The sequence below is a fragment of the Pithys albifrons genome, chromosome 6, assembly GCF_047495875.1.
Source record: "Pithys albifrons albifrons isolate INPA30051 chromosome 6, PitAlb_v1, whole genome shotgun sequence".
NCBI lineage: Eukaryota > Metazoa > Chordata > Aves > Passeriformes > Thamnophilidae > Pithys > Pithys albifrons.
Window position 1 is genome coordinate 8,514,944 of NC_092463.1, and position 144,179 is coordinate 8,659,122.

A 144,179-nucleotide genomic window follows, 5' to 3' on the forward strand; every position below is an offset into this window, starting at 1 on the left:
AGGAGGACATGATCCCACCACTTGGCCATCTGCTCTATATACTGCACATGTCACCGAGAGCACTCTAAAATCCATTCTGTGTGAACTCCTGTGGGGCTGTGGGTTCACACACCCTTTGTGCCTCTACATAAGTGTGGGTGTGCACACCCCATGCACTACTCTGCAGCCACGTGTGCATGCAGCATGTGTGGTCCTACACGGCTATGGGTGTGTGCACCCCACACACTCCTCTGGGGCCGTGGGTGCTCCCACCCTCGATGTTCCTCTAAAACCACGGGTGCACCCATGCCATACGCTCCTCCACAGCTGTGGGAGCATGCACCATGCCTGCTCTTCCGCTGCTGTAGATGATCCTACACCGTATTCTCCTCCACCCCTACATCTGCATGCACAGTGCATCTATCTGACTACACGCACAACCAATCAATGCAGTCCTCCATGACCGCGAGTGATACTGTTCATCCACAGCTATCGGTCATCCCACCCTGATCACTCCTCCACAGCTATAAGTGATTCCCCCTTGAGCACTCGTCTACAGCGCTAGGTGATACTGCTTAAAGCACTTTACAGCTGTAGATGATCACACCCTAAGGAGTCCTTCACAGCTGTGCCAGCTCCTGCATTGTTGGGGGTGCTCCCACTCCAAGCATTTCTTGGCTGCATGTGCTCTTCTACGCCAATCTGTGCGTACACCCTGGGCAGTTCCACACAAGCGTGGGCGCACTCACCCTGTGCTACCCCCCAAGCACAAGCGCATCCCCCCTACACCCTTCTGCACGCGGCGGGCACACACATCTATCCAAAGGCTATTCCTCCAACTCGCGGGTGCACGAATCACTCCCATAGATGTCGCCCCATCCCCCTCCCTCTACCACCTGGGGCCGGCAGGGCGGGGTAGACCGAGAGCCGCCCGCCGCCCTTTAAGAGCCGCGGCGGGAGCAGCGCTAGCCCCACCCGCCGGGCCGTCCCTCTCATTAATATGAAGGCAGCGGCCGCGGCAGCGAATGGGTAATGAAGCTGTCACTCCGGCACCTACTTGTTGGGTGTCCGTGGAGCCGAGGCGCACAGAGGGCGAGCGGAGCCCGCGGGAGGGGAGCGGCGGCGGAGCGCTCCGGGCGGCCCCGCCGGCAGCCCATGCCCTGCGCCCCCCGGCGCGCTGCGGGCGGCTCCCCCGCCGCCCATGCCGCGAGCGGCCGCCGGTCCGTGGCCGGTGGGCTCGGCGGGCTTCTCTGAGGCGGTGCGGAGCGGCAGCGGGAGGAGGAGGCGGCGGCGGAGGAGGCATGCGGGGCGCCGGACGGCCGCGCCGGGCCCCCCGCGCCGCCGCGCTCGGCCTGGCGCTGCTCCTCGCCTGCTGCGTGCAGGTAGGGACGGGGCGCGGGGGGCTCCGCTCCGGCCGCCGGGCGCCGCGGCTTCCTTTCCCTTGCTCCGTTTCCACCTTGCTCGTTTCTTATTTGTATTTATCTCGCTAGTGTTATATCTGTCTGGCTCTGCATTAAACCTGCAGCCGGCGAAAGTTGCCGCGGCGAGCCGGGACCTGCTGCCCCCCGGCCGCGGTAGTAACGAGGCTGTCTCTCCCCTTCGGCTTTTATTTTTAGGTGGCCCGCTCCACGGGCTATTTCGAGCTGCAGCTTAACTCGGTGCGGAATGTAAACGGCGAGTTGCTCAATGGGGAATGCTGCGATGGCATGAAAAGCCCCCAGAACCAGGACTGCTCCCGGGACGAGTGCGACACTTACGTGAAAGTCTGCCTCAAGGAATATCAGGCCAAGATCACGCCGGTCGGACCCTGCAACTACGGATTCGGATCTACCCCCGTTCTCGGTGGAAATATATTCTATTTGAACACAAACAAGTACTCCCACCAAGGCAGAACCCCCGAGACGGGCAGGATTGTTATTCCCTTCCAGTTCGCGTGGCCGGTAGGTTGATGATCGCGCTGTCGCTATCACCTTTTTTGTGTGTGGTGCTTCTCGCCCCCAGCCCGCTCGCTCCCGTCGGTGCCGCTCCCTCGTTGGAGAGCGGGGCGAACCGCCGGTGCGCAGCCTGGGCGCGGCCGCCGCCTCCCGGGGCTGCGGGGCACGGCCGGCGGAGCGAGGCGCGGGGAGGGAGGGCGGGCGCTCAGCCCTCGCCGCTCTGAGCGGTGCTGGGGGCTGTGGTGGGTGCTCCGGGAAGTAGCCTGCGGGCTGGGGGCGTGAGGGGCTGCTGCTGTCGGGGTGCGTAAGGTTAAAAAAGGGAAAATTTATAATAATAATAATAATGAAGTGCGACCCCCTGCCCCGGGAGGGAGGGAGCGGAGCCCGACGGCGGCGCGCCCGGGCCCGCGCAGAGCGGGGCTGCCCCCGGCAGGGGGCGCTGCCGCCGGGCGGGTCGCGGCGCGTGCCGCTGCTCGAGGAGGGCGCGAGCGGCGCGGGCGGGGCCGCGCGTGGCTTGGCGGGGGAGGGGGGGGACACCCCGCACCTGGAGCTGGGTCCCCAATACGTGCGGGGACACACCCCGCACTTGGAGCTGGGTCCCCAACACCTGTCGGGGGAATGCCCCGCACTTGGAGCTGGGTCCCCAGTACATGCGGGGGAGAAACCTCCTACCTAGAGCTGGATCCCCAACAGCTGCGAAGGGGGACACTCCGCACCGGGGAGCCATCCCACACCTGGAGCTGGGTCCCCAACACCTGCGCAGTAGACAGCCCGCACCTGGGCGAGCCCTGTGCTCCTCGCCTCCCCAGGTGGTGCGGGTTGTGGGAGCGGGGGCTGGAAGCGCAGCTTGGCTCGGACACTGGTGCCGGGGGCTCTGCCTGTGCGTGTGTGAAACCCCGCGGCTGCTCCCTCCCCTTCTCTCTCCTCCGGGTCTCGGGAGGTCTCTACGTTACCTCGGCCCCCCCCGCCCCGCCCTTCCCTGCGCGCCGCTGGACCGCAGGGCATATGGAATGGTTTGGGTTGGAAGGGACCGTAAAGATCGTCTGAGTCCGACTCCTCTGCCGTGAGCGGGGACACCTTGCCCTAGACCAGGTTGCCCAAAGCTTTATTCAGCCTGGCTTTGAACGCTTCTAGGGATGGGACATCCGCAGGGGCCGGTGCTGGTGCCCGTCCGTAGAGGCTCGGGCGTTCCTGCTGCTGTTCGGTGGTGCTGGGCGTGGGGAGGGCTGTGGGAGGGAGGGAAGGCCGGGCTCTCTGCCCGGCTGCAGGCAGGTAGGATCCTGCAGCGAGTTTCACAGCTGTTGCCCTCGGCCCTTCCAAGTGGGCCACGGGGTGGAAGCTGGCAAGTTGCGAGGCGCTGAGGAATGGGGGTGGTGCAGTGCCCGAGCGCGGCGGGGAGATGCGTATCGGGAGTCTCGGTACCTGCGGGCTGCATTTGGCACCTGGTGGCTGAAAAGATGAAGCAGCCCTTGTTAACCTCTTTGAAACACGTAGCTCGCGGGATCTTTGTTGCTCGGAAAATGCCAGCTAGGAACAATCAGGGACAAAAATGCATCACTTGCATTTCAAGCTAAAGGAAATCACTCCTCCACTGCCGAGGACTCTCCAACCTGATGTTCGTGCCCCTCAAACTAAGGACTTAGTGCTATTTGAAGATAGGGCGTTTGCAGCATTTAAATGGTTAAAAAAAAGCTACAGCAGATAAATTTTTCTTTGCAGAGGCACTTAAGTTCTGGTTGCCAGGTTGGGGTGTTTTGATGGCCTTTGTTGGTCCTGTGGCCTGTTTAACTTGGAAAGGTTCCTGTTAACGGGTTAGTCAATACCGTAAAAGCAGGGTATTTAGAACTGTGCTCTTAAGTTATAAGATCAAAGGGAAAATTAAGATTCCTTCTCCTCTTTATTGACCATTTAATAGAGGCTTGATGAAATCGTAAACTCTTCAGTAGGAGATTTGAGTAACATTAGGACCTCAAACTTTATATGTTATCTGCATGAGGAAGTAAAGGTAACTTAACTCACACTTTTATTTTGCCAGTTTCTAGTATCGCCACTTGAAACACGAGGAGAGTTTGATAATCCTTGTGATGCAGGTCCCTAAGCCCAGCCTTCTTTGGATTTTTACCTTGCAGCTGCCGGATATTGTTGTTGTGCTCACCCAGTCCTAAGTAAGGCCTGTTGGACCTACCTCTTGCAGGTGAATTAACGTGGTGTCTCCAGCCCTGTCTGCTGCTGTTTCTTCAATTGTTGCCTCCAGCGTTTTAAGGGAATTGAAATACTCAGTTTTTTTTTTCCACCATTTTTTCTTGCAGCTGTTGCAAAGTAGCCCGTAATTTATTTAAACAGTGCCACTGCAGTCTAGTGGGTGGCTAGCTAATTTTTGGAAGGTTTACTGAATACTCTCCCAGCCCACTTTTGATTCTAAAAAAAAAAAAAGCTTTGGAGTACTTGTACTTCTTAAATCTGTCTGTGGATGCACCTATGGAAAGAAGTCCCTCCTGTATGTCGTAGTTAGGTCTTGAACTCTTGAGGCTCGGTGTGTCAGAGCTGTACATTAAGCTGTGTAGAGACTGCAAGGAGAGGCTTAATTGTAATGCTAGTTTAACACAAGGGTCTTTTGAAGTAGATTGAGTTCCTGGGTTAGGTTTCAACTCCCTGGGGTAATTTCAAAATTATTCTCAAATAATATTCTCTTGCTATTCAAGTTTGCAAACAAGAAAAACCAATATGGACCTAGTCTTTTGTATAATTTTTATTTTTACTATACAGCAATGAAATTACTGCTTATTTAATATGCTGGGAAGAAGCAAGAGTAAAGAGAATCAGAAATTGTGTCCTTCACTTATGAAACAAATTTGCTTTGGCGTTGGCAGTGAGAAGAGGACTTATTTCAGTAGTACTAGTTTGGATTTTTAAGACTAAGAAATCCAACCCTAATGAAAGCCAGCACTGGTATATGTTGACTTCTTACTGAACCTCATCTGAAAGATAACCCCCTCATTTAGAGGCTAATGTAGGAATTGCTTGAGGGAGTTTTTCTTGAAATCTGTTTGAAATTGTAGTGTCCTGAGCTAGCAGTAGCTGTAAAGCAAGTAGTGTCATGAAAAGTGATTTGTTTTGGTTTACTGTTTTTTTTTTGTAATTTTACAAGCTAAAATTTTATTGCAAAACTTGGGCAAATGTCTCTTCTGTAAAGCTGCAGTACCAGAGTTCAGTAACTTCCAGTGTTTGTTACACTATCAGTTACCCACTTTATTCCTATTTCCTGTCCTTTTTTATTTTTAATATCATTAGTCTGATGTCTGATTTGCAAGAGGGATCTTGGGTTATTGCCAAAAAGTTCTTAAAATTGCTACCTTGGGATACATCATCCACAGAAATCTGGCAGTGGGAGAGCTGAGGAACAGCTAGAAGAATACAGCTGTCTTCTTCACCCACCTACCTCACATTTATTTCATTGCCTCCTGCTGTAAAACTTGAAGCTTAATGATTGTTTGAGATTGTTAACAAACAAATAATGCGATTAAAATCTGTGTGCAACTTTAAAACAAAAAAGACAGAAGAATTCGAGTATTTTGAAAAACCTTGATTCTGATCAGTTACACAGCTTAGGTTAGTCTTAGCTTTTTTTTTTTTCCCCTAGCACAAAGCTGTTTGTTCAGACACTGAAGCTTCAGAAATACCTGGCACACCAATATTTATCAATAGCGGTTAGGTTATTGGCAAGATTTTAGATTTGGGGTTAATTGAAGGTAACTGCTAAAAATGATGCTTTAAAGTTACGAGCATTCTGGATGGGTTATGTGGAACCATGTTTTGTACTTCTTTGCAAGAAATGGACTTGCGTGTGTGGTTTTCCCCTCCACCCTGTTCTTTCCCTCAGGGAATTCACAGGTTTTCCTGTACCATAAATATTGGTATGCCATCCATTACTTCAGTTAATTAGTCATATAGAGGAATTGTTCTGACTAGTTTTGGATGTTGAAATCATGTATTACAGTATGCATCATTAGCTGCCCTCAGCCTCTCTGTTTTTGAGATGCCAGTGTGATTGGCAGTCAGTGCAGTGCTTGTATGAGTGCTGTATACCCTGAGCTTCCCAGGTGAACTTCGGAGTTCAGGGCCTTAGAGATAAGTAGCAGAAACAAGCAATTTCACTTCTCAGTTTCCTTGGTGAGTCCTTAGCTAGGACTCTGTGTACCTGTCTGAAGGAAAGGTAGCAAAGGTTCAGGCAGCCCTCACAAAATAGCTTGGGTAAAGGGTGCCTTCCCCACTAGGATTGGGCAACTGATTATTTTTGTAAGCACTATGACAAGATTTTTTTCCTATTTAGAATGTGATTGTAGCACCACTCTCTAAACTTTTGAAGTACTGTTAACTTTAAGGTAGATAAAAAAGTATTTCATATTTGTGGTCTGTGTGAGTTTCATCCATATATATAGTCCACATGTAAGTCTCATTCAAATGCCTGGAGGGGGTCAGTCTTGATTTAAAACATGCACAGTAGCATGAACCATCGAATATGTAAAACTGCTGAGAGGATAACTTGGCTGCAGCAGTAAGTGGTAAAATTCTTAGAAAGCAACCTGTCCCCTCCCCTGCCAAAACTTGAGCAGGAATACTTGACCTTACAGCTTTTATTGCTTAGTGGGTATGGCGTTCTGTTTGGCATTTTCACATGTTTTCTCCTTAAGTATAGGATTCTGTATCAAGCTCTCTGTCTCCCTAATTTGAAAAATGAAGGTGATTAGATGCTGGAAGGCATCTAGCCTTGAAGTTGGGTTCCTTGGTGCCTGTAGGGAACTAGATATAGCCTGAAAGTAGGAAATGCTGTTGTCTATTTTTGTTAGGCTGGTAGATCCACAGTTGGTCTACCTCCTGTCTCAACACAGCCATCAGTGCTCTCTGATCAGGATCTTGAGGCTTTGTAATGAAAATATCCTGGATTAGATTACTTGGTGCTCCCTGATAGAGTGAACATGCATCCTGTCAGCTTGGATGCCAACCCATTGGGACAGATGTGTTTAAATTAGGCAGGTTAAAGTTTAGCACTGCAAAAGATACTTGTATGTAGCTGTACCAGAGGAAGAGTAGATATGGGTTTTTCCATGAAAAAGATTACAATTTGACAAATGAAGTGTCAAGTGAGAAACAGGGAGCTTTACCTGTAATTAATTGTTCTTTGCTCCATTAAAACTCCCTTTTAACAAAGTGCATGCAAAAGCAAAGTTCCAAGCAAGACCTGAGGGCAGGGAATAAGAAATGAGATCAAGATCTTATGCCAAAATGCAAAACTCACCTGCTGTGGTGATGTGTTATAATGTACATGAGGAAATCAGCATGGAAAAAATAATGTTGATAGCTGTATACTGATGAATTATGTAAGTATTTAATGTCTTATTTGCCAGCAGCCTAACTTTTTCCTAAGAGTGGAAGGCTTTGGTGACAGCACAGAGCTTCCTTTTTTCCCTTGACTTATTTATTTTGCTTTCCCACCTGAATTCAATGTATGCTTACTGACTCTGGCTGATGGACCTGTCCGCAGACTCTGTGACTCCTGTGGAACTGCCATGCCAAATTCTTTCTTATTTTGCCAAAACGCCTGCAGTCTTTTTGCTCATAGAGCCTCCCCCTGCTTGTTGCAATTCATGGACACATACATTGTAGATCAGAAAACATGGATCCATGTTTCCTCAGTTTTGGGGAGGCAGGTCAGGGAATTTATATTCTTTCACCTGCTTGGTACTGTTTCCCTTGAAACCTTCTTGATCAGAAATGAGGGGTTGAGGTACTGGTTTATTATATAAATGATATTCCTTTGGTTTCAAGTGACACAACTGCAGGAAGTAGTTTTCAGGTTTTGTTATGCTCTTTATTAAAAAAGATAATTGGTGATGTTTTAGAGAGTGGCTTTGTCAGTGCTGGGTAGTGACAACTCCAGTTGATTTCAATAGCAGCTGCAGGTGTCACCTCTAAAAAAGAATCAAGGCCTTAGTGGTGACCACTTCAGAACCACTCTTTGAAAACGGGATTTATTATTGGCATGCTCTGTGTGCCAGCAACTATTTGCAGCTTGCCCAGAATAGAAAGTCTAAAGACTTAAGTTTCATGTAACTATAGGAAATCTGTCTTCTAATTTTAAGCAGAAGTGCTCTTTGCACTCTTAATCTTTCATGCATTGATGTCACTAAATCTAGAATTTCTTATGTCTTTGAAATAAATATGCCTCAAAGGACAGTATTCTGCTAACTATTTAAACTTTATACCTTAAAGTTTTGGGTGGGTTTTTTTGAATGTCACAGAAATGGTCAGGTAGTGAAGAACATTTCTATTTATACTCCTTGAAAGCTTCCTTAAATAAACATCTGCTTATTTATTGGAAACATTGAGGCTGAAGACAAACCCCCTCACCTCCCAGCCACTGCAAGTGGTGTGCCTGTACACCTCTAGTCGACTTTCTAATCTTTTTTCCAGAAGTTGCTCTAGCCAGCCTATCTGTGAAATGTTACACTCCTAACCACACAGCTCGTGTGGGCATTAAATCTTTGACTGAAAATGGAATAGGTATTAAAGTAGGCAGGATTACACTGATACTAGAGGATGTGAGCCGGAGAAGAGGGTGAAGTAGAAGCAGAGCATGTTCAGTTCGCTGCAGCGTGATGGAGGTTTCACAGCACTGTCTCTGGGCTGTTGGAAGAGGTTTCAAATGCTGCTTTTGCAAAAAAAAAAGTCTGCATATGAAGTATTTGCTGAAGACATGACTGCTTATAGCTTTAATCTGAAAAAGTCAGGTTTATCTTGAACATAGTTGATTAGGGTAAGACCATAATTGGTTGCGTTATATCAGACTTGTGATATTTGGCCTAATTGGGCTGCATTCCCACTGTGTTGTAGGTGCCCTGAGTGATTCTGTGAAGTTCAAGTGTTAGAGTAGATGTTGAGGAGCTTTGTGTGGCAAAAGCTACTTTGTGTTTGATACTACAGCTTGTATTCCTTGTGCAAGTCCAGCTCACTTGGAGTTACTATTAGAGTTCACACAAAAGCTGCAAAAATGAAGCTTCTGTCAATGAATTATGGGAAAGATCCATGTATTCTGGTCATAAAAATTGCCAAAAATGGTGTAGTGAGTTTTTAGTTTGTTGTGAATCTGTATTGTTGCCACAAAGTTTTTCTTGTGTGAGAAGGATTGTATTTGAGACAGATGTGTAGGATAAATTGAGATTTTGCTTTTTAATGTTTTAAATTACTCCTGTGCTACCACTGTGGGCCAGCAACTGTCTGGCCCCTCTTGAGCAATGCCATCGAGTCACTGCATGTAGGTGAGATGACTGGAATTCATCCTTTTTGTGTAGTCTGACTCCTTCGCTTGTTTTTCCTCTAGGTGTTGATTTGTGTGAGTGTTGGCTCTGGAATACATGCTATGAACATACTTTAAAAGCTACTATAAGTTCATAAAGCAGCTATGATCACATCGTATACTTAGTCATCTGCAGAAGCTTTAAATTATTGTGTGCCAGAAAGCTTCCCTCCCTGCTCTTCTGAAAACAAGCCCAATGTTTTGTCAACTCTGTGTGGGTCCTGTTTGCATTGCCTGCTCTAGTTGAGAGCTGCTTAGCCTGCTGAAACGACTGGAAAGTGACCCTCCCTTTTCTGCTAGCACATCCATTTACTTTCCCTTTCTCCAGTTCTAGCTGCTAATAATCCTCTGATCTGGAAGGAGCTTGAGAGCATCAGTTTGAAAGGAGAGGCTGCTTCAAGGCGTGAGGAATAAGGGTATACTGGCATTGCTTCTGGCTCCTTGATGCTTGGCCATTTGCTTACCTCAAGGATAGTTGTTACTGTTTCTTGACACTAACTCCACCATTCTCTTCTTCTGTGCTGTGATAATCCTTTGGTCACCCTCTGGTCTTGCGTCTGGTTAGTGGGTGTCTTAAACGGGGTCAGTCTTTGGTCAGAGGTGACTGTTGGCAGCAGTGTCTGCCAAGTTCTTTCAGTGTTTTTGAACTGAATGTTGATCTCTCACATAAGAGCTGAACACCCACAGCAGGTGGGGCCTGATCACCCCCAGCCCATTGCTACCCCCAGGGTTGGGAGTGAACTGGTGTGGGCGCCTAAGAGCATCTCTGCTAGTTCATGTTGGGCAGGACTGAACTTCTGCCTCCTGTGGACTGCTGGGGTTCTCTTAGAGGTGCTTCTTCCTTCGGGAACACCTGCCAGGATGAAGACAGCAAGAATTCTGTATTAAGTGGAGACTGTGTCCATTGATACTACAGACAAGCAGTGATGTAGGCTAGGACTAAACAGATGAGTTTATTTTTTTGAGTACTCCAAAGGCTTTTTTTTTCTGGTCTGATGACCAGATTTTCCTCAAAGTTACTTAATTTTAGAAATCCAGTGTATGCAGCATGGTAGATACATTTCTGCATCACCAAAGATTTAAATACCATCCAGTTTTGAGGAAAATGCTTGCTACTTACCTGAAATGTCTTTACTGACGCTTTTGATATTAAGCATTTTTCTTATAATTCTATTTGTGGAATGTTTTCCACTTATGAATTGTTGTTGTTTGAGAGCTATACTGTATGCTGATTTATTAAACTTTATTCCCAAGGGTTTTCTTTAGAGTTGTAGTTAGCCTTTAATCTAAAGGAGAAAAATATCTATTTTATTATTTGTTGTTTCAGATACTAAATAAAGTGTAAAAAGCACGTTTGACATGAAGATCACTTGATAACAGGAACTCTGAGCTGAAACACATACTAAACCTTGATTTTTATCTGTGGTTGAAATGACTTCTCCTTAAGAGCAGTTAGAATGCTATATGAGATGGAAGGGGCAAAGCATTTCAAGGCTAAATGACCATCTTAGTCTTACTTGATTAGAGCTTGCAGAGGTTGCTAAGAAACAAAGTAATAGTCCTTGAGTAACCAATTATATGCCTCTTGGACAGATGCACAGGTGCTCATTCTCTGAAGTTGTTTGGGTTTGTTGTTTTGGTTTTTTTCTTTTTAAATCTGAGATAAGACTGGAGTATTAGTACAGAAACTGCAATCTGTTTACATCCTGCTTCAGGCTTGAAAGTCCTGATTATATATACCTTATTCCCAGCAGGATGTGTTCTGGTGGGTTTTGTTTAGTTTGTTACTAATTGGTTATTATTATGCTTAAATTGTTCTTAAAATGCTTCTTCTAGTTCCAGATAGACCACGAGGTCTTTAGTCTCCGTAGTGCTTTCTAGTACTATGAGCATACCTGCTTAAGTAACATTAAACATCTAAAGTTCAAACTGGGTAAATGTTTTTTCCCCCAAAATATGTATGATTCTGGTTATAGCATTGCAAAATTGAAATGTCTGCCTTAAAACACAATTTACATTTTGAGTGTAAAAAAATCCTGGATTGCAGCTGAAAAACTTAAGTTCTAATTAGGGAACTTCTACATACTTCGAAGACTTGATTGACATGTGCTTTGAGCAGTAAGTTGAGAAATACTTAAATAGCTTAATTATTGATCTACCCCAATCAAGACTGAAGTAGAAGTTCTCTAGGGTGTGCAATTTTTGGTGCCATTTAGTGTTCTTTCTATTGATTGAGGATAATTTTAATAACACTGTTTTGGTAACTTGTGCTACTGCTTAATTGATTTTAGTGGCCAGTTCCTTTCTCATACACCACATTTAAAAAAAATATAAAGATACTTATGGTAATTCTGATTTCTATGTTACAGTAACGCAATTTTCCTTGTTTCACAATATGGAATTTTTACTGTAACTAGTTAATATAGACAGCAAAGTCTGAAAGTCAGGCCATGCTTGGTTGTTAAGAGCAAGTACAGCTGTCTGCTGCCCCTCAGTAATGACTGTTTTTTGCACAAAACAATGACCTGATAACACCCCTGTGTTGGGTATAAACTCTTGCTTAAATCATATGTTTACATATAGACCCCAAATATTTTGGTGTTGTATTTGGTTGCTGGAGACATTTTGTAGAACAGAGTATTGTTTCCATGATTCATCCACATGTATTGGTGCTTTCTTCTATCAGAAAGTGCGGAAGGGAAGGAAGTAGGGAAACTGAAATGTTTAGACTAAGATGTTGGTTGTCAGATATTTAGTGCTCCTGCAGTGCTTTCTGTTTACTGTTAAGTAACTCTCATAACTTCAGTGTTCTGTGGTTTATTACTTGTAGTTACTTCACATCTCCTCTTCTTCTGTAAGAGGTGAGGAGTAATTTGGTTGCTCAGACTCAGCTGGTTGCAGTTCTTCAAGGGTTAACTTCCAGAATTCAAATTCCCTTTTTCTTGGTCTTCAACGGTGAACTGTCAGGATATTGATGGTCACAGGGCTTAGAAGTACAAACTGTTGCATATCAACAGATCTTCTCAAGCTGTTCATCTCTACTCTCAATCACTGTGAATGTATGGTGAACAAAATAAGCTTTAGCTGTCAGGAAATGATAGTCTTGACTCATGGCAGCTTGCTATCAGTGATAATTTTTCCCCAAGACTTTAGGATGTTCTTTCAAGATTTGGTAGTCTGAAATTTCAGCTTGCTGAGGAATCTGGAGAAGTCAGAGTGGCAGAGAGTCAGTGGGAAATGAAGTACAGACACTGTAGTCAGTAATATGTACTCTTGAGATATGAGTTCAGCTTTGAACCAGCAGAATTAGTCTCCAGGTTGCGTTAATGTCGCTCACTTTGCGTGGCTTCCTTCTGTTTTCCATTGATACTCATCCTTATGAGGAAAGCTGTACCATTGTTACTGACCAGTGGAGTAACTAGGGGTCAACAATGACATGAATTTGAAGACTTCCTGAGATAATCTTCCTTTCAAAGCTTCCAGATCCATGTCCACAGGAGGAGGAGGCAAAAAAATAGAGAAGCATTCTGAATTTACATGCTTAGAGTAAATTTGCAGGGCAAGTGCTTACTTTCAAAGGCTGTTTCATGTGTTTTGCTACACCTTTTACAAAGCCTTCCTTCCAAAGGCATGCCCCTTTGTGGGATATGTCTGATTTATAGGGATGTAAAGCTTTATCAGATCCCCTCCAGTTTCTGAAAGATATGGTTGGATATTAAAGTTCTGGAGCTGTTTAGTTATGGGGGGATTGGTCATGTCTATTGTCATATATTCAGATAGATAGCTTGGAATTGAGAGCTATGTTTTCTGTTGTATGCTTTGTTTATTTGCTGCTGTAAGCAGTTAATTTTTAATAGTAATTAAATACAATGTAGTGGTTGGTGCTGCAGGCGTATGATAAAGTCTTACTGTAGCCATATAGTGCTGTTCAGAAGATTCAGTCCTGCTGCTGGAATATGATACAAGCCTTTGTTTCAGGAACATATTTATAAACTTAGTTTTTCACAAGTAAACTTTGGCTCTACCATGTATATTTAACTGTGTGCATAGTCCTTGTTTAATCCTTTATTCAAGTTTCTTTGCATGAGTTGATCTGCATGAAGGAACTTGTACCCACTCTTAGAGTGGTGACTCTTAGTTTTCTGCTCAATTTACAGAGAACTAAAATGAGGTGTTTTCTTTCTGTTGATGTCTCTGCCAGCCTCTGTAGCATGTGCAGAATTTGAAAACTGAGCTGTTGTTTCACTTGCGCCTGAAATCAAGTGTAGATGAGGTGTGTTATCCCTTTTTTCTAGATTAATGACACTTCTGTTACTAGCCATGAGCAAATCTGCAGTATGTCTTTTGTGAAAATGTGAAGTTCAAATTGACTGAAACTGTTGTGTGACTCAAGTAGCAAAAAACTGAGACATTTGTCTTGCTTTATGGTGAAAAGATTTGTAGTGATACCTGTGCTCAGAGCCTACAGCATTTGGGTGCATCTTGTTTGGAGCTGTATAAGTATTTGTTCAATCAGGGGTTGCCATCACTGTGGGCCAGCAGAGTCTCTGTCTCATTTGTCCTTTTTCAGCAGTGACTGCTGCTGCCCAAGTTGCTCCAAAGGTGGATCTGTTGGGTAGGACTGATGAGAATTGAAGAGGACTTAAAAAACAGTGCTGTAGTCTCTGCTCCCTTAGGAGCAGAGGTTGAGTGTGGGCCTCTCCTCTTCCTAAGGCAAGACATCTAGGCTCATTAGCTGGAGTTGGTTTTGTGGGCATTTGCTTTTTCAAAAACAAAGGGGAAGAGTGCAGTGCTATCAACAGCTAACATTTAAAAGGGGTAAGATTAAAACACTACTCTTTATTCCTGGGAATTTTGCATACATAGTACTTGGGGGCATATCTGGTTTTTTATGTATTTGCTTACCTTCTTAGTATGCATATTTCCAATACAGAAGAGTGCATGCAGGTGTTCTGTGTTAGAACAATAATTAAAGTATGTTATTACATAGTTAGTTTAATTCCCTCTTGAGTTCAAGTTGAAATTATAATGATGCATGGATTGAAGTGCCCAGAGGACACTAATATCCATGCCACATGGAGTGCAGAGGGGAGGGGAAGAGCAGTATTAATTACTAGTTCATCTTTGAATTCTAAATATTAGCATAAAACAAGTCTTGCACTAACCATTAATGGGTCTTCATGGTTGTTATATACACTTCAAAAGAGACAATCTAGCTACACTTTCATTAATGCAATGAGAAATTGTATGTATAATGGGTTTAATTTATCTTGGACTTCTTCCAAAACTTTAGGAAAGGAGTAGGACGTGGATAGTTGGTTAATATCAAGTTAGTCTGAAACAGTTCAAAGGTGGTAGGAAGGCTGAAAGCTTCTGCTGAAATCTAATGAAAGGATGTTGAGATGGTACCCAACTGTCTGCCTGGTGCTGTACGTGTCTCTTTATAAAAGGCTTTTTTCTCTGTTCTCTAATTTCATCAATACTTTCTTCTGTTCTTTGCTACTGGATTAGCTCTGGATTTCTGGAAACTGCTAGTGGAGTGGAAACTCCAGCTGTGGTGGAGGGAACTGTATTGTATTAGCTGGGAAGTCATGAAAGTATCTTAAGATGTAGCTTGTTTATTTCCTTTTACCTAATGATCAGACAGAATGTCTGTTGGCACTTAATCCTATGACCCTCTATCTAAAGCAGAGTTTTCTGACTTTTTTTTTGTCAACTAAAACTGGATAGTAGAAAAGAAACATCTACTGAAATTGCTACTCTGTTCTCATGTGTATAATTTGATTTAATCTCAATTAAAAATCAATACCTTGTGTTCTGCCTGAATAGGATGGAAGAGAAGGCTGTTATTTAAGGTTCTAATGTCTGCAGAATTGATGTCTGTGGGGCTAATTTCATTTCTTTGCTGCTGCTTCTGTTCTAGAACTCTCAAAACCAAGTGTAACCTTGAGAGGTTATATGAGGCTCTCCTCTTTGAGAGGAGTGCAATGCAAAGTGTGTTACTTGTTTAACTGATCTCAGGTAAGATAGGATGTTGTATCTTCCTCTCGCAGGGTTGTAGTGTACTGTACCAAATTCTATTGCTTTGCTTGGTAGCTCTTATGTTTAAAATAGTTTTGGTGATTGGCTGGCTTCTCTGCTATCTATCTAATTTCTTCTCCAGTGTAGAAGGGAAGAGTGTTGATACTATTTTATATCCCAGTATGCTTTTCAGAAACCTCATTGAAACGGGCATGTATCAAAGGATAGAAACATAAACAGTTTTAACTTTGATCAGACTACGTAAATGTTTAGGGCATATAGATGTGTTAGGTATAAATTAACCAGCAGAGGGGAGCTGTGGCAGCAGAAGGGATAACTGATGGTTCTTCTGAACAATGCTATTTGCTGGTCACGTTAACTCTTCTGTATTTTGTGCTCATCATTAGTCCTGATCAGCCACTTGAAGCAAAGCAAAGTGAAGATCAGGTTGCCTTGTTAAGACTGCTTTCAGGTGGATTTTACTTCGGGTGCTTAGCTTTCTTTATAGTGTCAGTTTTCTTTCCCAGTAGTCATGTATGAACAGAGCATTGCAGTGCTTGGGCAGCTGTGAAGGAGCTGGCAACTGGGAGGAGCTGTCCTTTTTGAGGCTTGTTTTCCACATGCCTAAAGCTTTTTATGGAATGCTAGGCCTCTGCCCAGCAGATCTAAGCATCCCCTCCAACATGCATCTGCCATGCTCTAGGTATGGTGGGGTGGGCGTCCTTTATATGGAAGAAAAGCAGTTTCACTGAGCAGTGGAATGGTACTGAGTTTCTGCAAGTCTTTTCCCATGGCTTGTTAGAGACCTACATGAGAAAATCATCTGTGCTTACTGACCCAAACTTTTAAGGCATTTTTTTTCTCCTACTGTACAGTGTGTAAAAGTTCAAATGAAAAAGATTACCAGAAATGGGCTTATCTCTCTTATAGGTATGGCTCCAAAAGGCCTGTGATGTCTTAACAGGGGTAGGGATGCCAGAATTTATTGTGATCTAAACCATGTTTCCTGAGACCACTGAGGATTCTGATCTCTGCTCAAATTCTGAATCTGTGTAGGCCCAGCCTGTAGCAACTGTCAGGTACACTGGTACTGAGGCAGATCTAAGGAGCTAAGCAGATATATCTACCATTTCCATTTTTCAGGAGTACTCTAGGTATCCATGCAGTGTATCTAGAAGCGTCTTTTGGAAATTCAGGAAATTAATCTGGTTTGCTATGAAGAGTCTGCTTCTTCCTGTAGCTTGTGTGGGATCTTGAATAATGATAGTGCTTCCTTACAGTATTTGAAGATAGGTTTTGTGGTTAGCAGTGCTGCATTTGGGGTGGCTCAATCAAGTTAGAGGAAGTTCTGCACAAAGTCTGTGACTTTATAATTCCTTTCAACTTTGAAGCTCTAACACTTTTTTAGCTGGTATTTCCAGGTTGTCATAGGTAGTACTCTTGCCTTTGCAGCTTTTGTTCCAGTCACGCTAACCTAATCTTCACCTTTTCTCTTCTGTTCTTCCCCTAATTCTCTTTTGAGTATGAGTGTTGGTTTGGAAGCTGTTTTGTTCCTTCTTAGCCTGGTTCCTGAGTTACTGATAGTCCCAGCTTTTAATGGGGGAGGTATTTCTTGCCTGCTCTTCAGCTAGTGTGGAAGATTGGCTGGCTGGTGTGATACTTGGCTCCGTGACACACACAGGCAGTGCAGAATTGCTTTGTTAGTGGAGAAAGTTTAATTAGGAGTAGCACCAGCCTTCATCTATGCTATATAGAACCCAGTAGGGTTTGGGTTTGACTAGTGTAAATAGAATAGCTAAAGTTTAGAGATGAATTGCCAAATTATTTCAATTGCCTTTCTGTGTAAACCTTGGTTTGGTCTTTTCCAAGAAAAGTATTGCTTTTCTTTTAGTTAAACCAGGACTTTTATTGCAAATGTGCTGATGAAAAACTGCTATGAAATTAGTAAGCTTAGTATTTCACTTGGCACTTGTCAATCTTCCTCTAGTTAAATGATAAATGCTTGTTGTATTTGAGCATTTCAGTTATCTTGCCTTGGATGACAGTATGTTCTGCTTTGTGTCACCTGACTTAATCACTATTAAAAGACTGTCTGGATTATCTTTTCCTCAGGGGACGTTCCACAAGCCTACAGTCCTCTAAAGATTTATTCCAAATAGTAAGATCTCCCAGTTAGTAGCTTTAGTTCAGTTGTCTTTTTTTCTGAGAACTATTTGTTGCATTTACTGCAACAGGTACCTGATTGAATTGCATATGTCAGCTGGTGATTTTTGCATTTGTTTTATTTTGTGTGACATTTCAGTATTGCAGAAAAGAGAGTCTTGATTAGATTTTTAAATTATGGCTTCTTCTGTCATGGTTTTCAAAGAGGAGTTCTGAGATACAAATCTGATTTAGAACTGTACTGTGTTTATCCTGGCTTCCTTTTTTTTTTTTCTCAAACACTCCTTGTCACAATCTTGATTACCCTGAGATAAATTGTAATGGCTCAGGCAGACATGCAAGATTCTATGGTGTTACTGTTTTATTTATTTTAACACTCTTGTTTTAATGTCAGCCATTAGAAGAACTGAAGTGCTTGCTTCAGAATGGCACCTGTACTGAAGTTGGAGTTCAAGGAATGTAAGCAAATGTTGATGGGAGGCTAAGGGTGAAAATATAGAAAACTGCTCTTTCTTCTCCAAGCTTTGTTTTCAACCTGGAAACTTCCTGAGCTTGCTGTGATTGGTGTCTCTGCAGTATTTCTGCCACATTGTCCTTGGGCAAACAGAACCCTTAAAACCACTTTGCACTTAAGCAACCTATGTAGTATTTTGCCAAGTTACGCATAAATGTCATCTTTTCTTAATTAATTTCTTCTGACCACAGCTCCTGTGAACTTACTTGCATACCTTTTACTTCGTATCAGGAACATGAGAATGGATGCTCTACTCCTAACTATCCACAGGACCTTTTGAAGCTTTGTCGGCTCTATCACATATTCCTGTTGTCTCTTCCAGGCTGTGGAGTTTTGACCAACTTTCATTTCTCTCATGGAAATAATTTCATTCTTTGTTCCTTCTCGCATTTCTCTGGACCTTTGATTTCTAACATCCCTCTATTTGGGATTGCTATTCATCCCATCTCATGGGAGAGGGAGAACGGGGGAACCACAGTGCTTCCCTCCACCTTCAGTTACAGAATCACAGTGTCATAAACTGACTATCTTTTTAACTTGTATCCCCTGTTCTTTAGTCTCCCTTTCTATCCAGGGCGCTCTTTACAACTGACTTCTGAATATTAAATAGCCAAGACATGGATGAGAGTAGGAGGCAGATCTTTTACTGTAATCTGATCAAAGAACTTGTGTTGAGTTTGTGAAGGGAACTCTGCTAGCTTTGGTGGATTGAACAATTAGCTGGTTATGGAACTGGCAAGTCACAAGTTGTGTTTTGTGGAACCTTGCTTATCAATACAGACTTGCACAGAAGAAGAAAGTCACTGGTGTCATTAACATATGGTTATGTGAGGCTCTCTGAAAATTAGCTTAAATTCAACAAGGTTGGAAGTGAAAATAACGAGATTTGTAATACTGTACTCCCATTGTGACGGGTGGTACAGACAATTCTGAAAGATCCTGTGGAAAGAGAAATAATAAGATTAAGAAATAGTTTAAAGACCACCTAGAATGACATTATTTTAGTAACTAGAATAAAACTGTAGCAACTGGTCATTCGTCTAAGATGAAATTGCTTCTTTTTTTTGTGAGTATTAAGCTTGCTTATCCAGCTGGGAAAAAAAATTTTCATGCCCTCCTTGATGTATTGATTTGTTTTATAAACCAATACTTTTGTTGAGACTTGTCTCAGAGGAGGTACCTAGAGATGACACAGGCAGGAGCCATTTGCAGTAAAATAGAAATGTTTCAAGGAAACTGACAAATATGATAGTGTGAATGGATAATACGCATTGATATTCTTGTTTCTTCCTGAAGAATCTCAGCAAAGGCAAGTTATTATGGGAGTCCTTGTACGTGAGTAGCAGAACTTTCATTGATGCTTTTTTTATTTCATTCTGAAAGTATATGGAAAACAAATGATTTGAAAGTCAATCCTAAAGTGTTTGTTCAAATTTAAGTGGCCACAGTTGGCAGCTTGGACTTCAGAGATGGAACTTAATCTCCCTGAGTACAGCAGAGATGTGGACATGCTGGAATCAGGAGAGCAGGGATGGAGTAGGGTGGGGATGAATAGCAGACAGCTATAAAAAGCAGAGGCAAGTATTACTTCTGTTCCATTGGACTAGCATTACTGCTATGTGTGTAATGGTGAAAGGCACTGCTTTAAAATAGGGATGGGCTCTTCTAGAACTCTTAGTATTCCATGAGCTGAGAGTAGAGAGCAGATCAGCTTTTATTAAGGTGAAATCTTCATAGGAGTACTGCCTGGTCAGATGTCCTGCAGGTTTTCTAAATACAAAGCTAATGATTTGTTTCTGGCATTGTGAAAACTTAGTGCGGTGCATGTTTCTTTTTTCCTCAGTGGTGCTTCTGTCCTGGCTGCAGCTGCTGTCTGATAGAAGGGCTGCTATGAAAGGTCAGAGTATTGCTGAGGTATTGGGAGCAAATATGCTGATTCTATGACTTATTTGTCACAAGGTTGACTTGGCTGAGATTTGCTTTGAGTTTGTCTAGGGTCCTAAGTTACAAGGAGCTTGTGGAGTCCTTCTGAGAGTTTAACTTCTCTTATGTAGATGGATCTCCAGAGGGCTTTCTCTTTGCTGTTATGTGGTCTGAGGTGACCCTGTTAATGTTATCCCCTGAGGAGCTCTAGTCAGAGTTGTGGCATTTTGGCTTTTTGTGAAAATGGATCACTGTTTCTGCAGGCATTAGCTAAAACTTAAGTGTAACTTCAGATGACTTCTAGAAACTCCACAGCTAAAATTCTTGCTGTCTTGTGATGTATCAAGAGCCCTTCATACTGAGAAACTTCTGCATTCTGCCATTGCAGCAGAATCAGTGTCTTCAAACTTTCCCTTGAACATCTTCCTACAGATACATCATCTGGTAAAATATGCCATGATTCTGGGAGTTTGACGCTGGAGAGAAGCACACTATGCTCCTGTTTCACAAAGCACTAGGCACTGCCAAATAGGTGTTGTAATACCCCTTTGAGTTCCTCCTTGAAGTTGTTTTATCTTTCAGATGCATGCAGCTGGTTGTTGGTGGGATTCTTCCACCTAGTTGCTGGGTAATTTTCTTTAACTGAAGTGAGTCTCTACCTGGGTGTTAATTTGGTATATTAACTCCAAGAGTAACTCTTATTCACCTGTTGTTTTTATTTGTGCTCTTTTTGCAATGAAATGAGTCTTAGGAGTCTAGACATCAAGATTTCCCTCTACCACCCCCATATGCATACACACGTACACACCCCTCCAGTTTAGATTTTGCTTAGTTTGGGGGAGGAGTGGAATGAGTGTTCAAACTCATGTAGGTGGAGATATCAGCCTGTTGATTGTTAACTATGGCAAAAAATAGCCCCTCTCCCCCACTCCCTGGTTTTGCAGACTTCCTAAAGGTTGTTAAGTGGGGCTAATTCATACAGAGTTCCTCTTGTATAACAGTAGAGCTCCAGAGTTTATAAACATCATCCCGCTTTTGTGACTGGGCCAAGAGGAGGATAACTGCAATAATTGCTCTCAAATAGAAAACTTCAACTTGTTCAACTGCTTTCTGCTATCTGCTGCTGCTGCTATTTGCAGTACTCTAACCTGGCCTTCCATTCCTAACAAAATGGGATTGTTTGGCCCTGGTTTCCAAAGGGAAGGCTTTTGTTTAGGAGTCACTCTGCTTGCTCCTTAAATGAAAAATGAGGATTTAGAGGATGGGTATCCTTATGATTTTGTGTGGTGAATGGCCCCTGAATCCAGCAGACAAGTTCTTGCATGCAATTGGCTAAAATACCCTTCAAGTTTCAAAAAAGAGGCCTGTACCTTGTCGCCAACCCCCTTGCACCTACCCCTAAAGGAGATCATTTACTCCTTCAGTAAAGGTCTCCATTGTGACTTTATAATGTCTCTTTCTAAAAGATAAACCTGCAGACTGATTCCATTTGTCTGACCTTAAACCTGTAGTGAAGTTAAGTCCTGGATCTTCTCAGAATCATTCTTAATTTCTTCCTTATTCCCTTTGCAGCTCTGTGTTATTCATGAGGAAGTTGTAAGAACTCACTGCAGAGTTCCTGGGGAAGGAAATGGAATATGCTTGCCTTGAAGTCAGCTTTTTCCATGGCAAGCAGGCTGGTTGCTTGAGCGGGGGAGGGGAAGAGATGCTGAAACACAAAAAAGGGATGAGAAGCCCCCAGACCTGCTCGTGCCTCACTTGTCTCAAAGTTCTTTAGGAAAGCAAGCATAGTTGACTGTGCTGGTCAGGACTTAATGGACTTGGCTTCAAGAAATATTGTTGATGGCTTTTTCCAGAAATTACAAAAAGTAGACTAGCAGTAAGAATACTGATATGCTGTTGTTGTTCAGCCTATTTTGACAGTCAAAATGTGTGTGTGCAAATGTTGCTTGTGCCTGATTGAGGTTTGAAAAGAAGCAGCATTTACTGGTGATGAGACCCTGCACTTACTGTGTGTCTGTTGAACAGGAAGACAAGGTGGGCTTCGGATTTGTGTGGGAGCCAGACTTTTTTTCTCTTGCCTTGATAATTCTTAGGAGGTTTTTTTCCCTTCTAGAAACTCCAGTCAGTCTTTTTATCATGTGAAAGTCATAACTTTTTATCTGTTAGAATAAAAGTTTTAATGGATGATAGCACATTATTGATGCAGAAAACTTCAAATATTGATTTCAACTCAACCTTCACCTTTACGTTTTTCAGACATGAGTTGGAGAGTGTATACCTGACAAAGTGCTGTCAGCAGATTGATTGTCTTTCTTGGGATGAGAAATCTGACAAGTCTGGTTTGCCAAAAACCCTGTACCTCTTGAATGTTGATCTGTAGATATCAAGATAATAGTAATAGTTTGTGCAAGTGAACAAACCCAATATTACAGGTCTTGTTTCCCCCCTCCCCAAAAAGGAGGTCGCTGGGATGGTATGGGGAGTGTTTTGTTTGGTGTAAACAGTGGAATAATGCTTTGAAGTTACTTATGTCAACACCAATCCTGAGAAAAAACACAACTGAAGCAGCATTACCATGATAAACAGACTTAATTTGTATCTTTCCAAGCTATTTGGCATATCTATTCAGTTAACTCCTACAAAGTGGTTCTTGCATAAGCTGTACCTCTGCAGAAGTGTGCTGATGCTCTTCTGTCTTGTAGCCTTTAACATCTATTTTTTATATTCGGTGAGCACAAATGCTGTTGTGGATTTAACTCTTTCCATAAAATAAACCTAGACACCAAAGTCAGCAGAATAAGTGTATTTTCAGTGCCCCATATTCAGCCCTGTTACCTCCTCTTCCAATCTGTGCCATGGTCACTTCAAAAACATTTTCTAACTTTTTTGTTAGTGCTAGTTGTTGATATGAACTAACAGGTGCTACCTCACAAAACATACATACAAACAGTCTCGAGTGTGCATGTCCTGCTGCTGTAGTTATATCAGCCTACAGCAAGAGTTCTGTGCAAGTTGCAGAAGAAGCAGGAGTGGTGGGGTGTGTGTATTATGCATAAGACTCATGATTTTGGGACATTTTTAGGATACTTTTGTGCAGATTTCTGTTAGATTTATGCATGAACCTGAACACACTTATATTCCTATCAACAGTCTCTGTGGAGAACATTTTGTGTTTAATAACTTCTACATTAGCCTGTTCATATTAAAGATACATCAAAGAGCCACTGCTGGATGATGTGAGGGAGTTAAAGATTTGCAGTATGGGTAGAACTTAGATTCTGGACAAGAGCTAAGTTAATGCAAATTCTGTAGCTGTTTTCTGCAAGCACAATTTAAGAAAGATGTCTGATGTCAGTGTCTGTGCTATAGAAGAGTTACTTGCAGCTGGTGTTGTGGGAGGTGTGCTGGGTAGCCTGTGGTAGACTGTGTTGAAGAGTCCAGGTATGACTAATGCAAGCCTATAGCTGAGCTTTCATAAAATGAGTGTGGCCATTACATAAGCTAAAGATATCCTTCAGAATTTATATCCATTAGTGTCACTCAGGTTATAGCTCTTACTCTGATTATTGGGCAGGGTTACAATATGGGTGGGTGTATGGATATTAAAATGTCCACTAATAAGTTGCTTTGGTAGTCAAACATGTTTCTTATAATTGAGCCATAACTGAGGAGCTCTCAGTCCAGTATGCTATGGCCACACCTAGTAACACAGATGCTTTTTTTGGTAAGTTTCCAACTGTTGTTTTGAATTGAAGTGCAAAATTCAAACAAATTTAAGTAGATCTAGTGCTAGATTTCCTAAACATGGTAGTGGGCAAGACTGTTTATTTTTAACCAGTAGGTTAAGGGCCAGCTCTCTGTTTTGAGATGTAGTAATCGTAATACGACAATCCATTGCACTGTCACAGAGAGGAATTCCTCTTTCAAGTTATTGACTAGCTGAAGGTGAGGAAGGGATGACAAGTTGATTTGGTAGCCTTAGCTATCTTTCCTAGAGGTAAAATAGCCATAAGAATCAGTTTTATGGTTGTATTCTTGCTGTGTCCAAGGGATTTTGAAGGGTGACCGGGAAACTCAGTAGAAAGCAGGAAGCTGCACAACTGAGAGCTGTCCCAGCTGAAACTGATCTTCCAGTAAACAGGCTCCTGTCTATCAATACTGTTTAATGCTATTTGATTAACATCTCTAATCTCCTGCAAATGTGACTGCAAGCCTTCCTAAAATGTTACACTCCATATGCTTGCTCATGTGTGAACAGCCAAGGGGGTAGCCTGTAAGCCCATAAGTAGACAGGGGGAAACTTAGGCTGTGGGATGCCAGTAAGCAAAAGCATTTCATAGTCTGGGTCTTGTCTTTGTTATGTAGGTTCTTTCAGCTTTTTATAGGTAGGCTTATAGTTCTTGATGGTCACTTGTGGGACAATGGTAAAAGCAAATGCAGGAGAGGAGGTTTGTGGGACCTGGGGCTTCCATGAGGAGGCAGCATGAGCTGTCTGGGCTGCAGAGGTCAAGCTTTTGGACAGGATTCCAGCTCTTCCAAACTTCAGAAGAGCAGCTGTGTGCTAGAGTTATAGTTACTTGTAAAGTACTAGTAAGTTTCTATGAGATAGTAGAGAAATATATTCAACTCCAGAGACTGTGTCAACTTCAATTATAAGATTTTCTACCAGAGCTGTTGGATTCCTCATTTTAAGCATCTTAAAATAGGTAGAAGGCCCTGTATCTTCATTCACACCATCCAGTGTATTGTGTGAAATTCCATTTACCCACAAAAATTCATTAGCATCCTGAGCAAAGACACAAATCAGCTTTCAATGGTATGAAGGGAAAGCATAGTTGACCTGTTTCCTAAGGCAGCAAGTCCAGCTTGAGTTCTCTTCTGCCTTGACTTGTTTGGGCAGTCAGGTGCAACACTCAGTTTGCAGTAGGGAAGACTAGCACTTAGGTGAGATACGTAAATGGACATCTGGAAGCATTTGAGCTCAAGTTCATACTTTCAGTAGAAATTAGTGAAACACAAGAAAACTGAGGGGTATGTTAGAAGATAAGTAGTTAAAAGTAGAAGAAGTGGATAACAGAGCTTTGCAGCTTACACTGATTTACAGAATTCTGCCTAGATTCGTTCATAATTTTTCAAAATAAGGACACTTGCCATTGCCAGAAGATCATGCTAGGATAGTATTTTATATAGTACTTATTTTCTCAACTACTAAATATATGGGTTTGGGGAGGTTGGTGTTGGTTTGTTTTTGTTTTTTTTTTCCTCCTCAGGTAGCACTTAAAAAGGGGAGTGGTAGGTAGTGTTTTCAGAGTACAGTAGAATCCTATCATGCTTCCCTAAAGGCTGAGGCTGGGGACAGAGGAGAGCAGGGAGTTAGAGGATGAAGCTACTAAAATGCTTCACTAACATTTGTTTTCAAAAAATTAGGTGGAGTTGAGTTGTGCTGTGATGTCATATGTTGGAAGTAGAGGCCTTTGCTTTCTCAGCTGATCTCTATCAATTGTCCTTTTCCAAAGGCTGTCCAAGCTCAAATATGCCTTTGTCCAGTGTAGTCACTCCTGAGCTCCCTTTTCCTCTCCTTCCTTGAGTGCAATCTAAATATTTACTATTAAACGGTTTTCTGTTTCAATGATGGAAAATCATCTTCCCCAGTATATGTCTGAAGCTGAAAGTACAGAAGAAAGATGTTTTTCAAAGGCTGAGTTGTGGTTTTTATGTTAATGTAACTAAGCAGTGGAAATATATGCACTCAGTTAAGTGCGTTTCTGAGTAGACTGATCTCTGCTCTAATAGTGAGACCTCCAAGCAAAGACCCCCTTCTGCTTAGGGTGCTGCACTGCTCTCTCTTACTGTTGCTGCTGTTCTAAAATGGAGAGATTTCAGTGTTATGATCAACCCTCCTTGGTGGGAAGTCAAGAGACATGAAAAGCACTTACAAACTATAAAAATCACACAAGTAAATTGTAGCATTTTAAGATAGTTCTAAGCACCCTATGAAAGATGGCTGAATTCTTACATAATCCTCTTCCTAAGAGTGCTACTAACTTCTTGGCTGAATGTACCCATATCCATGTGAATTCATAGATTATTAGCCTATGAATTCTGCACCCATTGGGGCTTGGCTGTGTTTGATGAGCTTGAGGTTTTGGCGTGACTTGCCTCTAAGCACAAAGATGTGTGCAGGAAGGTTTTAGGGCAGCGATGCAGTAACTCTTTCTGTTCTTGGTGGATTTTTTCCTTGGTGTTGAATGTATGTGAGGATCTCAGTGTTACTTGAAACAGTTGGAAATTGTCAAAGCTGAAGGGTTTGGCAGCTGTTCTTGTTAAACTCAAAACAGTTAAACATTACCTGTATGCATAAGGTAACTTTTTTCTAATTAAGCTTAGTATTTGAATATCAACATCTGTCCTTCATTTTTTTTCCAAAAAAAAGCCTTCATTTTTTTTTCCAAATCATTTTAAAACTGTCTGAAATCATGTTTTTTCTGTTTCCTCTGGGGAAAGTAGAGTACCAGGTGTGCTTACTGTAATAATTATATTTCTTCTGTGTCTTTTAGAGGTCTGTTTTTCACACTATCCCTTTCATGAGAAAGAAGTCAAAATTTTTGATAGATGCAGGGTGAACTGTGTGTTTTTTCTTTAGATATGTTTCTTTGTAAAACAAGTCTTATCTTTCCTGTGCTTCTAAAGGATGGCTCTTACTGTATACCTTTTTTTTCTGGGAGGGAAGGTGGGGGGTTGTGGTTCGGTTGTTTGTCTTCAATATTCTTGCTCTTTCCCATGGTCTAGAAGCTCTTTTAATTCAAACCTTTTAGGGCTGCTTTTGAAAAGGATTTCTGTGACTAGGCAAAGCTGAGAATTAGATGCAGTGGGAGGAGAATAATAATAATTCAGTTTTCGATGTGTGTGTGTGGGATGTTTTTGTTTTGCTGCTAGCATGGTTTGCCTCACAATTTTTAATGCAGTTATGTTTCATGCTTTTGAGAAGATGCCCTTAGGGCTTTCACATGACAACTGAAAGGTGAAATTTCTTGTAGCAGCAATATCTGCGTATTTCAAATCCCAGTTTGTCTGGTTATAGCAGTAGCTTTTTATGACTGTCTAATTGGTGTCTTGTTTCTTTTCAGAGATCATTCACATTAATATTAGAAGCATGGGATTGGGATAACGATACCAAAGCTGGTGAGTATGTAAAATTTGGCGTTGTACTTACTCTGTGCTGCAAACTGGGGAGGAAGAAAGTGGTATCCTACTGCAATTAGACATCCCTCCCAATCAGCCTGAATGCAAACCTGCTGATGAAGTAAAGGGCTTGTACAAATCCAAACAGTGACTGTTGTGTGAGGAACTGTGACAAAATAATGCTATATAGGAAAAAGAATGGTCAATAGTAAGTGAAGGTTGTAATGACTCCTGATGTCAGGAAAGCATTGTAGCCTTTTTTTTAAAAATAAAAGGAAAATAGCCTGCACTGCAGAGTTGCACTTTAAATTCTTCTCAGTTTGCCTGTAACCATGCTGTGCAATACTTCTTGTGATCAGGTAAACAATTAAGCATTCTTGCTTCCCAGAAAAAAAATCCGGCTTTGTTTTTGATGAGTGTTCTAAATGATAATGTGATTGCTTCTCTCTTTCTTCTCAAGTACTGGAAGTTCCCTTGTATTTTCAGTCTGTAAATGTTAACATTCAGTATCAGAGCAGGGCTATTGATTTGAAAGCAAAGCAAGTTTATTGTATAAAAACTTGGAAAATCATATAAAGGTACTGATTGCTATATTGTTGTTAAGGAAAAAATCCAGCTTGAACCTACTTTGGTAATGGTTTACAAATATTTCTCTAAATAATCAGTGCTTCTGGCTATAAGTGTTAAGTGAACCTCAAACTTGCATTGTGGTTATTGGTGGACTATTTCATTTTGGTTGGGATCAATGTAGAGGAAGGTAAATGTTTGGACATTAAGATTAGCAGAGAGGTTATGTCCCAAACCATCATCAGTTTCTAGTTATCAATTCCATCCTCTGCTGCTTCACTGACATTTCTAATCAAAATGCATCAAGCATAAAAACTTGGCAAAACTGAAGTAATATTAAGGCTATATTAGAGTTTCAAGGTCCTTTTTTCTTGAAGATTGGGATCAGTCCCACTTTCATTTTTCTAACATACTCTATCTCCAATGGTAGACAAAGTAATTATGAGTTGGTAGTTTGTTCCTGAAAACTCCTTTCGTTAGAATTAAAATTCTTCCATCTTGTTTAACGGCTCCTTTGAACTTTATTAGCTATGTTTTCTTTAAATCTCTGATATTTGTTGCTGCAGCACTTTAGTTGAGTCGGTCCACATCCTTCTTGAATGGCACTTCCCAAAGATGGATGTGGTATTCAAAATGAGATCTTGTGTGCTGAGCAGAGTAATCCTGAATCTTGAGTAAGTTTAGATACCCTTCATAGCAATAGCCTGAAGGAATCCTCTTGAATGCTTTGCTCAAAAAGTACTAAATTAAACTAGTTCCTTCAAATACTTTCAAGCTTGAGAATAATTTACCTAGGGACAGCTAGTACAGCAAATATTGGAATGAGATTGCCTAGTTTTAGGTGCCAGATCAACTCAAGAGATGGACTAGGAGTGGGTGACAGGTAGGACATCTCAAGAGATGGACTAGGTAGGTGAACCTACCCTGTAAGTCATCTGTATGAGTTTAAGTGCTGGAGGGTTTTTTTCAGTAAGCTTCTTAATAAATAACAGTCTTGTAACTTTGTATATTTCTTAGAATTTGCAGAATCCTCTTGCAAACCTGTAGCTTTAAACCTCAGATTTCTTTTAAATATGTTTTATAAGAGGACAATCACTTCAGACTTGGGTTGAGTCTTTCTTGTGCTTTCTTGTGTTTAATATGCTCTAACAAATCTCTTTACTTGTGTTCACGTCACACTTTTTTTTGTGAACTTCAGACCAACAGGATATAATGTCTTCTGGAGGCCCAGTGTGCCATCTTCTTAATTTAAGTTTCCGTGAACTGCAGGAGTCTATAGAAGTGTCAGACTACAGAATAGCTCTCATGAGAAACTGCTAATAGAAAGTGAACTTCCCTTTAATTCAGGCTCCCAGAGAGGTACTGCTAAGGCCTATTGCATCTTAGACTAGAAGGCTTGTCATGTGAATTTAGGAAGGCTTTCTTGGCCTGTGATTTGGCAGAAAACTAGCTAAGTGCTTGTCTTGGTTAAATGTTTTTGTAGTCTGTGTACCAGCCCTGTGATAGAGATCTGTTGCTTTGCCATGCTGCAATTTACACTTGCTTCTAAGATTCCTATAAAGAATTCCTTAATGCTGAACGGGTCTTTTGGGGGGAGGTTGATGTTGGCAATGAGTCCTCCAGTAGGTTTTGCCTTGTGAGTCTGTCAAGATGCAAAGACACTTCCCTTACATTTTTGCAGGGACTACTGAACTGCCACACAGGGGCACATCAGTAAAAAATTCACCTGTAAGAGAGCAGAAAAGGGAATATGGCAAATTCTTCAGAAAAAAAAGATTAGCAGTATCTGCGTCCTGGATAGGTGGAGTGAGTATGTGTGGAAAGCTTAGTTCCCTATTAATCCTGAACACTGGGCTGATCTGCAGATCAGGTTACAGGTATCTTCTGTTGCTACTGTAAGATTAATCAAAGTAATTGCCAGAGCCTGTTTATAAGCTGATTAGTTAGTTCCAGAGTCAGGTTTTGCTTTCCTTTAATGGAGATGAGTAAGGCTGAAAGTTAAATGTGGGTTCTGTATTCCACCTTGGACTCTAAAGTGGATATTAAACAAAACAGTTCAAACCCCCCATTCAAAGCAAAACAACCCCTCCCACAAAATAAAAGCAAAACAACAAAACCCAAACAAAACAAGCAAACAAAGTAACCCCAAAACCTGGAAAGTGGCATTTCCAGTGAACAATTTGAAGGTTCTAGAACATTTGTCAGTATTCCCTCCCTCTCTGTGCCCTGGCATCCTGTATTCTTTCTTATGCTCACTGAAGGCAAGGGGAATCAGAACAGGTCTATGAAGTACCATCTCAGTAGCAAGTCTGCCAGGGCAAATGCTTCCACCCTGTACTTACATCAAACTATAGACTCTTAAGAGGGTCTTTCAGCACCCCAATTCCTGACCTCTTGTGTTTTCCTCCTCCTCTGTGCCCCTGGGCTGGCTGGGAGGTAAGCTTGTGGCAGTATAGTGTTACCACTTGTTTGCTTTGGGAGAGTGGAGGCGGGGGAGAGGAAACTGGCTTAGATACAAAGTCACTGTAAATGGCCTCTTCACTGTCATTTGTCACAGCAGCTCGTGCTGCTTTCCAGGTAAGTCTTTTGACTTGGCAAACCAAGCTGTGTAACTGGGGTCTAACCCAGCCGTGCCATTACAAAGCAAGCTGGCATTGCCACATGTAAAGTGACTTTCCATTTGACTCCATGTCTGCTGCAGGCATGCAGTGTTTGCCTTCCTCTTTCCCAGTGATCTCTAAGAGAATTATCTGTCCTTATGGCACTTTGAAATGTGTGCTTTAAAAAGGCTGAAGAGAATGTGCTTCCTGAAACAGTCACCTCCTGTTCCTTTGCATGTGAGCTTCACATGGTACCATGTGTGTCTTCCTTTGCAAGCAGGTACCAGCATTGCCTTTTGCACGGCCCTGCAAGTGGCTTCTTGGGAATGTTTGACCTCTGCTAAAAGTTAAGGTGTTGATGGGCAGTGTTCTTCTTTGTGTATCATGGCTCCTGATTGCAGTTAAACGCTCTTCAGATAAGGCTTTCTCTTTGAAAAATCAGGCGGTCTAGGAACATTAATTAAAGAACTACCTTTTAGCCATCATCTCCTTCTGTGCAAACATCTGTACCACTGTCTGCTTTTCTAGACAGACATGCAGAAATCTTCTTACTAATCAAGGAAAAGAAGCCTAATTACTTTAAAGAAGGGAGGATGTGTGTGGAAATTTGAGCAATGAATGCTGCTTTTTTGACCAATAACTAGACAAATTCAGTCATTCAGCCTGTTACCTTTACTGAGAACTAAAGCCTGAATCCCTAAGGTGAACTTTCATGGCAAAGCCAGCTGCAGGGAGCAAACTTGTCTCATCAAAACAATAAGGTGAGAGCTTGGAATATCTTCAGAAACACTTTGGTATTGTGGGGGAGGAAGAAGGAACCCTGTCAAACATGTTCCTCCCTGTGATTACAGATCTCTTTGGAAGATGCAGCTACTAGTTGGGATCAGTTTTAAATTTGAAGTAAAGCAGAATTCTCATACTTGCTCTGGTACTTAAGAATTTAGTATTAGAAACTCAATGTCCTGGAACTGATTTTCTGATGCCTTCTGTGGTTCAGGGTAAATTATTTGGCTTGCTTATTTAGGCTGTTAATCCCTACTTGTATTGATATAAGCGTGAGGATGTTGTGATGTTCTGAATGCATTCCATTTCAGAGGAGTTGTGAAGATGAAGCTGGAGTGTTCAAAAAAACCCCCCAAAACAACAAAACAAAAACAAAACACTCTTGGGTTCCTTCCCCTGTTCTTGACCCCTGCTATCAAGAGGTCTATTCTGCACAGATATATTTAGAGTAGCTGTAATGCTTGTTCCAGTTGTTTAAACTGGGTCTGATAAATCTCCATTAGCCTGAAGATGCCTGATAAGACTTTTATTATATCAGCCACTCCTTTAATCTCGGGACCTGTTCTTCAGTCCATCTGATGCACTTTGAGGAAACACTTTGTAGCAGTGGCTGCTGGAGCTGTTTTTAAGGATCCGATGTTGCTTTTAGCAGAAAAATGGCTCTGTAGTGCATATTTGGTATTTGCTCAAATTTCCTTGACTATCCAGTGACAGCATGTTTTCCATTATAGCTTTTCAGATCAATAGTCATTGGAGAAGAGTAAGATTATATAAAAGGATGTTGACATTTGCCCAGGGAAGTGGTGGAGTCACCATTGTTGGAGGGATTTGAAAGATGTCTAGATGTGACTTTTGGGGACATGTTTTAGTGGTGATTTTGGCAGCACTGGGTTAATGGTTGGACTCGATGACCTTAAAGGTCTTTTCCAACCTAAACAATTCTATAATTCTATCTAATCATGGATCTTTTAGTGGTGACTGGTATCATAAATATCCTGTTCAGTGAAAAATAAAATGCAGGCAGCAGTCTTGCATGTTTCTTGTCTGCTCTGCTACTGATCATGTGCTTCTGGATGACAGAGGAGTTCATGTATAGGAATGAGAGAGTTAAAGAACAGGGATAGACTTCAATGTGTCTTGGCTGGCCAAGAAATGTTTTGTGCAGGCTAGTCCAGGCAAGCATGACTTGTAGCCTATACATGGCAATACCACTTTTAGTATTAACACAGAGAGATGTGTTCATAACTGGGAGTACTTTCAGTGCTTGATTAAAAGGTTAATTTTTTAAAAAGTTCAATTTTAAGAGGAAACATTTTTATGGAAGGAAACTCAAAAAAAGATATCAAGAGCTGGCTGTTTGTGTAGCTTTCCTTTAACGTTTCAATGACTGAAAGTTGTCACTTGAGTTCTTTTACATGCTGAGGGGAAAGTTCAGCTTTGGTAGTAGAGGCACAGGATAATTCTGTGCTGTCAGTAACTTTATAGTTGAGAAACAGTCATTCCTTTGGCTTTGTTTCCTAAAGAGAAAAAGTTAATGAGTTCTAGAAAGTAAGTAGGTGAAATTCATTTTCTGTGAATGGTACCTTAATATTACTTTCTTGGTGTGTTTTATATTATTAATAGTTTGAACTTTAGACTTTATCTCACTACAATTTTAGCCTCTTTCTGTATGCAAGTTTCTGGTTCTTCATTTCTCTTAACATGTATTTTAAAGAAACTTTTTTTAAAGAAAATGGATGCTAAAGCTCTTAGCTGTCATTATTATAGCTGTTTCATAAATGGGTATGAAATTAATGTATAAAAGTGGATCTTCTGTACCTTTTTCTTATCCTTAAATAGTTCTTGGAGTTTCAGCTGCATCTTGCAGTCACCTCGAAAAACTCTTGAAGTAGAATGGTACGAGATTTGAATAGTGAAACTCTTAGACAACTCTTTTCACTGGGGTTACTCATTGTCTGCCCTTACTGTGCTTTGCTTAGTCTCAATGTTTGCTGAAGCAATTGTATAATTTCATTGTACTGACCGTGTTTGTGTCTCTTCTCCTAGTACTGAAGTTTCTATATCAAGAATTACATGGATAAAAATACACAATGGATATTCATAAAAATGAAAATACTTTGTGTTGGCAGTCTTGTATCCTAAAATCCTCTTGTCCCCTGTGATACATAATACTTTGTGCACATTTGGTCTCATTTAATGGAACCTGGCAGTAGCAGTGCTGCTGTTTTCTATGAGGACAAGACAGGATGCTTATAGCGTGTATTGCAACAGGGATCTCAGTTATCAGTAGTTTCACTGGGAATAAGTATAAACTGGATATAGACTTGAGAAATGGGCCTTGATAATGCTGGTTTGCTTCTTTATTTCTTTTCAAAATGTCAAATATTAGCTGCACAGTGTTGTATGAAATGCTTATTAAAGATGTTTTGCCTTTGTAGTAGAGGGAACAGTAAAATGGACCAAGCTAGATTATGTATAATAATGCAAGCCCACCAGAGCATTTCACAAGATATTGAATATATTGTTTTGATTAATATTTAAAATTAAACTAGCAGCAGAGAACTTTAATATCTCAACTACTAGATTGTGCAGATTTTGCAATTTTATAGGAACAAAAAGGAGGCAAAAAGAGCCTCAAATCAAGATAAAGCTGCTAGTTGTCAGCATGTGGGTGTGGTGTGTTTGGCTGCCTTGAAAAATAAGCTATTTCCTATGGATTATGTTCCAGGATTTTTTAATATTTCCTTTGGGATGCTTTTTTAAATTGGCCTTCCTGTAATGAACTTTGCAAGGCAAAGGAAAATTCAATTGCACAGTAAATCTTTATCATCCTAATGTTTTCTTTACTGTGTTTTATCTTAATCAGTTGAATACCTTTGATTGCATTCTATATGTTCTTGTGTGCTATTGAACTTACCACCTGTTGAATTTAACTTTTTTTTAAAAAAAGGTGAAGACTTATTAATAGAACGAGTGGCACATGCTGGCATGATCAACCCAGAAGATCGATGGAAGACACTACAAATTAATGGTCCTGTTGCCCATTTTGAAGTACAAATAAGAGTGAAGTGTGATGAAAATTACTACAGTGCCCTGTGCAATAAATTTTGTGGCCCTCGAGATGACTTTGTTGGTCACTACACATGCGATCAAAATGGAAACAAAGCCTGCATGGAAGGTTGGATGGGAGAAGAATGTAAACAAGGTAGTATGTTTCCTTTGTTTGAGATTAGCTCTAGTGTATATATATAATAGCTATAAACTGCAGTAGGTATTTGTGATGTCAGGCTCAAAGCGTATTAATTTTAGCCCATACAGACTTTGTCCTTTAGATACAAATCTTTGAAATAAAACATCCTCTGTGAAGAGTAGAGCACGGGATACAGTGTTGTTTCTGGTGTGTTCTGTGGACACTTAAATTCAGTATTCAAAACTGTGAAACGTCTTTTTACGAATTGCCTTTATTCAGTGGTAGCCTTTTCTCAAAGCAAAATCATGTATTACATCCACTAACATAAGATTTTTGTTGCTTTGATATGATCAGTAATACTGTAGACTTTAATCCTGTAGAAATGTCCTCATAACACTGTTCTTACAAATGAAAAAGTTGTAAGTGTGAAGTATGCAAAGCTGAAAGCTTTTTGATAGCTCTTAATGTGAACAGAAATTCAAGTGTAGTCATCTCTTTTAATATGCCACTCAGTCAAATCTCTTTGCCTTTTGTCTTCAGTAAGTAATTAGTACTAAAATTATTTGACCTACTCTTCTTTCTGCTGAGGGCTTCTTCGTTTTGTTTCTTCTGTTCCTCTTAAACAGAAACTTGTTAATGATGGGGAGGGCCATTTTCAGGGCTTACTCGAGGTCCTAGGTATCATTTGAAGTAAAAGATTTCCAGCATAATACCAGATTTTAAAAATAGCTGTCTTTGATAAATGTTTCAGTGCTGACAGTCTTGCTGCACACCTTTCTGGTTGTAGTGGGGTTGTTTTGTGAAATAGCTGGAAGCAACAGCTGTTAGAACATGGCAGAAGACAATCTGCTTTGCTCAAGCAACAGACGGGCTAAATGACAGAATTTCCAGATTGCTGCTGCCCTAATGGATACCTGACTGCCCGGACTGATGCCTAAATCTTTTTGTGTTTGCAGCTGTGTGTAAACAAGGATGTAATTTGCTCCATGGGGGTTGCAGTGTACCTGGGGAATGCAAGTAAGTCTGCATGCTTGAGTATCTTCTGTTCAGGAGTACTGATCTCTAGTGTTTTCTGTGTATGTTGCTACTTTTTAAAGGTCTACATTAAAATGGGAAAATTCTGTTCAAGAATGTGAATGGAAATAGATCTGAAATAGATGCCACGTGTGTAAGAACTGCATATACTTTATACTGTTTTGTGATGCTGTTCCATATTTTGCACACATAGGACTGAACAGATTTGCTTCATGTAATTCAGAACTGTGCCTTTTTCAAATGAGAAAAGTATTTTGGTTTATTATTTTCAGAATTCTTTTATGATCTCTATATGCTACTTGTTCCTATCACATAGAAAGGGCTGCTTGCTCTTTGGAGTGTTATGATCAGGGAATGCTCCCAGTCCTAGAACACTCAATATGTATTTTGATCACCAAACTTTGGCCCAAGAAAAAAAGAAATTTGGTAGTAATGGAGTACAGTACCAACCCCAACCTAAACTTTCTCCCCCAAGTAAATTTTTTTGGTCCCTAAATATGAGAGAACAGAACCTTTAACTTCATGATGCAGTTTAAGTAGATTGTGATAGCAAGGCATTTGATGGTTTTCCTGTAAAAGTTCAGGCATTCAATGTAGTAGGTCAAGGGGAAATGAGTGTTATTTTTACACTGGCTATTGAAGAAAGGGGACAGGGCTACTTGCAAGTTTGGGATTCAGTGTAAGTTCTTGAGTTTATTTGTGGTCATAGTGGTATGAATCATTGTAAGAATAGATTTAACTGTAGTTCCTTAGTAAGCTGTGTTGAACCTGCTTGATTGGAATGATGCGAAACTGAACTGGCTGCCAGAACCCCTGGGAGCTGACAAATGCCCTTGTGGCAAGCTGTGAGTTTAAGGCAATTTTGCTTCATCTACTGCTTACTACTACAATGGTCACAGAAGTGGCAGAGATAGGATGCAGATAATTTAGTTTGGTTGGGCTTAGAGCTGAGCTGGGTTTGAGGTGCCAGTTTGTGAGCTGTGGTAGGTGACGTGTGGACAAGTCCCATCCTGCTGGAGAGCCTGAAGTTTCTGTCAGTGAGATATGGCAGATGACAAAGTAAGACTTAAATCTTCGCACCACAGAGTGGTTTTACTGCCCCAAAACTTCCATCAGATGCAGCTGAGTTGTTGAAGGTTTGGGGTGTTGTAGCTCTCAGATCAAAATGAAAACTTGTAAAATTTGTAAATTCTGTAAACTTGTTAAACTTGTAAATTTGAAGTACAGCACTTCAGTGTGGGGTTTCACTTCTCAAGAGCTATAAAAACTCCCTTAAAATATTTTTTTCAAGGCAGATATTTAAACTATGACTTTTTTTGTAAGAAAGAATATTTCTATATAAAGTTATTTGTAATCTTTCCATATCACTAAATATTTTCCTTGTGATTTTAAGTATTGTGTGCCCCTTCTGCTGTTGATTTTTTTTTAATGTTTCAAATAGAGATTGTGATTGGGGTGGGTTAGTGTCACTTCTACCTGAGGAGGAAGAACTCCTTCCCTTGAGCATTCCAGGAATACTTTTCCCCTGAGAACCTATTTTAATGAATTTTGATTCATGTATGGGTTTCTGGAGTCCTGTAGGTTTCAGAGGAGCGTCCTTGGAGCTTGTGAATATTTGCTTTTTAAATGCAAGAAGTCTTTGGCTACAAGTATAAAAGAAATAGATTTATGCAAATACAAAGCAGGACCTTTTTTGGTGGGGAGTGGTTTGCAGGGGTAAGGAGGGAGAGAGGGATTGGTGCAGTTTCCTTTTTAACTTACAGCATCAATATGTAGTCTTACAGAAGCAAAACCTTCTCTTACAGCCTGTTGCTGATGTGAAGAAGTATCTGATACTGAAGTCCAGGTGTCCCCTTGCAACCTAGCCAGCTAAACTAAGCTCACAAAAGTAACACTGAGTCTATTTAAGGAATCTGTCCAGATATCTCACTCTTTTTTGGGGTGGATTCTGTCATTTGAAAGAAAGTACTGAGGGAAGGAATAAGGTATTATATGCCTTGTTTCATAATGCCTGTCTGCTGAAGTGATGGATCTGTGACCAGCAAGTTTGAGAACCATGGCCTTTCTAGGTATGGCCACTCTATTTGCAAAACTACAGAATGTTTTCAGCTACCTCTTCTGTAGCCTGAGTGTGTTTACGCAGCTGTCTTTAACTTTTATTCTGTAATAGTTATTAGACTGTTAGAAATGTTGCTTTTAACAGAAAAGGATAATACTTTCTGTAGAAAAATGATGCTGAACTAAAAATAAACAAGGCTTGCAGATATGACCTTTATCTTCAGCAGTACAAAGGAAGCTGTTATTTAAAAGAAACTGCTATGTTTGGTGCTATTGAATTTTAATCTAGATTCCTTCATCCTGCTCTTTGGGCAGTTGCTACTGTCACTTAACAGGTGAAAACAATGTCCTTTTTAATTCAGAAAGAAAAGGAAAATGTGAGAAAAATATGGGTGTGAGATGCTTGGAAATCTACTGCTGCCAATAGCTACTTAGTTGCCAAAATCTTCAGTGGTGTTTGTAAATAGAGTAGTTGAAAAAGGGTTTCTATGAGCAAGGCAGATAACTTAAGGAGTGGCTTTAATGCTTCAGCTTAGTTCTTATAGAAAGGATCTACCCTCTGTTCTTTATGTTCCAATGTAATTTAGAACTGTTCTTGGATTAAAAGTTAGACTAAAACCTGATCTTAGAAATAGTGAAATTGCCTCAGACTGTTAATAAAGGATATGCTGTTAGTTCTAATTGCACACCATCTGTTGGGTGAGGTCGTTTTGACAAAGTTAGTGGTGAGATGTTCTTCCATTTCTTCTGTTGAGTTTTCATCTAAATGAAAAAAAAAATGTAGGGGTGACATGATGTAGGAAATACTTTATGGTGTGACTGGTTCCAGGCTATAGGTTTTTGTCATTGTGGGGGCAGTTCAGCAACAATAAAAATTTCCTGAATAATGAGAAAAAAATTACATCCTTGAGGAAAGTAAAAGCAACTTAGCTAAGTCTTGCAAGGATGGGAAATTGCCATATTCTTAAAATAAAAACAAACCAATCTCTATCCATAGTGGATAAAGAAAGTCAATAAACATTAGTCTGTAGTGGCAGACCAAATGGTCCTGTTTATTCACTTCACCAGGCCAAAGTAGGAGGAAGGATTATCAAAGAAGCAACATTGCTGAGCCATGATGTTGGTGCTTTTTGTATGTTTTTACATCACTCAAAGTACTTTGTTAAATTCCATTAAGCTGTCTAGAAGAGAATGAAGTTTGATCTAATGGCTCATATCTGGCTTAAGTTCAATCACCTTATGAAATTAACAAAGTTGAAGATGGAGAAACCACAAGTGACAGTCTCCTTCCTCCATTAAAACTGCTGACCTGAGTATGTTTGGTACCACTCATAAACTGTCACTAGGCTTAACAGCTTCATCTTTCACTTCCTTGTTATCCAGAGTGGTATGGCTTTGGTTGAGGTCCAGATATGCCTCATATCTGGCCTACGTTGTCATATTCCTGCCAGGATGATGGAATTTTCAGAAGTCATTTTAATTTTCCTGTTGCCTTTGAATGTTTAAATTTCTCATCCAAAGCAAAACAAAAGGAATCAAATCCTTAACACTGCTCAGCTTGTGTTCAGCTTCTGGAGCCATGGTAGAACCTGGATTATGTTCTGGGAAATGCCAGTCTTACTTTACAGAACTCTGATTTCTTTAGAATGTGTAGAGTAACTGAAATTAATTAGAAATGGGATCGTTAATAGTACTGAAATGAATTACAAATGGGATTGTTAATAGTACTTAAATGTGAATTTAATGCAAGGGGAACAAAGCAAGCATACTTTTAACAAAAACTTGTAACGTTTATGTGCTTTGAACCGATGTATTCTAGAACTAATTTTGAACTATATGTGACAAAAATTTAGGTTTATGGTGTTGGTGAGGTTTTTGGTTTTGAAGGTTTTTTTTTTAATCATGTACTTTTTGTCCCACTGAAACAGATTATCAAACTTTCTGTCCAGTGCCTTGCCTTCTGTAGTCCTTGTATTCCACATCAGCCCTGCTTGCAAGGCTGATTTCTTGTATCCAGCAGAGCCTGCAAGGGCTTCAGGCATCTCCCAAATGGTTTTGCTTGCTTCATTTGTCACTTTGCTCAACTGTTATTCAGTACTTCCTTTATGGAGATGCAGGATGAGAAGCTTGATTTGCAAAATGAGCTACACCTACCTGGAGTATTGGGGGTGTAGTAGTGTCCTGGAGATTGTTAAATCTTAGACTTGCATAGTCTTCCTATCCTTTTCATTAGAAGGCCTACCAGTAGTATTATCATATTTGTGTTTTTTAAGGAGTTGGGTAGATAACATGGTTAACATCAGCATTGGTGAGCTCTGCCTAAACTTAAACAAAAAACCCAAACCCAAAAGCAATTAAAAAGGGCACCCAGAGTCTTGTAAACTCATTCTTATGCTCAAGGTAATCCAGTGAGGCTTTTCAAAACAGGCTGTTATTGAAAGACTGTAGAGGACTAACAAAAGGTCACAGCTGAAAAAAGGAAATAGAATTCCTGCTTCTTAAAAGTGGAGGAAAGTAAGAGGTGGGGAACTTCCACAGTTGTTTCATAATGGAATTATGAGGAATCTCATAAGCTGCTCTGAGCAGTAAACATGAAGTTTTGTTTGAGCAGTGTGCATCCGACCACTTAAATTCCTGCAACATTGGACTGCCTATGGTCCCTGAAGTGCTTAAGGTTGCTCTTTTGGCCCTGCAGGAATACACTTGGTACCAGCACTGGGACATCATCTCCTGTCAGCTCTTTGTTGTGAGATAGCATAGCATAGCTTCAGGTTTCAAAGACCGTGTAAAATTATTAGAATTGCTGTGGCTTTCATCATATTAAGTTCTCTTGCCTCTTGTTAGAGTCAGTATACTTTTATTGTTTTTGATGTCCTAGTGGTAAGCCTTTTGGGAATGTTGACAAGTGTTTCACAAGCAGACATTAAGTTAGACAAAGAATCCCATGTTTTGGCTCTCTATTGGTCAGTGAACTGAGGCACACTCTGTGTTCGCTTGCTTGGATGATTAGTGGGTAGGAACGCACAGAATGTATCCTAAAGGTGGGTGCTGCTTCCAGGAGAATGTGAGCAGGTGTACAGGAAGTAAAAACATGGAGTGCTTTAACTTGTGTTTACAACAGTGTAGATAGTGCAGCCGAAGTAGAGCAGTAGATCAAAGCAACACTGAGAACCCCACTACCTGTACTCAAAACACTTCAGGGTTTTAAAATTTAGAGTAGCTCCAGTCTGTTCGTGTGGACTGAGTGTCTGCAGCTGGAACACATTAGGTGTTCTCCTGGCACACATTGTCTTATGTTACCTTAGTTTAACCTAAAAGGAATCCAATTCCTTTGTTCCAAAACAGCTCTGTGATGTGAACCAACACACCAACAGGAATGATCAGGCAGTTCACCTAAAAAAATCATGTTCCGAGTGTGAACTAATGCAAATACAGACACACCCTTAGAGCCACTTACTGTAAGTTAACTAAGCAATGTTCTGGCTAAAATATTTTGAACCATCCCTTGTATCAACTAATTCTCAAAACTCTAAATAGTACTGCACAGAGACACTTAGCTTTCAATAACTTTGTTTATTAGAGGAGAAAAAAGCTTGTAGGCAAGGCCTTGTATCTTTTGGTGTAATAAGAATGCTGGGGATAAGAGGAAAAGATAACAAGTTTTCAGGTAATTGAGTTCATTAATGAGCATATTCTCCTTTACTATTCACAAAATTATCTTGCTTATTTCAGAGGTAGAAAAGTAGGCAAAGTGTTTCTGTGACAAATCCTACTGAATGAGTACTGTTCTACCTACTAACATTGAATCCAGATGCTCAGGATTGTAGGTCTAGCAGCTGGGTAATATTGCTGCCTGCTATACAACAAGTAATCCCTTAAAAGTTTAAACAGACTTTCTTAGAGTTATTTTAAGTGAATAACTAATATAAAGCTATTGTTCTGGCCTATGCAACACCATCCTGTTCATGTCATTAGAAAATTTACTGGTTTTCCATTTAAGAGGGTTATTTCTCCTCCACCCTGAATGATGCATTTTGCTTCTGCTCTTAATGTCAGTGTTCTGCTTCATTTTCCTGTGTTGAGTGTTTTGGCCTCAGGTTCCACTTGAAACATGATTGGGAGAAGCTTCCTCCAAAAAGCCTGCCTAAGAAAAGATGTCTGAATACGTCACAATGATCTTCAGCCTTTGTAGGATGTACAATATACCAATAAGCTGTAACTTGTGATACATAAAGGCTTACCTACCACCTTCCTTAAACTGATTTTTAGGTCCCATATTCTGGCCTAGACTGCAGAAATAGTTTTGACTTTCTTCGTATTAGTGGTTTAAGTGTATTTATACAAAGTGCTGACAAAGATCTACAGATAGATCTACAAAGATCTACAGATAGGTGTAGAACAGAACTTTAGATATCCTCTTGGTCTTGGGTGTTACAAGGCTTTTTTTGTGAGGTTAACCAGAGTAGATTAGCAATTGGATGAGATGTGCCCAGCTGAACTTCCTGCACAGGAGTTTCAGGACTCTCAACCAGAAGTGACTGAACCAAGAGAATAAACCATGTGTGAAGATAGTTCAAAACAGCTGGGTTAAAGTTGACCATTTTGCTGTGTTAGCAGATAGGCATCCTCCTTTTGGATAAGGAGGGCTTCTTCATGCAAGGTGCTGAGGGACCTGATTTTCAGATCACCAGGATCTCTTTACCTTTCCACTTCACTTCACTAATTGCCACTGTAGAATTTATAATAAAATGGAGTCTGGACAATACTTTCAGGATCATCTAGTCCCACCTCCTTGCCCAGGGAGGTCTAGTTAGACCAGATTGCTCCGTGCCTTGTCCTCTCAGTAATGTATCATTTTACATACAAGAGCATGGGATCTTTTGAACAGCTTGTTCCATCTGATTTGGAAATGCTGGATTTCAACCTAGCTCTCACAAAGTAATTACAACATAAATATCCCAAGAGGAAAGCAAAGACCACTGTCAGCTTTTTCCTTAATTATAACTGTTCCAGAAGAACATAGGGAAAGCAGAGTTCTGTAGAAAAATCTGTTACTGAACTTGACAAATTTAGCTTTTTAATGGCCCAGGGGAGGGGGCCGGGGGGAAACCACACCAAATCTGCTATTTTTTTTCCCTTTCCCCATGTCTCCCTGCTATTTCCCTCTGAGGACATAGGTACCTCTGAACTGTGTATATTGATGAGTGCTTCTGCATGTTTCCTTGATTTTAAATTTACTACTTTAAACACACTGAGATGTAATGTAGAAAGTCTTTTCCTTATCCTGGAATTTAGTTGTTTGAAGCCCCATTGTCTTACCAAGTGTGCACTGAGCTGGATTACTGTGGTTTTATCTACTTGTCAATGACAACTGTGTGGGGTTTTTTTCTGCAGCGTTGCAAATTTTTTTAATCTAAAGACTGAAATGTTACCAAGAATTTTTGCTAATGTTGACTTCTGCCACCTACCTTCCTCCAGCCTTTTATTTGAATTATCATTTTCTATTGTTACCAGACTCTCATCTAAAGGAAATGGAAACTGTGAAATGTACCTGTAGAATTACCAGATCTCATCTGCAAGTTCTTGGTTTCAAGAGCTAACAATTGTTCTTCGTTCCCTACTACACTCTGTGTTAATTCTGACCCTAAAGGATGCTTTGGTCTGGGAGCAGATGCCTGTACTTCAACCTCCCATCAGGAAGTTACTAAACTGCAACAATCTATTTATGGTAGCTTCTTTGTACTGCTAATAACCCAGCAAGGGCTAAGATTAAGCCAGGTCTGATTTTTGTTTTGCCTGTGCTGGGTTGTAAAGACAAGTTAGAGCTGATGAAGTCAGCAGAGGGGAAGGACAAAGGAAGTAGAATCTTGATTCCAATAAGAATTTTCTTTGTCCCTTGAACAATGAGAATCCTTATGGATTCTCCATATTTGGCTTTCTTACTTAGTCAGATGTGAAAAATTTAGAATTGCAATTTAGTTGATTCTCTACTGGGGCAGGGGGGTGGAGGCAGGAAGAATCCAACTGTTAGTTGCACTAGCAGTTTCCTTACGTCTTTTACCCAAGTGGTTGGTACTTAAAAAGGAATTCTGGTGGGAAATTTTTTCTTTTTTTTTTCTATATGATGTTGCTTTTGTCTGTACCTTTTGGACTTCCCATATAGTGGATCGTTAACCTTTTTCATCCTTGTGTTTTGGCTTGATATTTTTCTCATAAATGACAAGATACTCATTTCTGAAAAGGTTTCTCTATTGATCACATCTTGCTCTAAGGGTGAGCCACGATCCATGCAAACATTATCTTTTTAGAAGGAAGTGGAATTAATGCTGCTCTAGCACCTGCTAATGTAGGATGCAACCAGACTTCCTGTTCAAGAGGAAATCCTAATTTACTCTTCCTTGTAAACTGAGGGCTCCTCTGCTTACCACATAGTAACCTTTTGACTTGTAAACAGTGTGTTCCTTTGGACTGCTTTTAGCCTCTAGAAATTATTTCCCTCAGGCTCGGTGGTAGCTTTTAACAGTAAACTTTGATTGTGTTGAATATAATGAAAAAGCAGTGACCTTTCTTCTGCTGAACTAACTCTAATGCCATCAGGCATACCTACAAACTCAAGTAGGTGCTTAAGATGCCTTCAAGTTCGAGAAGGTGTCAGTATTTTTCCTTGTACTCTTAAGTACCAGTGCAATGTTAAACAAAGAAACTTGTTATCCATTGGCTATAGAAAACAAGTTGAGATATTGTGATTATTTGCTTTGTGATGCAGACTTTCAGCTCTTGAAAATGCTTGTTGTATGTGGGTGGGGAGTTGGCTCTGGCTAGGATAGTCATGGTGAATCACTGGCAGCAATGCCAAGTTTGGCATAGATGAGATTTGGGTTGGGACCAATAAAGTGGTGGGATTTATTGTTTATTACCACCCTCTGAAAAGATTTTTCTGTCCTTAAGGAGGAAGGAAGAGATCAAATATAGCAGGAGCAGTATTTGTTTCCTCTTACTGCTAATACAGCAAAAAAAAGCTGCATCAAAAATATGTATGGTCTCCAGGCTTTTGACAGCCTTGCTTGGATGAGCAATGGAGGCCTCTGGGCTGGGTACACAGCTGAGGTTCCCCTTAGGGATCCCACAACTGTGAGGTTTTCAGTGGCGGACCAGGTACTGGGACGAAGAACTCAGAGTAATTCTAGGAGTTTATATGGGAAAAACAATCTTGCAAAGATCTGCATCTAGATTCCCTCTACACATGTAAATAGTATGCTGCCAGCACAACTTGTTCTGTTTCTCTGGGGATTGATCCAGCTCAGTGAAACAGTGGAAGAAGCTCAGTGAAACAGTGGAAGGGGATGGATTCACAAGGAACTGCTCATTATTACTTCTTCTTGTCTTCTCTCACTATACTCCAAAGGCCTAATTTATTTTCTGTTTTATGCTGTTCAAATCATGTGGATAGTAGAATAGTAGTGTTAAATCTAAAACATGTATAGGTTAATTTCTAATGCTTTTTTTCCCCTCTAGGCATTAGTGTCACATTGATGTGCATGTGCCCAACTCCCATTCAGTGTGTTTTATGCATCTCTTTGTTGTTAGTATGTCTCTTAAATTTTGTATAAGAAATACTGTTTAGCAGACAGAACACTTGTTTTGTTGGCTGAAAAGAGCAAGCTTACTATTTCTTGTTACTTAAAATGTGTGAAATACATGTTAAGAAAAACTATTAGCTCTTTTTTTTTAATAAGTTCAGAGTTGAACACTTTTCTGTACCATAAACAGTTGCTTCTGCTACCAGACTTATGTCACAGATTAACATAAAGATAGTGATCTCTGAAAAAATCTTGGGGAAAAACATTTAACTCTAAAACAAATGGATACTATATTAATGGCTTTTGTTTCTCTTCTTGCTTCTTTTTTCTCCAAAGAGTACTTTTTCCATAGTACCAGTAGAGAACACTGAGGATATAATGAACCAAATCTGTAGAAAGGGTTTTTTTGAGAAATTAGGCCTTGAGAAAATTAACAAGACTGCTGCCTCTCTGGCTGCACTGGTCTTTTCAGGCTGTAGCACTCTAGAGCAAAGTAGCTATTATCTTGAAATCTCTGTTCATGGAAAAAACACTACAGTGCTTTGATGCAGTAAGCCAGCAATCTCCTTCTGAGAAGCAATTTCAACTTTTTTTGTATCAATCACAATTTTTATCCTAGTGTGAGATGATTACGTGGAGATGGGACTTCTTGTGAAAGAACAGCTAATTGATGTACAGTTCTCATAAACACATAGTGGTTGGTGGTGTTTGTTGCCAGGATGTGCAATACAATTGAGCAGGATGAGTTCCAGTAAGGATGTTCAACAGGACTAGTATGTCCCTTCTAAACAGGATAAATAAAGTCTTGTTATCTGTTGTGCATTGGGCAGTTGACCTTGTTCTTGAGAATGGTAAGTTTAGTGTTTTCAATACATGTAATGCTGATAATTAAGCATCATGTTGCTAACTTTTAACATGTGAACTTACATCTTAGGTGTCATTATGGTTGGCAAGGACAGTTCTGTGATGAGTGTGTCCGCTACCCAGGCTGTGCTCATGGGAGCTGTAATGAACCATGGCAGTGTAATTGTGAAACCAACTGGGGTGGCCTGCTCTGTAACAAAGGTACTTAACATTAATGTACAGGAGAAATAAATTAAGTTGCATGATTAACTGATAACTCATTAACCCCTTTTTTCTGCTAGTGTGCAACTACCTCAGTGTTTCTGTGCCTTAATTCTTTTATGGCAGATGGTGCCTAAGCATCATAAGTATAAGAAGTTTAAGACAAAAGGCCTAGAATTGTCCTGACTCTTCTAACTCATGCAGTTCTCTTGTTCATTCTTCCCTGTTCTATGGATAGTTACCAGATGACGGACTAGCTCATGGATATGGGGATGATGTGGGTGAATGGATGTTCAAGTTAGAAAGGCATCTGTGTATCTGACTAGCAATTAAAATGGCAAGATTTGTGTTCCCTGTTGACTGACACTTTTCTCTGTCCAGATCTGAATTACTGTGGAAATCACCATCCCTGCCTGAATGGTGGAACCTGTATGAACACCGAACCGGATGAATATCGCTGTGCCTGCCCAGATGGCTACTCTGGAAAGAACTGTGAAATTGGTACTTTTGGATATTACATCTGTCTTTGGAAATCTGAAACTGTTTTAGACATTCCTGTATGCGCAGCAGGGAGTGTGGCAGCACCACCTCTCCTGTCTAGTGCCTTATGCTGGCCATTCAAAAAACCATTGAAGGCAACAGAATTGCTGCGGCAGTTTCCCTTAGATTTAGATAAGACTGAGAATATTTCTTCCCTTAGATTTCTTCATTTCCTTAATCCATGCATGCAATTAGGTTGTAGTCTCGTGGAAATCGGTTACATATGCACCTTTCCGTTGCAATTCTCCCTGCTACACCTTTTTTTCTGGCTTCCTGGCAAACGGGTTTTATGCAAGCTGGGGTGTAAGGATGGTGACGGTGATGGACACTTCAGTTTTAGCTGTGATGTGGGGTTTTGGCACAGTTTTTAAGTTGGTTGAATTTATTGACTATCCTTTTTAATCAATCAAAACATAATAATCTTTTAATATGGGACTTCTGGTATGTTTGGATTAATAATGCAGGTGTCTATTACTATGAAAATGTGCTCAAACCCTCTTTAGAGTCACCTTGAGCAGTCTGAACAAAAAGTGTCTTCCCTGTTCCCATTGGCAAAACAGAGGAAAGCATTTAAACTGCATTGATGATAAAAGTATGGCACTGTGACTTGAGTCTAACAGATCTATGTCTTTCCAATATGAAAAACTGCTTCGTATCTCAACCACAGTGCAAAGATAGCATGTTACTTTTTACTATCTGTGTGTGTTACACAAAGACCAAAATGTTCATGTTCTGGGAACAACTTTGATATTTGAAGACTTTTCTTGATTATTCTTTCTTTGGAGGTAAACAGGCAGGTGTGCAGTTTTCTAGTTCTTTCTTGTTTTGCTTCAAAGATTGGATGTTTGGTGAAAAACTAAAACTTTTGATTTAACTTTATTCACATGTACCATTCAGTTGGGTGTTCTGTTTCTTGTCATGATGGATTGTCAAATCTTTTTTTTAAGATATGATATTCCCAGTCTTCTCACTATGAATTTTGCTATGCCTTGGTAATTAAAAATTGAGATGGAAAGAACCCATTTCTTTCTTTCACTTAACTGCTTGGCCTTAGGTTCAGTAAATTATTACAGAAATTTTTAGAGTTAATCAGGTTGTAGATGTTTGAGCTTCCCTAAATTGCTATGCTGTATTAAAGATAAAATCAAAACTTGAATTTTGCTTTCACTGGTAGAACATGATGCAAAGTTTAGGCTAAAATGGATGAAATCTTGTCTTAGCTTGCCCTGAAAGCTGTGGGGAAGCACCTTGGCCCTTCAGGTGAGGAGGGCAGTGAAAAAGGAGCCATCCAATTGTTGAGACCTGTTGTGATTATTAATGGTAGGTTGGTGTATGAGCTGCTTTAGGTACTAGTACTTAAGGTCGTAGACAATGTAAACTCAGTTTTCAAAATAGACAACATCCCTGAAGGAAAAATTCCAAAATATAAATGCTAGCAACAGTAGAAAGCTGTACCTGGTAAGGGGATTGTTTACTACCTTCCAAAAGCTTCCTTGGCTTCTCAGTAGGAGACACCAAAAGTGATGGCATGGAGCTTGTCCCTCCTCAACCTGATTGTTGCTTAGTGCAGCTTCTGCCAGTCTTACACCCTACATGGAGTGACAATGAGCAACATGGCTTGGAATTGCATCACCTCTATTCTTTGCTGTTTACAAGGAACTGTATTAGAATGAAGCTAAACAGACCTTTGATACTTAAACTACTGCTACTGTTCAGACTCTGCATACAGCATATCTGTTTTGTCTCACTGAATTTAAAAGTGGTGCCTGGAGTACTCTGGAGGTGGAAGTGCATGGCTGGAAGCAGTATGTTAATGGGGAACTCCTAGTTTCTGGGATATTGAAATAGTGACCTGTCTACATTTAGTCTTTCTAGTCCTTAGATAGGAAGGATGGTGCACTTTCAGCAAAATCCTGCATTAGTTTTCTATTGGGAATTTTAACTCTCTGCATCTGGGAGAGGAAGGCTCCAACTTTCTGTACTGGCACCTCTCCTCCTCTTGCTTTTGGTCACCTTTAATCAATGCAATTTTTAACCACAAGTTCTCCTTAATGAGTACTGACAGAGTATTTAGCAAGAATTTCTTTCCCTCTTTCTTCCCAGCGGAGCATGCTTGTGTGTCTAATCCCTGTGCTAATGGTGGAATTTGTCATGAAATTTCATCAGGCTTCAAATGTCACTGCCCATCAGGATGGAGTGGACCAACATGTGCTATTGGTGGGTATGCATTTCCTGGTGACTGACCTGTTAGGTTGAAAGGGTTGATGCAGCTAATGTGATAACATCATGCTCTGTGGGTATAGAATTTGGTGGCAGTCTTTCACTTTACTTGTCTTATAACAGCTAAGCATTGGTACACTGAAAAGAGGAGTACTGTGCAGCCAGAAATATTGACTTGATGCAGTTGAGATCTAGAGGTTGTCAAAAGCATAGCTGAGTCATATCCAAAGAAATGCCCTGTTGACAAAGCTTGTTTGACAATTCCTGACTCCCTAGTCAGTCTAAAGGAAAACACAGAATGATTTCGTTTTAAAAGACCATGAAAGATTCTCTGCTTCTTAAAGCAGTAGAACAGTAGATTTACTCCTTTAAGTGCTAAAGTGTCTGGTTTGGAACACAGGGAAGTAGTTGAAATATATTGTGGATCTATGTAATTGGTTTGCACGTTGCCTGTGACTTTGAACATAGGTGGTCTACCCATTTTTAAACAGCAAATGTCCTCAAAAAAGCAACCAACCAAACAAAAAACAAGCGAAAAAGACACCCAACCACAAAGGCAAAACTGGCTGAAATTGTCATGATCTGGGAACATGACTTTCAATGAATATGTTAATAATTGGCAGATTAACTGAATCTTCCTGCTGTTTGTAAATAGGTGAGAGGGGAACTCTGAAAATTTCTATCTCAAAGATGTGAGAAAACCCTAAGTAAAAGTTAGGTTAGAAATGATGATGTATTCCTAAGCTTGTTGTTTGTACGTTCTCCCCCTTCATCTCAAAAAAACTTTAAACCAAAAGCTGTTAAGCCAAGACTTACACCATGTAACGGAAGGCACGCTTTGACTTTGCAGATATTGATGAATGTGCATCTAACCCTTGTGCTCAAGGAGGGACCTGCATTGATCGTGTTAATGCATTTGAGTGCATATGTCCACAACAGTGGATTGGAGCAACTTGTCAGCTTGGTAAGTAATTGTTTTCTGAAGTTTTGATGACCATTGGAGATTATTCCTAAGTAGTGAATAATGATGGATGTTGCTGGCGTGATGTTTATTGAAGAAAACATGGAATATTTGCATTGTTGTTGCTATCTTGGCTCCTCTTTAATAGATCTTAAAGCCAGAAGTTTCAGGTGAATCTAGTTACTTAAGCCCTAACTTAAACTTAGTTATAATGTCGCATAACTTTTCTGTTGCAAAATGCAGTGTTGGTGGTGGTAATTCCTTCTTCATGGTGGCAGAACAGTGACTTAAGCTTATGGGGACAGGAAAGGGATTTGCCCTGACTAACATATTACCTTTTTGAGTTTTGGCAAAGGGAAGAGTAAGATAACATGCATGTGCTTCTGTAGGCAAATAGGTATTAAAAACCTGTGGTATGTAAATGGATTTAGTGCCCTACCGATGTATAATAAGAGCTTCTGATGCTTGGACTGCATGGACACTTTGCTTGGTGCTGTGGTAATCTGTTTCTGGGTTTGTTCTTTATTCTATTCTTTATTTTCTCTTCTTTCACAGATGCTAATGAGTGTGAGGGGAAACCCTGTGTTAATGCTTACTCTTGCAAAAATCTCATTGGTGGATATTACTGTGACTGCATTCCAGGATGGACAGGAGTAAATTGTCATATCAGTTAGTATTTCTTTAGTATGTATGATGACAGTAGGATGTGTTGTTCTTTAAAAAAATTTTCTAATGAGCAATAGTACACATACTTGTACAAGATAAAAATACCTGTTTGTCAGAATTTTTCTAACTTATAGTAATGAAAATTGAAAATACTGTTTGAAAACTTACTTTTAAAGGTAATTGGTAATAAAATGAGCTCAGTTATACACTTATATAACTAATATATCTCTCTACTCATTTGTACCTGTTTCTAAATGATATGTACTGATTCCATTTAAAATACTTGAATGCTAAAATGAAATTAACTGATATTTGACTCATTTTTTTAGTACATTGTAATAGAAATATAGAATATATTTTTCTATTAGACAATTTTAAAATAAGAATCTCTTCAGACATCAATCTTCCTTGTTTTCTGTCAAAAAAATCTAGAAAAACCCTTCCAGAAAATAATTTTTTCTCCATTTTCTCTATTTTTATGCTAAACCTATACTTTACAGCTTAGTCTTCCAGTATAAATTTTAATGCTTTGCATATTTTATCTATAGATATTAATGACTGTCATGGACAATGCCAGCATGGAGGGACTTGTAAGGTAACTCTTCCTTATGTTCCATATTGGACGTTAATTTTTTTCTGCCTATTTATGAATTCTGTAGTGTAGAATTACAGGTTGGCTAAATATTGAAAGTGTAGTATTTACTTGCAGACTCTTGCACCCATTTCACAAAATAATTGTGTGGTGCTATTGCTGTTCCCAAATCCAGAATAAAAAAATAACTTGAATTTTTTTGTGCAAATTTTATGAATAAACAAATCCTTCCATTTTCACTTCTTATCTCCCTGCCTCTGAAGGATGAAGTGAATGGTTACCACTGCTTGTGCCCTCGTGGTTTCACAGGAAAAAACTGTGAGATAGAAACAAATGAGTGTGAAAGCAATCCCTGCCAAAATGGAGGCCGGTGCAAAGACCTGGTGAATGGATTCAGTTGCCTGTGTCCACAGGGATTCTCGGGAGTCTTTTGTGAGGTGAGGGCACTGGAGACATTACTGCAATGCTTCTCATGGATTGAATTCTTGAAAGAAATATATCTCTGGCTTTAAATGGGAGTAACCCAAGGCTGAAGCATTACTGACTATCGTAGCTGTTACCGGATACTCTGAATAAGCAAATTTGTTGTGCAGTGCTGTCATAGTAGCAGTTAACACTTGAATTTGCAGCCTGATAAACTACAAGTTGTTGCACATAGGTGTTGGCCTTCCTAAGTGTTTTAAGGTATTCCTTAAAGTTGAAACATTTTTCTTTGCAATTATCAGGACCTGTGTCCTTTTGTTACACTAGAATGCTTTAGCTTCTCATCCTGATAACTCTGAAGTACATAACTGAATTACCCTTTGAGTAATCCTACTGCTGTTGCTAGGGCTATGTTAATTAGTAATTATTTATATCATATAATGTAGATAATTAATGTAATTATTAAAGGAAGGCAGACACGCTCTCAGAACTTCGTTTGAGTTTGTTTTAGGAACATGTAGTTCTAGTGCTTAAGGATTCCAATGTGAAATATTGAAGTCCTAGTGATAATTCCTAAATTACTTCATAATAATGAAGATATTCTTCTTTCTGGAGAGGATGTTAGACTTTTCAGTGTAAAATTATTTTGCATTAGGTATGCACTTTCTGGCTCTTGCTGATAGTCAAATCTGTGTAAGTGTTAAGCATAGCTAGACAGCATCAACTGGAGGCATTAGGTTAGATTTTTGTTGGAATTGCTCCAGAATTTTTTTATGGAGGACATTGGAGTGATCTCTCTTAGACGCTGGAGCAATTTTATTCTGTTATTTTCATTGTTAAAGAAGCAATGCCTTCCTCTTATTCACAATTAAAAAGGGCTGCAGATACCAACCAATTTAATAAAACCTAATAGCTCATGAACCATTTCTACATAAGGATCATAACCTGAGTGCATTACTCTGGACTGATTCATACAATACTGTGTAATTAAAGTTTTAGCAAATGTGCTTGAATAGGGAGGAGTTGGCTGCTTGCCTTGTGTGTTGCAGGAAATATCTACCATTGATTCCAGATGCTAAAGTACCAGCTACTGAACTTGCATTGGGAAGGGGAAATTTACACTAATGGAAGGAAACAAATGGAGACATCTGATAGAGAAGATCTGAGAATCTTTCTCAAACCTTAGCTATTTTTTCATAGCTTGCTTTGAATGACAGCACGAAATGGCTTGCAGAAAATTTTTCTATTGTAGCTGGAATTGTACATGCTCCTCTGAATTAAAATACTTAACACTATTTGAGTTCCTTCTGCTTTGGCTATTTTTGCATTTTTCTCCTATTTAGCTACTGAACTGCTAAAAATAGGTATCAAAACCCACTACTGGACTTAGTTTTATGCCTGTAAAGTTGAAAGCTATCTTTCTCTTAAGAGAAATGGGAAGGAAAAACTGACTTGAGGGGAGAAAAGCAATTCTTAAAAGTAACAATTTGGAGGAAAGATGCTGTGATGTAAAAATATCCCTTTTGCGGCTGCTTTGTGGAGTTTGAGACCAATTTAGGGCAGCACAAATCAGTGATTTTGTTTGTCAGTCTAAAGCAGAAAGCAGCAGAATTGTTTTGCCACAGCAATGTGTATGTTAAAGGTTGTGTGGTGACAGCTAGGTGTAAATTTTGCTCTCTGAATCAGATGGCAAGAGTTCAAAAGGTACCTCATACATTTGTGTGTAAATTGCGATGGTGGTGGTATTTGTAAGACTAAGGCCCTGAGCAGCTGGGTCTAAGACCTATTTTGAGCAGGAGGTGGGGAGTACCTGACCTCTAGAGGTCCAATCCAAGCTATGTGGTTTTATAAATTCTATGTATTCATTGAGATGGGAGCAGAAGTTGCTCTAGAGGATGGGATTTTGTTCAAGTTCTGTGTGTTTTAAGTCTCTTGCAGATTCAAAGCTGACAAGTACAATGGTATTTTTTTGTTACAGCACTTAGAATACAGGGGTGAAGGACAGAAGTGACTTAAAATGATCCACAACAGTCACAATAAGATGTCTCCTAATGGCCTAAGTAATTCTTTGCTAAGTTATTGCAAATGTGGTGATTCAGCTTCCTCCAAAGAAGTATCCTCTTAGCAGTATCACAAAAGCTTGGTATTGGGATAGACTAAAGTAAGCTGCAGTTTCTCTTTAGTGCAGGATGGAATGCAGTATGTATGATTCATAAACCTTCTTAAAACTTGAGGTTCCTTGTACATTAGCTTCATCTGTGTCTTTGGCAAAGCAGATAATGCTGCTTACTCCTGGGAGATGAAGCAGCTGCTGCTAACTGTGGTCTCTCTTACAGATGGATATTGATTTCTGTGAACCTAACCCTTGCCAGAATGGGGCTAAATGTTATGATCTGGGAGGAGATTATTACTGTGCCTGCCCTGATGACTATGATGGAAAAAATTGCTCTCATCTCAAGGACCACTGCAAGAACAATTCTTGTAAAGGTACCTGCTGTTGTCCAGAAATCTGTCATGATATATTGGTGGTACATTATTAAAAAAAATAGTATTGTTGTGAATAGAATAACACAGAAATGTTTTTATCGTACTCATTTGGACTTGGTAAAATAGTCAGGCTGTGAGAAGAAATGCTCTTTATTTATAAAGAGATAGATGTTAACTTATAGTTAATATTGAATTGTGATTAGTTTTAACTTTTGTGAAACTTTTTTAAAATTAAAAACTGCCAATGCAGATCATTACTCTGATCTTATACTTCTCATTCTTAGTAATAGACAGCTGTACAATAGAAGTCTTCACTAATGCTACCCAAGAAGGAATCCGTTTCATTTCATCTAATGTTTGTGGGCCTCATGGACGGTGTATTAGTCAGCCAGGAGGGAATTTTACTTGTGCCTGTGACAGAGGTTTTACTGGAACATACTGTCATGAAAGTAAGTAGCAGTTGTTCATAAAAGATTTTTTTTTCTCTAAAATTTTGTTAGTTTTTTAATGAAGCTTTACAGCATGAAATAAAACATTAAGATGTTAATGAAGTTGCATAGAGTGTTGTTTTGGATGTACGGCTTGAAATTCAGTTGCTTCTGGTAGCAGCTGTCTTTGTAGTGGTTCACACTCCTTCGTGGAAGAAAAACTGGTTTTAGTCCAACTTGAATGTGTCTGTGCCTACTACCTTTATGTACAGTCTTAGAAGTCTCTCCAAGCTGAGAATCATAAAGAAGAGACTGACACATTGACAGCACAGCTTAGGAGCATGTGTATGCTGCTCTAGGTGTTTTGTAAACACCTGGGTATTTTTGCCAGGTAAACTTAATGCTCTCATTTGACTTGCTGCATGAGAGAGAATACAGCCAGAAACCATACCAGGCTTAAGAACAGACATTTGAGCCTTTCTTTTGTGTGGGTACTAATGCAGTAATAACTTGGTGCTGCTTCCTCTAGAGACACAAGTCTACATCACTCCTCTAAGTGGAAAGAGCCTTGAGCAATGATTGTTGTCTTTTTGTTGTAGATATCAATGATTGTCTTGGGAAACCTTGCAAGAATGGTGGGACATGCATTGATGAAGTTGATTCATTTAGATGTTTCTGTTCAAGTGGCTGGGAAGGAGAATTGTGTGACACAAGTAAGTACTAAGTGTTGCCATGTCAAATATGACAGCTTTGTTGTAACAGAGATGGTTGGTATGTAGTTAATAATGGGGTAGTTTCTCTGTTCTATAATTACAGTCTTGTTTGCAAAAGTATTTTCAGGAAGATATTTGGGTAGCTGCTCTAAAAGTCTAAGTTCCTTTAATAGGAGTAGAATCTGATTCTTTGGTATAGTACAGGATTTATCTCAGGAGGAGAGGATATTTTTCTCATGGGGATAGGCAAAAGTGTTGGCCAAGAAGTGTACTAGGCCAGTTCATGGTTAAATCACATCAGAGGAGGAAAGTCTGGTTGTTTTCTTTTTCTGCTCTGAATGAAGCCCCTTCTGTAACATGATGGCAAAGACTTTCTGAGACTTATTATAGGACATGCATCACTTAAGATGTGAAATACAGATGGAGAAACTTTTGGCAGCTATTGCTGTCGAAAGAGCCCTTTTGTGTGGTCTAAATGAAGTTTGTTCTGAAATAATTACGTTTCACCTATTAAAACATTTGTCTGAAGTGAAAAGTATTTTATCTAAAATTCACATTTGTATATGTATGTTTAATGTGTGTGTGTATATACACGTACATATGTATGTATTTATATGGTTAAGCCACCTAATGGCTTTAACTCAGTGTTTTGAAACATAAATCAGGAGAAGGGAGCCTTAACTGTCTGATGTGGATGTCCTGTGTTGGGGTTCCTTTTCAGGATACTATGATCCCTACTGAAAAGCTTTTTCTGAAGTCCAGAATACAGCTGTTCATAAAAATTATTTGGTGCCCTACTTAGAAGCCATACTGAATGGTCCTTCTAAATTGTCAGAAAGCCTTTCATAATTCATAATTGTTCTGTATGAAATCAGTTTTTTCCTTGCTTATGTAAAGATAACCTTGTAATAATTTAGGACTGCTGTCTTCCTAAATAGTACAATGTTTCTTTATAGAGAAGTATTTTGTATTTTCTCATGGCCTTGGCTGGGCTAGATCATCTAAGTTGAATAACTGTTTTTCTAGATTTCAATGACTGTTCTCCTAACCCATGTCACAACGGTGGCCGATGCATTGATTTGGTAAATGACTTCTATTGTGAATGTAAGAATGACTGGAAAGGCAAAACTTGTCATTCACGTAAGTGTTCTTTGCTTTGATCTTTAGATTACCCAAAGATTTGTTTTCTTGCTTCTCATGGGACTAGAGTTCCTGAAATTTAAAATAAAACAATTGCAGTGAAAAAATAGGCCCACTCTCATTACCTCTTCCAGTTTCCCAGTCACAAAACGGAACACTTAAAAACTTATTCCTTCATGTAGTGAAACAGTTTTGTAAGAGATGTCCTTAAATTCCATTCTTTGGGTTGTTTAATACAGTAAGTGGAACTATAAGTTTCTGGTACTGGTGCATTTAAATGGAAATTAAAGCTGCTTTAATGTGATGTATAGGTGAATACCAGTGTGATGCAAACACTTGCAGCAATGGTGGAACATGCTATGATGATGGAGATACATTCCGCTGCTCATGTCCTCCAGAATGGATAGGAAGCACTTGCAACACTGGTAAGCTTTCTAACTTACCTACACTTGAAGCCAGAAGTTGAAAAGGGTTTAAATAATAAACTGTTTAGCAAATAGGCATGCTGTTCTAGCTGGCTAGTTCAGAGCTGTTCCAGTTGGGTGGTAACTGAAGTTTAATTTCTTCTACTGACCTGACCTGATACTGATTTTTAGGAAGCTGTTCTCCTCTGGCTGCATTTATGGTATTTTCAATGGCTTCTCCTAAGCAGTTTTAGAGCACTTGGATTTGTGTCTTGATTTCTCTGTTAGTCTTTGGAGGCCCTGTGTAAGGGTTTTCCTGGGAACTTTGTCCCCCACTTGGCTTACAGAATTTTATAATGTGAATGAGTTTGTAATCGAGAAGTGTATGAGCAGGCATACTCAGGAAAACTGAAATGAAGTGCTTCTTCCTGGGGGATTTTCAGGGTTACTGCCTGCTGTAGGGAACTACTTTTGGTTTTTTTGGAGATTGAATGTAGTATATCATACATTTTTCTGAAAATGAAACTTCCATTAGGATCAAGAAGTTGGATGAAGGTAATTTAGTACAGGTTTTCTACTTTTTAGATACAATTCTGGCTTTTAATCAAAACTTAAAATTTAAATACTACTATTTTATTATAAAGAGCACCTCCTGATCTTGGTAACTCACTGCCAAACCAATGATTGAACAGTATTTGAAGGATGCTTACACAGATAGGGCGAAAAAATAGGTAATTCGTCTTTAATAAAATTTCATGGTTCAATTAAAGAATCGAATTGGGAGGATGGTGAAGGTGAGAGACTATTGTGCAATGTGACTGTTTTTGGAGTCTTTTGACCTTCTTGTGAGTCTTGAACTGTTGACTTAAATATTGTTTAGGTTTGCAGTATTGGCATATCCAAATGATAGACGCTCTGCTAAACAGAGACCTTTTCTGTTTTCAAAGCTAAAAACAGCAGCTGTATTCTAAACCCTTGCATGAATGGTGGAACATGTGTTGGCAGTGGAGATTCCTTTTCGTGCATCTGCAAAGAAGGATGGGAAGGACGTACATGCACACAGAGTAAGGCTTTTCTCCTTTCTTCCCCTGCATTCCCCTGGGATTTTGGGAGTGTCTGGCAGAGAGTTGTTGACTGAAACAAAGCAAGTTTATAAGGTTCATATGCCAAAATATCTGAGTCATTCAGAGTGGGAGGTAGGTAAAGAAGACGATGCTCGAGTAATGAATGAAGAGTTTGTCATGCTTCTTTTTTGTATCTAGTCTCTGCCAAAATAAGACACTCAGCCTTCTGTAAAAATATGATTTTTGGAAACATGTGCAGAGCAAAACCAATCCTCACAGAAATAGTAACTTTAATAATGGAAGGTATATGGAAGGGCAGGCAGTAGCCTATAAGTAATTTTCTGAGCATAGCAGTTAACGACTTTGACATAGCAATACAATGAATTGGTTAGGTGGAATAAAGCCTGCAATTTTTTTTTTATTTTTTATCCCCCCCAAGGCACAACACTGGGCGAGGCAAAAATCTATATTTCAGCTCTGTTTTTACTCTAAGACTACTGTTGATAATGATAATTGAACTTTCTTTGCAAGTGTGGAAAAAACCATTCAATTCTGTAGTGTTTTTTCTTTGCTTTCCTTATCAAAGTGTCTTCTAAACTATAGTATTGTGTATTAGAAAATAAATTGGGCCATTAGTTACACTGGTCTGTATTCTTTTTTATTTTAGACACCAATGACTGCAATCCTCATCCATGGTAAGTATATGAATTCCATGTCTGTACCTATTGTGAAAACAAAAGTGAGCACAGTAATATGGATTTCCATTCCAGATTAGAACTAGAATTTAGCCTCTAAAATATCTTAAAACCATTTTTTGCTGTGCCATATCTGTTCCTTGACAGCAACAAAAACCACAGAATAATCCTGAACTGATTCATGTATGAACAGCAAAACGTATTTTAATGTAGTCTCCATGCCAGAACTGACTAGTAAATTACAGTGATATGAAGTGAGTCAGAAGTGATAACATTTGAAGCATTTGAAATTGAGTAGAGTAAAAAATGAGAAATTGAAACCTGTTAGTTTACAATAAATAGTTTTAAGTGTCCTGCTAGATCAATTAGTATGTATAAATATACTTTAAAAACAAAGTGATATTTCTGGATGATACAATGGCAATATTTTAAATATAGAGGTTGATATTTATAGTGAAAGGGGAAAAAGACCAGTGTGTGGATGAACCTTTTTCTGTTGCCCATTCTGATGTCATAATCCATGTTTCATATGTTAAAAAAAGAATCAGACTTGAAAAAGCTTGAGCCTTCTTTGTGTTCACTTGAAATTGCTGTTCATTTCCTTGAGTTCTGTGGATGTACTTCCTCATGCAGTTGTAGGATGTTGCTGTTACAGCAGGCAGCTTACTAAGCAATATTGTTCATCTAGCATTATACTTTCTCATTTAAAGCTTCTGCTGCTGTTCAAGGGGATGATTTATTGCTATCAACAAAGTTTGAACTGGAAACCAATGAAATAATGGATATGGCTTTTTTAAGTAAACTTGTATTATGTATTAACAGTGACTTTTTAATTCTGCATTGTTGAATAGGAAGAAAGTACTGTGAATAGAGACAATGGAAATTTGCATTTGAACACGCTGCCTGAGATCTATGGGTTTTGCTCATCTTTAGTCTAATGAGTCTACCCTGAGAATGCTTAGTGTAATGACAAGTTTATTAATTTTACAGTTACAATGGAGGCATCTGTGTTGATGGGGTGAATTGGTTTCGATGTGAATGTGCACCTGGGTTTGCTGGTCCTGACTGCAGAATTAGTAAGTACCTGTGTGTGTAAAGGCCTGGATGGTTGTACTGTTCTGATGCACAATTTGGGAAAGAACACCTGGTGCCTGTTTTTGTTAGGTTAGTTGAATTCCAAATAACGAAGTAGGAGCCATCTGTTAGCTTGGTACTGACACCTTGTGAATATTGCGAAGTGCCTTATTTCATTCAGTGTAGCTGAAATGGCTTGGCTTAAATTATACTCAGAGATTTGGTTTCTGGGTTTTGTTGGACAATTCTGAAGGTTCTGGGGTGCTAGCTTCATAGAAGCTTAAGTTTTAAATATTTCTCTTGATAAACAACTTGTTGGTAAGGATGATGTATATCGGCAGGTGTTCCACTTAACATTAGAAACCAAAATCCACTGAGAGTTTGCAGATGAAAACAAAAACACCAGGAGTACAGTGCTGGCATGTGAGTAACAGAAGTATTATAAAGGTCTTTCAAAGCTAGAAAACAAACCTGTTACACTGCAATTACTCTGAGGCTGAAAATAAGGGAGACCAACAGACCCCCCAAACTGTTCAAGTGTTGTGGAAGAATCTGATGGGAGTGGGTTATAATTTGCTTGTGTCTGGGGGTCATTCTGGCTGTTTTTTAATGGAATTTTACCATTTTGACTTGCATGGTTAGGTACCATATTTTTACTTTATTTCTGCTTTGGAAGATCAGCCTTTAAGTCTTCTGTAGCCTTGAGGCTTTTGGGCTTGGTCCTTCCACTCCATCAGTGTGGTGATGTGCTTTCAAGTTGAGACTTCATCCTCATTCTGGCATCTAGAAAATAAACCAGCACTTCTAGTTGGAGGGCAGCTGTAGCACTTGTAGAAGCACCAGCTTAGTGATCTCTGGATACAGAACCAGGGATGGCAGATTATCCTGTATCTAGATCTAGACACCCAGAAAGGGATTTTGAATTCTCCTTGGGTGCTCCCTTCCCCTTAAGGGTAGGATGTCATACATACAAATATTGTGCTTTTGTAACAGAACTGCAGACATTTTTTACTTGTTTGGACTGGTATAGACTGATGGAGTAGCTCTGACAAAAATGTCTTTTATGGCTGATACAGAAACATAGTTAACAGTCACTTTTTTCAGCATACAGGGGCTGGAGTATCTTAAACATACACATCTTCAGGAGAGGAGGAAAGAGTAGTTAAACCCTACTAAAGCTTAGATATTTGTGTATTTAGATAAAACTTCATCTTAGTACACTTTTGAAGGAAGCTCCAATAGAACCAAAAGCCCTTTCATATCCATTTGATTATTTTCCATTGCCTACATGTGTAGCAGTGTCATTACTGCCATTTATCATGTTTACTTTCAAAGTCGAGTCATTTAAAGAGAGAAAATGAGCTGATACTGTGTATTGAACAAGAACCAGTGTTTAAACAGTCTTTCTGATGAGTGGAAATGGGATTCATATTCAGTGGATGGATACCTTTCAAAAGATGCTTTGGAAGAGAAAGGTTAAGGTTGAAAATTAAGCTTTTGGTGCCTGTGATATCAGAAGTTGGTTTTTGTTGCCTTTCCTAGACTATTACCTAAATTAGTATTGGTCACTTCCCCAGGGTAAAAAATGACACCTTGCTATGCATCTGAATGCACTATGCTTCCTGCCTTTTTCCATAGATTTCTATGGCTAAGCCTCTGAATCTTTGAGGTTTTTTTAAGAGGCTTTTGTGTTATATATACCCTAAATTGATCTACTTGCTTATTGCAAGGTTATTAACGTTCATCAAATGTGTATTACAAACTAAACTGTTATTCTCCTGCCTTATGGTGACTTATATTGCTGTAAGTCACTTTTTTGAGCATTGTTGAGCCAATTCATTGTTCAGCTCTTGTACTGTGATAACTTCACGAAAGTATGTGCTTTTTTAGCAAGCCTAGAGGTCTGAGATTAGTGCCAGAACAGGATGTGGGACTTGTTCTATAGCTGAATGTGGAGAAGGTGTTAGCACCTTCATCAATCCGACACCTCTGTTCTGTGAGATGAGTCAGCATATGACTGCTGTTTTGATTACCAGAACTTCAATTAGGGTGCAATTATGAGAAATCTGTTACAGGTTACTGCTGAAGCGGTAGAACTGTTTAATTAGGAGATTAGTTCTGAAGACAAACTGTCCTTTCCTTTTAAGAAAGGGAGGTATTGTCAAATTACTTCTCAGTAATTTATTAATTAGAATGTTCTGTGTCCTTGTCATTGAGTTTTACCTATTTTCTATCTAGATATTGATGAATGCCAGTCTTCCCCTTGTGGATATGGTGCCACCTGTATAGATGAAATAAATGGATACCGATGCACTTGTCCCCCTGGAAGAATTGGGCCACGGTGCCAAGAAGGTATTCCTATATCTGCTATCAACCTTTACACAAAAAACAGTGGGGTACAATGTAGCCAGTATAGAGTTTGTATACAGTAGCTTGATGTGTAAGAATTGGTAGCTAGTATTTTAAATTTAGGTTTGTATTGTTTTAACTTGAAGAGGTCAAGTGTCTGGTTGGTTTTTTTTTCTGTTAGTGATTGGACTTGGAAAGCCTTGCTGGCTCAAAGGAATGACTTTTCCCCATGGGAGCAGGTGGGAACAAGAGTGCAACAGCTGCCACTGCTTGGATGGCCGTATTGACTGCACCAAGGTAGGTATTTTGACCTGTTTTCTTAAATTCTTCTGATTGAAACAAACCTATTGTTCTCTTTTAAACAGAGGCAATTTAGAAGAGAAAGACCAACTGGTGCATGAAAAAGTCCTTATAGGTTGTTTTTATAATCATGAGTTATTTCACGTGCTAGAACAGGTGCTCTAGAGCTCTTGTTGCAGAAAATTAAATAATAATAAAAAAATAGAATTAAATGATCCTTGTAAGTATTAATAAATTACTCTAAGACTTTGCAAACATAATTTTAGAGGTCCTAATTTTGTGAAACATTAGTTCCAAGGTGAAGAACATGTTGGAAGAAGTTTCTTCAGTGGGTACTAATTGCCTTTATATATTGTCCTTCAGTGGATTTATGAATAGTCAAAACTTCAACCTTTTTATATTTATTATAGACTATAGCCCAGTGGTTGTGACTTGGAAAAGGTAAAACTAAGCTAAATGTAGATTGAACACATCAGTGTATGTGCCTCAAACCTTTCAGCCCTTCTGAAATAGCAATTCTCAGTGGATTTGTGTTACCTGTGCCACTTTACATCACAGCTGGAGAGAGAGAGAGAGAGAAAAGGCGGTGCTGCTGACAAGTTGTAGGGCTATGTGGGTAGCTCTGAATGAGCACTAATAGCATGTAGAACATTTCCTCACATGGCAGTCTCCCATCTTTCACTGGAAGGACCAGTTAAAGTACCTCCAGCCTGGTCTTAGCTATCCAGCTTTAGTCTTACTTTTTGTTTGGGTTTTTTTGTTTGTTTGTTTTTTTAGTTAAGTGCACATTGTAGGCAAAGAAATAGCTAAATATTGCACTTAGTAATTTGGGAATGCTATTTTAAACACTTAACAGTGCTGTGATTTCTAGTTTGAGAGGACTTCAGAAGATAACAGTACATGAAGGTAACTAAAATCTCAAATGGTGGGTGCTGTAAAATGCAACTTATATGTGTGACTTTGTTCTTTCCTGCACAATGGAACAAATTCAGTTTCTTGCTGACAATTGTGCTTTAAGAAATCCGTAAGTTTCTAAACTAATAGCTCTATAGTATTATGTACAATCTTAAAGGTTATATGGAATCATAGAATATCCTTAGTTGGAAGGGACCCACAAGGATCATTGAAGTCTAGCTCCTGGAATGGAGCTGTGTTTGGAGACTTGCTGCACCTCAGTAATTTGTGGGTATCATCATACTGTTTTCCTTTGGGAGCATGACTGAAGTAGCAGTGCTTATCACCAGTGTACATCAGATCTTAGCATATTCAGCATTCTCTGGCAGGGATCTCAGTATAAACATTGAAGAAATTAATCTTTGTGGAGGTATTTCTAGACTATAGAAACCTAGATGATTAGATCAACATCAATGCTTAAACTTCTGTATAACTCAGTCATGTGGGACAAATCTGTAAACTTCTAAGGAGATATGCCCAGTCAGTGGTTTCTCAGGTTATTTTTGGAGTTTTTTACTCTTCTGTCCATATAAAATGTCCTTGTTTTGTGGAAGAGCAGCTCCATCTGCTACTATGACTGCAGGAGTATCAAAATGTGGATATTTCATAGTCAGCAGTAGACCATGACCATCTCATGTGAATTGCTTACTTTGATTTGGTCTATAAGAGAATTACCTGTAACAGTACTTTGTTCTTTTCAATTTCTAGGTGTGGTGTGGAAAAAAACCTTGTCTGTTACACAAATACTGGGATAGTTCAAGTAACCAGTGTCCTATGGGTCAAGAATGCCAGGAGAAGTATATGAAATGCTTTCAGCCACCATGCACAGACTGGGGAGAATGCAGCACCTCTGAACCTCTGCCTGTCAATATCAAGTGTCTGCCTAATTCTGGGTACTTGGACAATGACTGTGCTAGAATTACTTTAATTTTTAATGGAGACAAAGTCCCCCAGGTGAGAAGAGAATTCATAATGAAGTATGACAATATATGTAGGAATCTATTATGTCACAGCATGGAAGAGTCCTTGCTATTATAAATTTGTAAAATCTATTATTAGACTTCTGTGTTGGTATGAGTTGTGCTTTGTCTAAAGGGTGAGGCAAAATCAGGCTTTGTACTGGATATTTTGTTTTCTTTAAGTCTTGAAGAACTATTTACATTTCAAGATGGGCTCAGACTGTACTAGGATAGTCATGCAAGCTCAGTTTTTCACCCTTCATTCCAAAACCATGTTCTTCACTTTCCTGCCCTCTTTGCTGCCTTCATTGTGTCTTCATTGTCTGCAAGAACTCTGAAGGTGTTTGTTTTTACATACTGTTTTTTACTAGACCTAAACCAATGTAATTTCCTTGTTTCTAACAGGGCACTACAACAGAAAGTATCTGTTCTGAAATCCGGTATTTACCAGCTACTAGGACTGTTTCTAGGGACAGGACTCTGATAATATTATGTGATCTGTCTTACTCCACAGAGAATGCAGTGGAAGTTGCCATTGTAAGTATGAGTCTTGTATTAATACATATACAAGAATGTGTTTTCTTATTAGATTTTGCTGGGGAAGGGTCATTTAAGCTTGTTTTGCTTGAATGCAGGTAGTACAATCTGTGGGCTAGTCTTTACTGCAAAGCAATTTTATGATCTCACAATTTTCTGTACTGCCAGATAGCTGAAAATGCAGGTTTCATTGGTGACAGAAGGCTACCACAACCTCCTGATAAATTTGGCTTTTAGAATAATTCAGCCCAAATTAGCTAGCAAACAGTTGCCAGCTTATTCTGTCAGAAATGTTGGGCTATTGACCTTCTCAGTAAGGAGGTATGGTTGCAGGTGCCTGGATTGGGTCTTCTGAAGAGGTTTCTGCTGTGCTTTTAGAATATGGCTGCTTGAGGGATGCTCATTAAATATGAGGTTCTAAGAAGTGGAAGAAAGTGCAAGATGGGTAGATAAAAGCGACTGCTGCCCCTAATGAGCTTAGAGACTTGCTTTAGAGGCATTTACTGCTCAATCACTTGATGCTTGTGTGTAGCTTAGATTTCAAGAAAGGCTTAATTTTCATAGTAAATGTTTATCCAGGCAGAAACTGGACTGTTTGTCTCTACTAGTACTGTAAAGAACATGCTGAGCCATGGTGCAGAGAGCAAAGTGTATGGTATAAATAGAGCAGACTGTTATTAGTTCAAGCTTCTATCTAGATAATCCACGTGTCTCGAACTGCTCCAAACTATGACTAAGTTTAGCTCATCAATTTAAATAACATGGAAGTCACTGCCTTTCCTTTGAGATATGCTAGATTAATAAGTAGGTGTGTTGTCCACCAAGTCTGACACTGCATCTGCAGTTTGGGCAGAGCTAGCCATGCTTATAGCTATGGTAAACTTCTGCAATACTGTCAGGCAAATGAACCTGGTGCACTGAATCAAGATCTAGTTGTAGTATGTTTCCACGGTTAGATGATTGCAATAACTGTTTTTCCCCTTCACTCCCTTCAGTCTTTTGTCCCACATCGAGATGAACAAGATAATAGCCTCATACAGAATGCTGCTAATACAATAGTAAATGCGATCACTAAGCGACAGAACAGCACTGTTATGTTGGCAGTAACTGAAGTCAAAGTAGAGACCATCGTTGTTGGGAATTCGTCATCAGGTAAGTCTCCCAGTGCATGCCTCCTGTGTGTGTGTAAGCATTTTCTGTTCCCCCACTGTCAGTCTTCTCTTGTCTTTCTATACAAATGACAGACCAGGTTATGTCTTTAATTGCTATTACTGACTGAAGAGAAAGTGGCTTTAAAATCAAGATTTTTGTGCTTATGTGCTAGTTGAAACTTAACCTCATACCTAATGTGGTATCTCCCCAGATACTCTTGCCATGGTTTTGGCTCTGACTTCCATCCCATTTCTCCAGTCTAAGCATACCTTTCACAAGATCAGGAGTTGTTCCTGTGTGTGGTTTCAATCCTTTCCAATTCTCCTGCCTTAAACTTAAGCCAGCCTCTGCCCCAGATGCTGCTGCACTGAGGCTTTGAGGAATCAAAAATACAGGGAGGGTGAAGATGTAGTGTGGTACCAACCTCTTCTAAAGTGCTTATGTAGTAGTAAATATGATTATATTTGCTTTAACAAAAGTTAAAAATGTCTGATTTCTCACAATACTTGGCCATGATAATGTAAAACTTTGCTCTCCTTTTCAACATGTGTTTTTCACTGGTGCACTGCTGGCTTAAAATGTAATGTTCATTTCTCTTAAAGAGGGTATAGTGTGATTGGAGGCCTTTATCTCTGAATACTTGCTCTCCAAGAGCTGTGCCAAAATAAGTGGTTGAAGATTTTGCATGCTTGTGTTCCTGCCTGGGGGAGGCAGGAAGTGGTCTCATGAAAGACCATTGGTAGGCTCAAGTTCAACTAAACCCTAGGGTGAAAATCTTACAATGGTAGGAGACTCTCCCAACTTTTTCCTAGACCTCCCCAACATAATCATCTGAAAGATCTTCCACCCATAGTCCAAACAATTGGACTGGTTCCACTTTCTTTGCATTTCCCTTCTAGGAAATGCCTTTCATCTGTTAAAGTCTTGGCTAATGTACTATTTCCTCAGCTCTCCTGAAGGAGTATACCTACTTTGTTCTTGTCTTGAACAGCAGTTGTGTAGATGATAAAGAATTGAGCTGAGATTCTGATGTACTTCAGCCTCTGTTTTTCTGATTGCATGTTAAATGCTAGGAAAAAAAAAGGGATGTGGATTACTTTGCCTCCTACCTCAATAAGATCTAAAGATTCTCTTAGATTTGTGGACTATCTCTCTTGCAGAATGATTTCCAGACTCCTCATTTTGATATGACTGCTCAGTATTGAGCACTGGTCCCTAGTTCTTTAAGTGGAGTTGTTCTGAAGTAAACTGTAATCTGGACACTCAGGGTGTTTGATTTGTTTTTTTTTATTGTTACCTCATAGTTCGGTAAGGTAGGTGGAAACCTATCACAAAATGTGGTGTAAAGCCTCATGTGTGTGTTCAGAATCTTATTTCTGTGGGATGCTCAAGTGTCTTGGCAGAGATGATAATTTTGACACTTCATTGATTTCATCCATCTTAAAGAAAAAGTAGTCTGAGTTGGAATCTATGTGCAGGCAATTCTTTATAAGAACCTGTTATTAAGTAAACTTGGATCTGTGATAATTTGACAAAATAACAGATGTGATAGAAGTGAGGGAATGCAAGCTTTGTATTCTAATCTTAGAGAAGCTGTTACATAGAGCTCCTTTTTCATTGAAGTATGTCCCCCATTGATGGCTTAGTGTTAAATTACTTATGAAAAATGATAAAACAGCAGTTACTCCTATAAGTACAATCCTTCCCCAAATGGTTAAAATGTAATTTTTAGATACCTTGAGGCCAACCATGTTGGCAGTTTACTCACTCCCATTTACCAAAAGGAAATATTTGAGAATGTGTCATATTCCACATAAGAATGTACTCAAAAGACACTTGAACGTTAGATTGAACGGCTGTGGTGTTGAAACATCAGTTGGCTTTGTACAGTCATTTGAAGGTTATTCGGTAAGCAGATGTCTTAAAACTGCTGAGGGAATTTGTTTGGATCAGACTTTAGTGTGATGGGTTGACAGCATTTGTCTGCAGAGGTGTTGAACAATCCCATGCTCTCTCCCAAAAAGAAGCACCTCATGTCTTGTTTCCTCTTACCACATGTGGATTTTTGCTTATTGACAAAAATAGATAAAGTTGTTATTCTATCCTAGCTCTTGAGGAAGGGGTGAGGGGCAGGGAAAGTCCAAACATGCATAAATTTTCAGTGAAGTTTTCCTAGAGAAATAATCTAGGTATGTGTGGCTGGGAAACACTATAGTGAGGTTTGGATTGGGAATGTGGAGAAAAGCAATTGCCTCAATTCCTTTTGTTAGTTCACTGTGCAGTAAAGACTTATCTCTAGTGACTATTCTGTGGTTTCATTCTGAAGGAAAACTGCACCATCCTAGGGGAGTGCGTGATCGATTTGGTTATGTAGCTCTAACCTGAATGTTTTTGGAGATTATTGATACATAAATGTCTGTAGACTTGATGTTAAAAGATTGATAGTAAACACAGGGCATGTTTGTGATGTAAGTGTCAGTACTTCTAGAGCAACTTGGAGCCACAGTACTCTATAGCCTGCCTCCTACTAGAATAGGCTCTTAGGAATTGTTACTGAGGTTTTCTGGGCCAACTTCCATACAGATGCTTGAGAAAGATGCTACTTCCATAATCAGTTTGTCTTTTGGAGGGGAAAAAACATCTTAAATGGAGCATTCCTCACTCATCATTAATCACAAGAAACTAAACTAGTAAAGAGCACTTCCAGATGGACTGGTGCATTCAGGCAGTTACCATTGTGCTTGTAAGGACATCTTACTTCCTTTCTCTCAGAGAGTCTTTTAAGGAATAATCTGTAGTTAAGTATGGATGCCTCTTTTGCAGATGTACAGTGCTATATATCTTGTTCTGTTAACTCAAGACTTTATTTCTTTTTGTTTGTCCTCTAGACTATTTGGTTCCAATCCTTTGTGTGGTATTTAGCATTGTGTGGCTGACCTGTATAATCATCTGCGTGTGGTGGACTCGGAAGAGGAGAAAAGACAGAGAGAGAAGCCGTCCTCCCAGAGAAGAGGGTGCCAATAACCAGTGGGCGCCTTTAAATCCCATAAGAAATCCTATAGACAGATCTTATAGTAACAAAGACATTCGTTATGAATGCAAAAACTTCATATCTCCTCAAAAAAGAACTTGTGATGCAGTAGAGGAGTACATAGAGTATGAGGAAGAGGAGGACGAAGAGGAGGAAAGAGATGAGGAAATGGACAAATTCCTCTCTCACAAACTTGCAAAGCCTTTGCCGACAAAGGTATCTGACACATCAGAGAGCAGTCCAGTAAAGAAATCCCATCAAATAGGCAAAATGGACAACAGATCTGTAAAAAATGTGAATGCATCAAACTTTGAAGGCAGTAGAGACTAACCTGTATTTGGGATGTAGGCAGATTGTGCCTGTGCTTACTGGGGAGGGAAAAAATAGACATCTCCACTTTGCATCAAGGACTAAAAATATCTGGAGTCAAATGTTCATAGTTTCTTTATTTTGCGTAAAAAAAATAAATAAAAATAATAAATAAAATTTATTTTGTTTCTTTAGCCTTGTATAAATTATTCAATGACTGTCAGATGAAAAAAATGAGTAATCTTTGATAGTTGCTATTTTTGTAAAGTTTACTTATAATACACTCGCTGTGTGGCAGAGGAGAGGTTGTATTTTCAATATGTGTAAAGTTTATTACAAAAGACTGTACACTGTTTACAGAATGTATTTCTTTTATTACTTGCTCTAATTTAATGGTGGCTTTAAAACCTCCTGGTTGAGGAAATTGTGTGAACTTTAAACTGCTTTCTTGACTTTGAATCTCTATTAATGGCAGCTCACTGCACTTGTTACGTTAGTAGCTTCTGTAAGATTTTTTCCAAATTTGCCTTACACTCTTTGTAATAGGAACAAAAAAATAATTATAGAGATCTTTCAACTGTGGTTTAAAAGTGGCCTTTTTATTTCTGTTCAATTACTTTAGAATTGCAGTATTGAAGCATGTGACAAGTGCCTTGAGATTAAACTTTTTCTATAGCAACTGTCAAAGACTGCCATATCAATATAGTAAAATTGTGAGAACTCTAGGTTCCCCAACTGACACAGTTTATTTTCTAATAGTGAAAGTGCTTTTTTGTAAATATGTACATATTAAATGAATCACTCTGTATATTTGATTTAATAAGTTAAATATTTTGGTCTTTTTTTTTACATGTCATTCCTTTTAATTTATGTTTCAAGAGGTTCTATGGCAGTTTATAAGACTTTTTTTGGTATAATGTCCAGATTAGAAAATGATGTTAATACAATCAATGTTAGCAATCTGTTGGTCATTTGTATTTACATAGGAACATAACCACTTACGTGTAAATAGATCCAGAAATGTTTGTTTATCCCCATGTTCAGCCCATCTCAAGAACACTAACGGGTGCATCTACTGTACAGTACCAACATAGCGAGGCATTGTTTTTTCTTTTGTGAATATGTTAATTACATGTGGTATTACCTTTTTTGCGTTTAAATACAGGCCTAATGAAGGGAACAATACTTTCCTCAATCTTGTTTCTGTTGTGCTTTATTCATCTTTCGCTCTAAAGGAAAAAGGCTGGAAAGCTCAGAGGATGGGAGTACCTCATTAGAAATGGTTATATGTTATGGAAGGCTTATGCTTTTTTTTTTTAAGGCTTTTTTATTATTGCTGTTAACTGGGCAAACTATAAGTTTATTTTAATTACTGAAGAAGCATAACACTACATACACCTAGTTACCCTACCACTGAGAGGAACGGATGTCTGAGTGTGTAAACTCTGGCCCATGAACAATGTAAACATGAATGTTTTGAAAACAGTTACTTTATACAGGAATGCAGGATTTGCTTTGCAGGATCATCTGTTTTAGTACATTTTTTTGACACGTTCTTAAAAAAAAAATCTTTCAGAAAAGAAACTATTTATTAAAGCATTTTATAATGATGTTTGTTGTAACTTTTTTACTTGTGCTAAATATTCAAAACTTATTTTGATAACCTGGTTAGGAGTTAGTTTAGAAAAGGGTACTATCCTTCTCATGTTCCCCAGTATAATCCTGAGTATTTAAACCAAAAACACTTTTTTTCTGCTACTCTTGTAACTTTTTGTACTGTAATGCTGCTGTCTTCCATAATCTAATAAAATGATTCCCTCATTGTGTGTAAGATACTTCAGGTTGTGTTTGCTTTCTAAGTGCTTGGAGTTCGGATGTGACAAGACTAAAGAGAGGAGGAGTGAAAGTCCTGATTTAATTCCCCATACTTCCCGTAACCTGAGCGTGCAGCCTGCACCAAGCGCCGCCACTTCCTGACCCAGCTTGGCAGCCTTGTCCGCTGCCCACGCTGCTGACAGCCTGCAGAGGAGGGAGGTGGTGTCCCATGTGTGTGCTTCAGAGACACAGACTCCTCCAATTCCTAAACTGGGGCTCTCCCTGCACTGCCTCTGCAGAGCACAAGGGCTGTGTTTAGCTGCTAGGAGTTAGACTTGGAGATCCTTGTGGGTCCCATTCAGCTTGGGATATTCTGTGGTTGTGTATACAATGTGCTAGTTTTTTGCAATGGTTCTCCTGGCTGCCTAGTGAAGGCTTGTCTGAGCAGCAGCGTTTGGTTCCTCGGGTGAGAAGAGCATGCAGGGGCCTGAGGTGGTATCCTTGCCAAACTGAGCTGGATTTAAAGTAATACCTTTCTCCTCTGTTCTGCAGCCACTCATGTCATGCTGCAATTTCAGTTCAGTAGGTTTGTGCCTTTTATACAGTGAGTATGGAATATTTTTTGAGGTAAAAGATAAACTTTTATGTAAGATATTATGGAATGTAAGTTGGATTTTTCCTAGTAGCTCTCAACCTCCAAAGAAGAATTATAGATCTAGCAGATCCTACTCCTGTCATCTTCCAGCTACTTTGTTATTGTTTTCCCTGAAGTACTTGCTTGTCTTTATCTTGATAAGTGAGAGCTGGTTTTTAAGTCAGTTCTCAAAATCAATTTCTGTTATGTTTCTCAAAAGGAGAAATAATAGATTTACATACATATAGAATGACTCTTGCTGTTCTGTCATGCAGCTGTGAGCTGGCCACTGCTCCAAAAGGTGCTAATTCTGCTGCTTCACAGTACTGAAATAGCATATAAAGTAATGGGAGCAAAAGAGTGCTCATCACCTGCTATTCTAAACAAAGAATTTAATACCATGTTGAGGACTGTGGAATCACTAAACCACCACTGATGAGGGCTTAACTTTGTGCTGTCCTTTGCCTACTAAAGTGAATTATTTTATTCCTACTTCATGTGATGGGCAGGTTCTGTACACTGAGATATGTGAAATAGCATGAATAAAGTAGGAGGTTGAACAGAGCTTTTTAACAGGCACAAATTAACCTGCAGGTTTTATTTCTATACTGCTCTTAAATTACTTGTATGAATTCACATACCTGAAATCACCTTTTTCAGTATGTTTTTTTCCTTTTGATATATTTTTCCCAGAAATTTGAACTCTGACATCTCAACTTCTTGCTGATGCACATGTGCTTAGCAATATGGTACTGCCAGAATCTATCGTTGACAAGAGCTATATAATAAGGAAAACTAATAAATGGACTCTTGAGATTTTTCTACACAATGAGTAGTTTTGGGTTATTTTTTCTTTTTTGATGCTCTTTTCATGATCTGATGTTAACCTGAAATACCTGGTGAGCTTGATTCTCTTCTGGCCATTTGCTGTTGTCTGATTTATTCTCTAGCAGGCCATGTAATTATTCCTGAGATCAGACTATGGTTGGATAGAAAGTTCATACATCAAAATGACTTGCTCTTGTCCATACCTTTTCAAGAACAACGTAAGGGTTGAGAGGCATTTAATCCCTGCCTTGAAAGCTGCAGAGGATGCTAGTTGTAAAGCTAGTTTCAGGGTACCTTAGACAATAGGGATTGGGGTGGCATGGAATCAACTTGCAGAGGAATTTGTGTTAGAAATATGATATATGTGACTGAATTGAACTCCCTCATTGTTCTTTAGTGCTGGGGGGCTATCTTAGTCCTTTGGATGCACCAGAGAAAGAATAAGCTCCGACAAGAATTCAAATAGCTTGTGAGCTGTCCTGGGGAGTTGGCATCTCTTCTGTCAGGCAGTCTAGCTGTGACCTTTGGGGGGGTGTTACTGTGAGTGAGCAAGTTAGACATTGGCTTTGGTCTTTCTCCTTTCTCAATAGTAAAGTGAATGTTTGAGTCACTTAAAGTTGGAATCTTGCTCATGCTTTGGAAAAATTATATGATGCTCAGACTTGCTGACAGTGCTGCAAAGCAGTCCCTAACTAGGCTTGTGTCATTATCACAGGTGGTGGAATAAAGAATGGGCACATAAAACAGAAAAGAAACAAAAAGTCCCCTTGGGAATGGAAGATGATCAAATCCTTCCCAAGTTTATCCCTATTACAGCACTCATTCCTGTGCCTAATGTTTCTGTATGAATATGTGGAACTTCTTGTTATGCTTTGTATACATTATGCTCTGTATATTTTTTTCAGTGTGATAGGGCCTTAGACTAAGTGCAAAAATATCTTCAACCACTTGATTGTAAACGTGTGCTCACAATCAAATGTTGATAAATGAATGTCATAGGTAATATTTCTAAGGAGGAAGTATTTGTGGGGTTTTTTTCTACAAGAATCATTGTTTCTTGGTTCTTTGTGTCACCTTTTCCCTTCCAAAAGCTAGATTACATCCATCCAGAATATCTGGATGGTTTATAAGAATCTCCCTTTTACATTGTGTGTATTAATTCTACAGCAAGAAGAAACAATGTACTGGGCAGTGTGCATTGCAAATGAGCTGAACAGAGACCCACCTCTCCTGCTCCAAAGTTAACAATCCAGGCCTTTTGCAGACACTCAACATGATTTCATAGAATCAGGGAATGGTTTGGGCTGGAAAGGACCTTAAAGGTGATCCTAGTTCCAATACGCTACCATGAGCAGGGATACCTTCCACTATACCAGGTTGCTCACAATCCCATCCAACTTTGCCTTGAACACTCCCAGGGATTGCACATCCCTAAGTTCCCTGGACAACCTGTTCCAATGCCTCACCACCCTCACAGCAAAGACTTTCTCCCTAATACCTAATCTAAACCTACCCTCTTCAGTTTAAAGCTCTTCCCCCTTGTCCTGTTCTGCATGCCCTTGTAAAAGTCCCTCTCCAGCTCTCTTGTAGAGGGATTCAGAGTACCTTCCACTACCTTTGGGTACTGGAAGGTTCTATAAAGTCTCTATCAGTCATGTAATTTTCCACAAACTGAATATTGTCATTTTGATGATTTTTGCAGCCTGTAACAAGTCCCATAGTTCATACCTGTAACTCATTTCTACAGCTGTGTAGATAGAGCACATCCTTCTCAAAGGATACGTTGCAATACTTTAGGAAAGGAGGATGTAAATCGACTGGCTTCAGGGACAAATGACCCATTCTTTAGAAGCTCAGAGGAGAAACTTTAGTTACTTTTTTTTCCCTGACAACAATGCTACTTCCGTTTTTTTCTAGATGGGAAGAAAAGAAAAATTATGGAAACCTTAGGCAGTATTTAGGTGGTGTTATGCTTTTGGTCTCATTAGTATATACCATCCATATTACTCTTTATAACTGTCTTAAGAGACGCAGGGAATGTGTGCTTTTCTGAAAACCAAACTAGGATTTCTTTATTTTCAGTTATGGATAACAAGGGTATAAATGTGACATCCTGTAAGGATCCTGCAAGACCATGACTAGGGATGCACAATGTTTTCTGACTTCCAGGTTCCTAGGAGTGACTGGCTTTTCAGTGTTCCGGGAAAAAAAAAACAAACCCAAACCCCCAAAAAACCCAAAACCAAACCAACCAAATGCAAATTCTTCAGTTTGGTAGGGAGAGTCTTGTTAACTTGTAGATCTTTCTCAGATGCTATCTTATCTTTTCTCCCACCCATCTGAAGGAGGCTTGGGTTGGAGGGGACTTCTCCCTGTGGCAGATTTGCTGTGCTGATAGGCTGCGTATGAAAGAAGGTTGAACAGGGAGCTGTGGAGCAGGTTTGGAAACTGCTGTGGCAGCGGCATACAGAAGGCCCTTTGAAGCCTTGGCCATCTGCCTGGAGGCATAACTCTGAGCATAACCCCACCTATTAATTAATGAAGCCCTACCTGTGGGTGGAAGCTGGTTCAGCCAACAGCTGTACTGGTACAGATCAAAGGTCCATATAGTCTGGTATCCTGTCCTGCAGTGGCCTGTGGAAGATGCTTACAGAAAGTGCAAGAGAGCAGCAAATTGCTGCATGGGCCCCTCTCACACCCATCCAGCTTCTGTTGCTCAGTGGATTAGGGGCTTCCTGAGACAGACATACTTGCTTGGCATCTCTCCTCCATGACATCAGATCATCGTTTTTATGCTTTAGGCCTCTTCAGCATCATGTGGCAATGAGTTCCACAACTGCACCATGAATTGGATGGAAAAGTACTTGGTTCTTGTTAGAGCAAGGTTGCAAAGTTCTCTGAACCCCACTGTTTTGAGTGCTGGGATCCCTGGAGAAGTTCACTCTACCATGACTGTCTGCAAGGAGCAGCACTGGGGTTTGGGGGTCCACAGTGGGCCTAAGCATTGTGATCCTATTTGTTTGGGGTGGAGTGGGAATGGGGGGATATGCCAATGCCCGGGACTTGTGAACATAAGGCAGTAGAGGAACTATGCCTGCAGCCTTCCCAGCAGGGAGGGGGCTGAAAAGGATGTGGGCAACAGTGAGTGTGGAAGAAGACTGTGTTTTAGGGAGCACTACATCAGAAAGACCTTGAGGTCAAGGTTAGGTAGGTACCACCTTGGATGATTTCATCCCTCTTAGATTTCTCTGCTGTTGAAAAGCTGTGCAACAAGTCACAGATGGCACAGTGTTTTGCAAAAGTGGGATATCCACAGCCCTGCACTCTCCAAGGTGAAGCCAAAATGGCCACATTCATGCCACACCACCAGCATTTTTGGTTTGCTGTTGGAGACACAAAAGGGAGAATGAAGAAGAGGTGAGTGGCTAGTGACTGTAGTCTTGTGCCCAGCTCTGGACAGACATGTGGTTGCTCAAGTTTGAGGAGAGCAGCCCAAGAGGCTTCTCTTCACCATTACCTATCAGAGACCATCAGCTCTGGTTGATCACGGGGATGCTGCTTATGAAAAGCTTACCCACAACTAAGATCTGCTTCAGACAGTTTGTTGTTTTAGGAGCAAAGGAAACGCTCTGGCAGGGCTTTTCTGAGTCTGGGTGCCTACCAGTGCCAGAAAAAGCAGCAACATAACTCCATTCAAAAATAGCTCAAAATTAGTTTCGTGTATCTAGAGTTATAGTTTCATATAAACTTGTAAGTGTGATGTCAATTCCAAACAGTGTATGATAGCTTTCAAGGAGAGGAGCGTTATCCCTCCTTTTGTATCCTTATTAAATGGGGTTCCACGACCTGACCTCTCCATGAATTAAGAAATTCAGGGACAGTTTGTTTCTCCTTTTGCCATGTGGCTTATCTAATGCTTCCCTCTTTGGTGGTCCCTTCACTGATGTACATCTATATGAAGGGGCTACAGTCCAAAATCCTCCATATGTTACTTACAAGGAGGTGTAAAGGAGTGGGAGAAAGGGCTATTCGGTGCTGAATCCTTAAGTCAGCCTACATAGGTGATGTGCTAACAAGCCCTTGCTCTGACCAAGGTAATATCCCTGCCATGCACTACTTTTCATGGGGCTAAAACTCCTCTAGGCAGGGCTGGCCCCTCCACAGGGCACTGAAGGCTCAACTGCTGCAGCATTTTCTTATCTCCACTTCCTAGAAGAAAATGGAAATGGTGAATGCAGAGGCTTCTCAACAGGGGAAAAAAATTGCTGGAGTTGAACATGTGGGCAAGTTAAAAGGTGAGTGTGGATCAGCAAGATCTCCTCTCTATTTCTCTTCTCCCTCTTCCTGTTTGTTTTTTAAAATGATGGCCCCAACAACAACAACAAAAGAAGGGAAAAAGAGAGAGCTAAGCTCTCTGAAGATACTCTTGAAGCTCTTGGACCTTGGTGGGCTGCCAGGAGTGCCTAATGCACACCTCAGCCTCGTGAGGGTCCCCAGCATGGTGGCACAGGGACAACCCTCATGCAGGTCCAGAGGCACCGCAGACAAACTGGGTCTGCAGGGAGGTGTTCTGACAGTCCGCTGACATCGCTTTCAGTACAGATAAACCAGTGAGGTTATCTCAAGTGCAGCAATATCCTCTAAAAAAGTGAGGAGGAGAACCCTCTTTGCACTGTGTCACCATGGATAAAAACCTGTTAATGAGCAGGGGTGGTGGAAGCAGAGACCCAGCACCTTCTAGGGGCATCGTGCGGCACCACCCTGGGTGTGGGTGACCTGCAGCACCAGGCAGTGGAGAGAGTACATGGCCGACATTTTCCAGCCTGGGTGTTTAAATTTTGCTCTATATTTAGTGCCCTAAATGACTGCTTTGATTCGCAGTGTTTCCAAGCACCTGCTGCTTCCATTGACTCTGGTGGTCTATATGGGTCCCAACAATCCTCAGGGTTAAGCTGCTCTTTCTACATGCCTAAATTTGGGTACTTGGGTTGGGAGCTGAGGGTGCTATATTCTGCTGGGGTTTGTGTTTGTCCTGTGGTGGGGTATGGTGCTAAACGGAGTTGTGGGCAACATGTTTTCAAAACAAGGGTGGCTTTGATTTGCCAGTTTCTGGTTCGGCTCATCTGAGCAATTAATCACTTAGAGAGATCAAAACTTCTAGAAATAAAAACTGAATATAGGCTGACTGCTTCTTCCCAGCAGTACATGCCTGACACACACACAGTGCAGCCGCTGCAGGGGGTCCGTCTTGCAGGAGGAGTGTTTTCCATGGCCTGTCCCTTTCAGAGTCGGTGGAACGGCAGAGCTCCAATGCTGAATACAACCATCCTGCTGTCAAATCTTCCAGCTGACTGTGGCAGCTCAGCGAGGCACTGCTACAAGCAGAGCTGATGCTGGCCTTTTAAGGAGCCCTGGTCTGGAACTGGGCATAAACACTTTCCCCTTTCATGCTCCTTTCCAGGGCAGGTAATTTATGTATCTTGGTAAGCCCTGGCAACCATGTCCATGCTTCTGTCCCTTTGTAATATCCTGTTGTTGCTTTCCAGAGAAAAATACCAGCAGACACTCAAGGTTACTTCCTTGGCATGCTCTGCATGTTTTCAGCCTGATTGTATCTGCACTGCGTAGACATTTCCTGACATGCTGTATCTCCCCTGCTCTTGCATCACAGAGCATTAACTGTGCATGCTTTGCTGCAACAGACCTTTCCTTTCTGACCGCAGCCCCAGCTATCTTTCAGAGGCTTGCTTCCAACCACATTCCCCTCTTTAGCTGGACTCCCAAATTGCCCCTTGGACATTTCATGATGCTTACTAGACCTTGGATGCTGAGGCAGGTCTTTTCCCAGAGCAGGAGATAATGAGTTAATGTGGCGCAGATCAGATGTCCACACAGGTGCCAGAAAGGGCCCTCACCTCTCTTCCTTAAAGACAAATGACATCTCTTAAAGGTGGTTTTAAAAAGTGACCCTCATGGTGGGCTGACTGCTCTGAGGCTTCCTCCAGATGCTGCTCTGGTTCCCTGCAGTACCTGGATGAGGAGCAGCCCGAGGATCCTGGTGTCCCTGGTGCACTGAGCTGGCACTGCTCCCTTTGCCCACCTGGACACTGAGAAGTGAGAGTCCAAATTTGTTCTTCCTCCTTGCTCCAGGATGCCTTGAAATTCACTGGAGAGATCAGAACCTGTTCCCATCTCCACTGCCAGGCCCTAGCTGTGGTGACACAGTCCAGCCCCCAGCACAGAGCCTGTATCATGCGTGATGCTGCAGATGAAAGCTGTTGTTTGTTTACAAGCTTTCCTCAATTAGAACTCATTTGCTGCTCACACACTATATTTAAAAGCTCATGTTTAGATCAGCATTGGTGATTTAGGAGTGCCTGTTTTGTTTTCTTTTCCTAGATACATATGATAATTCCTCCACCTGTTAAAAATCTGTTGCTAATATTTGCTGTCAAGTTTCTACTTAATTTTTTTTTCCCCTGCCAGGAGAGCCAGAGGCCTGCAAGTATTTATTTAACTCTGGCTGTTTACTTCTTGTAAATTTCCATGCCTGCAAATCCATTTGGGATTAGGCAGGAAAAAGCTTTGCGATCATGCTGGATTTGATCAAAATAGATATAAAGTTTCAGTTTGGGCATTTTGGCAGCTCTGAATCTCTTTAGAGCCACTGTGTCAGTGAGGCTTCCCAATGTACAGTCCCAGTGGTACGGAAGGAATAAGGAAATGTCCTGGTGCCACTGTATATCCCAGTGTCCTGGCCAGTGCGAATGTCCCAGGCAGTGGGGCAGTGACATGAGTGCTGCCCATGGGATGCTCCCCTGAGCCACCTCCATCCTCGGGGGACTGCTCCAAGCAGAGCCACTGCACCCTCCCACTGTGGGTTACGTGACTTTTTAGCCTTAATTGTTGCAGGTCAGATAAGTGGGAGAAAATTGAATTTTGAAAATTGGATTTTAAAAATTGTTTCTCAAGGTTGTTTTTACAATTTTTCTGTCATTGTCTTTCTATTCTATTCATTCATTGTAAACTTATCATCTGATACCTACATATGTATTTTTCAGAATATCAAATCAATCACATCAGATTTTCCCATGGGAGGATGGCTTTAGTCTTTCAAGGAAAGTTTTGTTGAGATTGCAAAACCCTTACTATAAAACTTGTCCTGTGTTTGTGTGCACTTATTGCACTACACCTTTCCATGAATGAAACATACGAGAGCTCCCAAGCCAAGTTCCAGGGTAAACTTAGGAGACTCAGGGTAAGCCCAGGACGAGAAGACAAACTTTCTCACTGCACAGATGAACTGATGCAGCAAGTTTCAAAGGCGTGGAAACACATCCAAGATTTGAAACCTATGACTTTAGGTTTCATCAGTCATTTCTTTCAGCTAAACCTGTCCTCTCACAGTCTTACTTGTAAAATTTCCCATTTTAATATTTTTCTGTCCACCTACTGAATTTTTATGAAAGTGAATGTTTTCAGAGACCAAGATGGATTTTGTCATGGGCTATGAACTGGGGTGCTGACAAAAATGTTCCATCGTGTTTATCTGATTGGGACATGCATTTGCTTCCTCCAGGCCCCTGGGCTTCTCCTATATTTCATGCTGAAGCCAAGGGCCAAGTGCCAACCCCTATTTCCAGCTTCCACACCATGGAAGTCAGGAGAATCATCCTGGATTCTCTGCAACATGCATGAAAAAATTTCTTTTGTTCCTTTCATTATTTTTAAAACAACTTGAATGACTTCAGGGATTCAGTCAGGAAACATAATCTTGAATAAGATAGAAATAAGAAAGTCGAGTCCTTGTTGTATCTTCTATGCTATTTCCATCTCCAATGTATTTCCTCTCTCAAATTGCTTCTCTCCAGAGTCACACTTTGCCAGAGATAACTAGGTGGCAGTGAGTGAAGAAAGGAGCGGTATTGTCTACAGCTTTGAACCATGAATAGCCCTTGGAAAAACAGCAGGAGAGAGAGATACAAGTTCACAATGATAAAGCGGGATGCCAAGTGACTGAAGACTTGATCCTGTTTCACTGAAGTTGGTGGTGAACTCCCATAGACGTCACTTTTATCGCTGCTCCCAGCCCACCTTCGGTGCCATCCACCACCAGCCTTGGCAAAGTGCAGCTGTGAGTAGTTCTGCAGGGATGGGCCTGGCTTTGCTGGTGGACTCGCCTTCTGCTGCACCTGCTGGGGCCAGGGTAACATGCACCCATGTGAAGCAATGTGGGTCAGCTTTGGTTCAGCATCCTGCTGGTGCTGTGCAGTATTTTTTGGCTGTGTTGTTGATGGACTAAGCCCAGCTATATACATATATATACATTGTATTTATGTATATCAGGGCTTCATTAGCCACCAATTTGTAAGCAAAAGCCCCAGCAGAGAGCTGCCATCAGCCCCAACTGATGAACAGTGAGGCCCTCAGCTTTCCACTGTCAGCAAAAGCCTCCTGTCTATATTGGTCCCAAATCTGGTACACTCCTCAGATGGCACAACAGGCTGATCCCACACAAAGAGGTCACCTCCCTGCCCCCTTACCAGACCCACCACTGTGCCTTCACCAAGTGATGGAAGAAAATGAAGCAATTTAAGGCTGTTTCAATAGCTGCCTGCTTCCTTACTACCCTGCTGGGTCCGCTTGGTGCACATGACATGAAACATCGGGCAGCCCTACAGCACCATTGCTCACTGCTGTCTCTGAGACCAGTCATCAAAACCCTGTGTAATGTCAGCCAGCAAAGGAAAACCACTTTATTTTGGAGGCTCTGAATGGGGGGATAGATGAGTAGCTGAACTGCAGCAGCCTAATGGACTTGGGAGGTGGGGGAAGCAGGACGGGACATGCAACAATTTGCTGGGAGGCGACTGGGGAAATGTTGTTGCAGCGATGAGGAGCGGGAGATGGAGTAACAATGGCTCCAGTTTACATTGTACTGTGCTGTGGCTGTGATCTGCTGCCAAGATCAACCCTGGAGAGAGGAACTTGAAAATAACACGAATAGTGTGGCAAGAGAGATACCCTACAGCATATCCTGCTCCCTCGGACTTTGCCTTTGAGTCAGAAGTGAAATATTGGAGCTATTGTGGTGAAGTGAGACTTAAAAATAGAAGGAAAAATTGTTGGGTTGTTACCCTCCCCGCCAAGGGGACATTAATTGTTTTTAAGTTGTGCTACTTCTAGTTTGAGTCAAGGAGGAAAACACTTCAAGGTATTGAAAGGACTAGAAACCATGTCACTCATCAGCTGTGGTGTGAGGGCTGTCCCTTATCTTCACTGCCATAGTGATGCTGCTGCTCTGGTTACTCTCCCCCGTGGGTTTCACACCACTCCTGTGTTACCCTCCATGCTCGATGTCCTTTCACAGAAGGCCTGGTTAATACCACAAATCTTACAAAAAAAAAAATAGTGCCCAGGGTCAGGTGGGTTAGTGGTGTTTCTGGCTACACATGTGCATGCCCTGCAAGGGAACAGAGGGCTGAGGCCAGGGGTTCCTGCACAGGAGGTGAAGTTGTCTTCCAGACAAAAGCTGGAAATTCTCCTTTGTCTAGCAAGAGCAACAGCCTGAAAAGAAAATGGGTTTTGGGAGTTACAAAGCTTATACTTCTTGTAGGGTTTTAACCCATTTGTGTTTTTTTGTTATTGCATGGATGGTGGGCAGGTGAGGTTGGCTGGTAAAGCTTAGAGGTCTCTGGGTGTTCAGAGAATTGCATTTACATGAATGCAGGATGAAGCAGGCCATCAGATCTACTCATGGCAATGTGGATGCTGTTTATCTACTGTATTCAGAAACAGCACTCCCCTCTGCATTAGGCTCCTGCCTGGGCACTGCAGGATGCTGCCAGCACTGGATCTCTTGGAGGTGCCTTTCTCAGAGCACAGAACCCTCCCTCTCTGCCTCTGAGCTTCCTTGAGAGCAGAGAAGCCAGTCTAGGATGCCAGCATCACCAGTATGTCCAGACAGCTGTGCCCCATCCTAGATTTGCTCCCAGAGAGTGTCCCCCCATCCTAGATTTGCTCCCACCCTTTGATGAGTGACTGCTCCCACCCTTTGATGAAGGACTGCTGCCACACAGGGACAGGACTGCTCCCCTACAAGGAGAGAGTTGCACTGCTTTGTATAAATATAGCACACAACACTTATGTCTGAGTTTACCAAATTTGGCCTTTTCCCCCGGTAAATTGTGAGAACCAGTAGGGTCATAGTGTTTTGGCCTGAAGGAATTGCTAAATCTGGATTTACACATATCACTGAGCTCAATCACTTCAACTCAGTACCTTGTTTCACTGAAGTCCCTGTTGCTCTGAGGACACTGGAAGATGGAGCTGTTCTTTCTCTTTGTCTCAGTAATTGGTCACCCTCACAGTTCAGCTGTGAGCTTTCCTTCTGGTTCAAAGATGCTTGTCCTTAACAGTTAATCCGCCTATGCCTTTGGTAATGTTGCAGACCCCAACAGCACTGAATACTTTCATCCCTTCAAAGCATGTCTATCAGGCTGTCTCTCAGTCCCCTTTGCTAAAATTAAGGAGAGATTCATCTTCTTAAGGGACTGCCTTCAAGGTCTGCTCGCCTCTCCCACCTCTTACATCCATAATGGATAACATATATCCCTGTCAATTAGCATCAGAAACCTGGTCTCCCACAATTTCCAGAACTCAGGATGTTTCGTTTTTCTTCAGTATCTGGAAAGGGCCCATGACCAAACAAGGGATAAGTTTTACTGAAGACCCTCTTGTGGTTGAGATCCTTCCAGCGGCAGGTCCTGGGCAAGCATCTCCATGGGAGGTGGCCATTGTGAACAAGGAGATGATGGTTTCTGTGGGAGGGTGCCCAAGTGCAGAGCTCCTTCAGGAGCTCAGAGGAGCCACAATGCAATGGCTCATTTCTGTAGCAGATTAAATCAGCAGAAGGAAGTGAATAAAGAACAAACAGTGGGTTTTAAAAGATGGAAAGAAAAGATGGCCTCTTATCTATGTGGAACCTGACAAAATATCCACGTGTTGTTCAGAGATGGCACAACTTGATAAAGGTGGTGAAAATACAACATGGGGGCAGAGAAGCAACTCAGGGCCTGGTACTGCAATGGTCATGGGGGCTGGCATCCCAGATGTTATCCCTGACCAGCCAGGACAGGTTTGTTGATAGTGCTGTGGGGAGTAATTGGTTGTGTTTTGAATCCATCACGGGCTCAAGGAGTGATACTAACTCTAACACTAAAGGAGGAGCAGGCTCTAAGTGCTAGTGTAGTGGCTTTTCAAATGGCCTCAAAAAAGAAAGGGAGAAGAATACCAACAGGACCGAAGTTCTGGATGAACGGTGAGTCACCATCTAGAATCTGGACAATTCATGCATGGTTACAGAAGTGCTTTTATGCCGCAAATCTCTGAAAGAAGGCTGAGGTGAGGCAGTTCAGGATGTAGAATCCTGACAGCCAGAACGACTCACTGGAAAAAGGAGTTTCCTTTCCACAGTTTTTTTAGCTCAACACCCATGCACCCTTCATTCTGTGTTCAATGAATGTGGCCAGAGTAGGCAGACGCCTTCTTCCTTCCCTCCATTCCAAGGCAAAGCCCAAGAGCTGTGCTCACCTACCTCTGTGTGCCTTTGGCTTTACCTGAGGTGGAGAAGAACCAGGAACACAGGTGGTTTGCACAAGGGACAGGGAGAAAAGCCCATTTGCTCCCTGGCTGTCCTGGGTTGAGCTGGCAAAATGCCAGCTGTCCAGGACAGGGTGAAAATGGTTCTTCCTCCCCCCAACGAGCTAAGGGAAGGGAAGAGAAGAGGGAGAGGAGAAAAAAAACTTCAAAACCAGGTTTATGCTGAAACTAACTACATATATTTATACAGAAAAGAGAAAACTAAGTGAGAACTACAATATAACACATGCTTACACAAGTTATGCATATATAACAAGGAATAATTTCCCACTTCCCAATTAATACAAAGCCCATTACTCTAAATTCATAAGCACTCCAAAAGACACTCAGCAAGAAAGAGAACGTATAACAACAAAATATTTCTACTTCCCTGAATGCAAACAAAATGCAAGCAGAGGCAACAGGATCAGGGCCTAGCATAGTAGAGGAGCTGTTAGATGTTCTCCTCTTAGTGCAGCCATGATGGAACTAACCAAGCCACTCCCACACACTGGATTTTATACCCTTTGAGATGATATAGTATGGTATGGAATACAATATTATTGGCTGGAAGAAGTCAGCTGTTAGCTAGCTCAGCCCAGCTTAAATCAGCTGACAATCCTAGGCCTAGCTGAACTTTAAAACCTAAGTTTAGGCCCACCTGGCTAAACCCATAACACTGGCCAACTGGCATCTGGCCTGGTACTGGCTATTACAGAAAAATTAGAGGTTAAAGGGGTCCTGAAATTCAGACTGGCTCCACGTTTTGAAAACACATGATCTCACCTCCAGTTTCAGAGGTTAGAATCCAGTCAAAAAAGTACATTGGATCTGTACAGTGAACCACAGTTCTAGAGACACCCTTCTGTCCACAGGAGTCACTTTCCATCTGCAGCTTCTTCCCTGAACTGGGTTTAGTTCATCACAGAACAGAAACGTACCCCAGAGCCTGATACCCCATTAAGACCCACTTGATATTTCCGTTGGGTTTTGCTCACTGTGTAAACCTGTGACATATTGTTTCCCTGGAGCAATGACACAAAACCATCCTGAAGCGATGGCATGCTAGTGTCTTGGAGCAATGACCTGCTGATGTCCTGGAGCTAACTGTAACCAAATCCTGACTTGAGCCATGGCAATACTTATTTCACTAGAGGACCACCAAACTTATGGCTTCTCAGTTTTGGCACTATGTGACTTCGTATAAACAGGCAGAACTGCTTGAGAAACAAAGCTCATTGCATTACTATAATTATTCTATTATTTTTCTCTTTTTATTCTTTCACATGAACCTCAAGGATCTCAGTTCATCCCCCACTTCTATTCCCTGGGCACGATTATTAATCCTCACTGAATTGTCCTTCCTGGTACAGGAAGTCCTCTCTGAATTCAGATCCTTTGCAGAGTTTTCTTTGGTTCATCAGGACACACAAACATATGCCACAGCCTACATTTCTCATTCAAATGCACCTGAAATTCTGACAATGAGCAAAAATAAAAAAGCCCCAACAAAATTTCCCACCAAGAAAAACCCAAACCCACAGTCAGTAATTCCAAGGAATTCACAGGGACCTTGCTAATGTTCACTAAACAAATACTTTCCTGGGAATTAGTAGCCTGATTGGAAGTGTTTTCTTGAGCTCTATGCAATGTTGCATCTCAGGTGACAATTTGGGAATCATCTGCCCACAGCTGGCTGACTCCAGTGATGAATTTTTCACCATTACAATTCAGCAATGCACACAATAATGTCACTGAAAGGGGGCATCACATGGAGTCTGCTTGGTTATCAAATATCTCCTTTAAAATATAAAATCTTTGCATAGGAATACTCACACCTTTCTACTACCCTGCTGTAAATCCTTCAGTTTTCAGAAGAAGAAACTTTTCATGCTTTGACCTGTAAAGCTAATTGGATGCCACAGAGCATCCCATGGCTTACAAACACAAGAAACCTGTCTTCCTTATGACTAATAAGTAATAAAAAATTACCCATCTCCGGCAGAGGAGAGAGATGATTCAGCAAGTGCTCCAGCAATGGCATAGGTGGTATTAATCAGCTCTTGTGTCAGAGACAATGTCTGCGGTCATCTCACAAACCAAGCTCATGGCAGCAGGTCCTCCACACCTCTGAGACAGTTTTGAAACCTCCAGGTGCCAGGTTTTCCAAGTGACCTCAAGGTCCTTTCCTAAATGGGGAGTCAAGTACAGAGGATTTGGAGCCCACACATCTGCAATTGTACTGGGACACCACACAGCTGTCAAGTAAGCCAGCTGAAGGGCAATTTGTGCAGGACCCCACCCAAGATGTAGAAAGCCAGAAGAGAGGAAAATGTGCTAAAAACTTACTGCATGAGGCCAGTTCTTAGCGCAGCTTCTTTCTTGTGCCTTTCCCCCATACATCCAGAGGCTAAGTTACCTGATGAAGTGTTAATGAGACCTTCTGAGGGCACCTGCTTAGTTCCTGCATGGAAACATTCCCAGGCTTGCTCTGTAGGTGTGGGCTTGTAGGGGAGGGATAGCCAGGCCTGCCTTTGACCTCAGAGCATGCCCAGCAGCTCAGCTCAGCACTGCTGGTGAGGGACCAGCCCCTGGCACAGGCATAGCTTCCCATAAACATTGTGGTGTGCAGTCACCGTGTCCATGGAAGCCCTCAAATTTTGATGGTGCAGGTGAGACAATTTGTTTGGCAAAGGTGCCACCACCCAGGCATTTGGGTCCCCTCTAGTCTGATCTCCTCTGTGTGCCTGTACTGGTCCTGTGGCTGTTATTCCCTCTGCAGAGAGTCTCCTTCCTTCCAGCTTGTCACCGTGCTGGACAGCCTGCAGCAGGGCTTCCTGAAGCTCCTTTGACATCTCTGGGAGTAGAGTCATACCAAGAGTAGCTGAAGAAAAGCCCCTCTGAGTACTCCACTTTTCAGCAGTTTTTTATCCACACCACATTGTGTCATGACGCTGGATATCCTGTGGGTCTCTCTCCAGACATGTTCTGCTTCCATTTCTGCCTGCACCTCTCCAGGGACTGCAGTCAGGTTGTCTCCTGTCAAAGGTCACCAAGCAGTAGTTTTAATACTGTCACAGATCTGCAGCACAGCCCCCCTGAACCAGAGCCCAGGCCACAAACAGCGTGGGGCTTTATTTGGACAGAACTTTGAAAAGGTGTTGCCTGCAGCATCCCCCTCACCAGAGGATGCTCACAGGGTCATTGCACTCTACTGCCTTCCACACTCCTCACATACATTCCCAAGGAATTCTCTCTGCAATCATGTTGATGATGTCACCTGGATATGGATGTATTTACACAAGGGGCAGGATCCCCTGTGCTCCCTGGATATCTGTGGCTGTTGGATATGAGAACATCCATGTTTGGGGGTGGTTGATAATTTGCTTTTTTTCTCGCAGGCTTTCCCATTCCCCACAGCTCGTAAGTGGCTTTCTGCCATCTCTGCAGCTCCTCATCCCTCTTCCTGGCAACGACACATTTCACAGGTCTGTGGCAGAAATAAGTAAAGCTACACAGGATGAGAATTTCCTTTGATGGGTCGCAGGGAAGTTATGTGGTTTTGAATCTGAGTTTGAAATACTGGTTCCAACCCAGAATGTAATAATTAAAAAAAAAATTTTGCAATCCTCTTCCAAAGGTACAAGTGGGACTTCAGATGTCTGAAGAACATTCTCCATCATGACGATCAATGCCTCTGGTTTCAAGCTTAGTCTTTTCTGAAGTGCACTGATGTTTGTAATAGAATATGCATTAAAAATTAATGCAAAGTTGTTTCAAAAAAAAAAAAAAGGAAAAAAAAGGCCGGAAAAAAAAGAAGAAGCTTTTAGAAAAGGCTGAAAGAATATCTTGATCTTGGCAGGAACGTGCCAGTGTAACCTTTTGCAAAGTCACTTTTGTTTGAAAGTTCCATGTTCCCACAGAAATTTTCAATTTATTTAAGAAATGGCACTTTCTTTTCCTTTCTTTCCTTTTTCTTTTCCTTTTTCTTTTCTTTTCTTTTCTTTTCTTTTCTTTTCTTTTCTTTTCTTTTCTTTTCTTTTCTTTTCTTCTTTTCTTTTCTTTTCTTTTCTTTTCTTTTCTTTTCTTTTCTTTTCTTTTCTTTTCTTTTTCTTTTCTTTTCTTTTCTTTTCTTTTCTTTTCTTTTCTTTTCTTTTCTTTTCTTTTCTTTTCTTTTCTTTTCTTTTCTTTTCTTTTCTTTTCTTTTCTTTTCCTGACAGGAAAGGACTCAACCTGATTATTTGCAGGCAACTGTCTAAATAAGCTATGACAAAAATGTCTTCTTGTGACACTGAAGAATGAGCAAAAGTATTTATGGCCACTGAAGTGGGTGTACTTAATATCACACATTTCCCCGCTATGGTTTTCCCAGGGTAGCTCCTGGGCAGCACATGTCTCTGCTCAGGAATTTCATCCCAAGGGTGTTTCTCACCCACCTGATGCCCACCTGAGCATCCTGCTGCCATTTTGTCCCATTTCCTCTTGTCTGCCCCAACATTAGTCAATTGCTTTTTCCCTGTCTTTTGTCATCCTGATAACCTTTTTGGAATCACAGCCATTTGTTCACACAGTGTGTATTGGTGCCCACAGGCAAATTTTAAGTCCCTAAATCCCCTCTTAGATGCCTCAGTGGTGCATTGAGTCTAGTTCAATAGTCTCTTAAGCAACCATAAGAGCCAGGGGACAGTCACATGCCTTTCTTCCTGCTGCAGCTTGACCCCCAGGATGAACAGGAGTATTCCAGCTTGCAGCTGATTATTTTTTTAACACTTGCAGACATCTGCCTGGGAAAGTATCTGCCTCCCCAGGATCCACATGTGTTTGTGTGTCAAATGTAAGTAAACGGAGGGCAATTTTCCAGGAAAATTCTTGGGCGTGTGTGTGACAGCTAGAAATTTCAGGGAGACCCTGATAGATGAGAGGGACAGACTGCATCCTATAAATGACCTTTCCCAAAGGAGGAAGAGGCAAGGGCAGCAAGGAAAATGGGGAAGGGGGTGGAAGCCAGTGCACCCACAGTGCCATTTCTCCTTCTGCAGGGAGAAAAGGCAAATGCCATCCTCATATGAAGATGCAAATGTGGGGAAATTCTACATTCATTCCCAAAAATATGGCTGATCTGGTGTTTGAGTGACCCAAGCCCCATAATTTTCTCCCCATCCCTGTGCAAACAGCTTGTCCCTTGTTCTCCACATCCCACCATGGATCAGCCATGATGTCAGGGCTCCACAGTGGCTTTCCCTTCCTGCACAGCTTGTGCTCACACACAATGTGACAAAGGAACCTTGTAAAACCGGGAACAAGGATGGTGTTGGGCCTTCCAACCCCTGACCCTCCAACAATTTAGTTAATGATTCTGGTTATCAGATACACTGGCTCAGCAGTGCATCCATCACCAGGCTGACAGGATTCAATCCTGTAAGGGGAGGGAATGTGCAAACACATTCAATTCTGGCCTGGCCAGCCCCCAGCATGCCTCACCTCCTAAATTCAAGAACAAACAGAGAGTTGCCATCAGGGGAAGATCTGCTGTGATTTATAGTAAAATAATAGACAAGAAGAGCCTGTAGATGCTGGTAGTGACTCAGATGCAGGACAAACTCATGAGATGCTCCTTAGCTGCTGGTGCTCCTTAGCTGCTGATGCTGCTTGCAGTAAATAGGAAGGAAAGCAAAGAAGTGATGGTGTTTTCCTTTTCATGACAGACTTTACACATTCCTCTGCAGTATTTTGCCTGCACTGGGTTCAGTCCTGCAGCCCACACCTGAAGCCAGCAGCTTGCTTTGCGGAACCTAAGGCTTATATCTTGCATCTGTACTGTTTCAATGTCCTGGCTCTGCACTAAAGACTTGTTCCATTAGTTTTCAGTCCCTCCCCAGGACACCAGGACCCTCGCTCTCTGTCCTGACCGGTTCCTCTACCCCCTTTCAGTAGATTATTCTGCAGTAAATCACAGCAGTCTTCACATGATGGAAAACTTTGTTCTTGGATTTGGGGAAGGTCTGTAAAGATGTCAGCCACAGCAGCCCCAGGGATACTAAAGGGAGGAAGACACAACTGGTGCTCAGACAGCAACAGCCCGGGATCACTTTGCCCACACTTGGACCCAACCCAAGGCTTCCCAAAGCTTGCAACTTCTGGCTCACCCCTGTATTTTGAATATCACAGTATTTTCATGGTGAGCAAGGTCTGAGGCAAAATACTGAAATACATCTGCTAAGCTCACCAGCTTTTTTCTGACAGGCTTGAAAAAATCTGGAGATACTTCTTGTGAAGAGGCAGTGCAGAAATAAGCCTGAACCCAGAGTTTCTAAAGACCAGTCTCTCCTGTTCAAATGCCATCAGAAATTCCCACTCCTGTTTCATTTTCTTGCCTCATCATGTCATGTGTGCATGGAGTTGGTGACAGAGAGGCACAGGACATCTCTCAGTGTGGGAATTTTCACACTCACAGCTCCTCTGTATGGAAAAGGAGAGATCCAGAGGACCCACCATTAAACCTTGGCTGCCCAGGAGCACCAGGAGGCAACTGACCACAGAGCAGGGTGTGTATTAACCAGCATAGGGTGCATCTGTTTTGCACAGCAATTATTTCAAATTAGGCTACAGTTAATTAGCTGCTCCTGGTTGCCATTGCCTGAAACAGGCCGCCCTCTATGCCAAGGGCTGCAGTACAGAGCAAATCTGGCACTTGCCTTCTCTCCTGATCAGAAACCAGGCAGGAAGTAGCAGGCAGGATTTGGAGGGCTGGCAAACACCATGAAGTTTATATCTCGTTTTGGACTTCTCGTGCAGTGGTAAACTTAGGCTCAGCTTTCTCAAAGCTCACTCATAAGCAGATGACATGAACACGGGAAGGCTGGCTGTAGCAGGAATAAGGCAGCACAAGCACCTCCTGGCCAATGGGTGCTCTCCAGAGTCAAGTGCTCAATGCCAAAGTACTCTTTCTGGAGATCCTGATGCTCCCTGGTCAGGCTCATGGGTAGTCAAAGCCCCATTTCCCTGGGGTTTACAACATGACCAGGTGCAGCATCTGTATGCAGTGCTGCTTGCAAGGGTCCAGCCTTGGAGCTGCAATGAATCCTCAGGTTTTACCCTGCACTTCTCCCTTCCTTCTACACTTTTCTGGGATCCCCAAGGGAGCAGAACATGGCCATCAGTGCAGGGAGGATAGCCTGATCCATTTCTAGGTAGTGATGCTGCACCAGAGTCCCTGGTCCCACACTGGCAGCCTTTGTGCTGACCGGGTCTTGGAGGGACCTCTGTGTTAGGGAAGCCTCACTGCAGCACTGCATGATAAGAGCAGATAAGAGAGTTCCTGCTCTGATTATGGCATGACCAAACAAGTTTCCTGATCCTGTACCTATGCCAGCCGCTCCTTGAGACAATACTGTTATCCCAGGCGGGAATGTGCAGGCAAGCAGGAGCAAACCAGAGCTGCAAGCCCTGGTGCCCTGTGGCAAAAAACATCACTGTGTACCCTCATCCCGTGCAGGGTGCAGGCTCAGGGACTCAGGGCAGGGAGATTTCCCAAGGAAATGTCCTGGCAGGGCATCAGGCTTGGAAAACACAGGAAAAGAGGGGTTCAAAGTTACAGTGAAAAGAGAACAGGATGTGAACCAATGCTGAAAGTATGACAAAAAGCAACTAAGAGTGCAGAGAAACAGTTTCTCTTTTCTTAAGGGCAGTTTGCAATTGGATGCTGCAGGGGAGATGAGGCTCACAGCAATGGAAATGTTCTTCACTCACCAAATCTCCCCCGGTTCATCATGGATGCCATGAGTGTCCCAGTGTGGGGCCTAGCATGATCCAAGTAGCCTCAAATCACCATGACCTGACCACCTTGTCCAGAAGAAACAGGCATGGAGAAGCTCTCTGCAGATTTGTATGTGCAGTCAGGGTTTTTTGTTGCCTTGGCTGGAAGCGACTGGCAGACTAGCTCAAGCCTTGTCTCTGCTGTCTCAGGATAAGCAAGGTTGTTTTCTCATGGATCTATTTGCTCACATGAGCACTGAGCTGGGAAAATGCTCATACTCAACGTTACATCGTTGCCAGGTTGGTCTTGGTATTTTAGGGTAGTCCGTGTGCTGACCCATGGGGGAAGACTTGGATGAAATTGAATCTCCCCCACAGGGTTCTGCCTGGGTGTTGGGTTAACAGTTGGACTCGATGATTTTAGAGGTTTTTCCTAACCTTAATGATTTTATGATTCTGTGAAAAAAGGGCAAATGCAGTCCAAGAAGGACCCATACTCATTTGTGACTCGATGTACAGCTTAAAGTGGTTTATCAACCTCTTGTTTTTGCAGGCTCAGTGTCTGCACTCATTTAGTTTTGGTGCCCAACCTGCAGACTGGACAAACAGCATCTCGGGTGTGCATTCAGCACCTACTGTCAGTACAAAGGAGCAAATAACGGCCCGTTAGACCATGGTATTTAGCAAATCCCACAAGAAAGAGCTTTCCAGCTATCTGAGATGGCTAATTTGCATTCAGAGAGCCAGTTTGCTTCTCTGAACACTTCCTGGCCTGCCTGAACAGTGCCACCCCAATGGCTCCCAAGGAAGATTTGTATACATACCACTGGGTAAAACTTTGTAGCTGCAAATCAGAAAGGTGACCAGCAAAAAATATTCTCAAGTTATTTTTCCACATTAAGAGTTAATTTGCATACATACAGGAGGATCACGAGACGGTTCTGCTGTTCTTTAAGCTGGTTTCTGCAAGGGACTCATGAGACTGAGACAGTTTCTTCCCCTCACAAGCAGTGAAAGTTCTCTGGAAAACATCTCTGCAGGGGTCCTGAGGTGCAATGGTTGAACACTGGCTTTTTCATGGGGTGCTTAGTTCTGTGAGGACCTGCTGGGTGAGCTACCTCCTTTCATCCTGAGATTTGGGACAATGGTTGTGGTAGACTTTCTCCTGATGTTTTGTCTCTTGGGAATTGCACCTTGACAATGGGCTGAGAGGTCAGAAGAAAGGAAAATCATGTGTGTCATTTGGGCAGCTGAGACCCAGAAGATGAAAAGGTATGTGGAAATAAAACACATTAAGGATACATTTCTACTTTACTAGGGAACCACCCAGGGAGTCTCCTGAGCTCTACCATTGCTCAGCAGACAGGCACCTCTAGTGTCAGAAGCACAGCAATGGCAATTTATCATGTTTGAAGGTGCAATAGGTCTCTCTAGATGTAATTAAGTACTCTCTAAAAGGAAGGGACTATTGCTAAACCTTGCAGGCATGTTTACTTGACCACAGAGGGCCCTCATCAGAACATCCAGTACTAATATATGATCACTAATGATGACAACCAACAGTTTCTTCTCCTCATGAATTACAATAACACATTCTCACTTGGCTGGAGACTCCAATTATCCACAAGGAAAATTTTTCACTCATATAGGAAAAGAAATATTAGTCATACCCACAGGTTGTTGTTTCCTACCTTTTTCTTTTTTTTTTTTTGACTCTGTTTTTCACCTCTAATTTGTTTCAAATTATTCACAGCATTATTAGATTGGTATGAATGATCACCTACCACTTTTATCTTTCACTAGCCACCTGTGCCTTCAGACTCTTCATATTTTTACAGTTGGCCCACAGGCATTATTTGATCTCTCAAACCAGTCATCACAAGAGAGTTTACCAATCTTTATTTCATCACCTAACTGTTTCTTAGTATCACATTTGACATCTGAGCTATGTGTTCCTCTCACCTCAAGTTCAGCTTTGCAAATGTTCGTTCTCTAACAAGCATATTTAAGGACCACTGCTCTGGTGCCCCATGCCCCATCCTACACTTAACATAACAAATTACTCCATAAAGATCATAGAAGGCTGAAGCAGTTTGAAGGAAGACTGATTATCTCAATGCAATCCAGTGAGCTGAAATATGTTATTGTCCACATCTAGGAATGATACAGAGCCTCCAACAGAAGGGCACCTTAGGAGGCTCTGTGAAGCAAAGGTAACAGCATCAGCTCTTACCACCATTGGAGGAGAAATGTGTTAAGGGATCCTCAGAAGTATTTTGGCTGGTTAAACAGGTTAAATAACACAAAAAGAAGGCATTAGGAGAGCCTGTAACTGTCTGAAAGTGAAAGTCATGGCAATCTCAGCAGCCTCTGACAGGCAGCACTGATGTCCTGAGCTGCTGGGAAGGATGGGGAGTTATTGCATTATCCAAGCTGAAACCACTTGCCCCCAGCTCTGAGAAAGCCCAGCACCGCTGTGAATGTCATCCTGAAGTGCACAGACCAGAGGTCAGTAGTTCCTGCTGCTGCATCCCTCTGGCTGGATGGCTGGACTGCTTCTGTGGGAGGACAGAGTGCTGGTACCACCTGGGGAAAGCCCATCAACACCCACCATGGTAGACAGCACCTATCCAACCTCACTGTCTCTGTTAATGAAATGCCTTCTGAACAATATTTGTCTCCCTGAATCTGTAAGACTATCGCCAGGCACATCAGGCTTGCATTGGGGCACTGCTCCAATGCTCATCCGTCCCCTGACAGATTAAGACACAAGTCTTTCTGCCTGTGACAAAGTTGTGCCCTGCTGTGATGCAGAGACTGCATCTCAGTTTCACTCTCAGAAGTAAACCTGCTCTCAGGTTGTGTGGATGCTCATTCTAGGCCTTTTCTAGTAAACCTCTTTAATTTCTGTTTTTCTCATCATCCCTCAAATGTTACATGACCAAAATATGCATAATCAAAATAATAGTTAAAAAAAAGTGCCAGTGAGCTGGCTAACAACATTGCTCCAGGCCCCAAGATGCACACCAGAGAGACCAGGAGGTGCTGTCAGCAGCCAAGGTGCTTGTGCAATCTTGTTGTGTCCCTTGTATAATGTACTGGCCCCTGCCTGGGATGCCCAGCAATGAGCTGCCCATTTTGGGCCTCTTCTTTGTGAGGCAGGAAGAGAATGAATTTGGTTCCTCTGTCTTGTCAGGCTGAGGGATTGTGCCTCGGGACTACACACATACATTCATCACTCTTTTACAGAGCAAGTTGCTGCCTAGAAAGAGGCTGGGGGCTGCATCTCTCAGACTCAGGTGTCTGTCTGGTGGAGGAACTGGAGGCGAGCCAGCACCAGACCCATGGCTTGTTTTACCCCACATGCTATTTTGATGTATCACAGAGAGTTCAGACTTCACTCTGAGGGCAGGTTGAGATTTATGAGACCTCATAACCCCCAGCCATGGCTCCAGTACTGGCTCCAACTGCAGCCCAGCATTACACCTCTCCATTCTGATGATTTTGCTGCATCTTACTAAGTACCTGCCTATCTCACACTTCCTTGGTTAACAAAGCTCTGTAAGCAATTCTTAGTGTCATTTCCGGTCCCTTTATTCTACTGCTAGCAGTGGAATAAAGCTAGCAACTTGTCATCAATTTCAGTCAGGCAGCTGGATCTAACCCTCAGAAATTAGGACATTGCAATCACAGGGTTTATTGCGCACAAAATAGACCTGAATGTCACCCACATTCTTCTTAGAGTCTTCATTTGGCTTGAAGGTCCTACTCCAGCTCATCCTGGAGCCTGTCCTGCACAGCAGTCCACTCCTTCCCGCCAGGACATGACGGAGAGCGCTGGAATCTCATTCATGCATTTGCTGTTGCACTGCTGCTGCCAATCCAGTCTGGGCTTTAGGAGAGAAGAACATGATCACTTTGCAGGACTCTGGTGGAGTCACTACACAAGCGGAGAAGACCATCTAATCCTTGCATTCCTATAGGAAAGAAAGCCCCACTGAGCTAAACATAAATGGCCAATGGTGTATGTTATTTTTAAGTCCAAAAGCCTGAAGGCAAGGTTTAAAGGAGAGTCTCATGGCATTTTTTTCATGATCTGTCTTAAGTCCCCTTGTCTCTTGCCTGAATTGCGTCAGACAGCAGTGACATATTTTGGTGCAGGATCAATCTCTGTCCCTGTTCTGAAGGCACTTTAAGCCTCTGTACAAGGCTGGAGCAGGCAAACTGAGACACAGAGCAAATGCTGGCTTCCATCTACATATCTTGTCATCTGGGATTGACAGGGACCACAAAGTGGCCTCATAAAGGGATAAAGTCAAATGATATGCCTGCCTGATGTTCCGTGTTATACCCTACCTCTCCTTCCCGGAGCCAAGGGGAGGCTCAGCATGCCCTGCAGTGATGTCCCTGCCTGCCAGCTGTCCCCCGCCCACCAGAGGCACCAAAGCAGCCCCACTGCCACATCACCTCCTCCCTGCCACCTCAGGTCTGAGGATGTGAAATCCTAGCATGTATCACAGAGGGTTGGAAAAGATCCCTAAAATCATTGAGTCCAACTGTTTACCCACCATTGCCAGGTCCACCACTAAACCATGTCCCTAAGCACAACATTTACACATTTTTGAACACTTCTAGGGATAGTGATTCCCATCACCTCCCTGGGCAGCCTGTTCCAACGTTTGACAACCCTTTCAGTGAAAAATATTTTTCTAATATCCAAATTGAACCTCCCCTGGCACAGCTAGAAGCCATTCCCTCTCATCCTGTTGCTTGTTACCCCAAAACTCCACACTATCTGCCACGCAGGTGTTTCCATACCCAGCAATCATTTCTGACAGGATCAACATTTTTGTGAGATTGCTTCAGCCAACTGATATAACTGTAAAATATAATGAGCTCTCGTTTTTGCAATGTTTCCTACTCTAAAATGAAGATGAATATTTTTCTTACTGTGCAGACAGCTCTTGATGAAACAAGCAGTTATGCAATCTGGGATGAAATCTGGAAGGTAGGTGACATTTTGGGCTTTTTGGAAGCAAAGGTGATTCCTGTGGACAAAGAAGCCCAGGTCTTTCCCCATATGGAAAGGACTGGGGCCAAAGTCAGAAACTGTCATGCCACAATGTCAGTCAATGTGAGAGGTGATAGGAGTCAGACTTAGGACTGAAGGATGAGTTTGGTTTCAGCCTGTCTTTCAGGAGGTCCTCACCTGTGCATGCTCCAGCATGAGCTGTCATTTGATCCTGAAACCCCAAAATTCCAGGCCTGTGCACTCTGCTGTGCATCCATACTTCTCAATATAAAGAAACAATGACACATAAAATCACCATTGCTACTTTGTTCTCAGAACACAAAACTGTTCAAATGAGATGTCATTTTTGTTCCTTTTTAGCTTTGGCTGTGGCACCCTCTCAGTTGCTCCTCTTTTCAGTGACCTCATGTGCATTTTTGTTTTTCCTAACCCAGGTTTTTCTGTCCTATCTTCTACAATCTGAAGACCTTAGCTGTACCAGACAACACATATTAGAGAAAATAAGATATACACTGCTCTGCCACCAGACCAACTTCCAAAATTGCCTTTCCTCCTCTACTGCACCAGGTTGGCACCTGTGGGGCATCTGACAGAAGAGCGACTGACCTGAAAGCAGTGTATTCTGCATGGACAGGGAAAGGGCCTGATTGTATGGACCAGTCCCCACATCTCCAGAAGGGGGTATCTGGAAGCAGCAGTGACTTGGGATTGGCAGTGCAATGTTCTCCAGAAGCACTCAAACTTATAATCATGGTTTCATCCCTGCTGGGTGAGGGAGTTTGAGCAGATCCCAATGTCTGGACATCTTCTTCTGATTCCCTTGAAAGAGAGGACTTCTCCTGGTGTGGTGCAGAGAGAACAAAGGAGAGGAAACACCAGCATCAGTTTGAGGACAGAGGTGAGGGGATCTTGTGTCTGAAGTTTTTAATTAGCTGGGTCATGAGAGTGAAAAAACATCATCCTAAAGAAGTGTAATTGATTTAATTAGCAATGAGATTATGAGTGCACTGCTATTCTAGGCAGAGGAAAGGGTCTCATCTTCAACAGTTTCATTAAAATAATGACTCATACCCACTCCTCCTCTCCCCCACCCTCACCATAGGTCCTCCCTCTCTCATGCTGGTGACTGTGCTGGGGTATGCCCCCGATAATCTTCTGCTATCCTGGGGGCCTGGGAAGCAGGAGGGCCATGGAAAGAATCCCAGCGTTTCCATCTGTCGAATTCCCGAGGGACAGAAACCTGACCCTGCATGGAGTGGGGACACGCTGCATTATTGCTGCTGTGGCAGAGCAAGCAGCCTGTGCTCCTTGTCATGCATTATTAAGTGATCTCAGAGAGGGAAAGACACTGATGAGGGAGAGGGTGAGTGAACCTGAAAAGTGGGAAAGTCAAAACTATCCCTGCAATAAAAAGAAATTTAAAAATAAATCCAACCCTGAGCAGCCTCAGCAGCCAGTGCGGCAGCTGCTCCCATGGGCAGAGCCACCAGGCACAGAGACATGACAGCTATGCTGATGGTTTGCTGCAATAGCAGTGGGGGGAGTTTTCCATAATTTTAGCGGCTTTGTGAAAAATGAGGCAGTAAATGTTTAAGCCTGCAACACACTTGTTTCTGTCCTAATTAGCTAGTGCTGAGGGAGTGGGAACATTTAGACATTGGATGAGATGCCCCAGGACCAAACCCCACAGACGTGATGCAGTCTGTGAGGCTGGCTGAGTGCTCCTGGGGTGGCACTGCTGTCACCTGAGCCTGGGGAACACCATGGCTTGTGGAAAGCAGCTCAGCTTTAGCTCCCTTTTCAGCAAATCCCCTTGGACCTGAAGTACATGTGTGAGTGGTGGCAGGACTCCCTGCCCCATGCAGAGCCCTGTTGTGGCCACAGCACTCCTAAACCATCGGCTGAGGTTCCCCGGGGACCCACATTTAGCTGTGCAGCTGTAGTCCCAGTGAAACTGCTGCACCATGATATAGAGGGGATGAGTAGGGGTGCAGGGTTTGTCCTCTGGGACTCCATCACCTACAGAGATGGATGTGATTTGATGTGGGGGGAAGGGAGACCCCAGAAGTCACCAGTCTCTGCATAACTGATCACTGTCACACCAACAGCAGGAGGGTTTCAACCAGCAACAAACTTTGATCTCACCTGAGGGGAGAGGCCACCCATCAGTGGAGGTCCTGGACCAAAGATGTACATTCGTCCAGGTATTCCATCTCACTTCCCTGAGACTGTTTAGTGATGTTTTTATGGATGCTTTTGTCAATTTTCCAGCCCACTGGCAAGTGTTCCTTATAAGAAAAAACAAGAGCACAGAGGAACTTAATGTGTTTCTAGCTGCTTTTAATGCAATTTAATAACTTTGGCAAGGAAGCAGAATCAGCCCAACTAATTATTTGTGAACCCAGAGCCTGTAACTGGAAAGCCTATCTCAAGCAGAGCAAAAAAGGCCACTCCTGTTATTTGCAGAAGAGGCAAAATTGCAAAGGGCCAAGTATTGCAAAACCCTAGGCTCTGCAAAAGGTGATTTATAGTTACCTGCAAAGATATGACTAAGGAGCTCAGGAATCCCAAGCTGAAAAACAGCCCATTGATAAGCCCCAAGACACTGCAGGCCAAACTCTTGGCTACCCCCCAGCTGACCCCTGGCAGTGTCCTGCACTCGCCCGAAAGGCGAAGATGTGCAAGTGAGAGGTAGCAGGGAGCAAAAGAGGGCACTGCTGCAGGCCAGGGGCTCCACACGCAGGGGCTGGTTTGCTTTTGTCAGCAGAGGATGGACCAAATCCATTGCTGGAGGCAAATGACTACATCCCTGTCAAGGGGCTGAGGGTCAAACCTCTGCTAATAGAGTTGTGGTTTTTCTCAGGGATGTTTTCTTTCCACTTGTGCTCCTGGAAATGCAGAGGCACACAAATAGAAAAGGACAAATCAATAAGCATTTATGAGCCATGAAAAAACATTCTTCTTGCTCAGGTAAAATCTTAGTTGTGCTCTTTATGTGGCCGGGATGATTCATTATGCTTCCCTCTCCCCCACAGGCAAGCAGAAATAAACAGGAATGCTTTCCAAATTCAGGAAGGGCTCCCTCCCTCTCTCCTTTCCTCCCTCCCTCTTTTCCCTGCTGTAAGTACACTTTTCTGCAGACAGCTCCAATGGTTCTCTCTGAAAACTGCAAATTCCACAGCCTGGAATACAGGTGGATGGTCTTCCTGGCAATGGATATGTCCCCGAACAACAGCTCATTTCCCTTTGTGACAAAACACCCCTTCAGTCCCCTGAGCTCCACTTTTGCTGTCACTGGGGTCAGAGGCAAAACTTCCCCTGGCTCCAGCGGGAGCAGGAGCACGTTTCATCCAGTAAATCCACCCCTATCGCCATATGTTGCTTTCTCTCCCTTTTCTGTTTTCCTTTCGGCCCTATCTGCTTCATCAAAGACAGGAGCTGATGGCGGTGGCCGCGCGGGGTGTTTGCACAAAGGCGGTAATTCAAGCCCCGGCGTGAGCTGTTTTGGCAGCGTAGCCAAGGCACCGCTTGTTGCTCCAGCTGACCTCTCCGGCGGCGCCTGCCCCGGCCTCCTGGATGGATTCAGGTGGCTCTCACACCAGCCTTCCCCACACTGTGCCTTTTAAAACCATTTTCCTGTGTCACGCTTGTGATGGAGCAGCTCCTGTCCTGCTTAGGACACCTGAGGGTGCTCCCACTGCATAGCTTGCACTCTGAATTGTTTTCAAAACCCTACGGGGCCAAGAGGTGCTGGGCAAATGCAGCAAACTGGTAACAGCACTAAGAGCAGATCCTGACAGGGATTTGACTAATGTAGGTTCTGCTTGGGCAGGAGAGCCACACACTGTTCTCCATCCTGCTACACATATCCTGCTTGCAAGACCTGGCTAGCAGTGCCTCATCCTGAGAATGTACAATGCAAGTCAAAGAAAATTTTTTCATATACATCTCCACTGTAGGTGAATCCTCACATGGAGGGAGGTACCAAGTCCTTCTGCTCATCCTTTGCAATGGTCTAGGACAGCGCTCTCTTTGGCCCTTCCTTCGCAAAGGCTCTTTGTTCTGAACCTGTTGCCATCCTCCAAGGTCTCTATAGTAAGTTTGCTGCTCCCAACAGGTTTGCAGAAAGTGCAGGGTGAAATTCCCTTTAGCTGCATATCTCATTTCTGTTTCTCCCTGCTGCTAGAAATTCCAGAATGGAGAACAGTCAGATCAAAGAGAGACAATCCCAGCTGAAACATGCACGATTTGCATATTCCATTAAAAAAATCAAAGGGGAGGGTGTGTAAAATATTTGTGCCCTGGAGCATATACTATATATGCCCCAACAAGATGCTCTGTGTAGAGCTTATACTTATTTACTCTGATGCCTAATAACAAAAAAAAAAAAGAAAGAAAAAAAAAGAAAAAAGTAAGAAAAAGAGGCTGTTTTAATTTTTCACATCTGTACTTTTAACAGTTTCTGTCTCATCTGATATGCTGACCATGTTCTTGAAAGACGGACAGATACCCCTAAAAAGCTTGGACTGACTTTTGGCAAAATACTTACCTTTGAAGGTCAAACTAAATACATTCCTTGTGCAGTGGGAGGTCCCCATGGACAGAAATCGTTATCACTCTAGTTCTGCTGTTTCATTTGATAGACCCCAAACACAGAAGAGGTGAGTGGAGGATACATGGATCTTTCTCTGCCAAATTTTAGAATGACACTGAGAAAAGTCAAACTGGCAAACCGAGTTTGTCTTAGGCTGAGAAAAGCATAGGCTGAGAATTCAATTCTGCTGCTGGCTCTGCTTGTCAGCCAGCTGGATGGCAGTGACAAGGTCACTGCTCTGTGCCTCTTTTTCTCCATCTACAAAAAAAAAAGGTTATTTGAGACCATTATTGTTAGCATTAATATTCTTGTTGTCTATAATTACACCAGTGGTGGCTGTTAAGGTTGTGAACTCATGTTGTTCCACCCAAGTGTCTGAGCACAAAATGGGGGTACTGTTTAGCATGGAGAGATGTGACCTGTGCTGCTACCATTTACAGCTTCGAAGTTTGCATTGAGATGCACTGCCTTCCAGCAGGAGACAAAAAGGAAGAAACCAATTGCTCTGTGCTCCCCATGGAGAGGTGGGTCACAGGACTGTTTTGCTGAGCCCCACCACCAAAGTCTTCCTCCCAGCAGTGGGTCCAGTCTGCACATCAGCAGGCCCTTAGGGATGCAGGAAAGGCTGCAGGACAGCACACAGAGAGGAGAGACAGGGACAGATGACAAGTGCACATCCAGTTGGGAAAACACTGCCAAGAACAGAGCACCTTCTCCTGCCTGCAACTGCCTCAGCCCTTCCCCAGGTAGGGGCACAGCCCTTGGCTGTCTTGCGCAGAGCTATGGGCTGAGGGAGATGAGACACACTTCTCCTCTTCCCCACAGGGGTTTTCTCATGGGTAAAGCCCTCCTGTGCCATGGCCCACACCTGCCTATAAGGCCAATCTTCCACGAGCCTCATCCCATGGTCCCATGGCTGCTGTGCCTCACTCCAGCAGCCTTCCCCTTCTAAGGGACCAGGCACTGCAGCCATGCATGGACATGCCCTAAGAAAGATGCAGGCTTCCTCCCACTGAGTATTCCTGGCTGTTGGCACACCACAGCAGTGCTGTATTGATTTGCTTAAAGGCTATGGTCAAGTCCCTCATAATTTATTGAGAACCAGCCGGATGGTTTTTGCTGACTCCCACGCCTTATGTGGCTCACATTAATAGCGATTGGGTGCCATCAATGAGTCGTTTTTAGAGAATACAATTCCTCTCACAGAGCATCTTCCAAGAAAAAAATAATATGCAGGAAGAATGCACCTCGAGACATCAAGTGTTTTAGCGTTGGTTTGTTTGCCTTTTCCCAACAGCCTACCTCTGAGGTACATCATTTCTGGCATCAGGTTTCCTCACGTAGAGACCATTTAAGTACTTAAGGTGCTCTCTATGTACTCAGCCAAATGTTTTGCCAAGAAACCTAGAATTTCTTTGCTTTAGAGGCATAAAATCTTCCATCTGAGTCTTAATTATAGGGTTGAATACACAATGAAACTGCTGCTAAGCCCCTACATGTATGGAATGTAACACCACTTCACTGCGCCTCACCTGAAAGACAACTTGTAAAAAAGCCACAGATGAACAATAAGCTGGAAGGACACTAATAAGAAAAGAGAAAAGATTTAAGTAACAAACAACCTTCAGTAAATAATTAGGTTTTTTTCGTGATTATGCTGCACCTGATAAAAGACAAAGAGCTCGGTCAGGAAGTGACTCCCTCTGAGCACCTACTTCCAGAAAATGTGGTTTTAGTGGTCTAGACCAGCTGCTCATGGCCAGCGGAAGGGTGGGTCTGAACCTGTCTGCATTCAAAGCACTCTGACGTGGGTGACGAAGCTCTCTTGAGTTGTGCTCCTGGGCTGGATGTCCCAGGGGAGGCAGAAGGAGTAAAGGAGACACAGATCTCCCCTGGAAGGAAGCCCAAAAGCCAATGTTGCTAGCACATTTCCGTGGTGCTATTAATGATCTGTAGTGCTGGAGCCGACATGAGATTTGCCTGGATCTCTGTGGGCTGGAGGTAAAACCAATCTGCACAGATCATTTTGCATCTGGACAGGGGCTGAGGTAGTTGTGAGGACATGTTGAACACAGATGATCCTTCAAGGCTGCCCTGGGGGTCACCAGAGCACAGAAAAGCTGTGGGCAGTGGTCTCATGGCCATGCTCGGGCCAGCCCAGACAGTACTGTGCCTACCCAACTCTGGCTCCCCACCACACCATTTCTGTTGCAGGGGCTGTGCCACAAGGTTTTGGTGTGATAAAACAATATGGATAAAAGGGACTACTCAGTTCCAGGGAAGAGGAAGGGCTGTGGGGGGTCTTCTTCATGGGAAGGAGAGGAGACAGGATGAGACAGGCTTGTGTGTAGTGTAGGAAGCCCCACAGAGTCATCTGCTCTCCATGCCACAGCAGCTGGCTTTTCCTTGTGGAGCAAACAGCCAAACAACAGAGTGAAGCCCCCTGGATAAATCCTTGGCATGGCTGGGTCATCTGCTCAGAGTCTGAGGCAGGAGGACAACAAACAGCAAGATAAAGTTAGTGCTGCCATTGCTTCGACAGAAACATGCACTGCATTTCTTAGCAGGGGGAGAAGCCTCATCAAAGCATACCTGAAAAGAGGCAGCATGCTTCACCCAGAGTGCACAATCTTCATTTTTAACCTATAATTTATTTTTTTCCATAGAAAGATCAAAATAGCTGCTCTAGCTGCTTTAGCTCCATCCCTAATTAAATGTTTTTCCTTTTTCCAAATGGCGAATTCCTGCAAATTCAAACAAGTTGTATCACCTGGCAGAATTAATTTTTAGTCAGGACATGCCTGTCATTCCAAACAAATTAGATATCTGAAGGGATGGGTCTAGCCGCATTTCTGTGCACTAACCAAACCAAGTGGTTATGATCCACACAGGGCCAAAAATTATATTCTTCAGGCGACAGTAACCCCTATGCATACCAGCACCTCACTGAATCAAAGAGTAAACATCCATTGTACCCAGGCATATGCTGCTGTGTGTCTCTGAACCAATGTTTAATGACCTTGTCAGGGAATGTGTGTGCTGTACTCTTACATTTTTAAGAAAGTATAATGGTGCTTTTGTCTTCTGTTTTTTCCTGTGTGGCAAGTTGCAGCTAGTCTTCAAACTTAGCTTGAAAACTTCACTTATTACTTCTGCACAGTTCTCTTGCCAATTCTGTACTTTTACTTTTTTTTCCACATCATCTGTGTGTCTCAGCAGATATCAAACTCTCTTTTTTAGTGCTGTAATTGATAGTTTGCAAACCAGTTGTGTGTCTGTGCACGTGTATATCTGTAGACTCACAGTCTCCAATCCATTGGACAACCATACAGCAAGAGCATAACTTCAGCCCCAAAGATCTAAAATAAACACTAATATTCCATTCAAAGGGCCCTGGTATTTAATGTGTCCTTATTCAGGAGGGAGGTTCACTTGGTGAACATGCCAAAGTCCCACTAAAATGAAGACTACAAGCTTTCATAGACACTGAGAAGAGTGAAAACTCAGGATTCACTACCAAAATGAAAAAGGCTTTCAGGAGAAATTAGGACATAAGAGTGTTAGTACAAGGGGGAATGGCCTTAAGTGAAAGAGGACAAGTTTAGATTAGGTATGAGAAAGAAATTCCTCCCTGTGAAGGTGGTGAGGCACTGGCACAGGTTACCCAGAGAAGCTCTGGATGTTCCATCCCTGGAAGTGTTCAAGGCCAGGCTGGATGGGGCTTGAGAAACCTGGCCTAGTGGAAGGTGTCTGTGCCATGGCAGGGGTGTTGGAACCAGATGGACTTTAAAGTCTCTTCCAACCCATGAATCTATGATTCTCTTTTTGCCCAAGTTTGCCCTGCACATGTACAGTTCATCAGCTTTCCCTAAATTCACAGCTACAGACCTGGAAAGCTGCTGCTTCAGTTATTCAAACCCACAGTTCAGTCACTGAGAGGGACACTTCATTACAGATAAGATAACAAACTGTCTGCATACACACAGAAAGCTGATACAGAACCTTCATACAAATTTCTCAGGGCCTGTCATTGGGACTGGGAGGTTCAAGATAATTTTTGGGATTAGGAGGTAATAGGGATTTTTTGTCCAGAGTAATAAGAAAGAAGTCAGGGCTTTTGATGACTTTTATCAGTGCAGCTGTTAATTTTTTATAATTCCTAACATTCTTTTTAGTTTTAGTTACTGGAGAACAACATTTGTGGCACAAGAGTACGATTCATCTCACAATGATTTAGATGTTTACAACACTGATGTCTTATCAGAGCTCCCTTCACTGTCACATAATGTGTTCTAAGGAAGAGTGGGTGTAATTGATTTGGGGCACCCGTTAGCATGAGATAAATCCTGTTTGAAGCCATTGACTCTACAAAGACAACATCAGGCTAGATGGTAAGCAGCCAGATGGAGGCACCCGGAACTAGGGAGATGCATTTCACCCAAAGTACAGTTTAAGTGTTGAACAGGTCTACAAGCCAACTGCTTTTTCTGCAAAATTTGTAGGAAAATTAGTCAGGGAGCTGGAGGAATCTGGCTGTAGGCAAGGAATCAACTCCTGGCAGGAACAAAAGGCACTGGGAAGTGAACAATTAGGAAAGTGTATGAACATTAAAATCCTAATGGCTCCTGAGATGCCTATTAACTTTGCTAATACTTGAATACAAAGGAAGGTACACAATGGGCCTTCTTAAAGAAGATGAGTATGAGGATATAAGGAGCCTCTTGATCAGCTGATTGTTCTTTATGCCTTCTAGCACCTCTCAGGAGCCAGCACTGCACTGGACAGCAGCTGAAGGGGATAGACCCATAGCTTATAGTCTCAGCCACAGAGGGTTGCTCTTCTGAAACCACCTGAGAGCATGATCAAGCATGCTGAAGTGAAGGAGGGGGAATCCTGGAAAATTTCCTAAAAGAGTATGAGATTTGCTGCAACAAAGTCTTAGAGTCCAGCTCAGTTGATTTGCAAGGAGGCTTTTATTCCCATTTCCTGAAGGACAGCTGCGCCCAAGGAAGGGACAAATCAGAAAGGTGAGCTGAAGGAGTTCTTTCTTTCCTCATTGCCTCACCATAGAATATCCATAGAAGGCATCCACAAGGGTTCTTGAGTCCAACCCCACCACATACCACAAACATGGGCATGAAACACAGGGGTATGAGGAGAAGGATGGTGAGGCACAAACAGAACAGTGGGAGCAAGGCCCTGAGAGGGAGGTTTGCCCTTTGACATGCTGGGAAGGGGACTGAATTTCATCACTCATGCTTCAGCTGAGTGCTTCACTTCCAAAAACCCTACTCTTCACTCTGGATCAGAAGCTGTTGACTACATATGCTGCAGCCCCATGCTGCTCCATAATGCAAGTCTCTCAAGAGCTTATCCTGGAGCACTATACCTTGCTCCAGGGATGGACACACAGCTGAGCCCTGAGAAAGGCTGGAGAAGTTACTGTGGACAAAAGCATGCAACCCTTCTCCCAACCAGGATGCAGGTGTTTCAGTAGCCCCCACACTGAGCTCCAAGCCTGCTGGTCCCACTCCAAGACTTCCTACCTTCCAGGGTTCATGAAATGTCTCACCACACAGTCAGAACACAAGTGTGAGCACACACTTTTGTATGTACTTACAGACAGAGCTTTACAGTTTTATGAAACCAAAAAGCTCCTGAATCTTTCTTTAGTGCTGTAGGATATCATTACACATGTCAGAACTTTAAGGCCCTGAACAAGTGCCCCACATGAAGATAACTCTTCCCACCCCTAAGTGCTTACAATCGAAACATAAGAGCAGAGTCAACAGGTGTACACAGACAGCTAGGCTGGAGGGACGCACATGGCAAAAAAAAGGAAACCCAGAAATGCAGGCAGTGCTGATGAAGCTGCACATCCCATTATTGAGGTTGGTTTTGCCCATTTCATTGCACAAAAATAATTCAGATGCTGCATTCTGCATTGTACAGATAATGCTGGAGACAAAAATGGATCAGTCATAACTATATGCTCTAATAAGGTCAGACACTGGCAACTCATACGGGCTTGTGTCCTGTACAGGAGATCCCAAATTAGCTATTTTTGTTTAAATGACACTTCTGCCCTTACAGCTTTTCTTGCCAGCTGTCGTATGAAGGACTGTGTTCTATATCCGTTTGTTTACCTACTCTGCTGTAGGAACTGTTCCTATGATAGCTCCTATTAGAGAGAACACCTGCAAGTCAGAAACCATGAGCTCCTTGGGGTGGAAATTAAATTGCTCATCCTGATGGGCTGAAGCTTGAATCATTTAAAATAGTGGACAAGCAAGAATTTCCAAAGAGTGGTTAGAACTGAATATGGCGAGCTGCATCTAAAAGATGGCACTTTCAGATAGTAATTTCCAAAATTCCCCTCTGCCATCATGTTACTTGATGAATTTGAGATGGAAGTCTGCTGTTGCCTTATTTTGTTATCTATCTGATGGCAAGTCTTCAGGATCCCTGAATTTGCTCTAGCATGCACGCTGCAAGCATATAGAAAGGACATAGCCCAGAGTTTACAGTAATATCACAGGATGGGCTTTTCATTCTATTGTTCTCATTACTCTTTTTTTTCTTTTAATCTGCTCATGAATAAGAGCTGTGAAATGGTTACTTGCTACTTCATACAGATCAGAATCAAAGGGCAAGGCCAAATCCAGAAAAGCAAATGCCCCACTCAGACCCTCCTTCTGCATAATTGGAATTAAACTGAGGTCCAACACGAAGTACCAATTCTGACAGTGTAGATGCCAAACACCCAAGAGTAGACATTGTAAAAGCAATCAAAGATTTCTGCATCAGCAAACACTCCAGCAGAGACATCTAATACTGCTGTAACCTTCTTTGGCTAACAGACAAATACACATTTACTGTACCAAGGGGGCCAACCTGAGCTACAGCATCTAGACTGGAAACATGCCATCAAACCCTTCCCTGTCTGGCAAGTGGATTGTTCTTGGGCAATGCTTGCTAAAAGATTGGACTTAATGTCTAGCAAAATTGTTCCTGTCACTTCTCCAAAAGACATTCACATAATTTCCTAGAGTACAAAACCAGGAAAATACATTTTAATCGGAGTTTTTTGGTTTTTTTGCCTTATCTGTGGGGTTTTCCACAAAGCAAAATGAAGCATGACTGCTGTGCATGTTAGAACATTGCTAGCACACCTCTAGCAAGAATGCCATGACTTGAGCTTTATCAAGCAGAGGTAACAGGAGAATAATCCTTCTGCGTCCCTGAGTCAGGTAAAAAATAAAGGACCATGATGTTTTCAAGGCCCCGTTCCTCCTGCTACTTAGATGAAGACAAATTGGACATTTTACAGTGACCACGTTGCCTTGCAGCCTCACCCAGGCTTTCATCTCTTGCCTGGTAACTCCTTCTTACTGGGGACTTTCTGTGCTCACAGATTTGAGGGCTCTCCTCCACTACCTTACTTTTCACTCTCCATGGGTCATGAATCCCATGGAGGGTGTAAGTAGCAAAGAAAAATAACATTCATTTGAAATTCTGATTTTGACTCTCACCTGGCAGGGTTCACAACACAGCATCTCAGGGCTGTGTCTGCAGCTGAGCAGCCTGCCCAGGGCTGACCTCATACACTTCATGCTGGGGTGTGACAACAAACTGAAGCACAAATGAAACCCCTGCAAACAAATTCTTCTCTCTTAGAAGCACAAATCTAGGCATGTTATTTTAACATTTTGGCTCTTAAAGTGATACCTCTGAGTCTCAGCATGAAACACCTTGACTGGGCCTTGTCCCAGAACCCATATTTCAAGAATGACCTAAGAGGTCCCTTCAACTCTACTCCCCCCTACAGAAGCCAACTTGGGAAAATGAAACTCAGGTTATCAGGGTCAGAACCGTGTAACTGGATGTATATGGTGGCCCAGCAAGCTCATAAAGCAAACACTGGCAGCAGTACCCCTTGACTCACCCTGTAACACAATACAGAGCGGCTCCCAGGACTGATGCTTTGCAATGCTGTCACCGAGGAACCACTGGACTCTGCTGGTAAACTAATCCTTGAGGTGAGGCCAAGGGGCAAAGGAGAGAGGGACACACTGAGGAGGATAATCCTCATCTCCTTTAAAAATTAAACACTGTATTCTACTGCTCCAACACTGGGTAGCACTTTGCCCTGTGAAACACTGAGAAAAGCCAGGAAATTCCAGATGTGCCAGTTGCTCAGCTCTCACCTGGGTGCCAGGCAAAGGGACTTGCCTGGGTCCCTCTCCAGAGGCAGAGAGCAGGCACCATGGGGGATGATGCACCCCATGGTCCCAAGTCTCTGGAAAAAGAGGGAAAACCCCACCCCAGAGAGACCAAAACATGGAGAGGCAACCTAAGTCATACCTCCTGTTCATGACAGCAAGACCCTACTTTGCTCAGCTAGCTCTGTATTTTCAATTTCCAGTATTTTATTGGCAACTGTGCCTTGAGTGACACTTCCTCATCAGGTCTGTGACTTGGAAGCCTGTGCCATAAGCAGCACTGGAGATCATGCAGTCTGAGAATGACAGCAGGGCTCCAATGGGACCAGAGTTGTACGTATGTTCTGAGTAGCTGCCCCTCTCCAGCCTTTCACAGGCTGCCACCTCACTGAGGTTATATTTAGTGAGGCATCTGTGGTGACAGTCATTTTTCCAGTATTTAGGAAATGCTAGTGCTGTCTTCTGGTTGGCTGCCAGGTGCTACTGGGAAACATGTGTTGGGATTATTTTCAGAACTACCAGCACCACAGTGCCCATCAATCACCCTGTGGGTCTGCTTCAAGTCTGTCTGGACCACGGCAGCCTCACAAAGTCCTCCCGCCTCCCCAGGGTGGGGGGAGCACAAGCATGAGGGGGCTCAAGGGGGGCATGCAGATCATTTTTTAAGGAATTTCTGACACGCCAGTCTCATCTGAGTCCACCCAAGCCCACTGCAAAGGCCGGACTGATGTCTATAAAGAGTGTGCCTGGACTAGGGAGATGCTCTGGCTTCATGAAGGTTTTCTCCAAAACAGTTTCCAGGAGGAAATACTGAGTGAAACGCTCTTCTTCCTTGATGTGCTGGCTCATAGCAGGAGTTTCAGCAAGTGGGATATTGATTCACTTCATAGCAGTTTCTCCCAAGAAACACCTCTGAGTTTGCTTTCTGCAGGGGATATCTTGCTATTTAGAAAGCAAAATGCACCAAGTAATTGCTCGTAACTAAGTGAGGCATCAGAGGCCAGTAGATGGTTTTGTAAGTATTGTTATTGTATAATTGGTATGCTCTGTTAAGCCCTTTATTTTCTTTAATGGGATTTTTCTTTTCAATGTACTTTGGCCACAGCAGCACCAAAGAAGCATGGCTTGAATAAACACTTTTGCTAGGTCTTGATTGCGCTTTCTCCTAGATTGCATAAGGCTTTCCCCAGCATTTGCAGGATTCGGACTTGCCTCCACACCTCAGTGTCCACTGTTTACCACTAGGGCTTTTCCTTTGGGCTCATGATGCTCATGGATTTTCCATCTCAGCCTCTCCCCTTCCTCACAGCCATACTTCCCTTCCCTGCCTGCTCTCCCACACACATTTCCTTGCTATGGGCCAACTACATGCTGAGGTGAGCCCAGGAACAAACCTTGGTGAGGGCTTTTGCTGCACACAGTCCTGAGCCAGTCTGGCTTTCCCGTGAGTTCAGCACTGCTGACAGGTCCCTGCAGACTGGGATGAGGACAAGTGCTCCATTCCAGATCAGGGCACTTCATCGGCTTAGGAAGGGATACAGAAACAGTGACTGCCTTACCACCATTGCTCCATGGGCTCCTTCCTTCCATGCATATTCCTGGGAAAACACACTGTAGTCATGATGTTTCAGGAAAATCCACACCTAGGAAAAAGGAGGTTTCCCAGCTGGTTGAAAAGAGAACAGCCTGTTTTCCAGAGCAGCATTTCCAGCACAGACCACAGTCATGGCCCCAAGTCTTCACTCCAAAGTGTCCACTGAGACTTCTCTTTCTCCCACCAAAACTTTCTTCCACCTCTGTTGTGCCTCAGTAATCTTAAAACAACATTTTAAACTTCATGCTTCACTTGGCTGCCCAATTATTTTTTTTCACTGAAATATATGCATATATCAAGCTGCTGGTAACTGTAAAAATGTCTTGTAAATAGTGCCATTAGCAGTCACAAAGTGATGACTGTGAATTAAAAATGATTTACAGAGGAAATCTGGACACTGTTTAGAACAACTGATAAGATACAGAGTTTTGCAATAGGTATGTGAGACAGAAAAAGATATAAAATTTCCCAAATATGTTGCTGGTGATGGATGGATTTGTTACTGTGCCGTATCTCTTGTTCCAGATTCTGCTGTATATGAGCTCAGGGAAGCATCTTTTTATTAAATTGCTTATAAAAGTCTTTAGGTTTCCCTGATGGGAATGTTGATCTGCATTACATATTACAGTGAAAGCAGATAGGAGATGGATTATTTGGTGCTGGGGGTGGGAAGGTCCTGTTTGTGCCAAGAAAGACATTAGATGCAAATCCCCTGCAGCTGATGTTTTTATGATTCTGGTGGGTATGTGGAAGTCCCTTTAGCTATGTGTGGTGTATGCCAATGTCACAAGCCAAACACACAATGCTACTCCTGGCAGACATTAGTGAACCACCCAGTCGCTCTTCCAAAGCATCCATGCAAGCATTGAAGCAGTGTCCACATCACCTTTCCACACCTAACACTGACTTCCACATCTCCCTTTTATTTTATTCTTGAGAACAAATGTCACTAGTCATCACCTTTCCATGAAAGGCTCCTTCTCTGGCCAGGCAGGCAGAGGCACACTGGCACAATCAGGGACAGGAAGACCAATAAAAATGGTGAATTTTCTACCTGTTATCAGAGCAGCAAGAATGTTCATCCTGCATCTTGAGGGTCAAAGTGGTGGTTCAAAGTAGAAAATACCACCCAGCACAGGACGGGAAGGTATTTAGGGTTATCCAGTCCAGCGCCTCTCAATCCTGTGAGCATCACTTTCCAGGGCTGCCTCTGCATGTTCCCCACCACATGGTGCAGGATCAGGGCTCTCCTCAACCCTGAAACACATTTCCAGTGAAAGGGATGTGCCAGAGGAAGGAAGCAAGAGGAAACAAGTTGTCACCACTGTCCTGGACTCAGAAAATAGGAGGGCTTTAATAGGTGGAAAGCCCCTGTTGAGCCATCACCCACTGCCAAAACCCAGGCAGCCCAAGCCTCTCCCTAGTTATTGTTCCCCCTGGGATTTTTGCTGAACTATTAAGAAAACAGTTTCTTATCAGTCTGTTGCTGCCCCTCCCCAAATGCAGAGTTTTGGCAATAGCCAGGTTTCTTCCCAGAGCTTCTAGAAATATGTCAGGTCTCTGCAGTTCATGTGCACTCTGTCACAGGGGCACGAAGTGTGCTGACAGTACTACATCCCACAGTTGCCCTCGGTCACCTTCAAGCTGTACATGCAGCACATGGTGAATATATTGAATGCACCCTGGACACCTTGGGCCTGCTGTGCACAAAAGGTGGAGGAGGTTTGTATGTGGTCAGGAAGCTCCACAGGTGCTGAATCCATCAGATTTCCTGCATGGTGCTTACTCTCAGAGCCTGACGCATCCAGCACTGCTGGTGTGCCCTCCCTGCACTGTGAGCTTTCTCTGCCCATACCCACCGTGTCTTGCCCAGATTCCTGCATGTTCTCAGCTGGGACAAACCCACAGCCCTGTCTCACCTGCAGACCACTAGCTGTGGGACCGTTGATGCGAATCTCTCAAAATCTAAGAGATTTATCCCATTCTTGCAGCAGGAGCATTTGCTAAGCGAGCCCTGAACCACAGCAGTTGCTGTGTCTATGCCTGCTCCCAGCACCAGTTGCAGCAGGGAGCCAGTGAAGAACAGATTCTAGCAAAAAGAAGCCTTATCTTGAGGATTATTAGAAGGAGGTAGCCTTTTCTTCTGCAGCAGGAGCTCCCAGGGTTGCCCAGCTTGCCCAGAGAGGGCAGCCTGCAGTCATGGTGCTTTGCTGGTGTATAGCTCATTCACTGGCAAATTCAGTTGCTGGAAAATCTCATTGTGAGTTGAATCTAAGAATGACAATGCTCCAGCCCACAATGGGAAGTATTTTTGGTTTATTTTATTTTTAGGTTTTGGATGTTTCTCAAAAAATGTTTAAAGTTGACATATCTTTTAGGAAGTGAGCATGAGGGATTTTTACTGGAGTAATAGAAACTGAAACATTCAAATTGAACAAAATATTTTGTCTTACAGGAACTTCAAAGCTGTGTTTAAGGCAAAGTGTTCAGTGTCTTCAGAAGTCCTTCCTCAGCCAGGAACCCAGCTTACTCACACAGTCCTGGGGGAGGAAGGAGGGACACAGGGACAAGGCAGCCTTCAAATCCTGTTCTAGCCATGGGGACACCATCATCCTTTTCATCATCCCTGTGCAATACATACATGGGGTTTGTTAGATCTCATCTTGAGCTGTAAATCTGCATCCCCAATTTTCCTCTGAGCAGGGTTTCACATGTCACTAGTAAATCCCTGGGCATATAGTCTATAATTGAAAATATTCAACAAAATATATAGAGTATCAGGGAGGATTTTCTCTGCTTTCCTGCATGTGGTGTCTTTTGAATCATGGCTACTCAGTAGAGGCAAAACTTGTGGAGCTGCAGAGGTTTTACTACTCAGGAAACTTTCCCCATAGACTTCAGAGGGATTTTCACATGGGTAAAAGTTCAGAATACATCCATGATGGTGAAAGAGGTATTTACTTGTCCATGTTTCATAAGGAAAATGGGAAATCATAACCTGTTTTTTTTCACATTAAATGGTTATTATGTGAGTTCTAATTCGCTAATTTCAGGGCAAACTCTGTATGTGTATGTGTGCGTGTATATGTTGTGAGTAACCCTGGTGAGTGACTGCCCTGGGGCCTTTACATATGAAGACTTCAATCAAGATCAGTTAAAATGTAATAAATCTAAGTAGGCAGACATGGTCTGCCCCAGCTATTAATAGCTGGAGTGGGGAACTCAACAACTGCTGGTTGCTCAAAGGGCTTAAATGGATAAAATGAAACAGAAGGTATATGTTTTATTATAGGGTGTCACAGTGTTATCAGATGCGTGGAAATCATCCTTGCAATGCTACTGCACCACTAAATCTTGCATGCAGGCTGAATGAAGAGGATTATTTCCAATATCCTTTTGCTCATGCTGCTGTCACAGGTTTTCCATATTTGACTTTAGGAAGAGAAGAAAAAAGTTTGCAATATGAAGAGTCATGGCAACGCTGTGTGTTAGCACCAAATCAAATCAGTCATGGCTGATCTCATCGGTACATCAGAAGTTACAAAACCAGCAGAAATGGCTAAAGATCCTCTGCAGGGATCTGTTGGTATTTGGGTTTATGTCCATTTCAAAGGTAAGGAGATATGGATAAAGCACTTTATGGCAGACTGACGTAAAGCATTTATGAATATAAGAGAGTAGGCAACTTGGTCTAGTATGCTAGAGGAAAAGTGCATTTAGAACTGGATTTTACTCTCAGTTCCAGTGAGTCTGACTCCAGTTGGGACACTGTTTCTTAATCCTTGCCCACCTTTATACTCCCTTGGGCACTGGGGCTGCCAATGGTGTGGCACAAGCACCATTTCTCAGCATTTCGCAAACATTCTCAACATTTTCAACCATTTCTCAGCTTATTCAAGGACTACCCCAATGTGCCCAATGTTAGCATCTGTAGGAGGTATCATTATGCATCATAATGCTAATATAATCTGTGGGTTGGCTTGAAATATTTTTAGGCATGCTTTTAATATGGGTCTCTGTGTGGGTGTGCTGCTGGGATTAGCAGGTTTTCTGCAGATATTACTAGAACTGCTAGAGATGAACAATGGAAAATAAAACCCAATTTCCATTATATATTCTCTCCGCTTCCAGAAAAATGACAAAATATATTAGAATTTTGGAAGTGGGAGACATTTTTTTGACTACAATACTACTTCCTGTAATAGGCACTAGTGATTTCCAAAGTTCCTTATTTTTCTTTTAGCTTCCAAATCCATAGTACTATGAAGGATGGCAATAATGCTGAGAGAATTTTGTTTTTGTTGGCACAGCCTGAAATCATGTCTATCTTGCCCACATTTCCCATGTAAGCCTAGGAATCTGCTTTGTACTTTGTCTTTGAGACTCCAATATAGATCTACAAGTTGAACATTTCATCCAATGACCCTTTCAAATGGTGAAACTTTCTGAAAATCTACTACCACAACCTTAGAAAAACCAAGAATGAGAATCAATGAAACCATGGTTAAAATGGTAACAGTCTTCCAGTACCTAAAGGGGGGCTACAAGAAGCCTGGAGAGGGACTTTTTACAAGGGTGTATCATGATTGGACAAGGGGAATGGCTTCAAACTGACAGAGGGCAAATTTTGATTAGGAAAAATTCTTGGCTGTGAGAGTGGAAAGGCAGTGGCACCAGAGAAGTTATGGATGATCCATTCCTGGAAGTTGGGTGGGACTTTGATGAAACTGATCTAGTGGGAGGTGTCCTTGCTCTCAGCACAGTTTCTGGGACAAGATGATCTTTAAAATCCCTTCCAGCCAAACCATTCTGTGATTTCTAAAGAAACCCATTTCTAAGAAAACACACAGGTTATCTTGGAAAATGGAGGTTGGTCTTCAAAGGTTGTTTACTTGAAGGGCTCTATCAGATGTTCTTAATCACGTGATAGAAAATTCCTGGACTCCTAAGGTACTGTCCAAAAAAAGAGGATGCAGGTAAACAACTGTTGCCCAAATGAACCATGGAGTAGCAGTGGTACAGGCATTTATTTGTCCTGTGTTGCAGGACAACCCTTCCTGAGTCTGCTCTGTTCCCATCTATCATGGTGTTTCAGTGCTTCGATCAGATGGAGTTTTCATGTGAATCCTCTGCTGCTCTCCCTCCAGCTACAACCACTGTCCAAATCTGCCCACTGTGCAAGGTCATGCAAGGATTAGCAGTTCTCACTTGAGTCTCCCATCACACAGGAGGCTTAAAAGAAGAGTGTATTGGGTTGGACTATAAAAGCATGGGTAGAGATCAACACAAGGTACTCCTTCCCAAAGGGAAGCCCAGGGCTGACCCAAATGCACTGCTACCTAAAACAAGACAGAGGACCTTTAGCACTGAGGTCATCCTTGTCACCAATCAGAACATTTGAAGTGGAGGTTATGTATTACATGCCCTGGAGAGAAGCTCTGAGGGAAGATGGAAGCATATGGGGCCACACTCTATGGTGCAAGGATAGCGGATGGCAGGAAGAAGCAGCTAGACAAGCTCATACATATAATGCTAGTATAAGGGCTGTTCCATCAGTCACACCATGTCCTACATAGTGAGGAAACATGTAACAGGATGATCCCAGAAAGGGGAAAATGGATTGTCTCTCCACAGACTGATGGCGCTATTCTGCAGTACCTGCACTCTGTTGGATGACTGTCTTCTCTCTGGCCTTCTGCAACCAGGCAAAGCAGCACATAAAGTGTGTGAAGGCAGATGATAACAGCTGAAGCTGGAAAAGAGAAGCAGAGAAAGACAGAGGAAGCTGTTTGTGTTGCCAGAATCTATTCTGCTAGATACAGGAGTTTCGTTTATTTTACAGCATATATCAGAGGTTGGAAAAAACCTAGAAATGAAACCTAAAATGATGAATTTAGACTTATGAGAAATAATGAATTGTGTACTGAAGAAAAAAATAAACAATTTAAACCATCCATATTGATCTATTAAGATGCTTGAAATTGCAGTTCTCTTCCTTATTTTTCCCCTTTTACTCTTCATTCCAAGTCCCTTTGTTCCTCACTTGTCACTCAATGTCACATAGATTTTATGATAATCTGCATTTTCTTTCCAGCTTTCTTACAATCATCTGTTTGCCCATGTCTCATTTCTCTTACTGTCACTCTGGGTGCAAATCATCTGATGCAATTTTAGCCATTTGAGAGTTAGCTGCTCACTTGAGCTGGGCTTCTGGGCTCATTTTACAGTGGGCAGAGAGAGACCCAGCTGGCAGTTTATCCCACGCTCTCTAGGAAGGGGCAAAAGGCTTAGCTTAGCTTTCACTAGAGATCTAACTCTAAGACAGTGGAGAAAGAGGGTGACAAGCCCTGTCATCTGTGACTTTCCAATAACTGTATAAGACTGGACTTAAAAGGACAAAAGGAATAATAAAGCAAGAGCTTGCTATTATTTGAAAGGAAAAAAAGTGGAAAACCAAAATTCTCCACTTGTCAGAAAAGGACTTTATTTTTTAGAAATATTATATTTAGAAAAATCCAAAACTTTTCACATGAATTCCAAATGTAGGAGAAAAAGGGCATTTTAAGTGAGAAAATACAAACCAGATTTAGTAAAATTATATCTATTATTTCTCTAAGCTTCTTCAGGATGTAGTTGGATACTTTATGAAAGATGAGAGAATGTTTTAAGGAAGAACAATCTCTAAGCAGCTATGAGCAGATTTGTCCTTGACCAGGGAGCAGATGTGTTCTGTGATGTGGCAGATGTTGCAGTAACAACAGAGGAACCCAACACATGGATCAGAAACATGTTTTTATGTGGAAATCTGGTGCATTGACTACAAAAAAGCCAAACCAAGTATTAAATTTATCAGAAAATTATCTACAACTTGAAGAAAGTTCCAGTATTTTATTTTCAAAGAAAAGAAAATCTGTATAACTTCATATATTTAAGTGACTTTATCTCCACTTCCTTGTCAGTCCCACATCATCATTTGACATCTCTTCATTTCTCCCTATTTGTCTCAATTAAATGATCAAATGTAATTTTTCAGCTGAATTTCCTTCCTGAAATTTTAATTCCATTTTTCCAACATCCTATTAAATGTCAATCTCTCCACACATGCATAAATCACTTAATAAAGTTGGGGACAGGGAGGGGAGGGAAGAGCAAGAGAAAATAATAGATAAAAACCCAAACAATTCACAAATTATGGCTAAAGAATAAATGCTACTGATGCCATGTGGCTTCTGCTACCTAAAACCTGTCCAGTCATTTTGCCCCTGCCAAGGGCCTGGCTTCTCCCTCAGCTCTGTGCACAGCTGTTTCCATGTGCCATTGCAAGGAGGTAAACACCTGGGTGTGCTCAGGACATCCTGCTGCAGGCTTCTCCCGTGGTCCTGAGATGTAGAGTGTAGATGGTTTGATAAGGTGTTAGAGCTCAAAAGTTGGAGAACTGTCCCCTGGAGCAATGCTCTGTATTAACAGCATCTCCCAGATTCTGGCTTGCCAACTGAGCCCCAGCCTTCGACTGCAATGAGTGGGAGAAACTTTTTCTTCTCGCTTTAGTAGTAATTCATTAAATTGGAAATTATTCCAGCTGGAAAATCGATATATCCCTGGCTTATAGGGGCAAATGAATGTGCAGCCCATTCTGCAAACAGAGGTTTAATTTACTTCCCAATTGCTGTGAACTGCACCAGTGTCCTGTGTAATCATGGGTGAGGTCAGACTTTAATGTTTGCAAGTTCCTGTCCAACAGAAAGGTCTTTTGACCTGTGAATTTGTTGATAAGACTGTAAAAAAGAAGTTCTTTCTTCTTCTGAAAGCACTGTCCTTGCGAGGCTTGTTTCCCCTATGAGCTTTCACTGAGATGCTTGGACAGACCTAGGAAAAGAGGGATTTTGCAGAGGGGCAGACAGAAGCACAGAGTGGCAGCATGGCCCAAGCCAAAGCTAATGACAATCTTCCCGCCCTGGTTGTGTTGCCCTGACATCATGGTTTGCCAGAACTGGCAGTCAAGCAGTGATTATGACACGCAGGCCATGCTTTCATGATCATTTCTTCCCCCAAGAATTTCCCTTGGTGCTGATGTTGGAGTTCAGGATCGTCTACTGGTGACCAGCAGATCCAGGTGGCAGTTTTATGAAGCATGTTGGATCCTCCATGACTTCCTTGGTATGCTCAGCTGCCTCCAGCCACTTTCTCCCTCCCTGCTCTCTACCTCCAGGTCTTTTTCCTCTCCTCTAAGCTGGTAAATTGATATCTTTGTCTCCAAGTGCCTCTGTGCTAAATTCATGTTCATAAACTTGCAAAGGCAACTATAAAACTGCAAAAAAAAAAATGAATATATGTTAATGTATTCTGTGATCATAAAACCAGAAAAGGGAGAAAAGAAAGCAGTGATTTTATCTCTGTAGAAAGAATAATTTAAAAAACATTACCAAACATAGCTATAGGACATGGCTAATGACTCTATTTCAGGTCTTAACCTCCATAGCGACCTGCCCATAAATGAGGTATTTTTTCAACCTCATGTACTACCCAAGCTGCAAATAATCCGCAGCATCAGTGACTCCAGTCTCATTTATTTGCACCCGTGTGACTTTATTTTTCAAATAAAAAGCACAGTGCCACACGTTTTGCCTACAGCTGGAATAACATGCAAGTTGTTAGCTGTTAAATTCACCCAAGGGGCGCAGTTTAAGGTAAAGCAGCATTAGCCTGGAGCACATGTCACAGCACAAGAGAGCCCCTTGAAAATGAAAATAAAAATGCAAATCTCCCCTCTGTGTTGCCTGTTACACTCTGTCACCAGTTGAGCCTAGTCTCTAGGTTTTAAACATTAAGAGAACAGCCCTGTTTCATTTTTTGCTTCCAGGTTGGTTCTTTATCTTAGTGCACAGATATTATTCTGCCAAATAACTCCTGTGTAATTTGAGCTATGCTACAAGATTAATCCCGTCTTGTTTTTTTTAGAGGACAACCTGATGGAAAGAGCTGCAGTTAGCAGGTGGGCTTGTGGCAAAGAAAAGAGAGCAAGAATCAATTATAGCCTTGAATGTGGCTGCTCAACTATGTATCAGATAACCACCAATTCCCTGAAAATCTGTCACTATCCAGCAGTTGCTACGCAAGGGTGAGTGTAAGGCTGCTTAGTTCATGTTCATAATTGGGCCAGGTGGGTGATGCCTTTTAAGGAGAAGTGGCAGGAGGAATGCATTGTGACCCAGGACAACCAGCCCTGTTGTCTCTGCCAAAAGGAGAATGTACTAGATGGCCTGGGAGCACTATTTTTTCTGCCAATGGTTTTTGCAGGAGTACTACATAGAAACAGAGCCCTGTCAGTCAGGTTGTGATGCTGTTTTGATAACATGGATATATAGCGGATGAGGAATGGATCTGATCTAGGAAGTGCTTGCTTTCTCCTGGACACCGCCCCCCTCTAAATATCCTCTACTCACTGTAACATATGTTTCTGTGCATTTCCAATTTCTCATTTCTCCTCCTGCTAGCAGAGTCACACAGACATCCTCATTTCAATACAGTCCTTAGGGGAAGGTACAAAATCTGGTGATTGGCTTAATTAGACAAAATTACAGGTAAAGGTTTAAAATTTCTCCCTGGGTGATCATCTGGGGAGAAAGAATATGCTAGTTCCAAATCTCACCTCTTCAAATGATCCCTTGAACCTGGTGAAACATCTGGCTGATTCAGTTGCCACACTTACCAGATCTTCATGTTCACCAAGACAAATCATACTCCTCACTTCATACCCTCTTCTGCTGTCACCTCACCTGTCAGCAGTTTTACTTGCAGTGCTGAAACAGAAAATGGAAAAGAGACCTGAGAGCATGAGCTTGAGACCCACTAACATTGTCAGGTATGAAAACAGCTTTTGGGTACAAAAACCTCACAGATCAACTGTGCATACATGGACTTTCCAACACTTGGGATCATCCAACTTCCTGTAATGTGCATTTGGCAGTATTGCCCAACTTTTTTCACAGAGCTATTGCAAAGTCTGACCATCAGCCAAAGCAGTGCAAGGGTGGATGGGCTTGGAGATGAGGAGACATCCTGAGCCATATGAGCTCTGCTCTGCATAGGTCAGGAGCATCAAACCTGGTGTGACTGTACCAGCTGGATCTCCTTGGTGGCAATTCAAGCCAGATGGTACTGTAGGAAATAAAGAGAAAGCAGCAGGTAATTGAATGAATGATCAATAGGTGAATAAAGGAAGGGGCAATGGGACACATCCCTGACAAGGTGACAACAGATGAAGCTGTCCCACAGCTGGGTCCTTCTCAAATGCTCTGCAGTTCAAAACTGATTCATAGCTGTTCCTCAGCAAAACTTTTTATATCATGAAACAAGATCATAAAGAAGACAAAGTCCTCCTCAGAGGCCAGAAAAAATAATCAAGGCAAAACAAACACAACAAAATAAACATATATTTTAATGTCAAGAGACCAGCAAATTCTTAAGTATCAAGGAATTAAGCTGTTTTCTGAAAGGACTCAAAAGATGGAAATAATGGAAGCTCAGGGACTTGTGGTTGCCAGTCCATAATGGGACAGCTTAAGTCAAGGACTGCTCCCAGCTGTCCTCTTTATGTTCCCCATCTGAAAGAGGCAGGGTGTCTGCCTGCCTCAGCCTTTGCATTTTTAACTCCACGTGAGTCAAGACCCTTAGGTTCCTCCTTTTGAAGATGGAGTGTGGGTCTTTATATCTCTTAGTTGTGTACAAAAATACTTACCAAAAACCAGACATGAAATTACAGGGCAGTGACTCACCACTGGCTGTTATTTACTAAATAATTTTATGGCATACTAAGGACTTATTATGTTCTTCAGTGCCCTCCCAGGGCAATTGCTGAAAACAAATTTTGGGAGATGGTGTCTGTCCCAAAGCACTTGTAGTCTGGACAGACAAGACAGACAAAGTGTGGAAGGAAAACCAATGTGGCACATAGGTGTTTTGCCAGAGGTCACAGCATTAAAACTTGGAAAAAGTTAACTGAAAAGTATGGTAGAACAGAATATTACGAATAAATGACAAGGGCTTTTACCTGATGCCTATATGGAGGAGTAGTTATGACAGAGGAACTAATCCTCAGGGATCCCTGCTCCATGAAAACTGGTTGGTTGTGTTTGACACCGTTTTTACTTTCTCTCTTCTGCCTCTGAGAAATGGTGATTTACCTGCACAGGATGGGACATTCACTGCAAAAGTGCTTGATGTAGATCCCATTGCTGTCCCATAGGTACAAATGATATATTCATGGTATTCCAACTCATCTATGGCAGAGCAGAGGATGATGATGCAAGGATGTCCTCTAAGAGCTAAGCAGGGGATGAAGAATGAGTCCCTTGGCTGCTCTCCTCAGCCAGCAGCTTTGCAATCCTATCCTTAGTTCATCTGTAGGGAGGTTCCAGGGTGACCACTCATGCTATTCAGTGAAATCAGGGTGTTCCACACACCCATCATGTCTCCGTACCTGCTCTGCTATTGCAGAGGTGCCATTCTTCCTTTTTACCAGGAGGTGACAGTGATGTGGTCTCAGAGAACTGTGAAACCTGTGGACAGAAAGGGAAGTGGAGCGGATTACATCTGCTGCCTGGAAACCTCAAAATGGGCACTGGAAGAGCTGGAGCTATAAGCTAAATGTTAACACCTGCCTCTGAGAGCTCTCTACCTGTGGTTGGAATATTTGTCCTTGAAGCAGCTCAGCTATGCCCCTGAGGCGGAAGAGCAGTGAGAATATTTGAGAGCACTGTAACAGCCTGCAAGCTCCAGAAAACAGAAATGTGTGTATCTTAGCCTTTTGTGGTTCCTGTGACATCTTGATGAATGTTTGAAAGGCAGACAATTTTTAAGAACAGCAAAGGATACTGATACAAAATGAGTAAGAATTCAGGCCCTCTACAGAGTGCTTGCATTTTAATAATATTTATTCCTGCAGACAGGCAGCAAAGGGACTTGTGGTTGCCCCTTCATAATGGGACAGCAAAGAGGAGTCACTGAAGGATCACAAAAATATTCCAGCTTCATGAACATGCTTCCTATGGCATCTATTCCTGATTTCCTAAAGGCACAAATGAGCGCAGATGGGGAGACGGGAGGGGAGCTCTTGTGAGAAAGATGGAAGAGGAGCACCTTTGCCTGGTGATGGCATCCAACCAGATCTGTGAAAGGTTTGTCACCTTTGGGACAATTTTGAGGGAATTTTGTGTGGACAAAAGTAATTTGTGCGTGCAGCAGGCTGTGGTGTTAGGGAACCCATCAGACTTCTGAAGAGCTGCCTCTGGCAACCTGAGGACAAGGAAGGCGTCTTTCCTGAGGCACCAGAGGCACAGTGTGTAAAGGTAGGACATCTGTGTGGGTAGAAATAGATGCAGTTGAAGGTAAGAGGTGGATCTTGAGGCTCTTCTAAACCAAGGGGGCATCAGCTGAATCCCTCCAGACAGTACAGTGGTGGAGGTTGGAAATAGAAAAATCCCTCAGATGCTTTGCCCTTCACAACAATGGCCTGAACCTGCAACATCAAAGGTTGGCCAACTCAAAGGTTGGCCAACCCTAAGGTAAAGAGCAAAACTGCAGCAGTGGCCCTTAATGCAGACCACAGTGTGTCTTCCAAATAGTTTTGTGAGTGTCTGAGCAGGCTAAGCCCACCTTAGCTGCTCAGCCAAGCTCTGGGCAAAGGTGGAAGCTGAGCACCAGGTGAATCCCTCCCTGGTCCTCGGAGATGAGCTTCCCAAGACAGCAGGAGCAACACGAGCAGTGGAGGAGTGGGCAGGAGCAGACCTTCCCCAGCTTGCAGGCCTTGGCACTGAGAGATCAGCTGAACCAATTGCCTGCCACTGCCACCAGCCACGTGCCAGCGAACCTGCCCAGCCTTGCAGCCCCTTTATCATTTTAATTAAGCTCTGCAAACCGTGAGCTGCTAGGACAGGATTCATGCCTCTGGTATTCGCTCTTGGCTCTGCTGGGGACACACTCTCTGCGGCTTTTGGGTGATGGAGAACGGCCCTGCACACTGTGGTGCTGGTGGGGCAATGGCGTGTGCCCAGCAGCTCTGCCGACATCCTGGTGCCTGATTCCTGCGGAGTTACTCAGCTGGCTGGAGCGCATGGTGCAGGAGAAATGGGCTCCCTCAGGGCACAGATTTGGCTGCTCTGGGTGAGATCCAAGCAATGCTTGTAGCAATACCACACAGTGGTGAGGAGTGACGTGATGGCCAGGGGAGAGTCACAGGGTCCCTTGGCAAGGCAGGGATGTGGGCTGCCTCTGCTTGGCTCTTTGCCATTGCTGTCATGCCCAGACTCTGCCCTGACCGAACTGGGTGAAAAGTCAGGTTTTTGTATGTGTGGCACAGTGCCATGCAAAGTTTCAGATGTCTCCCATCCAAGAAGAGGTGGGAGTCAAATGTGGGGTTGCTGTGGTGTGTCCTGGTGTGGTGTTGTAGCACTTCCCATGGCGTTCCCCAGGCAACCCCCATGGCCCTGACTGAGCCCTAGCCCAGCAGCATGCCCAGGCCCAGCATGCCAGGGCAGCTTTCCAGCTTCATCTGTGGTGGCCATGCCTTCCCTTTCCTTCCTGCCCACGCTGTCTCAAGTGCTTCCTGAAGCACCAATAATGGTGCCAAACAGAGAATGGAATCCCCAGGGGCTCTGGAAAGGTGTGTGGTATGCCCCTGAGGAGGCTCAGAAGTATATACTTAAGGGCAGACTTGCTATTGGACACCTTGGCAGGTTGCAGCTTCAGATTGGCTCTCCTTTCCAGGATGATATGGAACCACCTTGCTAATGCCAGGGCAGTCATTTCAGCATTGCCCCTGGGTTGGAATGAGAAGGGATACTGCTCTGTGTACAGAGGAGACATCCTCCAGTAGCTCCTCAGGAGCATATTTCTTTCTTGAGGTGAAAGCGTAAGGATTTTTCTTTTTTTTTTTTTTTCTGTTTTTGAAAGCAAAAGATCTCAGTGAAAGCATTTTAGATCCAATTGTTTGAGTAAGCTTTGAATTCCTGTGGTCACAGAAAGTTGTGTCTTATGAAAACATCTATAAAAGCATCAGACCATAATCATATGTGCAATTTTCCCCTGGCTTCTCCAGTGGCAGCAGGCAATGTATTGAAGCAGTGCCATACATGCTCTAGCAAGGAAGGGGAAAGGCATGCCTGCAGGGTGGCTCCAGGGCAAACAGGCCAAACTCACACCATCCACAAGCATGACAAAATTTGGAGTAGCATTCTCAGCTGAAGTTAATGGAGCTGCTCCAGCCACTGCAAGCAGGATCACCCTTTAACCTAACACACTTCTAAGCAGCCTCAATAGCAACTTCACCTTGCTCTGTGGCACTAGGCAAGGACCAGGAATCACAAGTGTGGCTTTTTCTCTTCAGTGACGCCTTCATCCCCACACAGCTGAGGTCTTTTTAGCCTTCCAGCATTTGCAAGATATTTTGTTTGATTTTTATTACCGATGAAAGGTTTATATCGTTCTTCATGTGGTGATTTGGCTCTTAATTATTTTCTCTTCTAGGAAATTACTTTAAATTTTTATTGTTATTGTTTTAAAAGTTAAAACAGGTTTTTTTTCCCATTGTGTATCTTCCCTACCTCAAAAGAAATGTCATTTATAGGACACTGGCATCTGCACCCAGAGTTTTCATTGCTTGCGGAAACTTGTCTGTCTATGTGTGCGACAGCTGTTTTATACCAAAATCAGAAGTGCATTTAAAGAAAAAAGAAGATAAAAGAAAATGAAGTGTAATAAAAAGTATAGCTGAAGGGGTTTGAGAGGTACCTCCATATGAAGAAAAGTTACATCACCTGTGAAAACATCAGATATACTCTTACAGCTCTGCAGTCATTATCCTGATTAGCAGTGTTGTTATTGCCGCTGAAACCGGTGTGAGCTCAGGGCCATGGAAGCTGGAGGGCTCTGGGCCACATCCTGCACATCCTGCAGCACGTGTGATGGGGGGCCTGACCTAGATGTGCAACAGCAAAAAAAACTTGTACAAAAGAGATGAAGGAGAATTCTTGTAGTTGCATTTTTGGGATAAGTGTTTTCTTGAGAAGGAGAGTTTTGGAAAATTCTTTTTGTTGTTTCTGTGTCACTACAAACACAGTGGGGTAACTGGCATAAGAAATTGGGCATGTTCCTAGAAAAGAGGGAATATTATATAAAGCTCTCCCCTAGACAGGAACTGCCTGCAGCCCCACAGAGGTCTACCCACTAGCCCATGGGAGAGGTGCACACAGAGTTCACCTTCACCTTCAGCCACCAAGAACCCCCCAAACCAACACAGTATCTTCCTGCTCTCCCAGGGATCATGAAAAACTTCAGTGATTCATTTAGAAAAATTGCTTTAATGCCATCTATGGCAGAGGAGAGAGGTGGACATCTCCAGGAGGATTTTTCACCCTAAGGAGAAATATTAAGAAGAATATTAAGCGGAGTGGGCTGCATCTTCTCACAGGCTTATATCTTGCCCTATCCATGATAAACAAAAGCCAGACTGAATCAACACGTTCTCTCTAAAATGGACTACTCCAAGCAGGTTGCCAGAACTAAATCTCACCAAAGGTGGGTATTTTTGTAAACAAATTCTATTAAAAAAAGGGCCAACCCCCTTTCCTAGGAAGCCACCCACTTTTTGCATGCCAGCTGCTCTGCTGCCTGGAAACTTTCCAGACAAAGTGCAAAAAAGTTTCTGGATGGGCTGCGAATTAATTCAGCAGCAGTTCATTTGTTTCCCTTAGCTGCATGTACCAATTGCAAATAAAGCTAACACATGATATTTGCTACTTAGAATCGTTTATAAAACATCACAGAAATTATTTATAGCCTGCCTTCTCTGCATACATGGAGATCAGATCTGAGATTCAAGAAATCAAGCTCTCTAGCACCAGTTAAACCCCCTCTTGTGAAAGTTTCATAAATCACCTTCAATGGAGACCTCTGTACAGACTTGCACTATGCCAGCTGGAATTCTGGAAGACAAATTTGCCACTTCATCAGAGGGAGGAATCCTACCAGTTTTCACAAGGAAACAGGAGGAACTGATGTTCATAATGTTCTGCATGAGTTGTGTCCTTTGCTGCTCTGTCCTACTGGAGCTCTATCAACACCGTCACTACTGTTTGCCCCCAGCTGGGCATCCAGATTGCAAAAAATAAGAAGTGCATTTAGTTTAAATGTCAGCGTTTTACAATAAGCCTCCAGACAAAATCCCTGTATTCCTCAGTATGCTCTATGTCTCATTTTTAGATAATACCAAAAATCCCATTTACAGCCAATTAGGAGATCAATACACCTACATATACACAAGAATATGTATGGATATAGATATGATTTTACGGCTAACATGTCAACAGAAGAGGAACATCATAGGCCTAGACTACACTACGGGCTCCACCAACTTATTACCTGAAATGTCTCTTTACCAGATCAGTCATCTCCTCTTAAAGCACATTTAACTCCTCAGACTTGATGGTTGTGGGATATTGCTGGATTGGATCACTCCAATTTAGCAACATAAGAGATACAAAAAAAGAAAGAGGACTTCTGATGCTTCTACAGACAGTTGAACAAGCTCTGTGCTGGACAACCCCTTTGTTAAAAAACAAAAAACAAACCAGAAGTGCCTGTGCCTGTGATTTTTTCATGAGGTCTGCCAGCATTTGTGAACCTGCTGCCAAATTAGGTCTGCTCCTACAAGGAGCACGTGCAAAAGTTTAGAACCAACAAAGGTAAACCCTCCATCATGCCCGGAAAAGCTTGCAGATGACAGGTGAGGTCACCACAAAGTCTTCAGAGGGCTGGAGATGGCTGCAGGCATTTCCAAAGGCACAGGTATCATCTAGTAGTGAGCTCTGCACAGTGAGCAGCAAGTACAAGGCATCCAGTACCTATAAGTGCCAGGAAGTGCCTGACAGTTGGAGGATTTATGTACTCATTGTTCACATGAACATAGAGTCCCAGGGAGCCTGGACACCCAAAAACAACTCAGGCAGTACAGGCTCTTGTGGGCAAGCCCCTTGTCAGTCAAATACCGCTTGGTTTGAACTGAGGGTATCTTCAATTGCATGCAGAACCCTACGTTCACTTTTCCTTGAGTCCTCTCTAGATTTGAACCAGTCTGAGTAACTGGAAGGATCAAGTGGGAGTTAAATACATGGCTTTTGACTGACTTCTTTCAAAGCTGGGTGAAACACTGTTTACCTGCTTGCATTCCTTCAGGGAGCTCCTGTTCAACAGGAGAGGTCTAATGACCTAATCCAAGTGAAGCCCTGGAGATACTGGTTTTGCATCAAAGTTTGAATGCAGACTTTGTGCTTATACTTTGTGCAGTTGAAGGGCTTAGCTTGAGTACAGAGGTGGGAGGTAGAAGGGGCACTGCTGCCTGTCCATCGGAGGGATCAGTAGCAAGTAATGGCAACTCCTTGCCACAAAAAGGCTAGAAGATAAAAGACTTGCTTGTTGCTACTCAGGATGTGTTGTAATGATGAAGGGAATGCCTCCAACACTGCAGGTTCCTCAGTGTGGGCCAGAAGTGATGATTTTGGAAAAGCAATTTCTTTTTATCATCACAAATTCAAAGATCCTCAACTCCTTCCAAAGTACCTGTTTACACCCCAAATCCTCTTCCTCTCCCAGCACTCTGCCACTGAATCACCACCTCCTTGGGTGCCATCCTCACTTCTGGAGTGCAGGGGCACAAGACCAAGAGCCCTACCCTCCCTGCAAGCAGGTGTCTGTGCCCCTTGGCCACCCAGGCAAGGTCTGCAAGGGCCACACTACTGAACACTGGTGCAAGAGTCATGGCAGCAGAGAGGTCATCAGGAGGGCAAAGAAACTCCGTGGGTTGCCTCTTTTCCATTTAAAGTATTTCCCCAATTCCATCTCTCTGCCCAAGGCCACTGGTCTCCAGAATTTGCTAAAGTATTGGTCTCTGTGGTTACAGAGGTGAGAAAAGCCAAGGTGTGCTGTTTGCCTGAGATTCCCCTCATCAATACTGTTTTCTTTCTGCTGTTTTTCCCCCATTTGTTGAGGTGCAAACACCTTGTCTCCTCTAATATCCTGTTTGTTGGTGGCCTGAAGTCACTACAGCTCTTGCAGGCTGTGAAGTTCATCCTGGTCCATGATGCTCAACCCTGAAATGGGAATCAAATCCAAGGAGGACTCTGCTCACATGTGGCATTAACTGGTGATAAACAGCAGTACATTTTTGAAAGAAACCTTGCTCAGTGGGAATCAGAGTTAATATGTCCCCTTGAACAACCTTCGCTCAGTCAGAGCTTGCAGAAGTAACAGAGACTGGATGTCTTTTCCAGACAAAGTCTGTACAACACCCCGATATTGCAGACTGTTGATGGCTTCTAAAAGGGGTTGAAAACATCATCACCACAGCATAGTTATTCATAGAATGGGCCAATTTCAATGCTCAGCACAATAGTTTTAAACAATACTTGATGAAAATCAATTCCCAGGTCTGCTGAGAGCCTGATAACATCCCCGGTTACGTTACTTGTCCTGCTGGTGTGCCCATTCCCAAGTAATCATATTAGAAGCAGATGTCGCACAGGAACGTGACTCTGCTAGCCATTAAGAGACACTGAACTCCTTTGTTGACTAAAGCAAGTTTCCATGGGATTATACAGGGTAGAACAATTTAAAAATAAAAAAAAAGAAAAACAACAAACCTGAAATAATTTCATAGGGTATTTCTTTAATCTTCTTTGTATGGAAGAATCCAAACTAATTAGGGGTAAGGGGACATGTCTCCCCAGGGGTAAATGGCCATGAAATGCTGGCTCACATCCAGTTGCTGTGGGACCAGGCCATTTAGTGGTTGTTGGTATCTTTGCAAATCTCCCTCCTAGGAGAAGTTGCACTCTGCTGTTATGCCAAAAAGCAGTAGTCATTTTTTGTTTTCAGGGGAATTTTCTTATCCTAGATGAAAATATACAGATATTCTCATCACTTTAGAGAGGCTTTCAACCCAGGTGCAGAACTTTGGCATCAGCAGTCTCCTCAGAGTGCTTTATAGCACATAAATCTTGCTCCTAGTTAATCAAACAGTGCTGGAGTGAGCCAAGAAACCATAAGAACATAAAATGCTCTTCTCCCTTCCCACTTATCAGAGATTGCTGCTGCTTCTTCAGAGGCAGAGTGAAGAGTTTTATTGCTTCAAAAGTGACTTTAACACTGGTAAGGATGCTGCCTTTGTTGGACACAGGCATTTCCCAAGCAAAGAAGTTTTTTTTATTTTGTTTTGTTGGGTTTTTTTTCCGAGAACTGCCCTTGGTGGACCAGCTGTCCCCTGCCTTCACCCTTCTCTGGAGCTGGAGCTTCAACTCTCACCTTTGCTTTAACCACAGTCTGAATCACCAGCAAGGCTGGAAGTTTTGTGCAGTTGTCGTGAGGCACAACCACACTGTTTCTTTCTTTCCTGGGCATGTGACTGCCTAACACTCGACCAGAGCAACGTGTAAAGTTCTGTAAATGGGATAAGGATGCCTCTTGTGTTGTGAATGTTCCAGTCCTCTGTGCTCCCTGGGTTGTGTGCTGCAGGACAATTCAGGGTGCATTGCCTTTTGTTTGTGAAGAGCTTTGCGAGTGTGAGAGAGCAGATAACTCCACTGAGACTATACTTTTCCTACCAAGGGAATCTTGGAGCAAAAGCCCCTTATTGCCCAAAGTTAACACTGAAAATGCCAGAACGGTTTTCATCCAGTGATGCTCAAGCTCAAGCTGAGCCAAGTAGAGCTAAAGACTGTTCCTCCAGCCTCTTAGGAAATCAGAATTAGCATACGAAGCAGGAGCTGCATTCAAAGACTTGTTTAACCTCCCGCTTAACTGAAGTCTTCACTTTAATCTATAATGGCATCTTGTTTTGTCTTAATGAAGTTATGCAAAGAGTTCTTCACTGAAAACACAATCCAGGATTTTCTTTCTTCTCTTCAAGTTGAGATGAAAAGGACTGCCTGCAGCCTGAAAGTTTGTTTCCTTAAGTAAATGAAAAGCAAAGAACTTATATTAATGCTTCATATTAAGTACCTTTGAATTTCAAGGGGCAAAAATCAGCCTTGACCTGGATTTTTTGTCCAGAGGTTTTCCCACTCTGCTGGCACCAAGGTAAATCGGTTGCACTTCTGCCTCAGTCAGTTTTAATTCTGGCCTCTTAGTGCTGATTTCTGTACAAGACATGGAAGCCACACCCCAGAGTATGCTACTCCCATGCATTAACAATCTTGTGCTAAGTAAATACACAAGGAGACTTCTGCATCTGGTTTTACTGGTAGCAGAAAGAGACATTATATGTCTCTGGAAATCTGATAAAACAGTGACATATAAATCCTGAATTGCAGACATGGCCAGCTTAACTACACTGGACAGAATTTGCTGCAATATTTAACACTGAGAATATGATTTTTTTCTTTTTTTCTAAGAACTGTAAACCAGAAAATTTTAAAATTACTATTTGGCAACATCTACAACTTTCTACCAGCAGATAATAACCCCTCAAATTCAGTTTCTGCATTCTGCCCTATTGTAGGGTAATGACTCGTCATTTATTCTGATTTCTTTGTGGAGCATTGCACAAGCCTGTCTTTCTTCTGTGAATATTTCAAAAAGTTGGATAGTTGCTTGGCAAAGGCCTGGGCTGGTGCCTGAATACTGTGCAGTCTATACCATGCTCTGCCCCAAGCTTTCTGCATGACCTTGATAAGTGCCTCCGCTTCTCCCATTTCTCAATTTCCCATCACTGCAGTGTGCATTTCCCTTCTTCTGTACTCTACCTGGAAATTCATTGAACAGGTAAATATCCCTTTATACATTCATCTGTATACAGGGCTTACTGCAGATCTTGTTTAAGTTTTCAGAAGCTAGAAGCAATATGATTAAATTAAGAAAAAAAGTTCTACTGTTGGTTTTGTTGCTACAATACTTAAGATTATTTGAGCTTTATGTGTGCAAATATGTATATATGTGTGTGTGTATATACATACACACACACACATACACACACATATATATATATTATATATATATATATAAAATATATATATTTTATATATATATATACATATATATATATATATATATATACACACACACACACACACATATATATATATATATATATATATATATATATATTTGTTTAGCAAGAGCCATTCAACTAACACCAGGTAAGGAAAATAGAGTCAGTGCTATGAGCTGGCACTTGGACACAGACAAGAGACAAGGCTGAGATGAGAGAGGAAGAGCAACACCCTCAAATCCCTGACAAGTGAGATTTAATACATGGAACAGGACAACCTTGCTTCAGAAGAGGACTGCCAGACCTTGTCTCTACTGTGAGCTGCGTGTCCTTTCCCAGGGGTGGACTGAAATGTCTCCAGTGTCATCATCAAGAGTCCTGAAATGTGTTGATGCTCCGACTCCCTGGCACACCCCATCCTGCTGCCATTGAGTCCTGTGTCCAACAATCCCATCCTCCCTTCCCAGCCTGCTGGTTGTCACCCTTTGAATGAAGGTCGCCAGAAGGGCATTAGGGAGGAGGTGGATCTGTCAGCATTTTTCACTGTAGATGAGGAAAGTGAGGGTGTGGAAACATGGAGCAGAGATGGGCTTGAAGGATGAGTTTAGAGAAGAGCAAGTGTCAGAGCTGGGATCATATAGTAAAAGTGGGAGGAAACAGTGTCACTAGAGCACTAAGGAGAGGGTAAACGGAGATTTAGCAAGAGTGGTGGAGGAAGACGGAAAATGAGTGGATTGGGAGTGAAAACAGGGAATTTAATTTTGGCCATTGCTACTGATTCCTCACAAAGAAAAATATGAGCAACCAGGACATCAGAATTTCCCTCAGACCACAGGACATGCCTGGCCTGGAGAATCCAGGCTGTTTTTAACATATGGCTGTTTTTAACAGGGAAACAAAGCCTGCATCTGTTTAAAATTTAGTCCCTATCCCTGACCTTTTTAAAAATTGCAAGTGTGATACTTCTGGCAAGAAACTTCCCTCCCTGCTACCAAAACAAAGCCACCACCTTTCTCATCAGACAGTGCAGTCTAGTGCAGTAATAATGGAAAAACCATTGCTGAAACACTTCATTCAGCATGTTTAAAGAGGCTTTGTTGAACAACATCAGAAAGAATAATCCTGCAAGGAATAATATTTTTATTAATTGACAAAATTTACGTTATTAGTGACAGAGCAATTCACAGTGCATGTATATGGGCTACATTTAAGGAACATATTATCTATACATTCAAAAGTCACTCAGAGTGTTATGGAAAAAGAGTATCTACAGATAACATTGACACAAGCAAAGCTGTGAGTACTTAACTGCTTATCTTTGCTTAAGTGTCCTCTTAGAAACACACATCTTCAGATCCATCTTAATTTACAAATCTTAGGTATGAACAAAATTTGTGCCCCAACTCTTCCATTTGATTATTCCAGATACTGAACTATATTCTTTTCTTAGCTCCTAGGTTGAAGTGGACATGTCTGTCTGTCAAATCTAGACCCCTTCTGAAGAGATGTACTCTGGCCCATGTTTTGCCATAGTTAAGTAGTTTCTATGCTTTGCCTTGGTGAAAGTGTAGGATTTGTCCTTTGGACTTGATGTTGCATTTATAGTTTCTAAATGGGCCTTTGTAGTTAAATCCTAGAGTTGTAATTCATTGCAGAGCAACTGTATACAGTTAAGCTTTGTCAAGTAAGAAAGTATGTATTGTATGTGTGCATAACAAGAACTTGAGGGCAAAATTCTTCTGTCTGAGCCACATAATGGGGTGAGAAGGTGTGCTGGAGATTCACCGTGGCCAGCTGCTTGAGTGCAATTATGTGATCTGCTCACTTTGATGGTAAAGCTACCTTCAGATGTTCCAGTGAAACAGAAACATTCCAAACACTATGCTTAATAACTGAATTTTCCACTAAAATATGTGTGTCCTTTAAAGATGAGTTCTCGTTGAAACAACTTAATTAGGAACAGATACCACGACAAGGTATAATACGGATCTTCCATGCTCTCTGTGGCTCAGAGGAGAGTTTTGCCAAGCTGGATCAGCCAAGAGGCACAGTGTATCCCACAAGAGAAAGATGAAAATAGCTGTGGTGTGTAATTGTCATCCTGGAGTTTGGTGGATTTGACACTTTACACCAGCAGCACTTGAGAATCAAGGAGGGTTCCTGGGACTGAGTGTTAAGAACATGAACATGAGCAGCGTAAATGTCACAGGAATAAGGCTGCTTTGGGAACTGGTGTTTGTCCATATCGAGTCTCCTGCCTTTGTTTATAGATAGAATTGAAGTCCATGTACTAGTATGCTCCAGCACGATCTTTTTCCCCTCTCTCTTTCCCTTTTCTTGAGATAAGACCATAGCACAGGTTATTCTAAGCTTACAGGAAATGACAGTGATATTAATCACTGATTAATCAGGATCTCTAACAAAGACTCTGCTATTTTGAATATTCATATTGCCATGGCATTAGGAGTGTCAGAATTACCATTGTTCTGCAGATAATGACACATCCCCACTCTTCCCGCTCAGCATCTCTGGGATGCAGTTCTGATGAGTTTCTTCTGAAGTGCTGGCCCAGTTCTTCAGATGGAAGGCAGAGGCACAGAGACATGAAATGACTTGGCTGGATCACATGGGATCCCAAGCAGAGCCAGGAAAGGAACACAGGTCTTAATCCTGGCACAGGGAGGGAACTTTGTTTCTTATAAACAAAATAATTCACATACCTGACATGAAAGGATGTATCAAGATGATGAATGTATGTGTGAATACATGTGCACTTAGATAATGCACATATAAAGTGTCTGAGATATAAAATATTAGATGTGTAGCTCATTCAGACTTGGCCAGAAAGAGCTAATGTCGTGCTGGCTGAACAAATTTACGCAAATCAGTCACCAATGAAATTAATAAGCTTTACAATATTCTTCAGGCAAATCAAATGCTCATGGAACAATTAGTCCCTGATCCCCAACCTAGAAAACAGGTTATGATGGAAAAATGAATCTTAACAGAGAGAGGTGTATGAAGAGGGAGTTATCTGTTGTCCCTCTCCTCACCATCAACTCAAGGTCATTCCTTGTGTTAGACCACCAGGATTAGCCTTTGGGCCAGGACCTTTCTTGCACAGCTGGCAATCAGCTTGAGGAGTTTGTTGCTTTAGAAGGCTGTGGAGGTAAGGAGTGCCAGCAGGGCCAAGGGATTACACAAATTCATAAACAAAAGGTGCAAGCAGGAATGTGCCCTATAATGTCACAAGTTGGAACACGGAAAATTCCAGTGAGATATAAGGCCAAAAAACTTTTTACCATGACGGTGGTCAAATATAGCACAAGTCACCCAGAGAGGCTGTGGGATTTCCCATCCTCAGAAGTGTTCAAGGCCAGACAGGACAAGTCCCTAAGCAAATTGATCTTAGTCCAGCTCAAAGCAGAACTAAGCTGTTTCCAGAGGTGCCTCCCAGCCCAAATTATTCCTTGGTCCTCTAACTATGTTACCAGTTCTTCCTTTTATTCCTCTGTTTCTTTCCTCTCCTCCCCACTGGCTTGCTTTCTACCTAACACAGCTGGTCTTGCAGGAGAATGGGTTTGCTCCCCCTCTAGTCCAGGAACCCTCAGGCTGTGGCCCTTAGGATCCCCATAATACTGGCAGGTCTCATGTCTTTGAAGGCTAATTTCTTTGCCCTTCTCTCTGGAGCCTTTCCAGTCCTAGCCCCTTGAAACAGAAACACTGGTTTTCCTCAGGCAGCAGGTCAATGAGGTGCCCTCAGGCAGTGAGATGCCCTCACTCAGGTGGGAATCCCTGGGAATTAACTAGACAGGGAAAGAGCCAGCCCAACCCTGCCACCAAATGGTGGTTTCCATGATCGTGGTACACCAATTTCTTGACAGTCATCATGTCCTTGCATTTTACTTGGATCATGTTCCCACATGGCCAGTCATGCTATGGGAAGCCTAAAATGATCTGGTACAATTTTTTTCTGGGCATCAAGTAAATATTCCCTAAAAAAAAAAAGAATCAAAAAAATTTTGACCCAGCTGGCCTGTGGTCTAGCACTGTAAAATTTGGAATGAGCTCAGTTTAAGCTGGTTTTGGTCTCTGCACAGCAAGTGACTTGCTTAGCTGCCTGTCAATGCTCATTTATGTGGAAATGAAGAGGCAATGACAACATGAGATGTATTAACGGGAAAGAAGACACTGAATTTTAAGTGCCCATACTAGAAATGGGAGGCTGTTTTAATGTTTTGTGCCTCTTCCTGCCCTGAAGTATTTCAAACACTCATGTCTTGTTTGCTGAACACTCTAAACAATACACGTGTAGTTACAGTTTGATATCATAAATCACCCAAAGAACAAGACGGTCTTTCAGAACAGAAAGGACAATTTTGAGGAAGTTTATTTTTTAAATGGCAATATTTATCCTCTTAGTACTTTAGAAAGAAGAAAAGAATCTCAGCTGTTGAGCCTGAAAGCCACCTGGAAAACATTAGAAAAAGCCTATATTCTGTCTTTGACATTATGTGTTTCTGTGTATATGTGAGTGCACATGTATGTATTTACATATATATGTATATAAAAAAATCAAACAGAACTAAAATGGGTAGGACCAAATTTCTCATGCCAAGTGAAATCCAAAGCTCCAATTTTATTTTAGATAAACACACATTTTTGAGCCAGTGTGGAGATATGAACCTAAACAGGAACAGACAGGATAAGCAGTGATGGAAGCTGAGTTTTTCCTTCAGAGGCTGTGCTGGAGTGGCTGCACTGGCAGAGACTCCAGACATAGCTGTGTATATACTAATTGTAGGAGCTCGTATCTGATACAGCTATGCTGTGTCTCCTGGTAATGTAAGTTGGTCAGCAAAATAAATCTTGGAATGTCCTACTGAATATTGATGTTCCACCTTAGGAAGATTTCTAGAGTTTGTCTTTGTTCCGAGTGGGGTTGAAAACCTGAAACTTCCATATTTTTGTAAGGGAAACCTTTGGGGAAAAGAGGACAAATAAACATGAGATATAGTTCCTTGACTTGAATTAAATCTATTGGTCTGATTAATTTTGATTTTTCAATGTTTCCATTTTGCAATGTATTTTATGACTACTTTCTCCCATTATGATCCACATTGCAGTAAGATATCAAAATTACAAGATGTTCTATGGTGGAAAATGCAAATTACTTTCTTCTCAGGAGGGTGGAATAGGATGTTGCAATAGTTTTTCTGCTCAATTTTACAAATCTTTCAAATTCTAATAGAAACAGTTGGTCTTACTGCCATTGACATGTCTCTACCTAGCTCAGTATTTCAACATTAAATAATTAGAGAGCAAAAGGCATACCTTGTGGCTACCAGCTCCATGTAGGCAAATCCTACTCCTAAGTTTGGTATAGTTTTTTTCTCTTGATCAGCGACAGCAAGTTTTCATGGTAGGACATTGCAAAAGGATGTAAGAGACACAGCACAGGCTGCTTTCATGTTCGATTTACTCAGGTGTGTTGTTTATATGCATTTTGTGGGATCAACGTAATCACTAATGGAGTGATACCTCCAAGTTTTGCAAGTGGGGCTACTAAACACAGCAACGGTTCCGCAGCTGGAAAATGGAGTGGCTTCAACTTAAAGAGGTATGTGACAGCTCACACTGTTCCCACAGGCAGTCCAGAAAAAGGTGATGCCCTCTCACTTCACACCAGCCTCTGTTTCTGTGTGAGTGATAAATTGGTGATGAATGTTTGTTCTCTGTCATGAAGTGAGCAGAGGAAGCGATTATCATCACTGCTCCCTTCCACCTAATTATGAAAGCATCCTTTTCATTTTCATGAACAGTTCAGTATTTGATCACCTGCTCCTCTTGAGAAAAGTGTCCTCTTCCCAGAGGCACATCACCATATTTGCTAGCCCTGCCAAGGATTTGGCTTGGCTCCAGCTCTTATGTGCACATGGACAAGTCTCTCCTTGGTACAAAGAGGTCCTGACTTGTGATATCTCTGCTCTGAAAAGGCTTATTATAAAGCATTTGTTCAGCAACTCATCAGACACAGAGGAGAAATTATGATTCTCAGTGTCATCCATAGTCCACCGTGGATCTCCAAAATTGGATGAGGAGCGAAAGAACTCCAAACCCAAGCAAACAAAAAAAGATAATTAATTGAAGCTGTTCTCTTTGCTAATAAACAGAATGAGAGAGCGAAGTCACATTTGTGTCTCTGCTCCATCCATTTTCACCTCTTTCCAGACATTGTTATCGGTCAGTGATGTTCTGAGCTTTTGAACTAGATTGGATCCAACTGTGGATCTTGCTTCAGGCTGATGAAGGTTATTAGGGAAAAACATGCATGGTTTAGGCAAGATTTCTGTGCAGATACTTTTTAAGAGAGTCAGCTGCTGACCTTGGTGCTTTTCTAAACCCTTTCTATACACTCCTCGTGATGGCTGATGACAGCAGGAAAAAAAGAAAGTCAGAAACAGTATGGAAAACCACAGAGGTGAGCCCATACTCACTCCCCCAGAATAGCAGACCCTGATAATCAGTGTCTTTCCCATCTTTTTACAGAGGATGTACAGCATGGCACCTTGGAGCTCATTTCTGTGAAGAGTTAAAGCACTTCTCTTGTATTTATCTTCACCCCTGTCCTGCTTTTTCAACCCTTTCTGGCACGACAAGTCATGACCCAGGTGCAGCAATGCCCTCTCACACTGTGCACTTTGGAGGAAGATTTCCAGACACTGTGGGAGAAGAGGTTTTCCAGCAGACCTGGTTGCTGCTCTGACTTTCACAGCAGACAGAGCCAGGGCTCCTCAGCTTGCTCTGACAACAGACCCCCAGGGTCTGTGATCTGCCTCTGAGCCATGGCCTGCTGCAGGTTTACACAAAGGGATGGCATCTCCAGAAATCTCCCTACTTCCCTCCTTGCTCCTGCCATAATTTATTAGGGTCTGACACCAGGAGCAAATTGTACTCTGCCACACTCTCAGCTGCCCGACTGAGTAGCTGCTGGGTGGGAGTGAAGTGCAGCTCTCTGCCCTCTCCCAAAGGTCATGTTCTGCTCCTGGGGATTTCTCCAGGCTTTCAGAGGAGCGAGGGACTCCCACTGTGATGTGGGCACAGGCAAAAATGAGAGGAGACAAAGAATAACTGTGAAGGAGGAGGAATGGGAAGAGTGCTCAGAGTCACTGAGCAAACAGACCAGTGGCATCCAGGCATGCTGCTCTTGCGTGGTTTTAATCCCGTGGCCAAAGAGCTTTGGCTCTCCCAGGCCTTGGCCGTGCTGAGGTTGGGGGAGAGAGGGAGGGGACAAAGGTAAAAGTTTCGCAAGGCATAATGATCTTGAGCAAGTTCTGTGCAGGTATAAACATGATTTCCTGCAGCACTGCTTGGCACATACATCTCCTCACTCCAACAGGATTGAATGCCTTTGTTTACTGTGTTTGATGCAAGGAAAACTTCTGATATGTTTTATTTATGAGGAGTCCTAACGTAATGATACTTTTTGTGTCCTTGATGTAGGGAGGGAATTGGTTTCCTCTCCATGGCTTCTAATTTAAATGGCTGAGGACTGGATTTGTAGACATGTGTGGAGGGATGCCTTAAAAGCTATGCAGACTGGGCTGTATAAGATGATCAGTAAAAGTGAAGTGTCTACTAATGAAAACGTTCACAGCTTTCCCCAGAGCTTTCCCCAGAGCTCATCTGCTTCTTTGAGATACCTGAAAGACAGCAAAGGTGATTCTGAAATCAGGAGGAGAGAGTCCAAAAGATCTCAATCCTTTTGACTTAGTCCAATTGACTTCATGAAGATGTCTGAACTCTCCAATACCTTGCAGCAAGGAATCTCAACAACTGTGTGAGGAGGGGACTGATGTGGCACAGGCAGAGAGGGAGGGAGCCATTGGCAGAGGGGTTTGGAGGACTTTTTGTCCTGGCTGGGCAAATATGCTCTCTCTAGAGGTTGAGGAGGTGGTGTGTCCTTGATCCAGGTGGATGAAACCGGCAGTAGAGTGGCAGCAGTAGGCGAAGAGGCAAGGCATGCCAGAGGGAGAGCCCTGGTACAAGGTAAAAGTCAGAAGCCGGTGAGACTGACTCTGACCACAAGGTAAGAAAAATACAGAGCCTTGGTGAAGGCTCCAAGAAGTATGAAACTGGGGTTCATTGCAGACTGGGTTAGGAAATTGTGAGAAAAACAAGGAAGAAATAAACCATCCAATTGGAGAGAAGAGCAGCTGTAACTGTTTGGGGCAGAGTGCAAGCAAGAACTGGAGACAGTGGGATAAGCCTTGAACAAGAGCATACGCTGAGCAACGTGCTGCTGAAAAATGAGTCATTTAAAGGCAGTTTGGGTCCATCTGCCCTGCAGTTACTTCTATGAATGCAATGAATTATTAGATTTGCTGGCATGGGCCGTTCTGCACAGGGCAGGTTACTATAGCAGTGTTTACCTTTCTGGCAAACAAACTTCTCCAGTGCGAGTTACCTTGGGGACAAGCCTCCCCACTGAGCAATAGTGATGTTACAGTTCAGCCCATGTTTGAGCCTTTCCTTAGTCTCCACTCCCAGGAGGATTTGATGGAAAAAGGCTTTAATAATCACTTTAGGAAAGAAAAATGTACCTATAGCTTCCCGCTGACATAAGTGTTAGAGCTGGTTGGAGTTTCTGCACAAACCAGTCCATTCAACAAACCCACAAATAGAGTTTGGGAGAAATGGATGCTTTTCATGAAAACAGGTGGAGTTTACCAATAGTTTTGGCCCAGCTAAATGCAAACACATGCTGTGTAGCGATGTGGTGTAGAAGACAGATATGAAAGATTGAAGATCATGATGAAAAGGTCAAACAAGATTTTGAATTTTCTTTGTTTCATTTGAAAACACCTTCTTTTCATTCCATTCTCATCCTCTTTTCACAGTCTCCTTCTTCTAAGTTTTCTTAAGGACTTAGGCAACTTGCAAAGAAATTAAGCACTTTCTTTTCAGAAGGTTTAAGTGGTCTAGGGTTTCCAAAGTTATTTTTTCTTCCATCTCGCAAAAAAACCCTGAACAAACCCCAAACCTAGTAACAAGGAATATTTTATATAATGTAAGTGGTGGAAATGAAACCTGTTGTATGGTAGTCAGCCTCACGCTGAGCACTTGGGGATTGCTGGTTGGAGTTGTAATTGGCCATGCTCCTTAGGAAGGAGAAGAAGCAAGATATATGTGTACCTCTACTGGGACAGAGTGGAGAAGGAAGCATTCAAGAATCTCATCTCTCTGTCACACACAGGTCCATTCTATGACAACTCTTGTGTGTTTGAGGGTAACAGCCACCCTGACCTAACCGTGCGTGTAAAGCACAAGGCACTGGCTGGTCTATATATACTTTCCTGCAGGAAGCATGAAAGTCACTTCCCCCTGCAGTGTTTCTTCACCAACTTAACTGAAGCAATGTCTGCAGTGACGTGGTGAGGAGGAGAAGTATCTGTTTGCCACCACAGCTGAGCACAGGCTACACTGACTCCCTAATGGCAAGGGCTATTTGCATCAACTTCCTTATTGCAAGAGACTTTCCTTGGCCCAGTAAGCACACAGCCTGATCTCTTTTGCCCCTGAAATGTCCCAGTCTCTGAGTCATTCTATCCACAGAATTCAGGGTAAAATTCAGCCCGTCATATCCTGCTTTTTAGTTGAAGAAAACAATGAACAGCAGGTCTGCCAGCAGGGTCCTAATGTGCTGGGGACTCCTGTGGGCCCCAATGGAATCCAAGGGGATGTGGGTGATATCTGTTCAGGAATCCAAATGGCTTCTTTGGTCCATCTATCTGGATGTATCAGAGGATAGAGGGATGCACTAAAGTTTCCAGACAGGCCTCTTGCTTTGTAACATGTCTGCTGGTGGTGGTGGGTGTTTGCAAAGCCATCACAATTGGCTCAGGGTACCATGATCTCTCTGGACTTCAGCAGGATGCACTGCAACTTGTTTTTGGCATCAGTTTCATACACTTCAGCTTCCAAGTCACTTCTAAATGCTGGGCTTAATTATTTGGAAGATACTCTGTTTTGCTCCACAGTTTTTAGGTGGCTCATTGGCTGATGCAAAATCTACTTTCCCTGATTTTTTTTTTTTTGGCTAGCACTTGTAGGAAGATTGTGGAAGGCAGTATGTGCCATGGAGCTGACAGGAAAAAAATCACCATTCAAATTGTTACTATCCCCGAATTCACTTGAAGATTTGGAGACATTTTAGCATCCAGGTACAAGTGTGACAGGATCTGTGTTGGACACAACACTTAGTGTCCACTTCATTCCAGCCACAGGGACAAAAGAGAAATTTACTTTCCATCAGTATCACAATGTTCTGGAAATTCTATCAACATCCTATGTCATTCAAAAATAGCAAATGTCTCCTCTTCAGAATAAGCCACAAGAAAATGTGCTTTGTAGTTATAATCCAGAGGAATTGTCCCTTGACAGCCTGACAGCTCAAGTCACATGCAGAAAGTCCAAGTTAATGTTGGTTTTCTGTATGTTTGATTAGGTTTTGAGGGTTTTTTTTCTCCAAAGCCAGTTTGTCTCTCCAGAGGGGTATACAAGCCATAGCTAAAATCTCTTTGAGTTGTGCAGTGGAGCCTGTGGCTCCAGTAGTTACTCCGGGATTTCACAGCTGTTCTCCAGCAGGGATGTGTAATAACTGTGCAGTAACACAGGCGTATTTTCTTTCACAGTGGATGTTAATTTATGAGCTTGCTTAGAACTTTGACACTCGGTTGGTTTACTCTACACCTTTTTTTGTTATACATAGACAGTATTTCCTGAACCAGGACAGCAACTGGATATGGGCTTGCCTCAAATCCTCCTCAAGATCTGCCACTCAGAAATTCCACCCTAAATCCAGTCAGTTTTTTTGTCACAGAATATTATTAGTTCCCTCTAAAAGACTCTGAGAGTCACAAAGTACCTTTTATTTAAACTCAAACTTACCTCAAATAGGAGGTAGAAAAGGTGATGGGAGACATTTCTGGTGAGAAGATGCAGACTGAGTATAGGATGCTTTTCTCTGGTGCTCTTTCAGTAGGTAACACATCTGGAGGTCTGAGAAGTCCTTCTCCCATTATATCTGTCCCAGTGTCACTAAATTAAGAAGCCACTTATTTGCTTCAGGGTAGAGGTCACATCACATAGATATCTGACAACTTCCCTGTAAGCTACAACCTTCTTAGAGACACTCTGAAAACAGGTTTCATGCCATGAGCACTCTGCAAAATAGGTGCTTGGGCACTCATCCAGAGGGATGGCAGGAAGAACCAAAGGTTTATGTGGCTTTCCCCATACAGCAAAAGGGAATTCCCATGCAGTAGGTGGGCATCCTTCTCACTGGGCTATGGCATACAGGTAGCATCCACTCCCTACTTCCCTATCCTACCCATACTTCCAAAACCCTCTGCAACTCTGCTCCTTTTCCCTCCAAATTATCCTTTTACTTTCCAGTAAAAGAAATCTTCAAGTTGTCCCAGGGAAAACAGATTATTAGGACTCAAAAAAATGTTTTATTTTGTCTGGTTTTGTAAAGCTTTATTGGTTTTCTGAAACTCACAGCAAACGAAAAGAAAATCTTAGGTTATTTCAAGCATGGTTTAAGCATGTGGTTGATTTCTCCTGGCCTTCAAAGGTACTTCCTACAATACTTGGAGGTAAACTCTTGCCCAAGTGCTTCATTGAATGAATTCCCTCTGTTCTTCAAATGAAGGGAACGGGCAACCATGACAGCACAGTATTAAAGAGATGTGCTAAAGGACCTCTTCTTTGGCTCTGGCTAGAGCAGCCTTCTGGAGCTTCATTTCCAAACCCAGACAAATCTCTGGAAGATGTTCTGACATGTATTTCAATAATAAATAAATAATCATGTGTCATTTTATTACACCATCAGAACTCTCTTTGCATGGGATACCAGTGGATTTAGATGAAACCAATTCTAATTACAGATAAAAGGTTTGATGCATGAAAAGAAGCTGGTATTTACCCCCAATTATCTGAGGGAGGAGAGATAGGGATATGCTTCCTTTTATCATTTTCATTAAATTTCTTTTGAAATTCAAAGACTCCTTGAGTT

General features: G+C 42.1%; 1 protein-coding gene across 2 annotated transcripts; it reads left to right on the forward strand.

The window, feature by feature from the left end:
- Positions 1-1,004: 1,004 nt before the first annotated feature.
- On the forward strand, positions 1,005-70,775 carry JAG2 (jagged canonical Notch ligand 2). 2 transcript variants are annotated; one of them, XM_071557372.1, is made up of 26 exons: positions 1,005-1,361; positions 1,596-1,919; positions 27,019-27,073; positions 33,974-34,228; positions 35,170-35,230; positions 45,821-45,951; positions 46,333-46,452; positions 48,595-48,708; positions 49,562-49,675; positions 50,228-50,341; positions 50,887-50,933; positions 51,194-51,367; positions 53,690-53,840; positions 54,125-54,289; positions 54,868-54,981; positions 56,008-56,121; positions 56,433-56,546; positions 57,473-57,589; positions 58,257-58,284; positions 59,275-59,360; positions 61,597-61,710; positions 61,889-62,004; positions 63,670-63,915; positions 64,326-64,457; positions 65,453-65,609; positions 68,498-70,775. In XM_071557372.1, exons 1-26 carry the CDS (start codon positions 1,005-1,007, stop codon positions 68,968-68,970), a joined length of 3,993 nt encoding a protein of 1,330 aa, XP_071413473.1. In that variant the 3' UTR covers positions 68,971-70,775. The 2 variants fall into 2 exon arrangements, with proteins under 2 accessions (XP_071413473.1, XP_071413474.1); XM_071557373.1 differs by lacking the exon at positions 50,228-50,341 and having other exon boundaries at positions 1,209-1,361.
- The last annotated feature ends 73,404 nt before the right edge of the window (positions 70,776-144,179 follow it).

Coding starts and splice junctions, on each gene's coding strand:
- JAG2 (XM_071557372.1), top strand. CDS start 1,005: ATGGGTAATGAAGCTGTCACTCCGGCACCTACTTGTTGGGTGTCCGTG. Junction 1,362..1,595: donor TCCTCGCCTGCTGCGTGCAG/GTAGGGACGGGG, acceptor TTTTATTTTTAG/GTGGCCCGCTCCACGGGCTA. Junction 35,231..45,820: donor AGTGTACCTGGGGAATGCAA/GTAAGTCTGCAT, acceptor CTTACATCTTAG/GTGTCATTATGGTTGGCAAG.